A 113,193-nucleotide genomic window follows, 5' to 3' on the forward strand; every position below is an offset into this window, starting at 1 on the left:
TATTAATTACAAGAAATGTAAATAGTGACGAATAAACTAAACTAAACTTTTGTTTCGCACTTGTCAAAAAGTGTCACCGTCGGCCAGTCTAGAAAATGTTCATACTGAGTCGACATTATAAACTTAATATATGGTCGCGAGGGAAAAGAGTGCCTATTACAAAGCGACTGTTTTGATAATGACTGTATAAAATTTCATTTTAGGTTTGGTCGCCGTATTCCTCACGCTATGGTGATGTTCCTCATTGGAATACTATGTCTTCTTCTGCTTGCCATACCTGATAGTAAGTATTTTAGAGTAAGGTCAAATGTGGAGATTCACATGAGCCGTATACGCCTCGAAAACAATGGATGCTTAGGTGACCTTCGTTCTATTCCCCTCTATGCAAGTCTTATGACATTGACACAGCCATCTTTTACCTAGAATACCACACGATTAAAACAGGACTGTTCATGACAGCATCTGGAATAACTTACTGTTTGTGGACTACAACATTCATGATAACATGTGAGATTTATCCAACAGTGGTCAGGTGAGTTTCAACATTTCTGACAGCTGTACTCTTGAACCAATACGTTTCTGAAGTTCCGCTGCACCGTATACTTTTAAAATTTCCACATTTAATATTGTCTTTTTAATTTGTTACTAGATTGATTTTTGCTCTTTCAGATAACGATGTTTTTTTTTGTCTGTTTGATAATATATATATGTATGTTTAATCGTTCCCTATTCCCTAGCCTGCGTAGCGGCCCAAATGGGTCGGGGAGGGGGGAAGTGGTGGGGGCCTCCTCCACAGGCCCCCCACCCCTTCCCCCCCCCCCGACCCATTTGGGCCGCTACGCATGCTACTATTCCCTGCCACGTCACCTGTCTGATTTTTTATTAGTTCATTTGTTTTTGTCTTTCGTTCTGGTCTTGCATTTTTGCTATATGAACTCTGCATTTTTTGACCAAAGCTGGATGTGCTATATACTTACTGTATGTTTACTATGTACAGCTATTTTTTATTTTATATCGATAGAAACACAGCTCAAGCTACAGGATCATGTATAGGTCGTATCGGTGCTATAGCAGCTCCTTTTGTGGCTATGCTGGTAATGTAAACGTATCTAACAATTAATTTTGCAACCGAGACTGATGAGGCCGGGGAAGAGAAGACGAGGAAAGGGATAGAACTTTATTGTAGTATGCTTTGTTTGTGAAGGGAAAAGGAATTATAGAGCCTGAAGGGGAAGGGAGAGACTATCTCCAGAAGTTGTGATAATGCCATGTGATACCGAACCTGAGTCCGTGACATACCATTGTCATGGAAATTGGAAATAAATAAGCGCGTGTTCTCTTTTTTTCTTGTTAGTAATTTGACGTTTCTGACGTTTGTTAAAATGCTAAGTTTGTAAATACTGATCTTTATTCCATCATTATTGTGATGCTTAGATATTAGGGAGTTTTCATAAATCCCTGAAAGTAGTCATTGTATATATACAATAATCTATTTTTCTCTTTTTATTTCCACAGGGCCGAACCCCTGGGACTGGTTTGACAGTTCCGATGGTTGTTTTTGCTGTCATATCTCTGACTGCTGGGGCCATATCCTTGTTTGTTCCCGAAACCCTTTTCACGCCCATGCACCAGACAATTGAGGAAGCGGAAGCTGCAACGGATGACTATGGGATACCATGTTGTGGGAAACCTGGTAACAAGTCATCAAAAACTGAAGTTGGACTTCAACAATCATTGATGGATACACAACTGTAGGACAAATAAAGCGTGTTTAATAGCAAGCGACATAAAAAATAAACCTTGTTTTAAAGTATAGTAGACAGTATGTTATTCTCAAACTCAGGATACAGTCTTTGTTTAACCGGAAGGCGTAACACCAAAATTGAACACTGTAAGCAGCTTTCAACTACTTGTGTAGGAGCTGGGAAAATACTGACTCATGTTACGGTGGGGGGAGGGGGTTGGGACTTAATGATATGACATCCTCCCTTTTATAATAGATAGCATTACTCTATGGATATCAGTTACAATGTATTGATAATGCGAAACAAAACATGGGACAGTTCAAATGTCAATTGTCAACAACTTTCTTTCAAATGTCGAGTCTTTTTGGTGGTTTGGAAATCCTTACAGATTTGCTCGCGTAGGGACCACTATTCTGTGGATTTGAGGGTTGGTTATCTTGTGGCGCTACAGTTTCAGGATATGGTAGTTCTGGTGTTTTGCTTCGTTCTTCTGAGTGAAGCTTAGTTTTAGTTGTTAACTAGTAAGACGGTAGATAGCTTTTGTCTTATCTTTGTTTACAATGTATATGATCTTGGTTCCTTTGCAGGCTTGAAAACTTTTCCGGGTTGCCATCGCTGGCTGTGGTGGTCGAAAATGTTAATGGGTTGGACTGATTCCAGAGGCTTCATGATCGGTGCAACAGTGCGGTTGTAGTAGGAGGCTTGTACCTGCTGTCGTTGGAACACCTCTTCCTTTGTTTCACTTGTGGTACGGCTCGTAGTACTAGCTCGTTTGGACATTGTAATGTGGTCTTGAACTTACGGTTGTTTAGTAGTTCTGCTGGTGACTTAAAGTTGTGGCTGAATGGTGTTTCCAGTATGACAGGATTTCAAGGTAGGGGTCTTCTCCCTTTTCGTCGCATTCCTTAAGAATGTTTTTTACTGGTTGAACCATGCGTTCTGAGGAACCACTATACTGCGGGTACCCCGTGGGGGGGGGGGGGGGGGTGGTGTGTGTGGGGGGGGGGGTGGGTACTCCCCTATATTTGCTATACGGGTATGTGCCGTCCTATAGGGTATGGTTTGTCGGCTTTTGGGTCTGGGGTAGGGTATCATTTTTTGACATTTTATCTGGGATAGGGTGTCATTTTAGTCTGGGATAGGGTTAATGATTTGGTCATTTTTGTCTGGCAAATAGGCTACGCTTTCTGCCGGCACAAAAACAATAAAAACGTTAGTAGATATTGATTGCAATCTATTGAAAAACCGTCTTTTCCGTCTTATAGTCTGGGATAGGGTGTACAATTCTTAGTTTCAGTCTGGTGTATGGTATGTAAAATCAAAGTTTTAGGTCTGGGATAGGGTCAGGGTTTTGAGGTCCTGACGGCACACCCCTACCCAAGTTGGGGTGGTAGTACCCCCCCCCCCCCCCCCGGGGGCGGGTACCGAGTTTGAGAACTGGGTATGTGCTCCACGGCACAAGTAGTCATGAAGTCATTGAACTCCTTTGAGGCATATTGTGGACCGTTGTCTGTTGCTAGTTGGTCTGGGATCCCGTTTAAGGTGGTTGATGATTGCACGGGAAGTATTGCTAGTCAGTTTACTCTTGATAGGGACTGAAATAGCTGTATTTGTCTAATAGCAGAATATGTTTGTTTTCTTTGAACTCAAATAGGTCTAATTTGAGAATCTGCCATGCCGGATATATAACAAGGAGGTTCAGGTTGGAGCATTTTTTGCTTTTGTTGTTCGTGTTGATATTTCTGGCATGCGTCGCATCGTTTGACTACATCAGTGACATCTTTTGTGATCTCTGGCCAAAACGCCGAGAATCTTGCTTTGAGAAGGTATTTTTTCTTGACCTATGTGTCCTTTGTGGATAGTATTGAGCTTTTCTTTTTTTGACTTTAGGCGGCATAACGTACTATGCGACCTTGCTTAAGGACTAGGCCATCTTTAAAGGTTAATTCCTTGAGGAAGTTCCAGTATAGTAGTCGTGGAGTGCTTTTCGGCATTCTTTCCTCTCGATTGGCCATCCTTGGTAGCTAGATCACCTTGCTTACTTTGCTTGAGGTTGGATCGCTTGAAGTTTCATTACGAATCTGCTATAGATTTATTGGAGATGCTGGTAGGGTTTTGGTGCTCTGGAAGTTGGCCTCCAGCCGCCGGTACTGGCTGCGGTGAGATTCTGAAGAGTGTGTGAGCAATAGATACTTCTGCTACCTTTACATACTTCCCTGACACGTCATACTTGAGTGCTCTCAATATAAATCTCTGTAGTCTGGTAGGGCAGCTGCATATTTTATTATTGAAAATGGCCTCCAACGGCTTGTGGGCAGTGTGTACTGTGCATGCACTTTCTTGCCGTAGATAAAGTAGTAATAACAGTACTATAGTATAGTACAGTACAGTAGTATATATATTTAGCATATACCAACTTGTGTACTTCCTAAGAACACGCGCGCTCATTGGTTAATTGGAAGTGAATATTGTACGACATTCACGTCTGAATCTCGGAATATTGAGTCGGCAACAAAAATGGCATCTGCCGGCAATCGTTTTGCTACCATTTCCGATGAGGAAATTGAAAAAATGAAAGTAAATTCCATTCCTATCAATACTAAAAAAGCAACCAAGTATGGCCTAAAAAGGTTTGCTAAAAGTTTTCCTAAAGGTTTTGCGTGAATTTGTCAAGCAAGCTAAAAGTTTCTGTTAGTTTGTTTTATTGAATTATTGTATATAAAAATAAGTTACTTTGTACACAACTTGGTATATGCTAAGAAGATTAATCGCCTCAGGTTCAGTAAATATGGAGAATACTTACCCGATATTCACTTGCAAGAACGTTGTCATACGAAAATAGAACATTAGTGATTTAGTGGAATAGGAATTATATTAAAAAGCAAAAGAAGATCACTGAAGCTGAACTTTTTCTTTTGTCTTTTAATGTATTCCTTTCTCACTAAATCACTAATGTTCTAATATCGTATGTCAAAGTTCTTGCAAGTAGGTGTATATATATATGTATATATATATATATATATACACTCGATTGCAGAAACGTTGTAGTATGCATTTATACATTTATACAAATATCTAATGAGATGCATATTGCAATTTTACTTTTTTAACCCTCAAAACCAATTGATTTATAATCTGTAGGATATAAAACACAAGAATAAACTATTTTGACGTTCATTGAATGAAACAAATAATAAATAAAGCGAGTTTTCTGTTTTGCATATCATTAAATATACTGAATAAATTAGGTATTTGTATAAATGTATATTACAACCTTTCTGCAATCAAGTGTATATATATATATATATATATATATATAACAATAAAACAACACACAAAATAGAAATAAAAACTAAACTAGAATAAATATGAGATGCACAGACTATAAATAAATGTATAAGTATAAAAAATAGATATAATAAGGGGGAAATGTTGTAGATCAATAAAATAGGCCTGTCTGAATAGGTAGGTTTTTAGCTTATTCTTAAAAATGCATATGGAGCTACTGCTTCTTATATCAAGCGGAATACTATTGCAAAGTCTGGGGGCGTAGATTGAAAAGGCACGTTAACCATACGATTTAATATTGTATGGAGGAACAGCTAATAAGAGCTTAGAAGGAGGCTTAATGATGCCTATTATGCAACTCATTTGACCTTAGTTACTCAGTCTTGGTTTCTTCGTTTGTTCGCGTCTGTGTTTTAGTCGTAAATCCCGCTTCTGACAACCATGTAAACAACCTTCAACTACGTGTATTTTATTTTATTAACAACATCAACTTTACAAACTACATGTGTTATACATGCGGGGAGCTGGGAAAATACTGGCTAATGTTGCGGTGGGGGAATCGAGGGTAGGTACCCAATGATTTGTCTTTCATTAGTCTTTCCGGAACTACGGAAAACATTTATACAGATGCCTGTACTTTTACTCTTTCTGATGTTCACATTTTCGCGTGATCTTTTTAGTTTTCTTGCGACTTCTTCGTCTGCCAATGCAAAACATGAAGCCACTTTGGCTTGCAAAAAAGTAAAGTTTACAGTTTTCAAGCGTTTCTAGGCAACTGAACTACCAATTATAATCTAGTAATTCGGCCCCGCGAATTACGAAAAAAGAGCCCTTCTTCATTAGCCAATTAGCATCGAGTAATTTTGCTCTGTATGTGATAAAGATATTAATTTATAACTTTTTTAAAATTATTCGTTCATGAGGATTGACATCCGGTTTGAGAGAATAGCAAATTATAAAACTGACAGATTCTTAAAGCCAAAATACAATTAAGCAAGCATCCAAGTGTGCATTAACAATGGAATACTTCGACGATAAGGCAGCCATCTTGCCAGGAGGCAAAACAAAACAAGGATGACGAGGGTCGTTTATGAGCAAAGGTGATATAAGTGCTGTCTTAATTCATATTTCGTTGTACTCTCTGGTACGTGCCCATGGTGAGCTGTTAATATCAACGACGTCATTACTTTCTTTTGTTCCTTTTTCCAACAGCTATGGCATTTAACTTATATATCAACAAAAACAAGAATCCTAAAGCAACCATCGAAAATGCTATGAAATGCTATGCCTGAAACGTCATCAGAGACTAGAGTCACAAGCATCTGTTAGATCTTTTCTTAAAAATAAGGAAAATTGTCAGAGAAAAGTCCCCAACTATCCATTAAATCGTAAAAAAGGATTTTAAATAAAATTTTAAAGTAGAAATTTGAACTCCTAAGGGGAGTACTGTAATGTTAATTGTGCAACAATGGCGAATTGTTTTATCCCTGAAATGATGTTGATCGGTTTGCCTTCATACCTACCGATATTACGAATACTCTCATTGGTTGAAAGATCATGACCACATGACACTTCCTAAATCTAAAAGTATCCCGGGCGGGAACTAAGTTGCACGTGACAAGAAAGGTGAAATAAATAAGTTCACGATAAATTGCATGATCACAACGTTAAAAAATATGGCGGCATGATTTTGCTGGAATTTAAGTACGAATGGAGCTCAAAGCAAAATACGGACTTAAATCGAATAAAAAAGAATTTGAAAAATACGATAAAAGCGGCTAAAAATGCTGTTGCTACTCTCCTTCGCTTTTTGGTAACGAAATACTAGACGGTATATTTTGTAAAATCATTTGTCAGTTTTCATGCATTTAGCTTGCTATATAAAGTTCTTATTTCGTTAAACGACAGTAGTATAGGGAATGGGGGTTCCAGCGCAATCTCAACACGGGGGAAGACTCGCGTCAAAAATCCACCTACGGACGACCCCCACTCCAAGTGTGGTTGAGGGCAACAGCGCAAATATGTTAGTCTATATATGGAGTGCGAAGATTGTAAAGAGTTTGTTTATGATTTCTGTGTAAAGTGCTTGAAACCCAAGTTTAAACCCACTAAACCAAATAAGTATATTTGTTGTGGTAAGAAAATGCAGATAGAAGATGACACGTCAGCACAGTGTTACGAGTGTGGTAAGAATATTCGTAATGCCGTACCAAATGCTACCAGAGAGCAATATTACGCTAATGGAGGTCGTAAGAAAACACCTTATAAGAGAATAAAATACTTTAGAGACTGGATGAGTCATATCCAAGGTTGTCGACCGGTATATTTAGACAACAAAGTAAAGAAGAAAATCATAGACCATTTAGAAGAGCCAACCCCGCAAAGTCTACGGAAAACGCTGAAAAAATTAAAACTGGGGAAATATTACAAAGCTATTCCCTATCTTTTGTCTGAAATTACCGGTAAGTCTATTCCCGAGGTTTCTGATATGAGCAGAGCCGAGTGGATGTTTTGTCGGCTGGATAAGGATATTCCTTATTACCCTGACGTAATCTACGAAATATTTTACAAAATCGACCCCAACCACCCCCTCTTGGGATGGATTCCAAGAAGATAGTGAATCTTATGGCATAAGATGAGAAATTAGCATAAATATTACGCGTAATTCATACGATGAACTTATATTACGCGTAATAATTCACTAAATGATTTATATTACGCGTAATAATTCGCCAAATAAGGTCATGCCGTGTATTATGGTATAAATCTTATGGCATAAGATTACGCATGATTTCCAGACCGACGTTCGATATGTAAATAGAATCCTGTCTTGCTTTTTTCAAAGCAGATGTTTACTGAGCAAGCTTTCTTTGAAGCTCTTCTTTTGCCTCCTGGTAGATCTTTTTGCGAGATTCCTCGGAAAGATCTTTTACGACTGTTTTTTTATTCCTTATGTCCGTCTTTAATTTCTCGTACTTCCCCTCTTCGGCAAGGATAAGCGAGAATTCTACGTCGTCTATCTTTCTGTCACGCAAAGCCTTTGAGACAAGATCGGTAATTGTATTTACTTTAGCCCTAGACAGAGCTATTGTCGTGTCATGCTTGGATATTTTGCTTGACAACTGTTTCATAATACCCGTAGCAACAGCCGAAATGATACCACAGGCTGCCCCAACGCTGGCCAAAGGAACTCCAACAATTATTCCCGGTCCAGTAAGCGAAGTAGCAACGCCGGAGCCCGTTAACACAACGGATATGGATCCTGAAGTTATCGCAATCTTATGTAGCGTACTCCGGGCTCTGACGTATTTCTTCCTAACTTTTTCGTAGTGTTTTGCCTGCCCTTCCAAGTAAGCCAGGATTAAGTTTGCTTTATTCAGACGAAAGTTTTCAGCATCCTTAGGAAGTTCAGGATAAAGTGGAGGCGCTGATGGTATAACATCCATTATATATACTAATGTACGACGCTTTTGGGAATGATATTGAGGAGCAGCCACATCACGACAACCGGGATTACTGGAATTGGAGAGCATTTAGGAAGATGTTTCCGCACGCGGATGCTAGTAAGTTCGAAAGGAGGCCTGATGGTATTTACTATAACGGCTCTAGGATGTACAGCAACGAGGATTTGAAGCCTACGCTGGTTAATCAAATAGACGATCAACTGAAGCATTCGCCAATGCATAAGCCAACGCCAGCGCCAACGCATGTTGAACCCAGTTGGTCAAAGGAATTATTGCTTGGTACCAGTACTTATCCGATACCCGCAGTTTCATTTGATAAACACCCAAGCTTGGACCTAACGCTGAACATGCGGATTTCTAACAAGCATTCCTTTCCGTTAAAGGTGCGGGATATCTTCAAAGACGTACCCATTATTCATACCACCGCTAAGGAATCTCATGAATGGTTAAGTGGTCCTAACATGCGTTATTGGCCGCAGCAACTAAACTTTGCAGTTTGGTGTGCCACTAGCGGCTGTGGTGTAAGCGCAAGCTTGATGAAGAATTCAATATTTATGTTTCATTTTCACTTCACGGTTAGAAGAATACTGCATGAGATGGGCGTTACTGCATTACCGGGAGATGCCACGTTTTATCCAAGAGATAATAAATACAGCGTGCCGGCTTATGACAGACTTTGTAAGGAGTTTGACGTTGTAGGGAAGGATTTCCGATGCACTGCCGGCGCTAACAATGGTCTGGGGCATATTTGGGCTTATTGGGGGATTGGTGGACACGAGCTAAGTGATAAGGAAGTTCATGCGTTGAATCTACGATGGAACACTGGGTATCACAAAGAAACTCACGACAGTAGCACCTTCTTTGAACCAAACGCCAAAACCACTAAGGAAGTCAGAGACGGACCTCTGTTCAAAGACGAGGGCGGTAAGTATGCAGGGGCTAATCCACTGATTATCAAAATTACCAACGACGAGCAAACAAAGCAATATCTTAATTTCATACCCCCAGAAGGTAAAGGACTAACCAAAGCCGGCCTTGCCCGTTTAAACCGCAGCATAGAAGCTTACGTGTATTCTATCCTTGGAGCTCAGGTAAACACCCGATCCAGCATAATCGGAAATACTGGCGCCGCAGAAGAAACGCGAGCCGAAGCCTTGATCTTATTTGAAAGTTCAATCTTGGAGGGCGACATTAGCAAGGGCGTACAGCGTTACCAACTAGCCATACAAAATTCTAAGGTGAGGTTGGACTATGCAGTAGCCCCGGGTTGTTGGTTAATGCCTAGTAATTTATCTATAAATACTGGTTCTGTAGTAGGATACAACAACAAACTGCAGCGAGCTACTAAGGATATGAAGTTTGGGGTGAACGACGTGAACTCTGACACTCTTAGGAACATTCCTCACTTCGTAGAGAAGCCAAAAAAGTCACACGAAACGAAGCTACCCACAGTTAAGAAACCATCAAAGAAGGTCCTACCTGCGATACCTGAGGAATATGACCATAACTTATTAAAAGCCGGTCTAGCAGCTGCAAGCATTGGTCTGAGCTATTATATATGGCGATGAACAACCCCTACGTAACTGGAGTAGATTGCGTTTATACGACTTACACAGGCGAGAAAAAATACACCCAAGCATCTTGGGTTGATGTCACGGGCATGTCCGTGAATTTGAACTACTCAGGAAAGAAGTTGATAATATGCAGTATTTGCATTGGTACGGCGAGTGATGCAAACGTAGGATTTCGTTTCTGCGACGACAATGGAGTATTACAGCCCATGCGCGCGAAGACAAACAACAGAGAGCCTACACATTTCTCGGTAGAGCCGCCCGACACCAGCACCGAAAATCTCTCGGTTTGGACTTTTCACATGGTTGCTGATTGCCATGGGAAGGTAAAGTTGCAAATACGCGTAGATGACACGGCGTCGGCGTGCATAAATAGCATAGAAGATCAAAGAGATCGACCTTATAATCACGCGACCATCAGCACTCTTACAGTGTTAAGCCTGTGAGAATCTGTGATTCTTAAATTATATGAATCCGCATTTAAGTGAAACGCATTACGTTCACTACTTAGACGTAAAGGAGTACGCAAGGCATGAGTGGTTTGATATGGGAATGTGGGTTGAAGTTGGAGGTCCTGCGTTAGTCATTTGCACCATTAGCATTAACACGGGAATGAGCGCGAATGTGGGGTTTAGGCTTGTCGATGAGAATGACGAGCCTTTGCCCCCCTATCGAACTTCCCCGAACAGCAGAAGAGCGACCCACTTTTCGATGGAGCCAAACAAATTTAGCGGAGAAGATCTGACGCCGGTCACGTTTCATATGGTAATTAATTGTAAATATGCTAAGTTACAAATATTTCCTGATGACGGTAGCAACGATGGGTCGACGCCGGGCAGCGCAAGGATAAACAGCATTGGCGTGGGTAGCAATATTATCGATGCGGTTTGGAGTCATAAACCCATTTCCACTATGAGCGTGCTGCCGCTAGCCCCAAATTATCAGGGCGGCGCAAATACTATCTTTCATCATCCTCAATCAAGGACGCGGAAAGAGCGCAGCAATTCTAAGGACAGGAAATCCAAGGTCCCTTCATCGGCCTAGCTTCTTCAGGAGTACCACCCCAATAGCGACAACCAAGATCCAAATGTTATTCCCCACGAACTTCAACAGTTCTCCGCCAGCCCTAAGTGCCAAGGAAACAACCGAACCCAGCAGCCCAGGCAAGCCGGCTGCCATCTTTTTTCCCAAGTCCGTCAGCCCATTGCCTAATTTCTTTACGCCCGCGCCTGTAGCCTTAAGCGCGGATAGGATAACTCCTACTACGCTTGAAATAGCGACCGCAAACGCCAGCGGAACGCCATACTTCAAAAGGGCTCTTTTTACCTTTTCCTTGGTGGTAAGCCCCAGCTCCTTTTCCAGGTTTTCCTTTTGCGCCTGTAATTCCGCAAGGTGTACCTGAAGGGTTTCTGATTCCCTTTGAGCTGCCTCCCTTTCCTCTTCGGGACGAGTCTGGTCGTTGATTATTTCCTGCTGCCGCTCTATTTGCCCCTCCAGGTCTTCGATGGCCTGATCTCTTTGCCGGATTTGTTCTTCCTTAGTGTTAATTTCGGCAACCAACTGCCGCCGTTCCTCTAAAGAGCCGGTTATGGTGATATGCAAGTTTTTAGCTTCTTCCTTGCTCATATCCAGGTCTTTTAGAGCAAGATTGAAGGCGTGTCGGGCTTGGTCTCTTTCGTCTAAAGCCGTTTCAGCTTCTCGCCTGAATTGCAGTATGACCTCGTTCTTGCCCTTGGTTTCTTTCTTGTGAGCATCGGTTAGCTGCCGTATTTGTTTTTCGTAATTTGCTTCCTTTTCCTTCAACGTTTCTTGTAGTTCCTCGGCGTGTTTTTCTAGTGCGACCCTTTCATTCAGGGCTCCCAACCTTTCTAACGCACTTCTGGTAGCTAGTTGAAAGCCTCTTAATCTTGCCACGTTAACCTTGACCGAGCCATTTTCGTCAAAGAGGACTTGTGGTTTGGTCCAACGGTTTTTGTCGGGATATCTCATGTCTTGAACGCTTATGAGGACTTTGTTTCCGCGTTCTGTGAGCCTTACGTCGTCGGCCTCGAAGTGGGAATAGCGCTGCGTTAGCTCTTGCGTTGCCCACTCTACGGTTTCCCGCGCGGTTGCTCCCTGCTCACCCATGTTTCGAAGTTCTATGTACTCGGGGGCGGACTTACCCGGGTTCTTTTCGTGCCACATGCGATTCAAGGAGGTCTTGAAGCTTTTCCACCTACTGCCGTACGTGTTGTCTAGGGCCATGTCGTAGATTAGGGGGTCGGTTTCCGCGCCTTTAGTCCATGCGTCGTATTCTTCGTCGTTAATGTCGACTTGACCTTCTTCGGTAAGGGGATCAAAATCACCTTCTACTTCCATTATATATGATAAGCTCAAAGTTAAACCCCAACGTATTACCTAAGCAGGTTGGCGGACTGAAAGCAGAACGCACCTTTCACCGGGTCACCTTTACCCCCAGCAGCGCTAAACCTGGAGAAACGCTGTACGTAGGCGTGCCCCGCCTAACGGATAACCTAGTCTTAGTTCCTGGCACCTTGGCTTTAAGGTTCGACCTAGCGGTACAGTCAAGCCCCACAGATGAAAGGATTATCGTTAACAACCTTGGTCGCAACATCGTTTCAAAGATGCGAGTAAAGTTCGCCGGGGAATCCCTCTTAGACTTAAACAACTATGACCTGTACACCACCTACAAAGATCTGTGGCTGACTGCATTCGAAAGGGCACAAAAAATAGAGCAGGGTATCGGTAGCGCAATATTACGTAAGGTTAGGACTCCCACCAAGACACAACCTACCGATTCTGGCGACGCAACTGACGTGGCAGATGCAAAGGCCATCAAGACAGCCTATGGTACTAAATACGTAATACCATTGGACTTTGAGGCTATTACCAGCCACGGGGTTTATTATCCTAGACAGTTGAGTGAGTTGCAGTTTGAAGTGACCTTAGCCAACATGACTAACATCATTGGCGGGTTAAGCACTGCGTTGTCGGGAAGTATTCATCCATACGCCATTACCAACCTGGAATTGCAGTATGAAACCATACACTCCGAAGATCTAGCACGTAGCGCTGGCATGGAATACAGTGCTGGAAAGGCTTTCTTGTACGACCACGCGGTAATGTACAAAACCTTTAGTTTCCTGGATAAGACAGACGCGGTAATTACTCAGAGCATTAATTTACCACGTCGTAGTCTTACGGGGCTGATGTTGGTATTTATTAAGCCTTATGAAGCCGGTAAGCGCGACTCTGAAGCCTTTCATAACCCCGGCATCACCAACGTCGGGATTAGCATCAATGGAGTTCCAAATAAGGTGTATTCGCAGGGAATGAAACCCTCAGACATCTACAGGGAAATAAAAAGAAAGTTTGGGGATCAAGTTGCACCCGGTGAGTTCTTTACCAATAAGTATGCACTGTGGATTGACATGCGAACCACCAACGACGAGGATTTACATGGGCAGGGATTGCGTCTGGTAAATACCCAGGACGGCATTACCCTGGAAATCAAGCGTGACTTAAACGCTAGCGCAGGCGACTCAGACAAGATCAACGCATACATCTTCGTGGTGTCTGACGCCCAGTTGAGCGTAGAAATGAATCAGCTAAAGAGCGTTGCGTATTGATTCGCGCGCTGCGCTCCCTCATCCAAGAAAGGATAAAATATCCCTTACGTATATAATGCTTCGCGTATTCGAAAACAACAACACCAAACTGCAATGCATAGTGCAAGGCGATAAACTTTATTTCAAAGCAAAGTCCGTGGCTGATGCCTTGGGTTACGTAAATTCCAGAAAAGCGGCGTCTGATCACGTCTCAGAGGAAAACAAGGTAACTTTGAGGTCTATAAAGGGTGTAAATCTGACTGACACCCTTAATGCGCAACCACATTCCGTTTACATCACTGAAATGGGTCTTTATGAGTTAATATTCGGATCTGAAAAGTCCGTAGCTAAGGAGTTCAGAAAATGGGTGTTAGGTGACGTTCTCCCTACCCTCAGGAAAACAGGTAAGTATGAAATAGAGCGGCGCTTTGACGGTCCTAACAAGTTGGTATTCAAAATAGAAAATGAATTTGACCTGCATAAGAAGGTCGTAAACTACATACGTCGATTCCACCCTATCCTACTGCTCGCACCAGGTCTTGGAGAACTACAGGACTCAGCTAGCAAAAGGATAGTATGTTGGCAGAAAGGGTATCAGGCGGGGCAACCCGACATCTTAGTCCTTAATGCACATAAAAAACATAATGGGTTATGCCTGGAGTTGAAGACGCCTAAGGGTAACGGCGTATTATCCTCAAAACAAGAGGCGTTACTCACACAATACGAGGCAAATGGTTACCTAACCATGGTGTGCAACGATTACGACCTTATATGCAGGGAGATCGACCATTACGCGGAAGGCATTCGTGTACCTTGTCCTTGGTGTGTTAAGGCTTTTAAGACGCAGGAGGCGTTAAGGACTCACCAAAGAATATTTCATAGATATAATGATAGTTGAACAGACACACTGGCGTGAATTAGTTCAAGGCATCACATACAAAATAAAAAATTACGTCGTCTTCGAAGACATCAGCCGCTTAAGGTTGGTCCTCAAACACGAAGGGAAAGAGTGTACCCTGTGGGCACCTGACTGTGTGCGGTATGTAATCCAAGGTGAAGAGTACACGCACATACGCAGCTATGGTAAGGTTAACGGGCGATGGAAGTTCGACGTTGAAAGGAAGGTAGATGCTAATCCTCTTTGTGATTAGAAGTCATCCTCATGAGCGGTTAAGTATTGGTCTGCTACGGCGGACCTCATTTTTTCTGTCATGTGGTAAACGGATGCGGTAATTAAGACACCGCCTATGAACGCTGCGATTTGAGGTATCATATATCTTTATCATTTTCTTGGCGTTGGCGATCCAAGACGCCTCCCGCAAACAACTGTCGTAGAGGCAACACCAACCGCAAAGGCGGCGTAGAATAGCACCGTGGAACTCATTAGATATTTTCTTTTTTCCAAGCCTTTCGTACCACCAGGTAATGGTCTAAAGGACGTGGTCCGTCGTATAGACAGCACCAAATATGTTGTCCACTCCGTTGACAGCCGCAGCGATCGCAAATAGCCTCCCAGTGTTCCCTGTCCTCCCATTTAACACCCTCAACATCGTCAAAGCCTACAAAGGTTTGGTCAATTTCCTTCTTAAGCTTTGTCAGCACCCGGGAGGTTTCAAGGGGGCAACAGCGTTCGGCTATGTCACCGTGGGTTTCGCAGGCAATACCTTCGAGGTGGTAACGGCGGCAGCGGTACTTATGCCAGTTCTCTTCAAAGAAGGGCTCATCACAGCGGCGGCAGCAGTTCTTAAGACAGACCCTGTTGTCGCGGTGATATCGTAAGGCTTGGAGGGTGGACAGCTCTCGACCGCAGTCACCGCAAAGGGTGCTTACGGTCTTTTGACAAACCTTTTTGGAAAGATGGTATTGCAGTCGCTGCTTACTGCTGAAAGATTTATTACATTGCATGCACTCCATTATACATACCTTATTTTTTATTGTTATTTTGTTAAACCCTGCAAGAGGGTTTTAGGATAGGGTCTATTATTTCTTGTTGTTTTGTTAAATGCCTGCGAGAAGGTCTTAACAAATTAACAATAATTATTAAGACTCTTTTGAAACCTCTTATCTTACTTTAACAAATTAACAATAAATAAGAAGACCTTATTTAAAACCACCTTGCAGATCCTCTTTGTAGGTGTCAGCTAAGGTTCGCTGTGCTTTAGGATCTGCGGGACACCAATGCCCAACAAAGGATCCTTCGGGGAATACCTTATTACAATGAAGGCAGGTGTATTTTTTACACGGTTTGGGTATCGGTGTTTTGGGAGGGGTAATGCAGTCGGCAGGTAGTTCGCACGTAATACAGTCCATATATTGAAATGGTAATGAGAACTGTATTCTATGGAGGGTATCGCATGAAATCCTTAATGGACTCCTTAGCCCAGCCCGCAATTGTCAAAAGCGCGCCAAACCGTTCTGCGCGCTTCAGACCGCACATTTCATCGTACAATTCCTGCACGCGCTCTTTTAACCGGTCTATCTCTTCCCTTTGCATTTCTATGGTGTCTCTTTTATCTTTTGCGTCGCCGGCAATTCTTCTTACTGCGTCCACTGGGTCCATTGTATATATAATGGATCCGAATCATATTCCCTGCAATGCTCTGATAGTAGGACCCACCGGCTGCGGAAAGACCCAGTTCGTGGTAGAGCAGCTATTAGGACCCTTTAGATACCGTTTCGACTATATTGTGCTATTGTGCCCCACCTACGTGAATAACCGCACCTGGACGGGCATAGGCGCAAAAGATGACGACTTCTTTGTGGACATACTGGATCCTAATGAGTTATCCAGCCATCTTAAGTTTTGGCACAAACAATTCCCTAAGGATACGCAGACACTCCTCATATTGGATGACATTGCCTGTGGGGACGACGTAAAAAAGCGCACCTCCGAATTAGTGAAGCTCGCTTTCAGCGGCAGACACGACAATATCAGCGTTTGGTTGCTTTCCCAGCAGCTTACCAGTGTCTCTAAACCCTTTAGGGAAAACATAGGCTCTCTCGTAGTATTTTATACACCCAGTAAGTCTGATCTGGAAACCATCTTAAGCGACTACGGTGGTGAGATAAGCAAGGAACAGTTGCATGAATACATGCGGCATTTAAAGACGCACCAACATTCCAAAATGATTTTCTCTTTGAGGTTTCCTTATGACGTTAATGTATATGGAGATTGAGCAGCTCTTAGATGAAGTCCCCACGCAGTTAGACGAAAGTAACCTCAAGGAACAACTTAACATCCTTGTGTCGTCGGGGAAGTGTAAAGAAATGATAGGCAGGGAACTTACCCATGAGCAGGTTAATAAGCTGTCGGAAGAGGAAGTCAAAAAGTTCCATAAAAGGTATGAGGCTGCCCTTGCAAGTAAGACCACGGACGCCGTAGCAGACTCCGCTATCCGACTTGCAACTAAATTGCTTGGACTTGCGCTGCCCATAGACGACGTGGAGCAACTGCGGAAGGACATAAGCGAGGACTATGTCATCGCCCAAGAACTTAAGATAACCTGTGGGTGGTTGTCTTTGAAGTGCGGTAAGTTAATGGCAGTCGCCTCTGCGGCACTTCACGTAGCTCAGCACGTCGATCTGAAGGAACTTACGGCCTCTTGGAAGGACTTCAAGAAGAACAGAGACGTTGAAAAGGTCTTCCAGGCAGCACTTGCTGAGGTACCTAGTCAAGTACCTGCAAGTGACTTATCAAGTACTTAGTCAAGTCGTTCGCGGGAATTACCCAGGTCGCCTCAAGTACCTAGTTAAGTACTTATCAATTCCTTCAAGTCCTTAGATATAAATGAGTGAAGCTGAATCGAAGGCGGAGGAAACCCCTCAAGTAGAGGAGCAACGAATCACCAAGGCTAAATCTCCAGGCAGAGTTGCTGCCGGTAAGAAGCTCGCGGAGATGAACAGGAAGAACAAAGCAAAGAAAGAAGAAAAGGTGGAGGAAGAGGAATCCTTCATTAATCCTGGGTACGTCATTGGCGCGTTAGGAGTCGCTATAGCAGCAGGCAGCCTTTACTTACAATGGCGGGCAACGAAAAAGGTAGAACCACCAACGTATCACGCACCTGTGGAGGTTAGAAAAAGTAAGATCCCTGAAATGGAGTAATAACCTTCTCGCTTTGTAATATAATGTCGACCGCGTTGTTGAAAACTGTTGAAGAGGCAGCTATCATTACTTCCATCGTTGCGGGTATTGGTTGGGTAGGTAAGAAAGTGCTCAAAGAAGACTTTACTGAAGACCCAAGCAAGAGCTTCGCTAATTTTGCTAAAATGACCGCTGCCGTAGGCGGGGCTATCATGGTAAAGGATCACCTACGGAAGGAAAAGTACCTACCTACGGTGTAATATATATGGCTAGCGTGGTCGCAGGCGGAGTTATTGCAGCTTTAGCATTCACTGGAGCTAATTATGGTGGTCAATATTTAGATAGATTAGTTAGAGGCGACAAAAGCGGAGATTTGGCCGCCGAAAGGAAGAGACACGACTTAGCGCTGGAGAAATATCAAAGGGATGTGGCGGCTTGGAATGAAAAAAGACAAGCTTACAGGGATTGGTTGGATAAGAACTACCAAGACAAAATGCAGGCAGACAAGAACTTCGAAAACACAGACTACGCCTTCAAACTTTATGCGCAAGCACACCCCGACTTTAGGTTAAGAAAGCCTCAGTTCAAGAATTACTACCAGCCTTCTAAGAAACAAAAAGACAATGAGTTGGTCTTTGTAGGAGTCGCAGGGCTGGCAGGAGGCGTGGCCTTGGCGTATCTGCTCTAACGAAGGGGACTTGTCCCCTGTAATATATGATCGTCTTTTTGGAAAGCGACAAGAATAACTTTACCACTTATCTGAATCCCCCCATCAAAGCCTGTAAGGTTCGGTTGGTTAGTTGCTCTTTGTACAATTCTTGGTATAATTTAATTAATGGCTTTGTCATCGGAACTTCCGGCACCAAACCAAAAATACCAGATTCCCATTACACCCCAATAACACTGGCTAAGGAGCTAGCGAAGCATGGATACACTCTTACCACAGGATTACCCCATGAAATGAAATTCAAGAAAAATAGTGGAAGCGCTAATTTAAAGGGCAGTCCATTGGTAGAACTCCTAGGTCTTACTAGTACCACGATAAATAGCGGCAGTACATATGATGTGAAATGGAAAGTCGCATCCTCTTACGAAGTCTATTGCGACTTGGTTCATAGTTACAACAATGGAGAAAAGTCTTCTCTTATGTCCAAGTTTCTACCCAAAGGTAATCCATTTGACCCAGTAGAATACACTCCCATTTCTTTGGAATATGATTTGTCTAATTTGGTAGAAAGCATAAACATTACCATTAAAGTGGACGGAGAGACGGTGGATTTCAACGGACGCAAGATCAATCTTGTTTTGGAATTCATATAATGGGCCGCGTAGAGGACAAACTCAAAAGGATTTACTATGGGCCTGAAGGCTATTGGAAAGGAGCGTCGGCTATCAAGAAACTCGCGACCGCGGCCAGGGTATCAGAAGAAACGACTAAGAACTGGTTAAGAAAACAAACCCTCTGGCAGGTTTATCTTCCCGTGCCTAAGTACATTCCCAGGCCCAGCTTTACCGTAAATGCCCCCAATGAAGTTCATCAAGCGGATTTGCTTTTCTTGCCGCACGATAAGGTGAGAAAGAAGACCTATAGGTACGCTTTGACCGTAGTCGATATCGCAAGCAGATACAAGGACGCCGAACCTATAACCAGCAAGGATTCTGGGGAAGTCGCAGAAGCCCTAGGTAGGGTTTATAAGCGCGTCTTGAAATGGCCTAAGCTGCTGCAAGTGGATGCGGGGACGGAGTTTATGGGCGTGGTTACCAAGACCCTGAAAGACCACGACACTAAGATTAGAAGAGCTAAAGCAGAGTACCACAGGGGTCAGAGCATCGTCGAAAGATTCAATAAGACCTTGGCCGAGCGTCTCTTTGGATACCAGTATTGGAAAGAGCTGGAAGATCCCTCCAAACGCAACAGGGAATGGACTCAGAGGCTCCCCCAGGTCGTCGCAGCTTCGAACAACGAGGCGGCCAGGGCTACGGGAATGAAACCCAAGGATGCCATAAAAAAGAAGCACGTGGAACACAAGTCCTTCATCAGAAGTTCGAGGGCGGTCTTCCCCCAGGAAAAAAGATTAGGCGATGTCACGGTTCGATATCTCTATGAGTCGGGTGAATTAGAAGGAGGATCCAAAAGAGCTACGGATCCTAATTGGTCTTTGGAAACTTATCAGATCCGAAGTGCGATAGCTAAGAAGGGCCAGCCCATCTTGTATTATCTTCATGATGGTCCCACGCGTGGGTTCGTCAAAGAAGAACTGCTTATCGTGTGATGTCCGAATGCTATCGTATGCACTCCGTCATCACACATCCATCGCTTACCGTCAAATGCAGACAGTGACACCTTCTCCTGCGTGACGTTATGTATCTGATGACCATAGCTGCGCAGGCTGTTCATCTTATGCCGCTGTTCCTTGCGTGTTCGTAATACGTTGAGGTAGGACTCGTGCGTAATGTCCTTCTTAACCACATACTTTTTTACGCCTTTAGCTTTCTTTTCTACGCCGTCTAACTTTAGCACGCTGTACATCTTTGGTTTCAGACCCACGTATTCCACGATGGGTTTTCCTAACATTTCGTCTTTCATCTTCCCAATTACCTTCTTATTCTTCGCAGAGTAAAGGAAGTGCTCCTTCGGGTAACCGCTGGTGTCGTACTCGTCTATGTCGGGGAGGCAGTCTTTGTAAACGTCTTCCGTTTGCACTTCTAGAATTAGGGAGTCGGTGTCTGTGTACAGGAGGCGACAGCGGTCTCCGTACTTTGGCTTAAGCTTATCGTAGTAGAACTCGTACATAAGCAGCTTCGATAGATCCAGCACCGTAAAGCCTGTGTAAACGGGCTTGTTTAGTAAGAGGTTTGCCCTTTTCATGTGAATCACGTAGAAGTTCAGCATTTCTACGTATCTAACGAAGCCTGGCTGTGACACGTATGCTTCTGCTTCCTCTTTGGTGCTGACTATTTTTACGCTTACGCGCTTGCGGATGTTCTCCATTGTCTTTCCGAACACGCTGTTTTTCATCAGTTTGAAGAGGTTTTTCTCGAAGTCATTTTTCGCTGCGGTACGCTTTTGCGTGTTAAAGTCAATGTAGGGGCGCATCCAGGGTTCCTGCGTGAATTTTAGGACTCTGTGGATCTTCTCTACGCGCATTCCGTGTCGCACGTAGAACTGCAGGTTGCGGTAATGTACCACATACTTCTTCTTATCCATCAGGTTCATAGTTAGTTTCCTGTACGGTTTGTAACCAGGGCACATTTGCTTTTGCAGCGGACTTAGCTGCTTAAATGGTATCTCTATCGCTTCTGGTGCTAAGGGGAACTCATTGTGTTCGTCGTGCAGGCGCTCTGGGTACTCCAGATCCACTTCTAAGACGTAACCCTTGTCTTCCTCCTTTCCTACCTGCATGTAGAAGTCTATCGGCTTCACTGGATCCCATTCGAAGTCTCTCACAGGTAGGTACTGTGACATTGCCCAACCATAAAGGTTATTCGCATCCAGGTAGTAAATGTATGTGGTTGGTTTCTCTGGGTCGTGCTCTACTAAGGGGTTGTTTGCGCGGGCGTAACGTCGGCTGGGTCCGCATACGCCGCCACGAATACCGTCTTCCATAAACCGATACATGTCGTACTCCGTTAGGAGATCCAACTGCGCATTTGTCTTCTTTAACAAAGCACTCCAGCTGAGCCCAGGAGCCGTGTAGAAATTAGCGGGATCCAATCCGTAATATTCCATAGCCATCTTTCTGAAGCTTTGGAAAACATCTGCAAGCAGCACTACGTCAGACCTTAGGTAGATGTCGTGGTAGTCACCCATGTTCTCACAGGAGTACTTTTCCCACACGTCTAACGCATGCTGGTACTCCTCATCCTTTATACCAGACTCGTTTAGGGTGCTGTAGAAGCGATCTTTGGGTGGTAGGGGTTCTTTGAATCGATCCCAGGAGTCCATGTATTCGTATGGGTAGACTCCTTTCCTTTCCGCGCCGTATTGACTGGAAATGGGAAAGTTGGTGTTATACTTTACGAGGTTTGCTAAGGAGTCCGCCATAAACTGCTGCGAATCTAAGAACTTTAGCTTACCCACAGTTACGGACATGTAGCGCTCTTTGTTGTTGGGTATGCATTTGACGTCGGAGCCGTCTGTTCCTTGTAGTAGCAAATGGGAGTCGTAACCGCGGAGGTTGTGAAAGAACACCGGAATCTCCATGTCTGGATTTACTTTGAAGTTTATATTGCATTTCCAATGAGCCGCTCCTCTGTATTTACCCGTGATGTGGCAGTGATCCCTAACCTTATCCACATAGAAATCCTCAACAAATGCTTTGTGGCAGTGAATGCAGTGCGTGGAGGGCTTTCCCGGCTTCTCACCTTTCTTAGCATACTTCCCGCATTTAAAATGAGCTTCTCCTAGATACTTTCCATCTTCATCCCACGCTTTCTTGGCTCGTCTTCCAAACTGAAGAAGCGTATGTTGGCAAATGTAGCATTTTTTTGCCTTGTTAAAAGCCTCCTGGTTCTCTTTGGTAAATTCCATCTTCTTTGGACGTCTTAATTGTTCTCTTATCTCCCCCTCCTCTTCTCGCAATGCTTCTAGAAACTCATTAGCTGCGTTCTTACCTCGGTAAATCACAGGAGGGTTTGCTTTACCGTCTGATCTGACTACTATGTAACCAAAGGAGCAGATCTCGTGTAATCCTACCTTATTCGTGGCACCACGTTTCTGCTCTTCCTTAGTTATCAACGCTTCGAAGTCTGCATATATCACGTAAGGCACTTGCATCTGCTTTTGATGGTCTGCGTATGAAAGCTCTTTGTTGGTGGGCATCTGGATCCGTTGCGCCACTTCTTCGACTCCGCGGCAGATCTCATCGTGTTTCTTTAGGGCATTTAAGGATGTAAATGACAGCAAGCAGCAGTCGCAGAAGTACTTTTTGCCTTTGTGCTTAGTATGTCTGTAGAATAGTCTGCTAATGTGTTTAACCCATGAGTAGTGTCCGCCGTGGTAGAATAAATGTACGCGCTCTCCTTTACTTTTTGACAGAACTAACGGTACTATCGTCTGCTCTCTGACTCCGTAAACGTTAATTGCTAGATCGTCTATTTCCTCAAATATGGGGATGTCTATCAACTGCATGGGAAATTCCACACCATCCCACTCTAAATCGTCTGTGGGATACTTACTTGTCCTACAGGGATCCTTCTCTGCTGGATACAGTGCAGACCTGATTGCCCACATAAAGCATCGATTGTCTTCATTCTTCACGTTTACAATAGCCTTCTTCCTTTCTACCCACGTTGGTAGCGGTACGTAACTCCCCCCTCGTATGGGTACGTACCTGGCTATACTTATCTCTATTCCTTCAACCTCCTCTACTGTCCAACCCGATCCTTCTTTCGTGTAGTTAGACAGCGACTCCATTATTGCTTCTAAGGCTTCACTGAGTGACCTATCCAGATTCGTGGATTCTAATATCACTAACGACTTTGATCGCAACATTGCTGTCGTCATTACCTCGTCTTTTGACAAACTTACTTCTACCATTATGCTCGCTTTCAGGGCTCCTAATTCTTCTATACCTTTTCGGAGAGTCCTTTTAACCTTCCTTTCTGACTGACGCCAAAACTGTCTAACGTCAATCTCACCGTTACCGGGTATTGACACCGTGCTGAAGTTGCTTTGGGATTCCATCTATATAATAGGAAATATTTTATACCTAATACCAAGCACTTTTTAGGTCGTCGTAGTCGTACTCACAGTCCTGACAATGCCAAAACAATTTAACCTTAGTCTCAAACTTCTTACCACATCCACAATCATAACTGCTCATACACTTCGTCTTCATTTTCAAATGCTTTTTCAAATCCGCTTCTTTCTTAAAAGTTCTCTTACATTCTTCGCACTCCATATATAGACTAACATATTTAAGTGCGCTGTTGCCCTCAACCACACTTGGAGTGGGGGTCGTCCGTAGGTGGATTTTTGACGCGGGTCTTACCCCGTGTTGAGATTGCGCTGGAACCCCCATTCCCTATACTACTAACGACTTCTCGGAAACAAAAGTTTTCCGTCCACACATGAAAACGGATAAAATGTTTCGCGTCCACACTAGTCTGATCAGAGACGGCGAAAACGCTTCATTTCACATCTGAGCATGTGCATCGAAGCTGAAATTGAGCCTGCGGTGAGTTTTTAGCCTTCCTGCCATGTTCTCATGACAATCATGACGTCATCGTATTCGAAGAAATTCGGATACGAAATGTTCTCTGCCAAACTAATACGGCTAGCCGGCGTTTTCAAATTGTTCCACTCTGGAGACCTTATTCGAAAAAATTCGTTTTCAATGAAGAATTGTTCTGGATTCGCCCGGATTAGTGTTGGACGGTAGGCCTAGCCAAATAAATAAAAATTCGGATTCAAATTTATCCGGCATATAGTGTGGACGGGGCCTAAGTGTATGATGTACACAAATAACTTACTCGTATTAAAAGAGAATATAATTCGTTATTAAACATGTGATTCACCATGTTGGTGTTCTTGTGATAAAATGATTAGTCGTTACATCCAAATTACCTATCCATATTAAATGAGAATATAATTCGTTTATAAGCATGGGATTCACCATGTTAGTGTTCTTGTATAATAAAATGTATTTCCTACATCCACAAGTAAAAAGACACTATTAAGATCCCACAAAACCATGCCTGGCTTCCCGCAACTTTTCCAGCAGCACCCTTCACTGCAGATATGTTGACGGTGTCGTAAGGTATGATGGTTAGGGATGTACTGTACTTCAATGAAATTTGCGTACTGGCATTCACTGTGGGTGCTATACTTGGAACTCTCTTCAACGATGATTTGCTGTTATTGTTTATATCTACACTGCTTGGTAAAGAAGGTGCTATAGTTTGCTTGAGCCCAGACTCGTCGGATACAACGTACGAGGTTAAACTGGTCAGATCGTCAATGTCAGACATATTTCCTGGCCGTTTATCGATGGCTGAATGCTTCGCAGATCTGTAAATTGTGCCACTCGAAGGCTTGACAATGAAAGCATTTGTACTATCGTTAAATATGTTGGTAGCATTTGAACTCTTTGGTGTAGATTCTTTATTGTGATTATCTATGTATTTTGTCATTCCAGGAAGAGTTGTTGAGGTGGGGCTTGGATGAATACTTGATGTCATGGATGCTGAAGAAGAACGATTGACTGGAGGAATGCGCACCACTGAGGCACCACCTATTAGAAATAAGATAGAGGATCGTATCATCATCATCGTATCATCGCGATATCCAAATTGAATTCAATATAGAAACTGAATTAGAAAAATATTATGAATGCTTAAACGCAAGACATTTTTTTCGGTATACTGAGGTTTGTTAAATATACAACAAAGGAAGTGGCGTGGCAGTGCAAACAACATTAGTAGCAAAGATGACCGTTAAAATATGTATTTGACGTCATTGTCGTCTACTTTGTAGACCCAAAGTAAAAATTTGGTCATTAAGTCAGCCAACATAACGCGTGTCCCTTCAGTTTTTTTTTTCTAATGAAAAGGAATAATTAAAGAAGATCTTTTATCAGGAATCAAAACGTCTACTGATAGTAAAACCAGAAGATGTCACACAAAACAAGTAAAGAAATCATAAACAGTCAATTAGGACATGATTCCCCAGGCAGCGCAATCTCGGCTTTTGACTATGATTATTGCGAAAAATCGATATTTATTATTCATTCTTTATTCGTAATAAAATCGTCCAATAGATTTGTATAAAACTTCTTGTGCCTATTTTAGTTTTTCGTACATCATAAAAAGTGCCATACAATCTATTAAATGATTTGATTACGAATAAAGAATGATTCATAAATATTGAATTTTTGCAATATCAGTATATACAGACAGAAAAAAAACAACAAAAAACAAAAAAACACGAGATTGTAACGATTCGTGACTGCAATTTCAAGAAAAAGAGGAAAGTTATAGAGCCTTTATATGACTGACGTAACTTTCATGAAAAAGAAAATTTCTAGGTCCAAAACGGACAGCATTGCTATGGATGTTTTTTCGCACTTTCTCCTCATGACAGGATTATTTGTTGTTCAAAGTTTTAGTTGTTTCAAGTTTAGGGTAAATATCAGAGAAACTTTAACAGCCACTATCCCACTATCGATCATTTGATCATTCTATGGATTTGGATATCTTTACCAGTTATTTCTTGGATGTCTGGATCCGAGCATTCACCATCTCTCGAGTCACAGTCTGTACCATCTGCGCCTGTCCCTGAAGTAGCTATATCACACAAGTCTTCGTCATCAATCCCTTTACAAAGGTATTCTGAACTATGACCTGTTTTCCTTGAGCAATCCACATTACGGGTAGGGTTAGTAGTGATGAGATGGAATAATGAGCTAGCATTTAAGACAGCTTCACCAACCTGTTGAAATATGTTTCTGTGCATGGTTTCATTGATGACATTGAATTCATCAAAATACAAGTGTTGTAGGAATCCAGTGTAGTTGGTTCTGGACAGCGAACGATTAAATGCACTGTTCAGCGGTCCGCCACCAAAATACATCCTCGCTTTTCCTCCTTTAAAGTCAAGGAACGAGAATTTTCCAGGAATGGTTGCGAAGACAGGTCTTTGGTCATCTACCGCGATTTTTATACGTCTTTTTGCTCGTTTAATCGTAACCATATGCCAGGCACCGTCGTGTAGACACCCTTCACGACTCATTAACACGAGTCCACCTGTAGCAAAAGAAACGACGTTGGTTAATATGTCATAACATTACATTTACATTTCAATTTGGTTCTTTCACTTTTAGGGGAATAAAAAAATTGAAAATTTATTTCCCGATCATATTTTCACATTTCCGTTTTATCTAAATTGGGCTTCCTGTGTCCATTGTAAGCTCCGCTTTTAGGCAGTGCCTAAATTTATGTATTACTCATTCAGTGTTATCTTACCTTGACCGAGATCCCAACTCAGTCTCAGAAAACCATCCATCAATTCCACTATCACGTGATCATCAGCAACATCAGTGAACATGAATACTCCTCGAGGTTGAGTAGTCGCAAACCGAAACGATATGTCGTTCCCCAAGGTCGATCGGTCAGGATGGTAGGCGCCTACGTCATATAATATGTATCCACTTGCATTAAACCACATCGAGGCAGAAGCTGCGGAGAAAAAACAATTCTAATCAAGTTTGGTCAGTATGATTAGTAAGGGTATTCCGTCATGGACATTGTTCACAAACACAGAAACAAATTGCAAAAAATAATATAGAAGTTGTTAATTATCGTGCCACTGTTATCAGCGTTTAATAGAAAAGTTATCTTTTTTCATTTGGTGGGCTGGAAATTAGACTGATCCCATAAATCGGTGTTTTCGCTCTTTTGTCGATGTCGCTAACACACCGACTTATCACATTACTTGGTCCATTTTGAACAACGTCGCCACTATAAGGCGATCTCCAATCACGTTGCTCATCAGTGTGTTATTCCAATGCAGCTACGTTCATTTGAACCTACATTTGTAAGCTCAATAATTTCTTACTTCTTCTGCGTTTTTTATTTTATTCATTTCAAATTCAGTAACTTTATTAAGTTATATATAAATAGACAATTAGTGGACATAAAGCGTGGAAACGCTAAAAATATAAAAACCTTCTAACGGCTTAGAGGAAATTTTACTTCCGGCTTATTTAAAATTCGCGAGCCTCGTTTTCGTTTGCACAAAAAATTAGTAAAAGTGTGATAAGTCCGCTAGTTGCAATTGAGCGGGAACAAGCCACAAAGGAGCGAAAACTACGGCTTATAGAATCAGTCTAGCTGGAAATTCACAATTTCAAAAGTAATATAGCATTTTTTCCCCAAATTTCCTCGATTCTGATTCGCTGGCATCCGCTGTTATCAAATCAGCTGGACGTTTGGTTTTACTTACATTTGGAACACATTAATCCTTCGTATCCGCTACCAAGACAATCACACTCCACTCGTCCTATCTCATCAATGCACTTTCCTTTGTTTTTGCATTTATTAAGTTGTGGCAATGAACACGAGCTGTTGCAGCCAATCTCTGTTGACTTGGTAGTGACGACGTCAGCCAGCCTTAGTCTTCCTTTTCTGTCAGTAAACCACAGGTCTCCAAGACAACCATTAAATCTGTCAAAACAGATAGTCAGTCACGTGATCTCATTTACACAACATTGAAATTATAATTAGTTTTGATTCTTTTAAATAATCTCATGAATAACGTAGACTCGTACCCAGTCGTCATTCACGCTTTTTGAAATGAACTCACTAAATCCTTACCATCCACCACGACCTGAGATCAAGAAGAGAAGAGAAGCCAGCGACTGGATACGAGTCTTATCAAAGCGCTAAAACTATATGGCTCGTTATATATCATTAAAAAGAATCGCTTAAAAATATACCTGCAACATAAAGGAAGTCAATATAACCAAGTTGAATTTTTTCATTATATATATATAGCTCTTATTAACCGAGTGCGAGGTCCGTACCGTAAGTTATGGACCGAGTTTTTTCCACTGCCTTATGGCCCAAGCGCGTAGCGCGCGGGCCATAAAAAAGTGGAAAAAACGAGGATCCATAACTTACGGTACGGACCGAGCAAACGAGGTTAATAAGATATTTGTTATATGGCAAGGCATTGAGATCAAAAAGAGGCGAAGCAACAAAAAGTAAAGTTGACAGCGCATGTCAAACGAGAACTGCATTGGAAGGGCTTCCTGTACGTGCCAAAAGTCATGTAGTGTTTGAGTCGCTCAAAAGGCGAAGTTTTAGTTTACTTTGAAAGAATTTAGCTAAAGTTTAAAGTTTTCTGAAATACTAGTTAACAAAAGTGAGGCTTTATTTTGCAAAACATATAAATGCAAAGCAAAAAAGGCATCAAAAGAAGACCTCAAGAACTCAACATGAGATTGAGAAGAAAACTGTCGTACTTCAAACTTCAAGATATTCACAACCAAGATGTAAAATACTACAGCCTTCCGCTTGTTTTCCTGCCTTTTATTGAGAAAAAAAACTCAGAAACTGTCTCCAGAAATGAATGAGAAGCTTTGGAAAATTACGGCTGCCTGAACATGGATAGTTTTCGTCAATTTTCAACGTTTTGACTGTTTGAAGCAGGCCGCCATATGTACAATGGCTGAAGTCATGAAGAAGGCACACTTTCGACTCAATTAAAAAAGGTACTGCCAACTCTCCTGTCTAAAAATACATTCAATTTCAAGTGGGGGTGAAATATTACTGAAATATGGACATACTTCAAGAGCGGATGAGCCTAGAAAACTGCTTAAAACGTTTACGAAAGAAACTACTGGCTTCTTCACCCGATCGATTCAGATAAGTTCAAACTGGACGTTGTTAGCTCACTGAAATAACAAATTTACGTTAATTCTACTCGTAAACCTATCTTTATTTCATTTACTGAATTAGCCGCTGTTCATCACCCTTTAGTTCGTAGTTTGACATAGTTTTAGCTTTAGCATAGTTAGTTTTTCTAGTTTTTTCTAGTCGTACAAAATCGCTCAACTAGTGCCGTGTAGAGCCTTGATCGAAAGAGTTTCGCTTGTATGAAAGAGTTGTCGCTTGTTTGATAAGTTTTACATTAAATGCCAGTGACTTTCAGTTATCTCTAATTATTTATTGAAGGTTTTCCGACGATTTTCATCCAGAAATATATTTTTTTGATAAAGATTTGAATGTTTTAAAAGATCATAAGTACGTACACTCAGTGAACCATTTCATTTTTCGGTCCGTACCGTAAGTTATGGACCGCAAATTGACCAATCATAGCGCGTGAAATTACCTTGCCATATAATAAATTCCTTTATATGTAGTGTTTAAGAACGAGTAGGAGTGTTTTATCAGGTCTAAAACACGAGGCGTGTCCGAGCGGTTTTAGACCCAATAAAACACGATCTGCGAGTTTATTAAACGGCTTCAAAAACTTTAAGTATGATTCACAAACCTTTCAGGTTAAGTAGAGCAACCTTATACTTCGCAAACATTGACTTTTATACTTTGATAGTCCTTTGCACAGCAATTTCATGCGCAGTGAGGTCACTGAGTCTTTATATAAAGTTTCATCTTCATTAGTATTCTTTATTTAAAAAATACTAATGGGGAGGACTTAAAGGGTTTAAAGGTCCATGCACGTGACGTGTATGGTCGCTCCAATTGGTTCAAATGCTCATTAATTATTCAAGAGTTTTTGAACTACGTTGTAAAGTCTGCTCAAATTGCTAGGAGCCATCGACTCCTAGCAATCTGTGAAACACATTACGAAAGGGCTAATGGCCGGCATATAAAAAAGGTAAAAGCTATTTTTTTTACTTCGATAACGCGGGGAGTGGTTGCCCAAATCTCCCGAACCAGGGAGCTGATGTCTAATGCGCTCGAAGGTGCGCCCTCTACCCACCTCTTACTAGCATTGCTCCTTATTACGGGTATTTTTAAAAAGCTAATTAAAGCTACACAGAACAGAGAGAAGTCGAGCAGACGTGGAAGTTCCTGAGAATGGAACTATGGACCTCTAGCTCTGAAGGCCGCACACTAACCAACAGAGCTACACCTGCTCCTATATATATGTTTTCTTGTGATATCATGAACATTGTAGTTATCAAGTAGGTCTTAGACAGAAAACTTATGATTTATTAAGACCTGTTTAACCAAAGTTCTCTGGTCCTCTTGGAGTCCGACGACCAATTGCGTTAAGTGGCATTCCTTCGGTTTTCAACTCCAATTTGATAAAATTAATTAAAAATGCCACCGAAGAGTCCTTACGGTCACCTCCAAATTCCTATCTACTTTATGATATAGCCAATGTTTTCCTGCAACAACAGGGGCGGCGGAACCGCCCAAACAATGAAGAACAAATGATTTACGTCACCTTCAACCTTAGAAAGACTTGTACAAATTAAATGTTTATTTATTATTGATGAGAAACCACAACATAAATCAGTCAAAACGATGAATAATTAAGCTATCGATTTTCCAGAATTTTTAGTCTGGCTATAGCAAAATAAAAAAATAACTTAGATAACGTTTGCTTTTTGTTTTGACTCTTACTAGTGACAATCTTAAGTTCAGTCGAGAAAAAATATTGTATTTTAAAGGCGCCTTTTTTGCATTTAAATGTTTTCCAAGGCCCTGAAGAAATGCACATAAATGTACATTAATTTTACTATTTATAAAACTTGTTTAAGGTCCCGTCCACACGTATCCGGAAATTTTTGTATCCGCCAATTTCTTTTTACGAATACGGGTTGCATCCACACGTGTCCTCAAATTTTTGTGACCGTATCCGCAAATTCTACGAAAACGGACACGTGTGGACGGTGATAACGATTCGAATAGGCTGCGAGTTGGCGCAAACATTTTCGTATCCGAAAAAAAAAAAAAAAAAAAAAAATTGCGGATACAAAAATTTCCGGATACGTGAGGACAGGGCCTAATTTGATTTTGTTCGATATCATAAAAGTAGTAGCTGCGATAGTGATAATATTTTACTATTTTGAGCTAAAATTTTTCAAGCAGGTTGTTGGGCTTAAAACTGTTGCTTATGATTGTCATAAAGCATATCGTTCTGAAGTTCTGAAGGTCAAAGATAATTGGTGGATTCGCAAACCTTAACAAAAATAAGAAATTTCTCAATCAGATTGTGGTCTTTATAGTTTCTACTAAATCTTCTTGTCGTTTGGCAATGCCATAAAATAACGAATATCGAAAGCCAAATGACGTAAACTTTCTTTTTTCGTATTAAGTTTGTCAACTGGATAAGGAAATGTGTCGCTTTATTACTTGCCAAAATAATGGTCAGTGATTCAAAACTTATTAAAAAAATCCTCAGTGCTGGGAATGCTCGATGCACCATTGCAAGCTCCCCCCAAAAATTAAAAAAAGAAATCTGGAATCTTGTTGCAATTTCTCCACTTCCAGTTGTACCGTTTAGAGAGAATCCTCAAGCTACCAGGCTTGCCAAAAGATTAATTTATTCATTGAACTTACCTTTTGGCTTCTGCTTCGTGGAATGTCCCAGGGAATGCAAGGAGGTTTAAATCCAATCCAGTCGTTAGAGAGAAACCTGCTACGTATAAATACTTTCCAGCAGCTCTCCTGTTCTGCATATGTACTTGTGGCTTACAAGGTAACATTCTAGTTGTATCATCAACTGAGATACTAAAGTTATTTTGCTCAATTATGACTCGAACACGATGCCAATGTAGGTTGCTGAAGTCTCCTTTGAGATAAACTTCTTGCATACAGTCTCCTATAAACGACTTAAAACGAATATCTCCATTGTAGAGGAAAATTTCGATAAAATCATGTTGTCCATCGTCTTGATAGGCGAGAAAACCGTTCGTTTGGCTTGTTTTGAACACAAAATTCAACTGACCCTGAAGATTCCAAGGTTCATAAGTCGTGTAGGAGGGGTTCTTGTAGCTTTTAAGATTTCTCAAAATCAGTTTTCCCCATGATAACAAAATAAAGAAACTGAAATAACTCAAAAAAGATATCTTCGATAGGAAATTTACCATTTTGAAGTCGATTCTTTAAACGTCAATGTGAGTTCATAGAAAGTCAAATTCAAATTGACAGACTCGCAAATTTTCTCCTGACCTCTACATAATGTTGTGCTTCAGGAAAATAAAGTTGAGCCTTTCTCCTTTAAATATGCTAAGCGCTACTGAGGTAATCAGTATGATTTCACGAAGTGTCAACGGTTTGGCCAAAAGGGAAAGATGCCATCTTTCATTGGATCGTCAAGTTACTTGAGGTCTGTTTGAGGTCATATCTAAATAAATGTAAATATATTATGGTTTGTACTGTTTCATACACTGATTTAAGCATCTGTGCAAAATACTAAGCTAGTCCATCTGTTCCACTCTATACTCTTAAAAAAAGAGTCAACCCTAATCCACAAGTTCCTTGATGATATGAGCAAGTGTCAGGAAGCTCTTGTGCAAAGTTTTTGGCATTTGTATTGCATTCCTTTGTATTACATTTCGCATTCCATTGTAAGCCTTCGAACGATAATGATGTGGTCAACGTTTTCTATCTGATCTAGAACAACCCCTGTACATCTTACCAAGATGTCTTGTGGTTGGCTCGTGAAATGAAGTTTTCATTGGCTAAAACATACATCATCGACAGTCGGGACCTCGATATTCTTAAGCTCATTTTCTATCATTCATTATCAAGCTTGGAAAAACGTTTCATGTTCATAATACTTCGCTATACATTACTTCTTTGCAACGTACTGATGTGAAATTAAGAATTTAAGAAATATAATTGAATATAACCAGCCTGGTGGTATTCTGCGGCAAGAGAGCATATGTTCACAAACATGCAGATAATGCATGCTGCAGTTGATCATTTACGTCAAATTGCGTTAATTACTTTAATCAATTATACAAAATCATTCAAAAGTGGTTTTAGATGTTTACTACAAAATTACGAGTCTTAAAATCGAGGGGAAGTAAAGTTATCTGAAAATAACAAACTTACTGCAATGAGTTCGGAAAAGAAACTTTTAGAATGATTATCGACAGAATTAAGGGAACCAATTTTTTTTCCTCTCTTGAGAGAATTGAGTACCAAAGATAAGATGCTCAAGGCAGACTTACTGGCCGTTATCTCGGAATCCATCTACCATACAACTCCATTCAGACAGCACCCCGATCTTGTTTTCATAGTATTTCAGTTGTCGAGTAGTTTTAAAGAGAAACACGGAAAGAAAGGAATAGATCAAGTGCTTTAGCTTTAAATTGTGGACGGATGATAATTGTGGGGTCAAACTACAAGCTGTGGAACAAAGAATTTGTTTCATGAACTGGTCTCGTGAATTTGATCAGCAAACTTACTTATCAGTTATTAAATCTTTCTAGATGAAAATTGAAAATAAACGTTGCCATTTTTTTAAATGTAAAACTTGAATACCATAGTTTTTAATTATTTCTTGATACGCGAGGGCAGTTTCATTAAAGGTGAGACTACTACGGCTACTTTTTAACACGAATTTGAACACTTTCGAGGTCATTTGCTTTACGGTATATTTTATGTCCATCCTCATTTATTAACAACACTTCGACAACAGATATTAAAAACACCAATCTACCCATGAGGCCAGCATATCAGTGTAATCTTTCAGCTTTTAGCATTATTTATTTCATGTTTATGGTAGATTGAATCTCCACTAGTTTCATTAATCCATCCTGCATGCTTATAATCACGAAATTTTGTTTAAAGTATATTCATATTCGAATCCAATGACTCAGTTTAAATGCGCGCGATGATTGGCTATCGTTGACGTTTTCAAGCGAGTGTAGTGGTAGTGTGAGAGAGTAAAAGTGGCCCAGAGTTATAACTAGAAATTATACGCTGAATTTGTTTACCAACTATAAAGAAATTATATCATCATGATGAACATATTATTATAGCATCTTTTTTCCCTTCCTATTTTCCCTCCATGCAACAAGGCAGGTTTCAACTCCTTAGCTATGTTGCCTTTGAGTATACACTAAATTGAAGAATCGTTATCGGGTTCAGAAACATACAACATAGAAGCTGAGACTGAAATGGCACATGGGAAATGACATTGTCATATTATAATTTATTCATTTGTGCCATGTGCAGTCGGTTTAGAATGCAAAACGCGTATTAAAAACAGTGGATGATGCCACGGGTCGCCGGTCACAGCATGCATCTAATTAACGTACTTCCCATCTACCATTTCGGTCTCAGCTTCTATGCTCTGTTTCTGAACCCGACCATGATTCTATTGAGTGTAAATGTTTGTATTACTTCCTTGTTATACAGTTTACTTTAAAATCAAATGAAACGAAAGTTTGGTTTGAAAAATAAAAAAGTAAAAGAACAGGAATGATAACTGCCATTTGATAGTACTGGTGGTCACATCGGTTGAAGATGATTCTGATTGACGGAGGCCAAAAAGAAAAAAAAAAATCTTCTTGATCGATAACTAGTAAGTACATCTAGCTCGTTATAGATAAACTAATAACAAAATTCACTGATTAAAATTTAATTTGACTTTTGTTCGACTTTTTCTGACGATTTGAGTGAGTCTTGATATCTCTTACGGGAGGACCACAGGTTATAAGTCATGACTGTTAAGAAAACTCCAATGACCATTAGCATGCAAACTACAAGACTGATGATCGACTGATTGATGTAATCTTCTACATCCTTGGATAAGTCGTAGTCCAACTGTGCTTTTAAATTGCTTTGGCTGTAATTGCACTTCAGTAGTATGGTTTCTTTATTATGGCTTGTTGGGACTATACATAAATCTAGAGAGAAAAAAGGATAGTCGATATTGAAAACAAACAAACAAACAAATCAATTGATTATATTCTTTAAATATTGTCTTTTCAAATATCCAAACCAGTGAAGTCGAACCGTGAAACTCGTTTAGTAAAAGGATTCAATACTTAGCGAAAAGTATTTACGGCCAAAGTTACTAGCTATGATTACTGTGTAAAATTTAACGATATATTTAGCAATTATTCGCCGAAGGCGAAGTGAATATTCTACATATTCACTGAGCCTGAGGCGAATAATCGTTTTAGCATATACCAACTTGTGTACAGAGTAACTTATTTTTATATACAATAATTCAATAAAAACAAACAAACAGAAACTTTTAGTTTGCTTGACAAATTCACGCAAAACCTTTAGGAAAACTTTTAGCAAACCTTTTGGGCCATACTTCGTTGCCTTTTTAGTATTGATAGGAATGGCATTTACTTTCATTTTTTCAATTTCCTCATCGGAAATGGTAGCAAAACGATTGCCGGCAGATGCCATTTTATTGCCGACTCAATATTCCGAGATCCAGAGGTGGAATATCGTACAATATTCACCTCCAATTAACCAATGAGCGCGCGCGTTCTTAGGAAGTACACAAGTTGGTATATGCTAATAATGTATATACCTTATTATCTAAAATCTGAAAGCCATATTTTCATTAGCCATTCATGAGCCATTTATCTATGAACACGTCATTCAAATTCATATATGGGTACCCTTGCGCAAGAATGCACATTTCGCGAGAAGGAGACTACAAGAAAAAAAAAGGCTGCCACAGGCAACCCAGTAAAAAGGTTGGTGAAGACTCTGTTGCATTTTGCATTCCAAGCCCTAAATGCACTATGGGCGATTTCAATGCAACAAGCACAATATTGCGACAAAATTGGATTTTACCAAATTTTACATGCACTTACGACCTCCACTTACAACTTCTATTGAAATAGTTGTGATAACTAGACTGACCTGCTATATTGTAACAGCATTTTGATTTCTCCATTTTCTTGCATTTGGTTATTATTATTACGCACAATCCTCCCTGAGTGATAAACTGCACTCGAAAAATGAGTTTGCATTGCCTTGTGTGACTAGCTATTACCAGTGTTCCTCGACATTCCTCATTTGTAAGATTGTATTTAGCGGTAAAATTATGGTAGCTGTGAGATTAAATTAAAAGAAAGAGGTAAGTCCAGTTTGCTAACAGATAGAATCACGTTTTCATCTGCTATTTGGTGATTGGAAATAATAATAATAATAATAATAATAATAATAATAACAATAATAATAATAATAATAATAATAATAAATAAATAAATAAATAAATTGATTAAAGACTATATATTTTATGTTAAAAATCAATCAATCAATCAATCAATCAATCAATCAATCAATCAAATAAATCAATAAAAAAAAATATATATATATAAAAGCGATCCTATTTTTAAATCGGTCGTGAGAGATACTTTACTCCTAGTCTGTGTAGTACTGTTATCTCGCTTTGCCTTTTTCCGTGCTTAAAACATGAAGGAATAGTGCTAAGCTAGCTGGGAAGGCTAATTCAGACTTCAGACTGTTTGCGCACTGACTTAAAACTATAGCTACATGTCGGTCTGGTCTGCTCCGAGTCTGTTTATCCATTAGAGTACTCAAATATGTCTAGCCTAAGGAATTAACATTGCTTTCCAATTTTCCAATATTCTATGTTTTTGAAAACTGAGGGTTACAAGGTTGCTTGCGCATATCCAATCTTCAGTAGCGTAGCGAGGGGGGGGCACGGGGGGCACGTGCCCCCCCCCCCCCCCCAATTTTTGAAAAAAAAATTTTGAAAAAAGAATGACAACAAAAAAAACTATTAAAGCGAAACGGAAGAGGAAAATAAATTATTACAACCTAGAAAAGTGCGAATTTAAACGTAGTTATCCGTACGGGCTTCCTGTGCACTGCGAACCCGGTCAGAGCCTGGAATCTGCACGTGGGAATTTGAATTTTTTTCTTATTTTGGATCAGTGCCCCCCCAGCTCCTTGGTCCTCGCTACGCCCCTGCCAATCTTGACGGGCCACAAAACTGAAAAAAGCAAATTCATCAGTAAAACTGAGAAGCCAGTTTTATATTTAAAGAGTAGAATACTAAATTATGTGAATTCTTTCCGAAAAATCTCATAGAAATGTATAATAATTCTGATTATAAAACTCGTGTGCTGTTATCGAGGCCCATCAAGTTTCTTATAAATTTGGAAGGGCGCGCAACCTTGAGAAAATATCATTAATACCTTTCTTTTGTAGAATCATGACTTCTGGTTTTCTTACTTGAACAAGATGTTGGACACCAGCTAACTGCTATATCACTCCCGTATAACGCGACGAAAATATCACAGTCAATGTTAAGTATTCCACTTGGTAATCCTTTTCCCTTGTGGCAGCACGAGTGTATTCTATCGAGTATAAATTTGTTTCCCTGATGGTTTGTTCCAAAGAATCCAAAGGTTAGGTTACGTGTACTGCTAAAAATCCATAGCCATGAAACGTTGGCATGTTCACAGATTTGCCAGAGACAGGCTAATTTACTGGAGATCCCTGTTTGTGTAGGATAATCTGAATCGTTTACCTTCCGGATTCTATTAGTCGTTGAATGTACACTAGTGTCATTGTTGAGTTGGCTGGCCACTACAGAAAATACAAAGAAATTTAACAGCAAACCTGTCCGAAGATATTGATCACAGAATCCATGGCCAAGAATCATGGTTGCAAACAAAGCTTCTGAAAGTTGTGTTTTAATCCCAAGTGGGATGATATTTTAAGTACGTAGGAAATTAAGTATTTTAGGTTTTGGCAATGATTCCTTGTCGTGATTTGCGGTCGTGATATTCAGGGAATTATTCAAAAAGAGCCCAAAATGATTTTCGAGTCGATATGCGTCCTTAAAATCAAAGAAGCAAACCACAAACATTGTTTTGAAAATAATGGAAATAGCAAAATGGAAATATGATAATAAAAATCTTAAATCAAATTTATTTGTATATTTTAAAAACCGTGTTTGTATTGAGCATTGTCGTGCAAATGATATAGTTGTTCGGGAGTAAAATATTGTTCATTGTCGTCTTGTTAAATTATTTATTTAGTTTGGTGGATAAGAATCCGTTTGAATTCAAGATCATGGTTTCAGATATAGCTATTTCCCCACCGCCATGTAATATATACATTTTCTGAAGTAGACGCTGAAGAATCGAATAATTGTCCTATGAATTTGAAATTATGTTTATGCGATCCAGGCATTTGAAGATGTCCGAGAGCTTTTGGCTTCCAATTATTTGCAATGAAGTATTCAGTGATACAAGTTATTAGTAGTATTTTTTCCATGATATATAGCAGTACAAAAACCTTCGTTTTATTGTGAATATAGAACATATAAATATAGAAATGTAAGTTTAGTGCCCCTAGTATTGTGATAAACCAAAAGGGGAACACTGAATTCCATACCAAAAATATGACTTCTATGTGTTAATTCCCCTCCCGCTATTTCCACAATCAGAATAGAGCTTTGAGAGTGACCTCTGTTTATCAGGGCTCTTAAACTCCCCTTAATTCGTACCGTTGCTGTCAAGTAGAGGCTTCGCACCATCATATCACCACGGCCACGTTAGATGATAGGAACATTACAATCGCTTTACCCAATAATTCAATTCAAATGTTCTGCCATCTAATCACACAGGCAGCTAATAAAGCTGTGTCTTGTGCGTGGGCAAGTGATGTTGCAAATTCTCTATTGGCTGTTGTTAGAGTAAATTTTAGAAAATACCGGCTGTTAAGAACACGTGTGATGAAGGATGTACAGTGACCTTGAAAGTTTCTCTTCCAGGAATTTTAATTTCATAAACTACACAAACACTTGAACGCCTATTGGCTCGAAGGCATTTGATTTGTACCAAGGCATACCAGAACGAGATCTTGACAGTACGTGCCGGTCTGTAGAGCACGCCATCTTGACACACCTGTCTAACACAAAATCGTGGTCATTTACGCATTAGAGGTTTCGGACATTCCTCACACGATAATTCGTGACACTTTTATATTTTGTATGCATGTGCGCAAACATTTTTTAATGCGCATTCCACAACCGTCTAAGGGAATCAAGGACGGCGCATTGCAGTACACTAGCCTTTCACCTCTGGAGTTTGGGGTTGGAGTTCAATTCCTGGACTTGGCATATTCACACGTGAGTAGAGGAAGTAAGCTCTCTCATTCATTCAAGGTTTCCCCCCCTCTCTCTCCATGTAAGACCTAACAAGGAAAACTCCAATAATATCTGTGAGTTAACGCAGTGACTTGATTAGCCCAGAGGTTATTTCCGACTTCCATACAGCAATTTAAAGTTACAAACGCACGTGAACGTTTAACTATGTAACATAACCATACCATAACATACTGATACGCCCAAAAGACCCAGCCCCTTCTTGCCGACAAGATGGAGAAGTCTTCAAGATCCCGAGCAGCGAGTGCGACAGCGGCACCAGTGAAAGTTGAAGACCAGCACAATAATTTATACTATTTCTTATTTTTAACTATCCTTCTGGTGCTCTTTAGAAAGACAAAAAAAAAAAAAAAAAAAAAAAAAAAAAAAAAAAAAACATAAGAGAGGCATTCTATTTGCTAGGACCCAGACCTTCGCCATTCTCAAGCACTCCAATACCACCGGCCACTGCCCAGATTGGAACAACGTTGAGTGCAACGACAGAGCCAACCACTGGTACACACGCAGGGTCAATGAAGCCATCCATATATATAATATAATTAGACTCCATCCCAACAACATAAATAGGGACAGACAGCGGAATTGAGATTCCGAAAGCTTGGATATCAACCATTCGATAGGACTCCGTCACGCCCACCACTCACAGCCGCGGTGCGATCAGTGAGCCAGACTGACGGTGTATAAGAAGACCACCTTCCAGTTTACACCATCGCCTGATGAAGACTAGCATATATACACTCCTTTCTACCACCTCTTTCTCTTTTACTCCGACGAAGGACTAGCGTCCGAAACGTCAGTAAGTTTTTTCATCTTTTCACGGCGTATAATTTACCTTTTCATCATTACTGTTAGAAGACTAGCATGTAGTGGCAGTCAAAACGTCACGGTCCACCTAACTGCTACAATCGTGATATACAAAATAAATATAATCTTTAAATAATTTGACAGTTTTTAGGTGAAGGTCTTTCACATAACAGACCTTTTTCGAATTTCAAATTAACACTTTGTTTCTTGATTACAGATTCAACGGTAAAGCATCCACAGCTTCAACATGCAAACATTTTGAAATTCCACGGAACTTTGCTGGACCATCGATACCATTTTTGGGTTACTTATGATCTCCTCGGCCCTTCTCGCGCTAAACACACACTCGGCGTATACCGATAGTCTGATGTATTGATCTAAAATTCAATAGTAGCATTTATTCTTTAGTAATACAAGCACACGTTGTTGTTCTCAGATAAACTACATCGATTATGCTATTATCTTAAATATTCCCCACCTTGCATGCGTGGAGTATACGCAATGTTCAGGACGATGCAACTCAGAAAAAACTAACATATTTTAGCGGTTTTTTACATGCAAGTTGTAATTGAAAACTCTTTGACATTTATTATTTCTAACTCTTTGCCTTTTGGCAGGTTTAAACTCTGTTGACGTTCTAATTTTAGTTAATCTTTATTTCTTCCAACATGCTATTCGTGCTAAGGAATCCGAATCCAAGATTGCTGCTTAGCAACATTTACCAACCAGCCTCGTTTCAATAACTAAGTTCGATTTCAGGAATATTGAATGTTTGCTGGTTGACATGTTTCACCCCTTTTTCATTGCTATTTTTACATCGGTTCACTAGTTAAACACAAAGCATTCAGTCGAGGCTTCAAGGCTTAAATTCGAATTTCAGTTCGAAACCGTTGTCTCCAGTCCCCAGACACTTCTAAGCGACAAATTGATTTTTCGTTAGAAAGTTGAGAACGTTTTGGGAACGAAAATGCCTTTGAAACCATGTTGAAGCCTCAATGAATGCTTTTTATGTGACCAGTGAGCCGATGTATAGAAAATGGTGAATAACACTCAGATAATCTTTGTTTATTCTTATTTATTACATGTCCTTAACGAAGACTTTAATTTGTCATTGTAAAGTTAGGAACGTTTCTCTGTGTTACTACTGACATTTTGCTGCTGATGCAACCAGTATTTTATTTGTTCTATGTATTTCTTGTTCTTTGGTTCTACTTGATGGCGTCATGTCTTGTTACGATGGCGACGACGTCTAAATATGACTGGTATTCCAGCATCACTTAATAGACCTGGTGCCCATGCACTGTGACATATTCTATGGTTGTTCCTTCCGATGTCATGCTCTGGCCTCTAGTATACACACTTCTGAATTTGACCAACTTTTTTCCTCGAGTTTTTCATACTTTATCATATGATGTGACGGATATTGAAGGTTGTTCGACGCGAAGAGGAGGAGTACTAGTGACGACAGGAACTGTTCTTGAAGGAGCTTCTGGCCATGGCTGGGACAAGTCTGACTTGGGTGTGGCTGAAGCAGTGCTAAAGGATCCACTGTATCGTGTATTCCAACGATATATTATAAATACAGTAATAAATATTGCTAATACTGCCACGACTACTAGAATAGTAATGATCCAGGCAGGTACTCCATGGTACTTGGAAGAGCTTCTTGGGTCTGAATAAATAAGACTGGTGTCTGTGCTGTTCTCAGAGCCACCAGAAAATGAAGAACTCTCTGTTAGAAAAAAAATACCATCACGTTACAGTGATACACGATCGAATTTAAAATGACCACCAAAAGCCAATAACCAAGCAAGTTGATATACAGATAGAAACACTGCCGCAGTCATTCAAATATTATGTCACAATGAAGACATAGCCCACATATCTATACTTAATCTCTACAGGTCTATGTGTCACTGGTGTGTCGGGCATGCTCGGTGTCGTATGTGAGTAGAGTTGCTTGTTGGTTCTCTACTGTGCCTCGAGGGTTTCAATCCGGATTGTCCAGTTTCCCCTCCCCCCCCCCCCCCCCCCCCCACCCCTCCGTCAACTTCTAAATTCCAATTGGAATCTAGTGGAAGAAGCGCCACTTTGTGGAATCCAATGTTAATTCCATTATTTATCATTTAATTATAAATTAATCTAATTATTAATTAATTTGATTGTTAATTAGTTTAATTATTTAAAACAATATTTTTTTTACAATTAGGGGGAAAGGAAACTGGAATTTGGGACAATTGACAGGGTAACGAATATGAACAAAAACGTATGACAAATGAGTTAGTTGAATGACAAACCCGATAACACTAACTTACGTACGTGGTCGTAAACTATTTATGCAAAATGTTAACTTACCATTACTTCCTGGGGATGTAGTAACACTTTCCTTTGTCACGCAATCTTCATCATCACTGCCTGAACAATCTCCTGACCCCATCCCAGTTAGTGTCGTGGGGTTAACTGTAACGGTTTTTGTAGCAACAGTTGCCCAGACTTTAGCATCAATAACAAGTCCATGTTTTGTAAAGCGTTTATCATTTTTTTCTTTCATGACTTTATCTAATATTTTGTACTCATCAAACCGGAGTTGCTGTAGATAGCCACTAAAGTTTCTTTTTGAATAAGATTTCCCAAGATCTACATGCGATGGTCCTCCGCCAAAGTAAATAACTTCCTTGCCGCCCTTCAAGACCAGCTTGGAGGAAGATGCAGGTCCAGGGGCTCGACCTTTCTTTGTCACGCGACCATCTAGTATTAGAGTTGCGTGACGATTGCGCCGTTTCACTTCCACCCAGTGCCAGTGGTTATCACTTAAACGGCGACCGAATCCAGCAGTAAGAACTAATTCCCCTAGAACATATAAAATGAACATTTCAGAAAGAGCCTTAATTCGAGTAAAAAGGAGCTGAAACTTTGAAAACCCTTAATTCTATCAACCACTAAAAAGATCACAACGTTTTGTTGTGTTGCTTTCCACCTGGTAAATGAGACATGTTACAACACTGTTGACAGTGGCGGAGTTAGGAAGCCTGCGTAGCGGCTGAGGGGTTGGGGACCGCGTTGGTTGGGGGCTGTGGATTAGGTGACGAAGGACAATGCCAACCCCCTCCGCTAACCTCTACCCAGATTGGGTCTCTACGCAGGCTATATTTAGGGGATGGTCGCAGGGTGCCCGTGCACTCCACTTTCCGTTAATTTGCGATCATTAAATATTATGTGTTGATAATCGTACATTGTCACTTCCTCTAACACATTTGCATTTTCATTTAAATGTAATCTTAGGCTCAGGTCAAATGTCGAACTTCACATGAGCCGAACTTAATAAAATCAAATAAGACCGCCTTGTTATCCATTGTTTCAATTTGGTTCGGCTCATGTGAGGTTCGACGTTTGACCTAAGCCTTAGAAGAGACATTGCTTATGCTTTTCAACTCTCAAGACCCATCAATTAGTTATCATTTACTTTTACCTTCCTTCCTTTCTTTCTTGAACACACATGCACTTTAAGTAAACTCGTAGGATGCATTTCCTTTTTTTCCAATTTATTATCCATCCCTCCAACAAACCATCCCTCCATCCTTCGAATACACGTGCAATTTACAATTAAACTGTCTCATAACATGCACGGCCTGTCCTACCTTTGCCAAGATCCAGCTTTAGCACGATATTCCCATGCCGTAGTTCAATAACCAAAAAATGTCTCTTTACACTACTATGTAGTATTACTCCATCTGATAGTGAGGTGCGAAAGCGAAAACCAATGTAGTTTCTCAATGGCGTTTTATCCTTAGTGTCTTTACCCATGTCGTATTTGATGTAGCCTGTCCCGTTCAACCACACCGATGTAGACGCTAAAAAGAAATAATAACCAAATAAAGGTGTTGAAGAAATAGAAAATGCGCGCTTTTGCTGTGTGTAGTTATAAAGCACGCGGGGATTGACAGAACACAAGTGCAGTGTTACGACGCTTTTTTTATAAAATGAAAGTTGCAGTAGCCGTTATTTTATATGCTAATGACGTGAGTAGAAAATGTGTGCGCTTGCTGTGTGCTCTCATAATGCAGCGTAATTCCAAACCAATCAGAAAGTCAAATTCATAACAGGTATTTTATAATAAGCATTAAATGATGTCTGCCCTGGCTTACTTAGAAGAACACACAATCCTTTTGGCAAGCATTTCTCACGGGACCCTACAGTTGGCCAGCAGATGGAGCGGGCATTCGGCCGTCTTCACAAGCAATATGCTGGACACATAAAACATTTGAAAGCATTGTCTTTCGAAACTAACTTCCCAAGATGATTAAGATGACAACACTTAACTTGGGGGAAAAAATATTGGAAAATCATGAGTGTTTTAGAAATTAAATTTACATTTCCGCCATTTTGTTCTCAGTATTTTTAAAGAAAACAGCGGAAATTCAAGAATTCAAATATGTATATCTCTCGTTTAAATTATGAATTATAAAATTTCTCTACGATTTTCACTCATAAAGTTATTTCAAAAGATGTTGTCAGTGTTTATTAAAAAGAGCTTGAATTTTTTTTTTTTTTCTTTTCTTTTTTTTTTTTTTTTTGCGCAAAATTTATGACTTTACTTTCCCGCCAAAACTTTTAAAGCCAGGAAAAAAGTAGACATAAAATCGTAAGAACATGGTATTGTATATTATGATGAAACTTCGATCATTTAAAACGTCTGGAGGAAAATGGTAGGGCTTTTGTAATTCCTATTAATTCTAGTTATTTTTGAGCTAACTCATTTGATTTAGCATTTTTGAAGTTACCGTATTTTAGATATCGATTTAAGTGATGTGGCTCGACCAGTTTTCAAAGTAGTGGGTACTTGAATTGAAACGGTTATAAATCCTGTTACAGACTTAAATTGAACATGATTTTTCGTTTACTACGCTGAAACCAAACTTTACACTGATAATAGCTATAGTTTGTTTGAAATTGGAGTTTTCCTAGCATAGAATTAGGATGTCCTTGACTTTATGTACTTATTGACTGAGTGGGAGGGCCGTACGGGAAAATATTTGGCTTGAGGTGATGCCGTGCAAATGACCGAGTGCCAAATATTTTCGCGTACGGCCCAACCTAACTCAGTCAATAAGCATTTTATCATATGACCCTAGATTAAGAAGATACTTAATTTAAAGTTGCAAATTATATGTCAATACGGTCGCACGTTTCAAGCAGGGCCGTACGGATTCTTACGACCCTGCTCGCTCAAAGCCGAACGGCCCTGCTCATGCCATTTTCCCGAAGCGGGTTTTTTTAAGAGCGCGCGCCAGGGCAGATACGGATCATATGATGATGTGTATTACGCCAATATCTCGAATCTTATCTTGAATCTTATCTCGAAATCCAGACTTTTTGCATGGATACCTCGTTTGAAAAATGCAAATGCGTACTCTTCGCTGCACAACTTGCCCTTGCTTTTCTCTAAGGCGCGATTAAACAGAGTAATTTTCTCTGTAGCTTGCTTCGCAACGGCGTTGCGACACAGGTTGCAAAAGTGTTTACACTTTGCAATGGAGACGCAATCGTCATTGCCAAAAGTAGAAACGAATTCTAATTTTCGCAAAGACTGCTACAATTCGTCTCACAACATTTTTTCAAATTGCGCAGCTCTGCAGTGTTCAATGCAACTTGTGTTGCAACGCAGACATTGTGAGACAAGTTGCAGGGAAAAATTCTTAGTGTAATCGCGTTTTAGCTTAAAATTACATCATTTTCCGTTAGTTGTAAAGAAACATCTGACCATGTCGGCAATTTAAGTAGAGAAGATTTAATTTTCCAGTGAAAGATTAGAAACTTTACATCATCTATTATTTTTCTCGGTATGTAAACGCACGAAGATCAGTATCCCGACATAAACAGCATTTTTAAAATGCAACATTCCCAGCCTTGAATCCGTCTTGCATGTTGTCCTTGAAGGCATTTTTACTAGCTCAGTAGTTGTAGTAATCAGTAGCTTGGGAGTAATACGTAATCTGCTAATTCATAACATGGATATTAAAATTTCTATCTGAGGTGAGTTGTGACGTGCAGCAGTGAATCGATTTTCACTCTCACGTGCTAGTTTCACTATGATGAGGTTTTCAAGTTTTTGAAGCTGTGAAGAAAACGATTGGCTAATATTTTTTCATTATCATCCATCTTCCCTCTTCCCCATCATTAGTTGTAGTTGCTGTTATAGTTTTTGCATTTTTTTTATTTCTCAGTTGATTTTTTTTAGTATTTAAGAAAAACTCCGCGAAAGTAGTTTTTGACCTTTTCCAAATTAACAATTTGAGCAATATTGTTGTGTTTGACATGCAGTGTAAATTTATTCCCAAGGAGAAGATTTTCTGTCAGCAATTTTCCCCTTTCAACATGTTTACCACCAAAACCTGACTTTTTTTTGCTTGATTCCAAGCAAATTAAACTCCAGACCTTCAACCATCTCTGCTCACCAGACTGCCTACCCTGCTAGCCGAAGTCCGTTTACAACATTAACCTTAGCTTAGCTTTAGCTTGTTTTATGGACTCTATATAGTGTGTGATATATATGAGCAGTGACATTTGCAAACCGCAGGTACAAGAAAATGTGTGAAGTATGATTAAATTTTGAATTTTATTTCATCTCTTTAAATCAACTATTTCATTTTGACGTATTCATTAAAGAGTATGGACAAAAGGCCAAATCAACGTGACGTTTTCAAAATTACTCATTTCATGGGCACAAAATGAATCCAAAATTCTGACCACTTCTCAACCTCGGAACCCACATGAGTCTGTTTGTTCTCAGAAACACAACTTACAAAATGATCATTCAATATTTATATAAATAGCCAATGTTTTGTTCTTGTTTGAAATAATGAGATGGCTTAAGCTGATCGAAATTGTAAAAAAGGCAAAACAACAATGCGACGAATGAATATTTAATTCATTTCCCCTCAGTTTTTTTTTTCTTTCTTTTGTTTCATATAAAGTTTTATACTACTAAAAAATTTAGAGTTACGCAGTAATTAAATGTATAATAATTTCCTTTATTCGAGCATTGAATTGTCTTATTGTAAAGTTGAACCGATGGCAAGCTTCGAGTCATTTGTGGCTTGTGTGTGTGGAGGTTCGGCCAAGGTCATTTTACTCGTATCTGAAAGAAAATTATTTTACGAGAACCCAAGCACGTCAAGCTTGAATGAAATAAAGATTCACGAAGGATTTTCTTGGTATTTTTTACTCTGTACATTCAAAAATAGGTCTTATGAAGTATTTACGAGTTTTTTTCAGAGCGGATAAACCTACTAGATGTCCCCGAGATAACGGCTGGTTGTAGTAAGCAAATTAATTCATTGATTCACCGCGAGTGGCGTAGTATTCATTGACGCCAAGGATAGAACGTGAATGAAATGTTACCCAAAACTATGTCCACGATTAGCTTTTATCATCTCTTTAGCATCTCTTTCTTGCCAACAAATACTATTTCTTACTTTCGTAGAAGAAATGTCGATTTCGGTGAAAAATAAATCTTGGCGAGAGGGAAAAAATCTGCAATTTTATGTAAGACTTCTGGCACTAATGCTGTTGAAAAATGAAGCGGAATTCAAAATAGTAGAGTTCAAGAATTAAAACACCTGTTAAAAATGTATGAAACTACTAATGAATGTGCTCGTAACAAGCCAAAATTCATTCAAGTCAAAAGTAGGAATTACGTTGTACGAAGTTTTGTTATTTAAGTTTCGAGAGTTCGCTTACAATAAACGGGTGCGTACAAGAAGAGTATGATTTCTAGTAAAATAATGTTGGCATCAAAGGAGCACTTGATTTTTCTCAGTATTCGAGAACGTCAAACGCAAAAATGTAAAAAACAAACAAGTTTTTGCAGCTATTAATTATCCAATAACTAGGTTTACAACTAGGGGGTAAATTATAAAATAGTCATGGTCATTTATACAAACATTCAGGAAAAAAAAAGCTTGATGTCTCACGCATAGCAAAATTACTTAGTTAATAACTTTTTAAATGTCGATGACAGTGGAGTAATCAATTGAATCAGCCATAATTGATGCTAATAGAATTTGTTTCAACTCAAGGCAACGGTTTACTGAGCCATTTTTGATATCGTATAACCGGCTTTAAATATTACGGGTATTTTCCTTTAACCAAGAAATTGATATTCGTAGGCCAGATGTGAGGTCTCCTTTGTTTAAGCCTGTTCAAATTTACCGAGTTTGCATCGAAAAGCGGAAAAATATACTAGAAAACCGCAAGGTTACCAATAACTGACTATCAGAATGGATGCCCATTTACGGGCATATATTGAAGTATTCCACAGTAAATCTTTATACAAGTAATTTCATTATAAACTTGAAAAAATCAAAAAGTTTTCAGCTAAGTAAAATTGAAAATATTTGAAAAAAACTGATGTTAAAACAATGGACATCAATTATTAAAACACATCAAAAATAATCGAAAAAACTAATATCCAAAATAGCGCTGTGGACGTTAAAATAAAATGAAATATTTTTCAACAAAGAAATAAATAATTGTAAAATTTATTTTTCGCAATTTAAAAAGTCGTGAATCTTAAACTGACCTCGAGTACAGTCTTGGCCCTCGTACCCAGTCTCCAAACAATCACAGTCGGTTATCTTGCTACCACATCGCTCGCCATGCTTGCATTTCATAATATAGTCGTATGGACGAGTACATGATCGCTTGCAGTCCGCTGTTGTACCAGAAGTATTCTTCATAACGGCAGATGTGAAATGTCCATACGCATCGCTGTACTTGACGCCACTGATGCAACCTATGAATCTGAGACAGCACGGGATAGCGTTAATTCGGATGCAATCTGCACTATCTGCTTGGATTGCAATCAACATTCAGCCCCATTTTATTGATCTCCGTCTTTGGCTGTCCAACAGTTAAGCTATCCATTATTCATATAAAAATCAAGCTTTTTGAGAATCAATAATTTATGCTTCATGCTTGTTAAGGTCATTCTACTCTTTTCACTAAAACAAATTCATTATATATTGTATTACCAAATACCAACACCAACAATGCAGATTTAACAAAAGCACTAATAATTTTGCATTCCAATACACCTATAAAAACAACCTACCAAAATGCAACCCCAAATCTAAAAGTGCGAGTATCCGTTGAATCAATCTGCTATGCAAGAATAACATTTTCCCGACTTCAGCCCAATGATCGCCAATACCGTGGTTCAAATAAGCAATTTATTTTCTTTATAGTATCTAAACTGGTACGTTTGCACGGAGGTGCATACTCGCGTTTAATATGCCAGGTGGGTTGTCATTTCAAATAATTTTGGCTGTTTCTGCCTTTAGTCTTTGCAACCTTTGCTCGACAAGCTAGACATGATAAGGATATTTCAGCTATAGGTTGCAGGTGAATGATTACCTGTTGCCGTTATAAATTTCGTAGAATGAACCAGGAAAGGCCAATGAATTAAGCGATATATCCATAGGAAATCCCCCAACGTACAAAGAGCTCTGTGCGCTGAAAGAAGAATGTTTAGCCCCACATTTTATGATTTTAGACGCGTGGTGATCCACTTTGAAATGAGTGCTTTCAAACGCTCTAAAAACACGCACACGATGCCATTCATTATCCGAAAAGTTTCCATCAATAAATTCTTGCTGTAGAGTACATTGTCCAATGTGTAGCCTCATTCTAACTCTTCCATTGACCAAGAATATATCAATGAAGTCCATACCGTTAGGGTCATCTTCGTATATAAGAAAGCCATTCTCCTTTCTTGTTTTGAACTCAAATAGCAATGTTCCGTTAGTTGAAGCGTCCCAGCGTTCATATATAGCATGCGCTACTATGTTATTGAACCTCAAAGCATGAATGAAGTGTCCACCAGCGAGAAGACATAGCAGTAGAAAGGCTAGCAACCTTTTCATGGTTCGACATCAGTTCCGACAAGTCGCCATGAGAGGCATAGAATTCATGATCATTTGCAGACGATGCAGTACGTACGCTGAACACTGTTCGTATTCCTTCATCGCATCAGACGGGCTTTACACTCGTTCGCCAGTACTGAAGGTTGAATGCGTCATCGACAGGCCAGGCTTTCTTATCACTGGCGCCTTTGTATACGATTGGTTTTAGCTTTTGGCTTATCACGGTCAAGGCAAATTACGAGCACATAAAGATCCACAACACATGCGCAAACCTATTTCTATACGATGTACTTCAAATCACACATTCCTTGGTATATGTACATGGGTTTACAAATACGATGAATGAATACAGACAACCAATCATGCTCCGCGCAACTGCTCCACCCAGTATGATGTTGTTAAACTGGATTCCGTGACGTTCTAAATTCATCCACAGGAAAGCACAATTCTTATTTTTCAGATGTCAATGAAATAAACTGCGGCGCTTAGTTTTTATTGTCTAGCTGTATCTGCAGTGAACTATCGTTTTTTCCCCTCCTCATTTGAAATTTAATACACACCATCTGGTAATGATGCGTAATCGCACTGATTTCTGTTGTACGTTTAGGTTGGTGTGAATGAAACACCCATTGATTGTTCTGTCATGCTTTACGCCCACGCTTTTGTCAGGTTTTCCTGCAGTCAGAGTTTCATTGACACGACAGAAAAATTTATATATTTGAAATTACTGACTGAAAACCAAAAAATCTTTTGATGGTAATTTACAGATCAGTAGCCCTCAAACTTCGAATAACCAGACTACTTTTCTTTCGTTATTAAACACTTAACATGGACAAATGGACAAATGAATGGACTCGTCAGTAAATCGATTGGTGCACCCCAAAAATTTAGTTTTACATCCAAAACCTTTATTGGCATGCTCTTTTGGAAAATGTTCCGGCTTCTGCCCGCATCTCCGCATTCTTCTTATGATAAAAGGTAAGGGTAAATAAGTACTTAGCTAATCAACGATTTGAATAAACATTGCTAATAATTTCAGTCCTTTCAAGTCATACAGAGCTATCATTATTTGGACGTGGAAAATAAAGTTGAGCTCTGTTTAGATGAGAGATCAGTCATGATTTTTTAAACGCTACAAATTGTCTGCTAGAATGAGATTTACAAATTTATTTTTTGCCGTGTGTTTTATGAGGTGACCTCAAACCACAAACTTGAACATCTGGAAGGTGATTGGCTATTTCAATAGTGTTTGCCTGACATCTTGACATCAAATTCAGTGAATTAATCATAGGGTTTGAAAATCGAAGATCATGCTCACATATTCAAAGATCTGTAGACTCATTCATTCAAACACCTCAGGTTAATCCATTCCTCATTGATAATTTGGATTATTATTATTAGTTTAGTATATCCTGCGAATTGTATTGAGCAATATGCTGTGTGTGCGTTTCCTTCAAGGTGAAAATTGTATTTTAAAATTCTTATCCAAGTGGATCAAAATATTCTTTACAAAAAATTTTTCACTAGTCACATGACTCTTTCCAGGTCACATCTGCGGTTGTTTGGATTCGGATCCATGTTGCCTCCTCTGAGGCAACTCTCATCTAAACCGGGAATGGGGTTCCTGTAGAGATTTCGAGGTGCGAGGTCGGTCATTCCACAGGACACCCAATTTCTTTCTTGAATTGACCGTTTTCGAATTAGTCCAATGATGCTGTGATTCTTGATTACAGACTCATTTATCATACTTAGGGTTAGCCTCATTTCAGTGCCTAAATACTCACAAATACCGTAAAGAAAATAATTTACAACTTCAACAATGGAAACACTTTGAAATTCCACGGAACTTCACTGGAACACATCCAACTTCAACTCTCGCTTATTATTTTTTCTGTTGCCCTACTTTGATACAATATTCTAAACAAAATCCAGGCTGACCCTTAGCAACAGAGAACTTGAACATTGCCGGAGCCTTTCCGTTTTAGAAAGTTGCGATTGCGAAGGACCCGGCCAAGTTGATTGGCTAGGATCCGGCCATGTTGGGTGAAAGTAGTCTCCTCCGCAGGCGTCTTTCGTCTTTCTTTTCTTTTTTGTGGAAGGAAGCCCAATATTCAAAAGGAAAGAATAGACAAGAGAGACGCATGCGGAGGAGGCTAGGGTGAAAGAACGTTGCCACTTATTATTTTGTACAGTGCACGTGGTCGACATGTCTGAGGCCCACGTATAGACAATGAGGCAAATCGTGAAATGAATAAAGAAGGGCTAGTGGTGGTCAATATCTGGTGCATTTATATTTGTTTATTTTGAAATAAAAATCAAGCAAAGATACACATTTGAATAAGGTAACTGACGGTTTTAACAAAAATCAATGAAGTCAAAAAATGAAAATATTGAACTTGCAGCTATCTATGCTGCTTTAATTTGCACTAGAGGAGTTTGCACCGACCAACACGCGATTACAGAAGGCAGAAAGAGTTGAATCGATATCTGGTCTAATCTGGTTTACTTGAGAAAGAACTCAGTTTTCCAGGGGGGAAAGACTATAATGTTGTCCCATACGGTTAACCTTCTTCCTTTCTCCCTCCACTCTTTCCTCACGCTTCCTTGTTTTCTGTCCCTCTAGTTTTATTACCCTTCAACCCTTCAACCCTCACCTTCCCCCTTTCTCCCTCCACTCTTTCCTCACGCTTCCTTATTCTCCGTCCCTCTAGTTTTATCCCCCCTCAACCCTTCGACCCTGACCTCCCCTTCTCTCTCTTTCCTTCCCATCTTCTATTTCTTTCGCCTGGCCTGCCTTCGCCCTTGATTTGAAATAGTAATAGACCCCTTGCACTGAGTCCCGAAACAGATTGTTCTGGGGGACAAAACAATGGATATTTTGGTATTTTGTTTTGCATAAGAAAAGAAGGCATTGTCTTGTCCCCATGAATTAACACAGTTCTTCTAGGAAATCAATGCCAGGGGTCTATAACACTCTAATTTGAATACTCTTCTAGTCTAGATTCTGCCAAACATTAAAGATTAAGAGCTGCTTCTAGCGGCTTTAGGTACATCAAACTTAACAGTCTTAGTTGTACCCCTTTGATCTGAATCACTATATTTAACTATTGCCTCTTGGTCGCCTTTTGGTGGACATTTATCAAGACAATTCCCAGTCGTGTTGCCAGGGATGTCAGCATTGCTGTTAGCATTAGCATCACGAAGTCCTTCGCTTTTATTTTCGACATTTTGCTTATTATTATCGTCTTCATTGTTACCCTTGTCTGGATCGTTCGAATTCACTTCTGATGCAGCCGGTACGTAGTTTTTGGGCGGGAACTTAAAGTCTCTTGCAGTGAATATTCCCAAGACACACCCTGCGTAGACTAAAGGCGTTCTATACCCTTGAGCCACCGCACGCCTCGCAGCAGCTACACATTCAAGTGCAGCTGAGAACTGTGCACTCTCCATAGACCGCTGACCAGTCTTACAGTATGTGGCGAAATCTTCACAGTTGTTTCCAACGATGTTGTAGTGACTGAAACCCTCAGTGATACCTCTCTTAGCTCTTTGTATTACTAACTCCGGGGCGTCGCATGGTTTGAATGTATAAGTACCTGAAGAAAGAAAAAAAACCATGGATAATACTAGGTTTTTAGTAAACCATGCCTTTGCATGCATGAAAGCTGCAAAACGACACGCGACGACATCGAGAATAGAGCAGTTTTCGTATGACTGTGAAAAGCTCACGGCACGAGCACGGTCCTAACACGGCAAGGCATACCCAAGACCAATCACACTGCACGATAATTTACTCTTTACCCAATCAATCGAATGTCCGAACACGGCGTTGACCCGGTCACGCCAATGTCACGGCACTGTCCGACCAATCACATTGCGCGAGAAAAAAATCCCCCAATTAAAAGTCTAGAAAACACCACGTTTTTACATCATACGAAAACTGCTCTAAAGTATAAATCAAATCACATTTATCCTTCGAATCCGAAATTCAGCTGGTTAATAAGGCTTTATGGATAGAGAAAATCCAGAGAACCCGAAATAAACCCTCCTAACAAACTGTACTAAAATGTTAGAGGTTAGAGGCAAGTGCACAAAAATACAATACCTTCCGTTATCGTTTAAATATAGACTCGCTACACACCTTTAGGATAGAGCTTAGCATTATCCTCACTTATCCCATATCTATAAAGACAAAGATCCTTGTCCTGGTTCAGGAAGGCTTCCAAGTCACTTTCTATCACACGGCATGTAGACGGATCAGGGTAACCCTTCTCCATGGGGGTCTGGTAATGAATCACTTTGTCGTTACCCACATAGATACCTTTAATACAACAACATGTGAATAGATGCATTGTATCTCTGACCAATTAGAAATGGACCAAATATATCCAAAAAGGACTGAGTTATATTTTACCACTTCAGACCACTTGTACTCAGTGGAAAATATGATTCTTTGTTTGAGTTGTACCCATATTCATTTATCTTCTCATACGCAACAGTTAAACAACAACAACAACAACAACAACAACAACCACAAATGATACTCTAGGGAATGACAGGTGGTCTGAAATGGGAAAACATTACATCCGAGTGGAATTGGTCTTGTTAGGATCCATTACATTGAAGAGAAGAGAGAGAAAACCCATGCTAAAAAGAAGTAACAGATATTAGAGTTACAAACTACTGCCTTTAAATAATTAATGCGTTTGGGTAAGTTTCAATACATTTCATTCTATTTACCCAAATACCTTTGACTTGAAGCGATTGTTTGAAGGCAAAGTAGTGTAACTATAATATCTGCTTTTAGATATAAGATTGTAACAATAAATGCACCACGTACAAAAACGCGTTAAATCTTATATGGAAATTTAGCCTACGTTGCTAATGGCAATCAGGCCGCCTAACAGATCTTGTTTGACTGAATAAAGGCACCACAAAAAACAGGTTAAATCTTATATGGAAATCAGGCCTAACAGATCTTGTTTGACTATGAAAAACATGGAGGATAGAGATTTGTTATGGCGTACCATGCCGTATCTTGAATAATAGCAGCCGTTGTTGGTTATCGGCTTTGGTCAGCAAATTTCAGTGCCGTAACCGTGTTGTAACCTTCAGTGTCAAGCCGCATAGTAGACGATTGCCAAGTTATCCAGGCAAAGCCTTTGTTGGTTTTATATAGTAAACCACAGGGATACCGTACTAAATATCAATTCCTAATGCAAATTGGTATCATTCCAATTGAATTAACAGCGACCCTATTCATGAAACAGAAACAAGTGAAATTTGCCAGTCTCTTCCGCAGGGAAAAACATCCTAAAGAATATACATCTTATAGATCGGCAATGATTTCTATTGTAGAAATCAAGATTCGTAGCTGGTCGATTTTCGCACTTTAAAATAATTCATTTCGTATGAAGTTGTTTATCGGTTATTATTAATTATATGATTTTTTCACATCATCCATCAAGGGTCCGGGTTTCTGATACCAGATATATTTTATCACTGACTGGTTTACCCTGACATTTTTTTAGCTTAATTTATGTAAGTTTATTTAAACGTCAATTTGTTTGGTAGGTTCAGTATGAAAAAATTGACAGAATTAAATGAAGAATTGACGTTTTGCATATATTTTAATTTAATTCAAACAACTACTTTTAACAATACTTACCGTGGTGCGAGTAGTGGATGGATCTTTGGATGAATATGTGGTCTCCTGGTAAGAGCGAGTCGACCTTTCTTTTCTCCATCCTGAGCTAAAAATCCTGTATAATTTGTACAGTAAAATCATGTAGAAAGAGCTGTTCAAATCCACTGTTTAACGCCAAGAAGCTATATCCAAAGCTGTATACTAACCAGCCAGAAAAACTAATGTGGTAAAACCACCAGTTGGAGTTTTAGGCCACTTGCCAAAATGTTGTTGCCATGGAAACACCGAGTTTTCAATATTTACAATTGTCTCATGAATAATTCATGATCCAAAGAACGTGAATCACAGGAATCGATATAGGTCTTTTCTCATCGTTCTTTTTTAATCACAAGTTTGATTTCAGACGTAAATTGCACGACAGGAATTCCAATCAGCACTGAAATATATCCATTTTGAAATCTCCTGCATTAATGCTAAATTTAAAATATGATTTTAATGTGAAATGGTTCGATTTCTAATTAATCACACTGTTTTTCTGGAGCGCTTGAAAACCCATTTGGTAAATTCCGTTTTGTTTAATAACTGTATTGAGTACGGTTGTTGTGTGATACTAAATAAAACTATGGAAGTTGATTATTATGATAATGGCGAAAAGTTAAGAAAAGACGAAAAAAAGCCAAGGGCATTAAAGAGTGTAACAGTTTTGAATAGCTACGAAGTCTTGCGATATTTAAAACCAAAAAAGCAGCAAGAATTTCAAGATCGTCTTTTTCCATGACAAAACAAAATGAGAAAAAGCTTGAAACTTAATACTGCTTGTTGCAGTCGACCATATATTTACATACCATGTACGCTAATACGCATGCCCATTGCAGAAACCGCTGCTCAGAAATAACATTTTTTCACAAAATCGCAGCAGATTCGCGCGAAAATCGCAACTCAAAAACATTTCCTTATAACATGACACCACAGAAACCAAGCTTGGGCTACCTGTGCTCAAATCGCCGCCAGAATTGCAGTGGAAATCGCGCTGCAAATCAAGGGAGTACATTAAGGTGACTGCCTACTTTTGGAAATTGAGTTAAGCTTTTTTTTAAACTTCGACTTTCCGAATTGAAATTTAATGCTGATTCCAAATCTGTAAGAAAAATAGGGTGTCCCGAGCTTGTTTTTGAGATAATCAGCATTTAATGGAAGCCTACGCACGAGCTTTTGGAGTAAAAATTGCGCCACCGGAAGTGATAAGAAAAAAATTAAGATTCATAAGATAATAGTTATTTGCAGACTATATGATTGCACGAACGAAGGCTAGTCAATCCTTCTACAATAATACATGGAAATTTTCGACAAAAAGACAGAGAGATACATTGATTTGTCATATTTTGTAGTTTCGGTGCTCTTAAAAAATCTCATAAAGTCGAACAAAAATCCCTACAAAAATCTATTTTTTCACGTGTTCCTGATTTAAACTTTTCCTAAAATGTTGATATAACCTAGATTTTTAGGAGTTTTTTCGAATGAGCTATCAAAAAATATAGTCCCGTGCAAAATTTGAGGGTTTTGCTCAGTTGAAGCTCAAAACGCGTATGGATCTTCAATAAAATCTTGTAGATTTTTCAGCAATTTTTAAACACGCGCACATCGTGGGCTCAAATCGAACGTTCAAAAGTAGGCAGCCACCTTAAAATTTTGTTTATGTAAAGCACAGGCTAACCACTCTAATAAATGAAGGAAATACTAAATGGTGTCTTGTCTTTGTCTTTTTATGCGCGCGCTATCGATTTTTTGTCATCTCACCTACCCCCCTTGGTAACAATTTTGTTTTTCTACTTTACAATATACTAACAAGGTAGGCAACTTCACGGGCTTCCTGTGGAAAATTCAAACTTTGACGAGAGAAAGCCACGAATTTATCCAGATATTTTAATTTGACTTCGAAAACAAAAAAAAAGTATACAGAACGTCGTACTTACATCTAATCTTCAATAATTTAAAGGATTTTTGATAATAAATTCTCTATAAGGAGGGTTTTTTGGGCTTTTTTAGCGAAAACTTATGTGCCGTCAGTTATGCTTGCATCCGAGCGGGCCTGAACACGAGAAAAGGGATCCAAAACAAGTCCTCTCCCTCCCTCTCCAAGTGTTTTTGGTTCGTTACCACATGCTTACCAACCCCACATCCCGTGAGTCTTGCAATTTACTTCCGGTTGTTTTTTTAACCAATCAAGAAGCGTCGCCTATTTTTGGCTTCGCGAAACTTTCAAGCTTTTTTATCGTAGAGTTGTCAGATTTATCTTGAAAAACGTCGTATAGAAAAAAATAGAAATAAGATATATTGTATCAGGATGAAAAAGGACAGAAAAAAACATTTTAAACTATTTTTCATTCACCTAAAGTGCAATGAAGTAAGTATTCTTTTATTTTTTTCTTGTAGTAAACTTACGTAGTACAAGGCTCCACAAACTTGGTGTGAACAAAGTTTATTAAAAAATACATATTTATCAAACCAATGATAACCAATTTATAATTAATAATATTTTCCTACTTGCATTAAAAATGCGTATTTTCTCTGCATGAATCGTCTTAGGAAGGCATGGCAGTTTTTTGGCTTTGAAGACGTCGCAAGCCATTCCAGTGGAACACACTAGGTTAACGCTTTTGCCGTTACTTTCAAATAAATTAATCATCTCAGTTATAAGAAAAGATTTACCAGTGCCCGCTTTGCCTTGTATAAGAAAATTATGCCCTGCTAGTGCTTGGTCTAAGAAATACTTTTGCTCTAGCGTCAACCTAAACGGCAGAGAAAATACACATTTTTAATAAACTTACAACTTATAAACTTACCGTTAAAAAATACACTCACCATAATTTCGAAGAAAGAAGTCTTTCGTATCGTAAATGCGGATTCGATTTGGATATCGTCTTTCTTCGAAATTATGGTGAGTGTATTTTTTAACGGCCTAAGATACAAAAGTATTTAACTTATAATTTCGAAAATTATGGTGAGTGTATTTTTTAACAATTTATAATTTCGAAGAAAGACGATATCCAAATCGAATCCGCATTTACGATACGAAGACTTCCGGCGTGACCTCGGGTCGGTTGCCGAAAGAAATCCGTTGAACTGGTGTACAGTGAGCTCCAAGTACGGGTCAGAACAAGCGAGGTAGTATGTGAATACAGGCAAATTTCATGGCTTAAAGACGCGAAGACTAATCTCTAATGCGACTTTCTCGGTTCTATAGCGATGTGAGAGAAGGGTCATGACTAAAATTTGGCGCTGGAAAGAAAATTCGAAGACGTACGAGGTTTCAAAGACTCGTGATGGCTCGCTTTTGGATCCCGAGTTTCCAACCTTCTCTTATTTCTTACTGGTGGGGGAAAAAATCCTTAAAACGGGCTAAATTCAAAAAATAACCACGCAGAGGGAAAGAAGTGCTATTTCTCAATGATAGGGTAAAATTTCGAGGCTTTATTTCACGTTTTGATGATTTTATTGAAATGTTTGATGATTCCCCATACATTTCCTTATAACAGGACACCACAGAAACCAAGCTTGGGCTACCTGTGAGTAGAAAAACAAAATTGTTACCAAGGGGGGTAGGTGAGATGACAAAAAATCGATAGCGCGCGCATAAAAAGACAAAGACAAGACACCATTTAGTATTTCCTTCATTTATTAGAGTGGTTAGCCTGTGTGTAATTATATCTTATTTGGGTTTTTTCCCGTAATACGGGCTGATATTTTACGAGTTGCGAATGTATTTTTCCGAGTCCCGTAGGGACGAGGAAAAATACGAGCAATGAGTAAAATATCAGCCCGTATTACGGGAAAAAACCCAAATAAGTTATTTATTATACGACATTGGAAATTGATATGTATTTGTCCCTTTTTGAGCGAGTTTATCAGTATTTTTTGAGTTTTCAAGGTCCGCACGCTATCTCAGAAAAAACGTAAACACGAGGAAACCCATCAAGTGCCTTTAATCTTATTGGTCAATAGGCAAATTACATGACAACTGACATGAAACTCGTCAAACTAGATATGATCTTCGTAAAATAACACTTCGCATCGATTCAAAATGAGTTTACTAACAATCAAAAGTTTTGAAAAGTTAGAATCATGAAGACGAATTCCAGCAAAAAACAAAAAGCTTAGTGAGTTCACTAGTTCTCATAGCTCATCGTCGCTGTTTAATGGATCAATTCTCTTGAATTTCTTCTTAAAACTGGGGGATGGTTCAACCGCCAAAGCATGATGATCTCTACCAAAGTTGATAGAACAGTTATTGAAAACAGCTCCATAAAACATGCTTTGATTGGATTCTGGCTGTTCTGCAGGCTCAAATGGATTGGATGTCAGAGTACTGGAAAGTTGAAGCGGTACTTTAGGACTCAAGGCCGAATCTATCGTTAGTTTTCTTCCTTCGATGTGCTCACTTAATTTGGAAGACATAACGTGCTGTTGCTCTGTTGACGCTTCTGAATAACTATCCAAAGACTTTAGGTTTCTCTGGCCAGCCAGGGCTATTATATTCAGAGGCTCTACGTTTTCTTTTCGTAGCGTTGAAATCATGGTTCTTCGTGCCGAGTGGTTGGTAAAACGGCCTTCAATACCGGCGGCTTTGCACATCTCTTTCATGAACTGTGCCAGCGAGTGCTTTCCAAGTGGTTGTCTCTTGTACCATATCTCTGATGATGGTTTTTGAATGGCTGCCAAGTAGAAAGGAGATTCTGATTTTTTCATTTCTGGTGATACATGAGAAATGTACTCCTTGAATAATTTCACTGGACAACGAGGTCCAGCAGTTGCAAACATCTTAGGATTGAACGGACGATCCGGGACGAACTCATTTTCGCCTGTTCTAGTTTTGCTTCCGCGTTCCTTAATCCATTCCACGTACTCTCTTTCTCCATCTGTTTTGACTTCAAAGTCGCCGTATCTTACACGATGGTGCTCATCTTGTGCTCTCCAACCCAAGTAAACAGTGTTGTGAAACCAAACTGTACGCAGAAGGACTTGAGGATAATTGTTGCCAAGCTGTTGTTTTTGCCATAATATCTGAATATGGTCTGTACTCAGCCCCTGTGCCTTGTTTGGCTTCTGGCCTTTCCCACGCCTACGGAGCTCCTTTCTTTTGCAAGCCAAGGCTTCCCGAGAACGGTTGAATTCTCTATCCAGCAAAATGGAGTATTGTTTGCCTTGTTCTCTAAGGAAGCGGTCGATACTACGTAAATAGGAGGTAAGAGTATCTGGTTCAAATTCATCGCCATTTTGCTTGCGTACTTTTACCACAAAACAGGCTAGTAGTTTGTCCAGCTCATTAGGCGGTATCTCTTCAATTTTTCTTGTTTCTTTAATCGTTTTTGCCCACCTGTAGAAGACTTGTAAATCGTTATGTGTCTTTTTTGCAGTGTTTTTGTTCCTGTTTTCTCTTATGAATGTTGATACTTCATCTTCATCGGCGAAATTAGTGGTCTCGAGCTCGTTGTCCTTCTGTACTTCGACTGTCGTATCCTGCGGGTTTTCAAAAACTTTTAAAAGAACATCGTCATCTATTTCAAAATTGATGTCTAGGAAATCTAGGTCAGTGTTCGTGTTTTAGTGAAGATTTTTTGGGTCACTTTCACCTCGAAACATGATGAAAAAAGTTGCGAAAAGTTGCGAGCGTATTATGCTAGTCCTGTCCCGGTTAAACCGGTTAAACCGGGACAGGACTAGCATAATACGGTGCCATATTTTGCGAGTTCTCTTGACCTTATAAGGTAAAATTACATAATAGTCGTATAATAAAGAAAGTTATTGTTCGTTGTTGATTCATCTAGCGTGCGCAATCCATCTTGTGACAGGCGTTCCTCGTAGTGTTTTGGTTTCGACCGATCCGAATGGCTTACAATCGCGTAAGGAAGGGAATGACGAGCGTAATAGGAGTCCTTTTTTACACGTCGCTAAGCTCCTCGCAAGATATTCGTCGGTTTTCGGAGTAAATTCGCTAGCCCGACTGGTGTAGAGCGCGCACGTAAATAAGCACTACGAGGAACGCCTTTCATATCTTAGATTACGTACGCTATAAAAATCGAAGATAAATCAACACAATCAAAATTCTAACGTGCTTCCTTGTGCAAATCGCCTGTGTAAACGGGCCTAATATCTCCTCCTCACTGACCGTTTCGGCTTTAAATTGGGCTTCCTGTGGTAGTCATTGAATCTGTTTCCCAGTCTCTGTCTTCCGTTGCTCAAAACAAACGTAATGGCTGCCGTTCGTGAACAAGGTGATAATCAGCAAGGCTCACGAAATTCTTGGTGTCAACTGGTTTGTACCCATGAATGTAGACCACCGATTGCTGTTACTAAAGAAACCTTCTCTTTTGGCAGGTCTCCAGGTAATTTTTGATAAAGATCGTGCTTAACTTGTTCGAAAATAACGGCTTGAAAGTCTTTATTAAACTCTTCAAACTCCGAATTTGTAAAGCATTAAGTTTGTTAGAACCGGACTTAAATGGTTTGCGAGTAGAAATCATTATTCAGTATGTATTTAAATGTTAGTTTTGGTTTTGCATTCTTTATGGACAAGAAATGCTGAATATTGCAAAAAGATTACAGCTGTACTCTTGTTTATACGTGTACTATCATAGCATAATCATTCTAAACCGTATATATTATATCACGAATTGAAAATCTCTTGTTTAAATGGCTTAATGGAAGCTGCGTGTTGTCCTGTGTGGTTTTTTAAAGTAAAGATTACTGTTTTATTGGCAATCTTTTTAGACTTATGTCAAAAAAACAACAACAAACAAACAAACAAACAAAAACAAAAAAAAAAAACAAACAAAAAACAAAAAAAACATCAACACAAACAAACAAAGGACCAAGAAATGAAATTAATTTGGTAATATACTGTAACTGCTCTCTTAATATATAGTCTGGCCACATCGGTTGGAAGAACACTTAGGGTCTTAATAATTAAATATTATCTTCACATAGTACTGTAAGCAAATATTTTTTTCTTTTAAGAAATACAAATTATGATGGAACTGATACTGCTGTAGTAAATGTGAGTCTCTGTTTGTGCTCCCATAAACCATACCCTCCCTAATAGTTACAGTAATCTGAAAAGGAGATTTATGACATGTATTTTATACATCTTTTTACTATTTTAGCATGTGACATGAGTTTTGTTGGGTGTAAGTTCTTGTCAGGAAATCATTGTTTTATCATGAAAGACAGTGAGGGAAAAGCATGGTTACATGATACGAGGTAAATTTTATAATTCATCAACCAAAGATACTTCCATTCATGCTCTGTTATGGGCAGGCACGATTGTACGAAGGGTAGATAGCGCTATCCTATGGATAAATCCTTATCCAGTGGATAAGTGGATGCTGTTATTCAATAAAAGTATCTCCCTTGCAAAACCAAGCCCATGAATACAGCAGAAAGGATGGGAGCATAAAGGAAATGTGAAGAGAAGCACAAGTATAGACTTGTGCTTCCCACGCTTCTTACTGAGTGCTAGCTTTTGGGGCTTCCTAACATTCAATGCAATTTTTAATTTTTACTTACACTTTGTAAATGCTGGTTGTGTTTTTTTTTTGCCATACTCCAAGTAACTGTGTTATATTCACTAATATGTGTATACATATGCTCAGCTCTGATCAACCAATCAGAGTGTGAGTACTATCTACATGTATGACTTTATTGTATTTTAATATTAAATCCCATACATAAATTACATACACTGTTAGATCAAGTGCTAAATATCAACTTACATGTACTCTACAAACATTTACTCCACTTGAATTTCTCTGTTACTCAAGTTGTTGACCTTGAAATATGAATTCTCCTTACTGACATTGTGTTCCAATCAAGGATAATTAATGGATTTTAAATGGTTTGTAATGTTTAAATTCACCTTTTGAGCACTAGCCCAAAATGTGTTGGATTGTGTTACAGTGATCACCATCTTTTCTTTGTTTAATAGTACAAATGGGACACTAATCAATGGTAATAAAGTCAAGGCAGGGCAGGTACAGTATAGATTCCAAGATGTGACAAAAAATACATGATTATCACATTCAATAGTATATCACGAGCAGCCATGATGAATTGTGAGCATGTGTGCATGTGAGCATATGTATGGATGCAGTTTATAAATATTCAAGTTATTATATTATTAAAGTTATTAACAAGGCAATTTGGGTAAAAATTAAAATACATGTTTTGCCTGAAATTACCTTTCTGTTACAAAATGGAGCCCTACTGTATGTATGTATGATAATCTTGACAGTGATTTTGCATCAGTTTAATGTCAGTGATGAAAATTATTAAATATGAATGGAAATTTGATTATACTGCCACCCGGTAACTCAGTTGGTAAGAGCATTGGTCTGTTGTACGGGAGGTCATTTAAATATGTCATTAATTATTTTTTAGGCCATCAAGCTTTGCAATAATGATGAAATTAAACTTGTTCATCGAAAAGAACTGGGTATGCTATTTTATTGACCAGTGAAACTTGTATACATTATTCGAACAAGCTATGAAAATAAAACAAGTCAAAGTTTCTTAAATTTTTTTGTCACCCACAAAGAGTGATGGATGAGGCAGTAAGTGTGATGGGAGGAATTACTGTAAATATTAAATTGGAGGAAAATACTGAAATGGAAACACCAAGTTAATAGAAAGGATACTTGTGCTGTATTTCAGATATTGGTTTTGTGTTTCATGACTTACAAACTAATACAGGAGAAGAAAAATTAGAAAACATCCAAGAATATAGTCTTGATTCAGGTTAGTATGCCATTAATTCTCTGAAATGCTAGAACAAGTTCAAGACATTGCACTTAATATGCAGCTACTGTACTGTATATGTTAGTCAGTAAGGACAATCAGTCGGCCAGTCTGTCTGTCAATGAGTCAGTCAGTCTATCAGTCAGTCAGTCAGTCATTTGTAAGCTATCAATCAGCCAGCCAGATGATCAGTCTGAGTCAACCAGCCAGTTTAGCACCAGGTTTCCCAGGAACTGATAACTGCTGTGGAACATGTGACCAGCCCTGGAGTCACTTTTAGCCAGAATTATTGACCTTATCGATGGCAGAAGGTAGGTTTTAACATAAGTCATTTACTTCAGCCTGTTCTTTGCCTGAATATTGCCATCTCACATGTTATACTGTACATGTTACTGGTGTTCAGAATGATCCTTGCTCTTTCATTTTTATGAATTTTTTTTTGAAAATTAGTTTTAAATTATCATAAAAACATGCTGAGCATCAATCAGCATATAACATTGAAATTCCATATGGCAGCTTTTAACAACAACTTCGTTATGTTGCCATGCTATGATAAATGTCTGAAGCTTGATGGGAATTGCAGGATGTCAAAACGCAGTTAAATAAGGTCTGCAGCTCCTGGTAATAACATGATCTGCAAAAGGTCTCTAATTAGTCAGTCTTTTTTCAGCAATCAATCCTTAAGACAGTTGATCATTTAGTCAGACAGCTGTCTACACATATATCAGTCTGATTCATCAGTCAGTCATCCATCAAGCAGTCATGCAGTCCGTCAGACAGGGAGTAGGACAAACAGATAGACAGTCAGTCAGTTAATTTGACTGACTGACTTACTAACTGGCCGACTGACTGACTAATTTATTGGTCAGACATTCAGTTACTGTAGTCACTCAGCTAGCCTGTGGCTTGGCCAGTACGTCACTTTGGTGATCAGTCAGTAAGGTAACAAACTTACTCTATGCAATTTTAAATAGTAATTATCTTGTCAGATTCAGATGCATCCTTGAAGGACAAGAAAAAATCCATACGTGGAGAAGGAAATATAGAAAACACTGGTAAACGACCCCATCATAAGGTAAATAGTAAGAATACACTGTACCTTATGTTTTGGTAAAATGTTTTGACTAACCAATGATCATGGTTGTGATCAGGGCTGTGTTTTAGATATTATTGTAAATAATTTATTTGCATTATGACTGTATCATTTTATTACTGAACTATGTTTGAATTAATGCATCAATGACACCAAGAAGTCTGTCTCATCAGTCTATTATTTTTTTACTATAATTTATTACTGTGTAATTAATACAATATTTCTTTAGATTGAAAGCACCAGTGAGTCAGATAGTCCTGCCCCCAAGAAACAACATGTGGAGAAAGAAAATGAAGAGGAAGAAAGTGATAAAAAAATGCTTAAGAATTCTAAGAGCTCTATTGCAGAAAACCTGATCTGCTCTATTTGTCAGGTACTTCAATGTGGGATGCCATATTTTTTTATGTTCATCATTGTTATAAAGATGATGAGGATGATGGTAATGAATCAAGCCCCCCCCCCCCCACCCCCCTGTAACTTGGGATACATTTTTTAATTTTTTTGTTAGTGTCCAATTTAAGACAATGAATTATATAATTGATGTCTGATTTTATTTCAATGATGACAATGATAATCATGATGATGTTTGTTGAGGCTGCAAATGATGAGGATGACAATGAAGTTGGTCTAGAATGATGAATGAGATATCCCTGTGTGTTTCATGATATAATGTAATGATATTCACTTCACAAAGACAAAATGAGCTGAGCTGGAGGTGAATAATTGTTTAAGAATAATTTTTTACTTGAATATCAGAGAAAACACCAAATCCAGGATTATAAACCTAGTATTAATTACAGTGACAAGCTGTAGGAAAACTCATTATCACTACTAAAGCAGTAAATATTGTCTCAGAATCACGGTTTGCTCATACAACCAATCACAGCATGCGAAACTCTTATTAAAATTCGAGTCTAAAATTGTGATAAACTATAACATACCGAATTTTTTTTCATGATAATGATGTAATACTGATGTGATGGTGTCATAAAAATGGGGCGGAAGACAGTGATGGCGATGGTGCTAGTGATGGTGATTCAGGGGTGGATCCAGAGAGGTGCAGGGGGTGCGCACCCCTCCCTGGTTACACTTTGTGCTCCTACTTCGAAGATAACAAATTTTGTTTTTTGCCTTTGATTCTAAGAGGTGCACCCCTCCCTGGGTTAACATTATACGCAGCACCCTTCCCTGAACGAAATCCTGGATCCGCCAATGTGATTACTAAGGATGACAAATACAGTATTACATGTATGATGATGATGCACAAGAGAATATCCACATTGGACACTTAGTACCCTTAGATGTGAATAACATACGGCTCTCACTCATTTCTTTTCTCAATTTCAGGATATTTTCCATGACTGCATCAGGTAGACCATAATTATGATAAGCTTTTACAATACAGTTTAAGCAATCTTTTTATCTTATTGGCTTGTAAACTGATCTGGACTACTGAAGAGTGGATCATTCTGCATCCAAAATTGTACTTGTAGTATGGGACTTGTTCTCAGGCAATTGAGCACTCAGTATATACAGTACAGCGGTACCTCTCAAGCGGACATCGTCTTGCCCGATGCCTGACTAATAGAGGTTTTCTTATATCATATTTCTTATTTTAATAATGAATGAAATAAATATAAATGTATATATACATTTTATTAAGAATAATTATAAATATTCATTAATTAAAAATTATTTATTAAAAATATACTTTTCCCGTGAAAGTGTATATTTAATGAGAAGTGTATATTGAATAAGAAAGGAGATTGCTTTATTTATATTTGCATGCTTTATTGATCACTATATGATGTGCCATTTAATTAGATTTGTTTGTATTGTTGTAGTTTACAGCCCTGTATGCACAGTTACTGTGCCTCTTGTTATTCCCAATGGATGGATCGTTCTACTAGATGTCCTAGTGTAAGTCTTAACTACTACCTCTACCCCGGGCGCATTTTCCCACATTTCATACGACGTGTCCTTCGCTAGAGTACCATTTCTTTGTTTAACAGTTGCGCACGAGAAGACACACAAATATAGATGTATTAAACTACGAATCGTATTTTCTATAGAATGACAGGTGGTCTGAAACATTACCCCCAAGGTCTATTCATTTTCTTGTGATAAAAATGTGTTTGGACGTTCAGAGTCAAGGCGACTTACAACTAGATCATTGCGCACATTTGCGCATGAGAAGTCCGTAGCTGTGGCCTCTGTACTTAAACATTCCATTAATTGGATGAAGATATTATCAGTTTTAAATAACGCTAAACAATTTCACTTTGGAGCCCCGTAGTTCGTTCCAAGTTGTGACTAACTTTCGAAAAAAAACTTCGGAATCGGAGTGTCTAAAGTTTAATGAAATCAACTGTTAATACTTATTTTAATTTATGACTTACCAATCAGGTTTAATTAGAACTCAAATACTGCAAATGATTTTCATAGCATTCCCAATCGTTTTCCACCCCCACTACGTTCACTACGAACTCCAACTCCCACCCCCACACCTTTGGCCCGCTGCGCACGCAGGATTTTCATGTTTACGCAAAACTTGATTATTATTTTCGTAATCTTTCAGTGTCGTGTGAAAGTCAAGAGGATCAGCAGAAATCACTTGGTTAATAATTTAGTGGAAGCGTTCTTAAAGGATCATCCAGGTAAATAGATCCGATCGGCATCATGCAGCTGTTGCTCATAGTACATATACTATACACACAGCAACGCCGGGCCCAAAGCTCATATCTTGTTTTTGCATGCCGACATATACCTACATCATTTTCTCATTTATCCCTCTTGTGCTTCCATACTCTTTTTTTAAGCGGGTGACACCGTGAGATCTATATGAATAAAATAATGGATTTTAAACAGTGGATTCCACAGAGTGGCTCTTCTTCACTGGATTTCAATTAGAACTTAGAAGTTGATTTTTACGGAGGGAGGATAGCCGGAGAACCCGGAAAACCCTCGAAGCACAGTAGAGAACCAACAAACAACTCTACTCACATACGACTCCGAGCTCAGCGGGACTCGAAACCTGGTCCCATTGGTGAGAGGCGAGCGCTAATATTATTGAATATTCTACCTAGCTTTCAGTTGGCCCACTTTCACTTACATTTACACACACTATAGCATTACATTCGATATTCTAAGCATGTAACAGTCAATTTAAATAATTACACAGACCACAGACTCATTTGGACAGGCTGAGCCTCGTTTTAAGTCAGCTATTCATAGATACCATTAAAATTTCGTAGGATTTCAAAACAGTGTTATTGTTCAACTGAACTTGCACGTTCTTATTACAGTTGACTTTTGCAAAAGATTTGCTCTTAAACGAGCCTAAACTTGTACAGCGGTATTTGTCCAATAAGAAAAGGGACTATCCCAACTTGCTTCTAAATTCCAATTGGAATTCAGCGGAGAGCTACTCTGAAATTCCACCGTTAATTCCCCGCATTTATATCTATTTTACTTCATTTTTTTACGGAGGGAAGTTAAACCATAGTTCCCTGAGAAAAAACCTTGTGGCAAGGGGAAAAAAAACACATCAGTCAAACAAACTCTTTTCACATCTCATGTGGCGTTCGTTTGAATCTCGACCCATAGAACCCACAGTGGTAGAATGCGAATCTTTAACGCTACACATTGCGTTTATTATATATTATATACTTGTATCTTACTTTTGAAGAAAAACGACGTTCAAAAGAGGATATCGATGAAATGGATTCAAAAAACAAGATAACATCTGACATGGTAAGAATATGACGACGTTTTCAGATAAGGCTGATAAAAATTGCTGATTTTTGTCAGTCTTTCGATTCCTACGAGAAGAAACAATAATAGCCCTCTCCGCTATATACTTAGCGTCAATAAAGTTAGTCACCAGGGCCCGATTGCACGAAGCCTGGATAGCGCTATCCGGTGGATAAATCCTTATCCAGTGGATAAGTTGATGCTGTTTTCCAATAAAATTATTCACTGGATAAGATTTATCCATCGGATAGCGCTATCCAGGCTTTGTACAACCGGGCCCTGAAATGCTACAAAGGTGATACCGACAAGGATTATGGATAGATACATTTTACAAGTTTCAGCCGCTTGATAACTGCTTTTGTACTTGCATATATTTTACTAGTTACAGTTTCGCCTCTTCTAAGCATTCTCAAGCTGCGGTCTGTACCAAAATTTTTTACTTGTTTGATATGAAAAGTTTCCCAGGATCCTCAGTGATCTCAGCTTTCTAGGTTTTTGTGACTAACTTTATTCAAATAAGTGTATACCTTTTTGAGTTCGACATTGCAAACCGCATCATTCTGGTCTGGCTTCCGTCGTTACAAACGACACCAATAAGGCATGGTCAGCAAAATATGTTTTTACTAAAGCTAGACCACAATGCATTATGTTCGTAATCTCAGAAAAGACCAATAAAACAATTCTTATAGAGCACTTTTAATGTTAAATTTACACAGAGAATTAGGTCATAAGGTTTTTAATTGCATTGATTGACAGTTAAGGCCCCCTCGTCGAAGACACGGGCTGGGCATGCCCATATTTGGTGGACTTGTCGCCTTTGACGACGAAAGTGACGATGAAGAAGACGAAGAGTTTTCAGAAGAAGGTAGTGATTTTAGTGAATATAGTATGCCCTATGACGACGACGACGATGATGATGATGGCGATGACGACGATACCTATGACAGGTGTGTGCTTCGGGGGGATGGAGTACCTTTTAATACCATAGCTGGCGTGTAATGCATATCCATCATTTTTACCAAATTACCAAAATCGTATACAGTCAAGCTTACCTTGGGAATCTTGGACAGTACCGGTTGGTAGTAGTAGGGGGAGTTGAGTGCTGGTGTGTTTGGGATGGTGCCGGTCGTTAGTAAAGGGGGGGGGGGGGGGGGGTTGGTGGTGGGGGTACTGATGTTTTAGTGATGGTACCGGTCGGTATAGTAGAGGGGGGTGGGGGGTATTGATGTGTTGGGGGAGGTGCACTTTGCTTGCATCCCTTCCTACTCTTACCTCTTATTACTTCGTTTTGGTTATACAATTTTGCATTTTATAATGAAAGTATGTAATTAGGTTTACACGTAAAACTTCGACGAGAACTGAAAACATAGGGAAAACCCTAGTTTAATTTCCCACGGCGGTTATTGTTGTTGCTGTCTTTTGGCGGTATTATCGCCAAGTTATGAAAATGAGTAAACGTAGTATGAAATGTCTCTTTGCCAAAATGGCGACCGCAAATTTTAATTATCAAAAACCTATGCCATGCAGCACTAGAAAGAAGACCTTGACTTAAGTAACCCTACAAAGATACATTAGGCCGAGACGTCGAAAATAGACAAACTTAATGAATGTTGTATGACACAGAGCTATGGATTCAGCTTCAGAGTAATTTGTCCAAGTTCTTATTTGTTTTTATCATCCTGCAAGCCCGTCCCCCGACCCCACCCCCTATTTTGCAACCCCCCAACTTCCCCGTTGCAATCGAGTTGTGATCTGTGATGAAATAGGGCAATTAGATGAACTCAGTATATTTTATCGGTCTGCAGGCTGTTTGGTCACCATGGTTCTGCTGTTGCTTCCATTGCCGGTCTTTTCGGTTTTGCGCCACGTGGACCTCCAAGGTAAATACTGTAGTCTAGTATCATTCTACACTTCTACACAGTAAATCGGATAGGGCGGTTTTTGACCCTATAGTGGCCTCCTTAAAGTAGGGCTATTTTGGCACTACCGGTAGGGGCCATTTTTTAGCTCTGATTTTGGGACTGTTTTAGCCCCTTTTCCCCCTTATTTAGCCTAGTTGAGGGGGCCAAAACAGCACTGATAGACCCACACCAAAATGGCTTCTGTGTGGCCAAAATGGCATTGTTCTATTTTGGCCCTAGCCTGGGCTTAAATAGCTCTACTTTGAAAAAGCCAAAATTTTTCTCTGGGGCCAAATTGGCCCTCTCAAATTTACTATGCATGTAATTAGCATTAAGGTGGGACACCCATTACTCTGTTTTGGACGAATGCTTAGACACACCTAAAAAGCAGGCATTTATACTGATTATTAGGATTGTTCTAGATTTCTTGAAGTTAAACCTTTACCTGTCAGCAGAGTCTCCTTAATCTCTTCCCTTATCTCAAACACGGAGAAGGTAAAGGAGGCTGTTCTAGTCGGTACTGTATCATTTCCTGACTTCCTTTAGCAGAAGTACATTACAAGTGTGTCGGCAGTGTCCATCTACTCAGCCATCCTCTAACCCGCCTACAACATCCACATCTACAGGTTTGTGACCTAACAGCAATAATAAAAAACCAGCATTGGGCTGGAATAGACCTAACTTGTTGTCACCATTCCAGAACGCCATTCTCTTGAGTATCATTTCTTTATTCTTCTCCAGTCCGGTATCTTAAGAAATCGTGCTTTAAGTATATATATATGCTTTAAGAGATCGAGAAAATTTGTCCCTCCATCTTACAACCCACTTCAACTCCTTCCCTTTTTTTCCTTTTCTTGTTTCCTTTGCCACACTCAGTGGACGTCATATACCTAGCTTTTTTCAACTCATACTTTTCTATTTCAACGTGTCTTTAGCCAGTGTCAGTGGTACTACCAATGCCAGTATTACCACAGCGAGTAGTAGCATTGCCAACAACTCAAATCAAAATGCGTCTGGCATCACAGATCCGCCTTATGTCTGTTCACCAAGTGGATCACACATCCTGTGTCTGTGTTGTATGGAGTACATGCCTGATAGAAAAAACAGTACTGATAACGACTCTCCTCAGACTTGTAAGTAAATACTACGTTTGATATACAATAAATAAGCAATCTTAGAAGGTCACTAACTATACTTGGTTATATGACCATGTATAGCTTTTGAAGATCAATATCTTGTTTTATAAAAAGGGCATGATAAAAGCCGGCTAAAAATCCAGCTCCTACTCCCTCCCGAAAAAAATGCATTAAAAATAAGGGAAAGAAACCATATAAATGAGAATGAAATGAATGGAAATAAAACTATATTGGCTTTAACAGTAGTGTGCAAGCCATACATCCATTAAATAGCACAAAAACTAATTAGCACTAAACACATCTATTTGTTTTGTTTTCATTCGTTTCGTTGGTGCTATTTTGTACTAATTAGTTAGTACTATTTCATGGATATATAGTTTCCACTCAAATGCTTCAAATATGTCTCCCTCGCAGGTTCTATCTGTAATCGCGCCTTTTGTAACTTGTACTGGGGATGTGCTGGTAGGTGTCACGGCTGCTTGAATAAATTCAAAGGTGAGTAGAGTTCACTGCTACAGGTGCATTTATCTTAGCTGCTATCCTATAGTTTTAATATCACAATAGGCAATGTGCACGACGTTCACGAATGTCTAGGACAATGCATGATGGGAAAACCTAGTACTTAAGCTTTTTCGGCTCCCCTAACAATCCCTCTGACAATTTGTCCTTTGATATTCTCTTTGAAACTGTAAGTATTTCAACAGAAGAAAATAACGGATATTTTGTTTTCTGATAATGCTATCGATTTCCTTGTTCTGACTTGTATAGTACTCGGCTTCCCATCATGCTTTGTGCTAGAGATTCGTGCTCGTGCACATTGGCTATTACATGCAGAAAAAGGAGTAATGCACTTTAGTTTTGGTATGTGTTAAGATGCGTGCTTGTACTAGTCTTCGCTATGCTGTGGACAACCATTTTGTTTGAGTAAAGAGAATATTTTGTGTTAAGGTGACTGCCTACTTTTGAACGTTCGATTTGAGCCTACGATGAGCGCGCGCTCAAAAACCGCTGAATAACCTTCACGATTTTATTGAAGAACCATACACGTTTTGAACTTCAAGAGTGCAAAACCCTCAAATCGTGCACAAAAAAATTTACGTTATATCAAATTCTTTGGAAAAGTTAAATTTTCGAACATACCAAAATCTAGATTTTTTGGAGGAATTTTTGTTCGATTTTATGAGATTTTTTGAGGGCACTGAAACGACGAAATATGACAAATCAATGCATTTATTTGTCTTTTTGTCAATAATATCCTTGTATTATTGTAGAATGATTCACTTGCCGTCGTTTGTGCAATTATAGAGTCTGTAAAGAGCTCTTTTCTTGTGAGTTTTAATTTTTTTCTTATAATTTTCAGTGGCGAAATTTTTGCTTCAAAACCTCGCGCGTAGGCATCTATTAAGTGCCGATTAACTCGAAACAAGCTCAGGGCACCCCCTTGTTCTTTTCATATTTGGAATCAGCATTAAATTTCACTCTAGAAAATCGTAGTTAAAAAAAAAAAATTATTTTTTTTCCCCCCCCAAAAGTAGCCAGTCATCTTAACTGAATATGTGATTCCTTCGTTCTCAAACGCGGGTCTGTAAAAAGTAGCCGTGAATTTTTACAACAAAAAATAAATAAAAAGGTGTATTTATTTATGTTTATTGATTCCACTTTCTCGGTGGAATTTAAGGAATCGACGAAAGCTTTTGTCATTTCATCACCATCGTCGTCGTAGCGTTGTCATCATCGTCATCGTCCTCATCATTGTTGTTGTTTCTTAGATATGGTGTTTCAAGGAAATCATTTTTCGGATAATTTGATTGACAATAATACGTATGAATCTACTGTTCTAAAGGTAAGAAGAGGAAGTTGCATTTTGATTTCTTTATATATTATAAAAAAACTGTTTTTTATGTATTGTGAAAAAACTGTAGCTCTTGTATGTCTTCGTGTTTCTTATATTTTAAGTACTGCCGTAAAGTACACTAGGCCAAACTAACAGATGACGTGCTGATTTACAGCTATTCTTTGGATGCATTACCCTGGGTTCCAGCGGATCTCTCGCTCCAGTGCTTCTGTGTCATATCGTGACAGAGAAAGAGTGGAGCGAGGGAGCCTATTGAACGTAGGGCAGCCCCGGGGGTACATGGCCGTCATCTTGGTTTTACTTGGCGACCGTTTTTAGTACCTTTCTTTTTCATGAGAAAAAAAGTCGTCATTGCTAATCAAGGAATAGCACACAAAGAGCCAGGGGCGTAGCCCGGCAAGGGGGGGAGGTGGGAAGTAGGTGCAATGCCCCCCACCCCAACATCATCACGATGTCGAAACCAAATTATATACGTAGTCACGTGATAAGCTCGACTTAAGTTCCGATGTTCTGGAAAGGGGTCCCTCACCATTCCACCTCTCAAGGCAAACTCCTGGTTACCTCTCTTATGAATGAATGAATTAACTTTATTTACCCACGGTTAACGACTCAGTACGCTGCTTTTCAGGCGTGCCGTGCTAAAATTTAAGCAAAAAATAAAAATAAGGAATATAAAACTATATATCTATATTGTAATAACATATAATTATATATGCTATCTACTTATACTAATATCTGCCTACCTATCCGATCTACCTATGCTAATAATGTATCCTAAGTACTAGTAAAAATGTATAGCTGCCCGCAACCTTCAACATATTGTTGTTTTTTTTTCCAGACTTTGCGTTCGTTGTTTTTTATTTATTTTTCAATTTTTTCTATATTTTATATTACTGATTGATTCAGTATTTTTTGCACTCATTTCTCCAAAGACGAATCAATTTTATATTCAATGTATTCGTTGTTTCAGGAATACATGTTGGATAAGTGCATTTCCTTTGACGAGCTGATGCGGAGATGTCTCGAAAAGCTGGACTCTAAAGATTATCGACCTAAAGGTAAGCTACTAGACTTGTCTAGTGACTTAAGTTTGACAAAGATATAGGCAGTCGGGTGCACTCGCAAAGTATAGGATTGCAGTAAATGAATAGATTTTAAAATAAATTGTCATATAATTGGCATTATCACTGTTGTTTTTTTACTAGTCCAAACCAGTCACAAGGGATTTTTAACGCCTCTGTTTTTGTCTCTTGTGTACAGATTCGTGTGACATCACGTCCACAACTGCTGTGTGTCAGAAATGTGGATTCCGGAATTTACAGGAATTGGCATATCAATACCGTCGAGATATCCCCCGGCAAGATTTACCAGGTCAGCCACCTCAATTCTCCATTCACTAATTAATGTGTAATAGTCATAGAAACACAATAGAAAACAAAAGAATTAGAGTTAGATAGTACTAAATATGTAGCCTGCAGAGCAGGCGTTCTTTTGATGTTTTTTTTCCTCCAAAACCCCGGTTTTCCCCAAACCCACGAGAACGCCTGCTTTGCAGGCTACTAAATATGCTAAAATGTTTTCACGGGTTTATAAAAACCACTCTTAAAGGGTGCACCTTCGAGGGCTTGCTATACAGAGCCCCTTGCGCGGGAGAATTGGACAACCACTTCCCGTGTTTACGAAGTAGGATAAATTACTTTACCTTTATTTACTAAACACTGAACTGCCCTATAACTTAAAGTTCTAGTGAGTAAACCTAAAGACCATGTTACGGAGAAAAGGCCGTGAAATAATTTTGTCAGTATAAAGGCCGATTTACACGGTACGATTTTTCCTCACAACTGTCGCGCGCGGCATGCTGACGATTTGAATTGCTCTGCGTAAATCGACCGTACAATTTGATTACGACTGTGAGTAGCAGCTAACACTTGTTGTTAGCATTTTGCGTGCGAACGTTGTGAGGAAAAACCGTAGACAACTCGTTGTCGATTGGGAAATGACTGAAATGCATTCAAGCTTTTTTCTGCTTAAAATATTTTATTGCAGTATATTGGTAGGGTTTTTAGAAATCGATTCACTTCCTATTTTTTCTTATTTTCAGAGTCAGTGACAAACCGAACAGATTGCTATTGGGGACGGAATTGTCGTACTCAAAAAACAAGCTTGCACCATGCCCAGTACGTAGCAGTACTTGTTATTGTCATACATTAATGTTTTAGTAAGAAATAACCAAATGTTCTATCATTATTTTGCAGTAAATTCAATCACATTTGCGAACAGACGAGGTTCACATGATACAATGGCGTTTCAGGCCGCGTTAGCGGATAATATTCAACCTGTAGTCCTTTACTCCGTACTACTCGCAGTTACTATTGAAGAGCATATGCAGGTTTTGATAAGTTTCCAAACCTGCCAATGTGAGCTAAAAAAATCGAAAAGAATTTGCAGATGATTGTCAGCTTACGTGCTCAGTAAGCTACCGTAGTGCAGTTTTCGTATGGCTGTGAAAAGTGAAAGTTCAGTGCCGTAAGCGTGACGTGCCGTGACCGTGATGCTTTCTAGAATATTAATTGGCTGATTTTTTTTACGCGCAATATGATTGGTCTTGCATTGACGTGCCCTTGGCGTGACTGTGTCCGCGCCGTGTTTATACCGTGTTCCGGGTATTTGGCTTGATGGAGACTAAATTTTCGTGCGATGTGATTGGTCTGGCGTATTCCTTGCTGTGTCACGACCGTGTTCGTGCCGTGAACTTTTCACGGTCATACGAAAACTGCTCTAACGTTAGTGTCTAACTGGGTCGAAGCACTGAAATAACTTAAGTGTCAAATTTGACATACGCAAAAATATACAGCTATTTAAAGAAGGTTGGTTAGGGTTGTCTTCCATTTTGCATACCAAGCCCTAATTGCACCATGTGAATACCATCATCGAAAGATCACTACGATATGAAAAGTTCCTAAACCTTGTCGGCACGTTTTTCTTGGTATGTTTTCTTTAGTGCTGAAACTATCAGATTTACATATGAATGTATTGCAGCATTTCAAGGTTAGTAAGCAACAAGCAAGATGCAACAGAACCTTTACCAACCATTTTATTTGAAATATCTGTATTGCCAAGGGCATTTCAGCTTGTGCTCAATATTGTTAGACTGTATTAGAGTATCAGAAGGCATTATTTGTCTCTCGACTACATTTTCCAGTCCCTTCTGTTCTTTCTATGCTTTCAAAGGGAAAAAGTCAATATTCGGCAGCTATTTAAAGTGCAAATGAACCCTTTGACAATACATTCAGTACTGGTTCTGCATAAAGTAAATAGTTGATTGGTAAAATATTTCTTGATTTGAGTGATGCGCCTCTAATTTATGAAGGTTTACACTTCCAATATGTTAATGATGATGACGTCAGGTAAGGTATTTGAGTGTTTTTGTTGTAACTAGTAATTTTAAATGCTGGCCATTTTGAAAATAAAAATTTTGAATAACTCTCATGTAAACCATTAGTAAAATAATGATGCTTTTTGAATACTGTATCTATGAACCAGTTCGATTTTGTATATTTAATTAAGCCTTAATTGACGTCACATCATTAGCATATTGGAAGTATAAACCTTCATAACTTAGAAGCGCATCACTCAAATCAAGAAATATTCTACCAATCAACTATTTACTATGTATGTCGAAGGATTCATATGCACTTTAAGGCATGTAAGAGTCTTCAGTCATGGATTAGCTGGTGCTTGTAGTAATATTTCAAAGCCGGGCAATGAGGACTGGACGGGATTTCAAGTCAAAGCAATTAGTTCCAACTGAAACTAATTGCGCGGACTTGAAATCCCGTCCAGTCCGATATTGGAGGCTTTGAAATGACTTCTCATCTCATTAATTATTCGACTTAGAGTAACTGGAACAAAATTAATTCAGTCCTAGGACTGAATTAATTTTGTTCCAGTTACTCCAGACTGAATGCATTCCTTTCACAGCACTTTACCAGGTTTCAAGTAACATCATGTGACCCAAAAATAGCCCATTGATTGGCTGGTTTACTCATGAATTATTAATGAGTATGAGAATTTTTAGTCAAATACCATTTTTATGCTCTGCCGTACATGCTCAAACATACATATGGGTTTATGTTTGTAATTCAAACAGAAACCCCTGGGCGTGGGATATCGACTGATAATGTCCGAGGATGAGAAATGGTCAAAAAAAAGAACAGTTAGCTGAAATGCAAAGCTGCATATTTTAATAGTTTTTATTTTTATTTTTGTTGTGTTTGGGGGCTGAGCTTTCTTAACTAGTCTTTTTATTCCACTCTTTTTTTTAAACTTTATTATGGGTAATAAAAGGTACATGATAATTAAATAATTAGCAAAATAAATGTGAAAGACTATACCCAAGAGGGAGAGCGCGAACGGGGTTCTTCCCTTGAGGACGCTGCACATTAGATAAAATATAACAAAATGAATAAATAAATATGTTATTCTCTTTGACACTTGCACTCGCGATCTAGTAATCATATGCAAATAAAACTAGGAGAGACTGATTCACTATAATGCATGAAATAAGATGCTTTAAATGTACTAGACTTTCAAAAAGGGACGAAGCAGGGATATGGATTCCGACGAGGACGACTATAAATTTCAAATTCAACAAAATAATGAACATTAAGTTTGATCTGTCAAGTAAAACCTAATGAAAAATACCAAGACCTTCATGTCTCACGGTCCTTGGCAACTCTCACTCCTTTCATTGTAAAACCCTCTTTTTTTAATTTTAATTTTTACTGGACGGATATCATTTCGGAATCTTGTTTCGTCTGAATCAATTACAGCGCGAAAATTCATCGTTGGGTTATAATCCGGGATATTAACGTTATTAGTGAGGGTAACACCGTTACCACATAAGATTAATTTACGGTGTCCCTCAGATAGACTTAAGCGGACAAAGCCCAATTGGACTTCTTCCACGATGTGGCGGCCATCTTGAACCACAAGGCATTATGGGTCGTCCTGGGGGAAATTAGACAAAGCCTTGTTATAATAATGGAGTCGATTTACCGATTCATAACTAGGCAATTTGACAAGAGCTTAATTAAAAAAATAGATAGTTCCACTACTGATTAAATTTCTCAAATAATAGTCCATTCAGCAGAGTATGCTTAGCAAAAAAAGAAGAAGAAGAAAAAGAACGAAAGGACTTCAAACCCAACCCACAAGAAAAAAATAGTTTTTATTGCTCGCAAATGACTATATCTGATAGGAGGAACTGCTCTATGTTTTCCAGAACATTTAACTCTGGTTAACATTGGTGATACGTGTCGGTCAGGCTGTAGGAAGTATTATCTTTTGAGTATGCAGGCACTGATGGATGCTGAAACACTTAGACAATATAATTAAAAAGAAAAGGTTAGATTTCCTTCTCGTGACAGCTGCACGAACGATAGACCACCTGCGCAGAATTCTTGACTTTTCAAAACATTTGAGGATAGCGTGAGGAGATAACAATGGTCCGATAAACAACGTTTCTCCCTTCACTTGCTTGTTAAGCAATAGCTGAAGCCCCGTCCACCCGTATACTTATCCAATCATTCAGAATACTCGTGCATTCAATCTTGTCAAAACTTGCTTTAGTTTTTACTAATGAGGTACTTAGTCAGTACCCAACATCAGTTCAGCGAGACTTTGCAGAACTCCATCATTATAAGAGTAATTGTTTTAATCGTTTTAAATAATACAAAATAGACATCGATCAAAAGCTATTTGAGAAAAACGTTGCTATATCATCTATGGCCGTGTTTTCTCTGTTTCAGTTATCTCATCCCCAAACGGGAACACATAGCTCCGGTGAATTGCTTTATTCCACCTTTATTCCAAGCATATTCCTTTTAAGGTGACTGCCTGCTTTTGGAAAACGCTTTTTAAAAACTTTTTTTAAACTTCGATTTTCCGAATTGAAATTTAATGCTGATTCCAAATCTGGAATCTTGTCCCGTGCAAAATCTGAGGGTTTTGCCCTGTATGATATTCTTCTATATGTACGCGTATGATTCTTCAATAAAATCTTGTAGATTTTTTAGCGGTTTTTTAGCGCGCGCACATCGTGGGCTCAAATCGAACGTTCAAAAGTAGGCAGCCCACCTTAAAGAATAGGATAGCCTGCTTGGCGGCTCTGGGGGGGGGGGGGGGGGGGGGGGGGGGGGGGGGGAGGAGGGGTGGGGGGAGGAGGGGGAGGGGGGAGAGGAAGAAGGTTTTTTGGTTATTTGTTATTTTGGTTAATTCTATTGGTCGAAACCGTCAGCGTTGACACATCAACAATTTTCTAGCTTACGTGGCGGCTCTGGGACGCAGGCTAACAATTTTCAAAATGGGCGCCTCGTTAGAAGAAAGCATAAAACAACTAAGCATTGATCTGAAACAAGAACAAGAACTGGCTTTAAAATCATTATTGGAAAGCAAGGACCTCCTGGCTATTTTGCCGACTGGTTTCGGTAAAAGTTGGATTTACGAAGCTTACGCATCAATCAAAAATGCTCAGGTTGTGTTGGTCGTTACTCCATTGACGAGTATCATAAAGGACCAAATAGCACATCTTAATCGTTCAGGAATACCTAGTGCAAAGCTTTCTGTTTTACAGCATGAAGATCTCAATGCCTGTAAATTTAAGATTTTATTTAGTTCAGCTGAAAAAGCACTGACGAACGAGTTTACGAGCCTGGCTGAAGGACAACTAAAGTCAAATCCATAAGCGGAAGAATATCTTGAAACCTTGAGGTTGAACTTACGAACTCTAAAAAAATCCATTTTTTTAGTGACCTTTAGACAACACTGATGGAAAAGCATAGTCGAGTTCCGTCTGTTGTCTACGCATGCTAAGAGATGCAACAGTTATATGGGTATAAATTAATATTTTGTATTTATTTATACACAGTAGGCCTTAAAGGGCCACTTGGACGAAAATCGTTCCAAATTTAAAACTCTTTCATTCGAGCTGGAACTTTGCTGAAATAATCTTGAATACATTAAGAACCACCCACTGGAATATCTTTCTAATATTCGAAAGGAAAGGGCCAAAAGTTTACGATTTATTTTCGTCCGCCATTAATTTCTTTGACTCACAGAATTCGGCTCAAGAAGACTGGCACGAGTACTTATGACGTCATTTACTCAACCCAAACCAAAACATTGGTGGGTAATGTATGTGCCATGTTCGTAAAACTCGGTTTATTTGGTTTATTCAGAAAATATATAATATTTCATTCGGTTTCCTAACTACTATATGACCAAACAATGTCTAGGCGCTGATTTTTTTTACTTTCAATAATACTGTCGATCATAATTCGAAAATTTCAATACATCTCGGCACGCCAAGAATCACAACAAAGTAGGACGCATGGACGAGATTCTAGCGGCTCCATCGCGCGAAGTGACTGAGATATTCGGGATTTATTCGAATCATTTTAAGGATAACAACTTTTCAAGGTATATTTACATACAAGGGCAAAGAGCAACCCCACAATTTGGGTCCGCGAGGCATCCGACACAATGAAAGAAAAATCTACGAGCTGAGTGACAGGCGCCGCTGTCGCGCGAATAATAAATAAGAAACCTTTGACATGTTCTTTTACAAAGATAATATTAGATAATCGTATGTTTGTACCTATTCAATGCATAATAAACATTTTGAAGCAAATAATAACCGTCCTGTAGTAAATCAGCTAGGAGAATTACGAGCTCACATTCTAAATTATTCGGCACATAGATCTAAGTATATTGTCACAAATCTTTATATCACAACGCAGAATTCATAACATCAATCACTATTAGATTACATTGAAACTTCAAATTTAAGATCTTTATATCATGGACAGTATGTAGCAAATACAAATAATGAAATGAACGTAAGGAATTTTTATGAAAACCTCTTCCCAAGCATTGCTTCTTCTTCTAGTTCGGCTTCATCTTCATACATTATAACTTATGGTTCTAACTCTTCAGGATTGACAAAGCGAGCGTCCAAAGGAGTTTCCATTATATTTGAAGAGGTATCAAAGGTTTAAAAAAAGTCTGTTTAGAGATTCTTTTCACGATAACGCGTTTAAAACATCAAATAAACTTCAGGTGATTTAACAAGAAATGTATGGTCAAAACGACGCTAACATGACGGTGTTGAGTAAATGACGTCACAGCGTAAAACTGCTGTACATAATGACTCGTTGGCCGTGACACAAAGAAATTAATGGCGGACGAAAATAAATCGTAAAATTTTGGCCCTTCCCTTTCGAATATTAGAAAGATATTTCAGTGAGTGGTTCTAAATGTGTTCAAGATTATTTCAGCAAAGTTCCAGCTCGAATGAAAGAGTTTTAATTTTGGAACGATTTTCGTCCAAGTGGCCCTTTAAAGCTAAAAGCTTGTGGGCCTCGTATCAGTCCATACACACTTAATACATGGAATATTCTATACACACAACGCTCGACTGATGTTCGTTTCCCAGCAAGGTCAGAAATTAATTTTTCCGAATTTAATTCCAAGGGCTTTCGCCCGGAATAACCTCGTTCCCAAGCACTATAACTTATCTATATTTCTATATCTTCATGCTCGACTGATATGTTGATTTTTACGGAGGGAGAAAAGCCCTCGTGGAACAGGAGAGAACAACTCATCAATATCGTCCTCACTCGAGCCAGCCCTAAACCCCCGTTGGACTCATAGCAGCTTACGCCGCCCGGAAACAGCTGTCACACTCTCTAACGGACTGTGGCCTTCACGTAATTAGATATTATGACCAAATCCAGTGTTCAAGAAATCTGTTTAGGATAATGTCTCACTTGTAAAAAGTTAGGAATTATCTTTCAGTAATAGACGTAGCCTGCGTTCAGCCGGTTTAATTTCTCTCGAAATAACCGGTTGTTTCGAAAGAGAGAAATTATACCGGCTGAACGCAGGCTAGAGTAGTAAAGCAATAAATTAGAAAGCTACTCGGATCGGTACTCAGACAGTAAACTTCTGAGATTGTCTCTTTTTTCTTCAAACTCAGTCCAATACCTGTTCGCTCTTGGCTAAGCTGCTTAGTCTCTCTCTGGGGTTTTTTCCGAATTTCCGGTTCTTCAGACACAGAGAGATTTTCTGGCTTTTCGGTTTTTCCCTCCTCTCCTAATCGAATTCCACCTGGCTAGAACTCCGGGATCATACATGGACTGTAAAGCTGTTGTCAGAAGCACTTTGTCATTTCTTCCAATTCGAGCCGGTTAAGCTAACAGTTGAAGTGTTTTTAATACCAAGCTATGGTAATTAGTGCACCCGACCCGTCCGCCAAAGCAACATATAAAATATTTCACAGCGCACTTGCTGTATGATGGTGATGATGTTGGTGGTAGCTTTGGTTGTAGTGACTTTGATTATTTCGAGATTATTAGTGTATTATACTGATACTTGTGAGGCCAATAAATAGGAAGTTCGTTTCATAAATTGGCAGACTCGCGACCTTGGAAAATATAGCTTAAGGCATTTCCCCTTTGTGGTTTCTCTATCGACTATCTAACGACGTAAGATATATTCTCGAATGATGTTAGTAGCCGTCATTTTGGGGGTTACCAAAGACTGACGCAACATTGTAGAAAAAATACTAGTCATGAAAAGATTGATGCACAGGTGAATTATTAGAGAATTATTAGACAATTTAATATTGTTAGAAAATTGTCGTAGTTCTATATTCATATTGAACAATGATTGGGTCAATAATGAGTGATATTCTCTGTAGGGGCGGGGAGTCTGTCATAGGTCGCACAGTAGGACACTAACAAAATCTCGTGATATTTTTAGTATATGTCTTCAAAAGACACCTTCCTTGCAATTTCCTTCCCGTGGTGTGAAAATGCACCGTTAGACACAGGCTTTGCTCCAAGATTTGGTTTAATCTGGCCTGTTGAATCTATACGCTTTATCGTAAGGTATGAACTTAGTTCTGTAAGTGGTACTCAAAGGGATACACACAACAATTAATGGATTTACGAGAGCGTATCCCATTGAGGATCATGGAAACAAAATAACTAACAGGTATCGTTATTATTGTTATATTCTGATGTGCTATGCACTCAGTCTCTGCTCAGCTGAGTCTCAGCTAGGAAATTACATACTGTTGTGTTATCATGTTCACTCGCCCTTTGAGATGGTTATATTTTAACAATAAGGACTCACCAGCATTCTAGATTATCCGCTTGGGATTCTGACCCTTATTTTTAACAGGTCATCCGAATTCTAGAACTGTGATTCGTAAAATATCTTACCTAATTAAACCAAGACGATAATCGCGTTACATCCATCCCAAATCTTTTCAGATATAGTAGGCGGATTATCTAATGTTTAAACCAGCAAGATATCTGGTCGGACAACTTTGTGTAAATCCAGCCCTAATACTGCTCTATTACTTTCTTTAGTTTAGGTATTTTAGTTTTTAGTTTCACACGTGCATATATTATCTGTTTAAGAAATATAAAACGCGCGCACATGCCTCTGCAGTCGAATATAAACAAGTTCCAGATGTAGAGCACGAGAGAAGCATGCAAGCTGAAGAAATTAAAACGAGCGTCCTAGCAGCGCTTGAGTCTTTCTCTTGCTTTTCGAGTGCTCTGCAGCTCCAAGAGTCTTTATATCACAGTACAGAGACATAAGCAATTGTTTTATATTGCTTTTATAAAATATTCTTGGATAAAGCCTGTCTCTGTGCAGTAATTAAAAGTAGAACTAAACGTTTGCAGAACAGCTTCATCCCCAATGCATTAGAAATGGGACGCATCACCTTGACTTTAGATATAGTATTATCGCATATACATAATACACAATTCAACAATCAACGCATCGCATTTTTACACATGTAAATTTTTTGTCTTTTATTATTGTATATACTTTTACATATATCTATATATCTATATATATTATTGTAATCTTGAGTATTCAAGAGCAAGGTCCCCTTCACAGTTCCCTGCGCCATCTTGAAAGGTAGCCGTGCCTTTGCATTGCCGTGCCTTTGCATTGAAGCGAAACGAACGGTGAGCTTGCAATGATAGAGACCTTTTTTTAACACTTAAGACAATCGTATGTATTGAAGCTATTATTATTATTACTATTACGATTTAAACACGGTAGCCAATCAATCAACAAACATACATACAACCATTAATGCATCTGTTTATTAATATTCATTTTATCGCTGTGTTATATACCTTATTTACGTATTACTAAATCATCTCTTTAAAAAAAGGTATACGCGTATTATACCTAGCTTATAGGACTTATAGCTACACAGCTTTCAAGCTTCAAGCTTTAACGAAAACGGAGTGTAGCTAACTGCCGATGGTATAGGGTACAAAGTCGAGAGTCAAGGGTACAAAGGCGAGGGCCGGGTATCAAAATCGCGAGGTTACCAAGAATATTTTAACGTTTTTTAAATAATCTCTTTATAGTTAAAAAATAAAAAATATGTTTTAGAAAAATCAACAATAGCTAGCCTTTCATTGTAGATACGGCGTTGGGCTGACTATGTTCAACTTTTCACTATCTATCCTACCAAGAGAAAATGAACTAAGAGAAGGAATCACCGTGCCCCATCATGGGCACACTTTGATGCTATTTTCAGATTCATTGATGCTATTTTTAACGAAAAGCGCCATATTTCGCTACGTCCACGACAAAAACACAGGCTTTGTTTACTGCAAGACTGGAAGCCGCCTACCCTCAAGAAATCAACCAATCAGGTTCTTCGCTCAAAATATTTCCAAGCTAAAAATAGCATCAAACTGTGCACATGATGGTTACAAAGCTATATAGGTAGGATTCCTTCTCTTATAGTTCATATTCTCTTGATCCTACACATTGCTCAAATTTTAACTAGATTGTCATCTGTTTTGCTTTCTTTAACTTGTGGAATAATCGGGTAATAGTATACTTTGTAACCTAGTGACATGCAATGAGTGATCTGTCGTTGATGGTTTGCATTTACAGCCTGATAATATCTTTTTATTCGTGACCTACATTTTTTATACATTACCTACATTTTCAATTGATATGGCAAAAATTACTCTTACAGAAATTCTATTTTTTAACACCTATATTTATGCAAATATATCTAACGTTCTCAATATGCCCTTTATTTTTTGCCCATCGAAATTCAGTTTAGATTAATAATATCTATCGAAAGCTCAGAAGTTAATTTGTTTTAAATATCACTTGTCAAAAGTATGCCTTCGATTTTTTTGATAGTCTGCTCTGTTGCTTTGTTACACGTTCCTGCAAGTTACAATACAAAACTGAAGATATCTCAGGAGAAAACAAAACTTCGTAAATCGGAGACACACTTTTGAAGAACGACTACCTGACATGATCTGAGATGACCATAAAATTCGAGATTAATCGGCTAAATTCGATCCCTTTGGCAAGGCAAGGCAATTTTCGAGACCAAACTTTTTCTGTAGATGGAGAATCCTCTGTTCAATGTTTTGTGTGCTGTTTTTGAGCTGTTTTCTTCTTTTTATCGCAGCTGGAGCGTGGTTTTGCCCATGCCAGACGGACTCTTAGGCCTTTCTCGACTTTCTGACCTTGCTTCTTTCTCTGGCAAATGTCATCTTCATCATCCCGGCTGACTCAACAGCACGAATTAACGTGCATGATTTGCTGTGACCTCAAAGGAAGACTAGCACGTATATCGTCAGAATTTCCGCTGAAACTTTACTGGAATAACCCTTAAAGGTCTAATAATCACTGGTTAAAGTTTTGTTCTGATATTCGGATGGGAAATATTATATTTTTGCGAACTTTTATAGAAGTATGTGACGCCATACGCTCAAAACTAAACATCACTACATACATTTCTTTGCTTTTTTAATCAGAATAACCACTAGTTTTATACTCAGTATATGAAGAAAAGATACCATAAAATGATTCTAACTAAAAGTAAAGTACGTTAAGTCCCTCAGCGGACCTTCTGGCTTATAGAAATAAAAAACATAAAGTTATTGAAGAAATGTATGGAGCAATGTTTAGTGTTGAGTGTATTGCCTCACGACACATAGAAATTCGTTAAAATATAGAACTTCATATTGGAATATAAAGAAAAAACTTTAACCAGTGATTATTAGACCCTGAAAGATTAATTTATTGAAGTTTGAGACGAATAAAATTACGGAAGATCTACGTGCTAGTACCCCTTTAAGAAGATCCAGTATATTGGCCGATAGGCTATATTCTTCGTATAGGCCTTAAGAATGTGGGTCTGTTACACATCAAAATGCAGATTTTTCCATATAGTAATCAATTCAGCTGCTCCCTTTTTGATTGGTTGATTTTGTAGCTATATTTATAGGTTTTTTTGTGTGCATGTACGTGTGCTGAAATATGAAGAAAGCCATAGAAACATTGACCTCACGGATGATCAAAAATTCCAAATTGACCGGAGTAGAAATTAATCTACGAGATCCAGAAAACTAAAAGCATTGAAAAGATATGTTATTTTTTCGCTTTCCGTTGCTACCTTTTTCATGATTTTAGAAGAGATGAATATATCCGACAAAATATACAAAAAATGTTTAAATTTGCCTGTTTGGCCGTAATTTAGTAGGGGTTGTGAGCTTCAGTTTCCGTTTGTTGACCTTTTGTTAAGCGTGAGTTTCATATGGTGTTTCCAAGGGTTATATATTCTTGTTCGTTAGATAGGTAAGGGGCTTTCATACAGATCCCAACAATCCCCACTAAACAACAGTACTACACTAATTCCCCCCCCCCCCCCTCCCCCACCCCGCTTTTATATGACAAATCATCAACCTTAGCTTTTTTTTAGTTTTGCGCAGATCTGAGAGCTATTCTCTCAGGGAGAGGTTTAACATCATTGGAATAAAAAATGCCAAAGGACTCCTTAGTCAACACGAAAGTAATACTAGTGAAAGATGGTTATGACGGACATATTCAGACTATGGATGGCCCTGTCTCTTGGTTCGTATCCATCTGTTCATCTTTTTCAAGTCTAGTCGTAGTGGGGCTTGCCTACTCGTATGGGATCATTTTCCCTAATATTTTGGAAGAGTTTCAAGAACCAAAGTCAACAACAGGTAACGCACTAACCCCTAGCTTTTTTGTTTTTGTTTTTTGTTTTTTGATTAGCGCTAACCTAGGGTTAAAGAGTGGGTTAAATTTAAACCAACTCGCGAGGTGGTTTAAATCGCTAAACTAGGATTAAAATAAAGATTATGAAAACAAAATGGCGGGTCTCTTGTTCAATTTTTTCGCACAGCAAAGAAAAGATCGTATAGATATAGATTTAAAAGCTCTTCCATCGAGAAATACACTGACAGCGAACTTGTGTGCAATACAGATTCGGAAGAGAAGCCATTATTCACACGAAAAATCTGATTTACGAGTACCTAGAGCGAAAGACAAGAGACGAAATCATGCTTAAAACGTTCGTAAACTTACTTTGCAAAACCTCTGAACTCTCCTTAACTTTTTTGGCTAAGACATCAGTCCGATGCAATAAAACTAATTTTTGCGTTCTTTTTTATTACAACGTTTACTTCGTTTACAATTTTAACTTCAAGAGGTGAGCCGCCATCTTGAAAATAACATAAACACTGGTGCATTTTGGGTCGATGGTGCTAATCGTAGATTAATTAACCCACTAATCTAGCTTTGAGACAACGATATTTAAACCACAGATTAACTAAACCGCGATTAGAGAATTTAAACCCGGTTTAGGCCTAATTCGAGGTTAGTTTAATCGGGGTTTTGAACAACCGGGCCCAGGGTACGTAACCTCCGTATATATCCTTCCTAAAGCGTTTATACAGAATTCCTCGAGAGATAAGAATGACAAAATTAAAAAAAAAGTAAATGAATGCATAATTCTAGTTAATACAACGACTCATTGTTTATCAATTTCATTCAATTCAACAACATGGTGACTTGTTGAATACATGTTAGTTTATAACTAGATTTAATGAATTTGAATAAGAGCTATAATTGGGAAACCCCCCCACGATTTTTCGACCCGATATAACCTCTTACGGTCCTGTTATATCGGACGAAACACCCAAAGGCGCCGCACGAAAGAGGTAATCTGCACAATGGTTTTACTCATTATAATATATGTTTTTATATCAATAGCATTTGTTGGCTCGTTGGCCATCAGCTGTACGGGTTTTCTTGGTCCAGTGTCGGCTAGACTTATTGACCGCTTTGGATGTCGTGTAATGATGATATGTGGTGGTCTGACATGCGCAGTTGGCCTTCTCTCATCATCCTTTTCACCAAACATTTATGTTCTCTTTCTAACCTATGGCATCTGCTTTGGTTTTGGTACAAGCTTTGTGTATATGGCCGCTTTTCAGCTTATCCCACTCTACTTCGAACGTCATATATCTTTTGCCACGGGTCTTGCATCTGCTGGACCTGGGATCGGCCTCCTACTCATGAGCCCTGTCGTTCAATCTCTGTTAAACTACTTTCATTGGAGGAAGTGCTTTATGATCTTAGCTGCGGTGAGCCTTGTACCAGTTGTCTTGGGATGTAGCATCAAACGAAAGAAAAAACATTACGAGGTGAAAACAGAGGTGACCGAAAAAGAAAACCAGCCAAGTGGACGTTGCTGGACTACGCCTGACGTTTCTGTTTTAAAAGATTCGATGTTTATGATTTTATGTGCGACCATGGTCATCGCATGTTTAGGCCTGGCTATCCCCATCGTTCACTTGGTAAGTAAGAGTAATAGTAGAGCAAGGAACGCGGAGCACGAAGTGTGTGAGCAGTAGTGGTGGTGGTGGGATCTTCTTAGGTCCGACATGCTGTGTTTTATTTTAGCATGGTTTTCGTCGAGTAGTCTCTGAAGTGTGCTTAATTCTGGTTATCCTCAGATTTCCTTATCGCGACAACGACATGATATTTTGGATTCCTTGTTTGTCGTTCATCGTCACGTGTTGAATTGTGGCATTGCCCAATCGGTGATTGTCTGAAATTTGAGGCCATCCTGTTTTGTCATTAGCACGCACAAGTAGCATACAGTCGATTAGAGTGTTATTCTATTTTGCTACACCCTGCGCTGAAGAGACCCAATCAGGATCAAAACGATTGTACGCAGTTGCATTTTGACTTTTAGTTCTCATCAAGAGAAAATTAACTATTCATTTATAGTCTCTTGTTTGGTTTTTATCATGTCGTTGCGTGTCAAGGAGGCTCGCGCGCGCTCTATGGCCGATGACGTAGAAATTGCAATCGAACCCGCAAAAATTTTGGTTTTGTCTTATGTTTTCGAAAAGTTAAGGAAAATTTAAAAAAAGAAAGAAAGAAAGAAGAAAGAAAGAAAGAAAGAAAGAAAGAAAGAAAGGAAGGAAGGAAGAGAAGAGAAAGAAAACAGAACGAAAAAAACCCCCCCGCCCCTCAAACCCCACCCCAGCCCCCCCCCCAAAGAAACAGAACACCCACACGACACCCACCCACACGCCACCTACACTCACCCCCCACACTCCCCCCCACCCCCCCCCCCCACCCCCCCCACACACCCCCCCTCACCCCTCCCCCTCCCCCTCCCCCCCCCCCCCTCCCCCCCCCCCTCCCCCCCCCCCCCCCTCCCCCCCCCCCCCCCCTCCCCCCCCCCCCCTCCCCCCCCCCCCTCCCCCTCCCCCCCCCCCCCCCCCCCCCCCTCCCCCCCCCCCCCCTCCCCCTCCCCCCGCCCCCCCCCCCCCCCCTCCCCCCTCCCCCCCCCCCTCCCCCCTCCCCCCCCCCCCCCCCCCCCCCCCCCCCCCCCCTCCCCCCCCCCCCCCCCCCCCCTCCCCCTCCCCCCCCCCCCTCCCCCCCCCCCCCCCTCCCCCCTCCCCCCCCCCCCTCCCCCCTCCCCCCCTCCCCCTCCCCCTCCCCCCTCCCCCGCCCCCCCCCCCCTCCCCCCCCCCTCCCCCCCCCCAGAAAGAAACGAAAATAGAAACAAACAAACAAATAAATAGACGCAACACCACGAAGGCTTTTACCGTTCTTACTGTTTCTTGACTTACGCGCAATAATCTGCCTTATATCTTGCAGGCAAAGTATGCAGAAGACCTCGGGTTGCCTAGTCATCTTCTTTTTTGGTTGTACTTTACTCAGGGGATTACCAATTCCGTGTCAAGAGTTTCAATAGGAAAATTATGCGACTCTGGTCGGATTTTGCCTCTGCATATATTTCAAGCCGGCATTTTACTTTTCGGCATTAATGATCTCTTGTTGCCATTGTGTACAAGTTTTGAACTCCTGATATGCTACTGCTGTATTTATGGTATTTCTGAGGGCATGTTTGTAATTTCTATGATATGCATTGTTCTGAGGTTATTCCCTGGCGAGGGTTTTGGATGGTACATATGCTTCGTATCTGTCAGCTTCCTGATTGGTCCTGTATTAGGTGGTAAGCAGAAATCATGTGTAGTCATGTTTTTAAGGTAGCTCGACTCAATTTCAGAATGCGTGGGTACTCGAAGGGAAACGGCTATAAATAGCTCCTGTTACAGACCTTAGTTAAACACTCGATAAAAGATAAGTTGCAGTGATAAAGATAAAAAGTGGAATTTTAAGTTGTGAAAACTGAAAATTTATAGAAAAATTTCTGATAGTTGTTTTTATCATTATTATTATTATTATTATCATTATTGTTATTATTATTATTATTATTATTATTATTTTTTTTTATTATTTTTATTATTTTTATTATTATTATTATTATTACATCATATGAACAAACATTTTGTCTACGTACAAAACCTAATAAATCGTTTTCAAATCTGGTCTGGATTTCAACGATGAGATAACTGGCTAATGTAAAACTAATGCAAGGACATCACAATTTCGATGCAAGGTAAACTGACTCCGATTTCAGCAAAACTAGCATCGATGTGAAGCTTGGTTTCTGTTAAGAACTGTTGCGAAAAATCATGCTTGACCTATGTCCGTAAAAGTGAGATATAGCCGTTTCAATTCAAGTTCCAATTCCCACGCACTCTGAAATTTGGGTCGAGCCACTTTAAAAAGCTCTTAAGTTGTGTCATATTCCCTGCTGCACGTATCATCTGCTCAATAAAATCCTCTAAACTACAGGGAAAAATTATTTCCCAATCATTTTAACCCGAGTTAATAAAAACTTTGGACAAAAAATTAGGCTGTTATCGGTAGAAACAGCAAGAAAAAGTCTTAATGCAAATGCCTTTCGTTTTGAAGCAGGAAGTCCAGAATTTTCTATACAATTGTCATGCCACATTTTTGCAGTTTAAAAGACACTCATTGAAGTTTATTTTGCGCATTCGGTAGCTGCAACTGAAATTTGTTGGTTTTTTTTCCTTGCTGGCGTTTAAAATCAGTCCATACCTCTTAAGATGTTGACCACCTAAATTTCGATCAACAACATTTTTGAATATTTCAAAGTGCACAAACGTTATGTGTGATGGAACTTTGTTATTATCATTATGACATGTTTTTTCTTTAATCAACAGGCCTGATAGCTGATATTGGTGGATCGTATCATCCTGCCTTCGTCACTGTTGGCGTCCTATCCTTTATCTCTTTTTTCCTGCCTTTTCTACTAAAATGCGTCAAGACGTCGAACAGAAAACAAGTCGACATGTCTTGTGAGAAAGAAGGAGATATTGTAGTTTACGAGAAAGTTACAGTTTTGTAGTAAGTTGATTGTGACACTCGCAAGCATCCCTGTTTGGAATTGTTTTGTGACTTGGAAGTCGGGATCTCCTAGGACTGAGGCCAAGAGTTAAAAACTAGTGCGGAAGAAACTTACAGAGGAAACAAATCAAAACACAGGGCTTCCAATTGAAACCAATGCCATGCAAAATTGCAATTTGGTTGCAGATGAGATGAGAGGTCAACAGTATACCCACTAGCCTATTCAATAATAATTTAATAACACTGAACACATTCATAAAAATTATCTTACTGTAACCGATGAGAAAATGTACAATTGGTGTGGAAGTGTTCAGCGGCATTGGTAAAAAAATTCCGCGTTGGTAGGGCACGGTTAGGCGCATCGCGCTATATATATAGCAAGAGAATATGAAGTTAATATTCTTTTGATATATAGTTAATGTAACAATGATTTACTAGGGTAATATGAGAAAAGGGAGGATGAATGTGTTTAATTATTAATTAATTGATAAGTTAATTATACAAATTGGTCTTGGATAACTATTAAACCATGGGACATTTGGCAATTTAGTTGTAAAAATAAAGAAAGCTAGGTAACACCGTCATAGTAGCCAGATTTTTTCTTCTTCAATATTTCAGTACTTGGATGGGGAAGAGCAACCGTTTTAGATAGCGCAGTTTTCGTATGACTGTGAAAAGCTCAGTGCCGTAAGCGTGACGTGCCGTGACCATGATGCTTTCTAGAATTTTAATTGGCTGATTTTTTTCACGCGCAATATAATTGATCTGGCATTGACGTGACCTTGGCGTGACCGTGTCCGCGCCGTGTTTATGCCGTGTTCCGGGTATTTGATTGGATGGAGAGTAAATTCTCATGCAATGTGGTTGATCTGGCTTATCCATTGCCGTGTCATGGCCGTGTTCGTGCCGTGAATCTTTCACAGTCATACGAAAACTGCACTACATGTTGCAGATCTTACAGTGCTAATCGAAAAACCGTGGGCACCTACAATATTTCGAGAATGTTTCTTAACCTTAATATTTCTAAGTGCACACTGTAAGCACATCCAGTGATCATTACATGCGATTCATTTTCGATACATTGGTTCACTGGTCAAACACAAAGTGCTCAAGCGAGGCGCCAAGGAGCTTTCAAAGGATTATTCAAATTTGAACCTTGCCAACCTCGACTGAATGTTTTGTGTTTGGCCAGTGAACCGATGTATGGAAAATGGTGAATTCCTTAAGAACAGCAGACAGTATTGTGGTTGACAACCCGGCATGGAGAATTAACTTTAGAATCTAGGTTTATTCTGAGCTTTGCGTTTGGCTAATATAATCCAATCGAGGGCGTTCGTTGCTTTTTCTGGATTCACTCCACCGGAATAATTCTGTTTTGCGCAGCTTTGATAGACGTCGAGAAAGACTCACCCAAAGTACCCAAGAATCACATACTTCGAAGCACACTGAGTAGTCAATACAAAGTGTGGCTGAATCAAAGTATGGTATAAACCGATACAAGCTAAGAATATCTCTGCTAACATATATCATATTTTTCTAAGCCTTCTGATTGCACAGATTACCGATGATATCTTTTCTTTTCACATGTGGATTTCCCAAGTCAGAGATTCATCGACAAGAACGCCAAGAATGTTTCAGTTATAAACTCTGTTAATGTTCGATCGCGAGACTATTAATCTTCTTGATTAGTGCAATCAAGGTGTAACTTTTTTGTGGGGGCCTAAAATGGATCCTTGAGGCACTCCGCAACCGATTTTCCCTAAACCTGAGTTCCTTCAATTAACTTAGCACAGTTGTCAATGGTCGCCTAAGTACGTTGTGTGCAAAACCTGATACCATGAGTAAAGAGTTTAAACCGCACTGAGAATTTCATGGTTTCAGAAGTGCTATTTAAAGGGTTCAACTTTTTTTAGGCTGCGTTCATTATGTATACCGCAGGAGGGGGCAGAGGAAATTGGGGGGGGGGGGGGGGGGGGGGTCATAAAATAAAATAAAATAATGTTTGTAATGGTAGGGGGATGCTAATTTTTCATGGCACAGAATAGGCGGACACATCCGGGACATTTCTATTGTTTTGGCGCGCGGTTCAAATCATGTTCACTTGACTGTGACTCGTTTACAGAGTAAAATTACAAGAGAAATGGCTAAAAATGGCTCAAGTAGACTCTGAAAACCAGTAATTTTGTATCTTCTTCTTAAGTTTTTTACATGGCCAAAGGGTGCAAATGGAAGTAGAGATATCATCTCGTCGTTAGGTAAAATCAAAAAAATTAAACGATAAAACTTTTTTTGAGGATTTTAACAAGAAAAAGAAGGACTTTTTAAACATTTAATGTGGTTAAATAAAATATTTAAGCAAAGTTAGACTTGAACTAAGTTGCCTGTTATCGCAAGTATCTGTCATCAAAAGGCTATAGCTTCGCGGCCATCTGATAAGCAAATTAATGTCTCACGCAATGAGATGAATGATGAACAGATGGTATCTGGGGACGAAGCTTGCATCGGGTGCTATCCAATTTCGCTAACGCCACGTGCTATCCGATTTCGCTAACGCTATGCGCTATCTCATATCGCTAACGCTAGCTTACGCCGTTTGTACGCTACACCAACGCTATTTGTTTTCCCACCCACCCTCCACTAAGGTAAGTATAGGTAAGTATTCCACTGCCAAGTCAGTGTGACGGTGCTAGGTGGGAGGTGACAGGGTTGCCATAGTTACCGCTGACCTCCGCCGAGTTCCCGAGGCTCCTCCCACCCAAGCACCAACGCCAAGCTCATCTACGTGTGATGAGTTTAAAGTATGGAAACATAGAGGTCGTACATCTTGATGTTGAAATATTTTGTTTTCCAAGTGAGTTGGTCGATGGCCAAAAGGTGCAAAACAAACTTTAATGTCTAAAGAACATTTTGCACCCTTTACACGGACTATCCGTTGAAATTATGCTTGAGGTTTTTAAAGTTAGAAAAATGTGTGGTCTTTGCGCCTGGGTTGAGCGGGATTCCCGAAGTACTTGCAGCTGTCCGCGGGACTCTCGGCAGCATCAAAAACATAACCTCTATTGTTTATGGATTAAGTCATTTTTCATTTCTCGCCTAAGCTATTTATCATTTAATGATGAAAAGGTAAATTATACACCGTGAAAAGATGAAAAAACTTACTGACGTTTCGGACGCTAGTCCTTCGTCGGAGTAAAAGAGGCTCTTTTACTCCGACGAAGGACTAGCGTCCGAAACGTCAGTAAGTTTTTTCATCTTTTCACGGTGTATAATTTACCTTTTCATCATTACTGTTTCATTAGAAACACCGACGCAGCTCACACTAGTTTTTAGCTAGTTATATCTATTTATCATTTAGTAAAGATGAAAAGGTAAATTATACACCGTGAAAAGATGAAAAAACTTTTACTTATAGTAAGTTTTTTCATCTTTTCACGGTGTATAATTTACCTTTTCATCATTCTGTTTCATTAGAAACACCGACGCAGCTCACACTAGTTTTAGCTAGTTATATCTATCTATTTATCATTTAGCTCTTTTGTCTCCAAATTGAATGAATAAACACTGTCTTGTGTGTTTTTTTCATCGGACAAACCTCCTAGTTCATTCAACTTTGACTTTTAGGAGCCACCAAATGAGTAATTGTCATGACTCATATGCTATATATGATATCGAATCTACTAATAGGTTTTCATATCGCTCATTCAAGAAAGGCGAAGATCGGCAGCTCCATAAAGGCTAACTGCGTATTAAGCGTCTCCTTGACTCTTAATTTATAAAAGAAAAGTTTTGAATCGAAAACAGGAATAAAAATTTACCGGTAACAAGAAGTACGCGAAACTTTCTGTTTACAAGCGATTTACTCAAACAGTTTTTCATTTTCATTAAACGGTTTTTGATAGCAAACAATTTTTTTTATAAACGACAAGAGAAAACAGAGCTTTCTGTCTTTGGCCGCCAGACTTAACCGATTAGTTAACCCCGCTTTAGGTTTTAAATCGTTCCTTTAAACTAGCATATGAGTTACTGTATTGAGTTTATTTGTCGGTTAGCTTGCAAAAGAGCCGTAAGTTTCAATTTGTAAACTAAATTCCTATGCTGGTCAAAAAAGTTTGGTAAAAAGACTAGATATTAGTTTGTTTACATGCGTGGAGTTCACTTGTCAAACACGGATTATAAAGACAATAGAGGCGGTTTTTGTCAGTCTCACACTTCGTTCGAGGGATACGCTTCGCAGCTTCCCGCTCCCCGCTTTGCTCGGATGCATTCACCAATCAGAACTTGAGGAATTCTATTATCATTCAAATTTATGCCCACCCATTGAAATGTACGTGAGAATCTGAACTGTAAGTGCATGTCCCTAAAACAATAGGCATTCTGTGCCATGCTGTCAACAACAAATGACTATTAACTAACATCAAGAGAACATGAACTAAGAGAAGGAGTCCCCGTGCCCCATCATGTGCACACTTTGATGCTATTTTTAGAATCTATTCTAAAAATATCATCTAATGATATCATTTATTTGATCGTTTGATTTTCTGCACGCGCATGGTACGCGCGCGCTCTACGCTGTTTGCTAACGTTTTCTTGTGCTTTTCTTATGTTCAAATGCTGTTCAAAATGTTCAAATCTACCCTCAAGATGACGATGTAGGTCGAAAGCTTAGGAAAATAAGTATAGGAAATCGCACGATCTCGAGTACAATTTGGAAATTAATAGACACGAGTAATGTTTTGAAAGTTCTTGCAATTGCACGAGCCTTTAGGCGAGTGCAATTACAAGAACTTTCAAAACACTACTCGTGTCTATTAATTTCCAAATTGTACGAGAAGATCGTGCGATTTTTTGTTTATAGTTCACTCAACAAAATTTCAGTAAAAAATGCGAAGCGACGCCGTCCATCTTTGTCTATTTGGCGGCCGATTTCCAGTCCATCGTGCAACTGAAATGCATAAAAAAGATTAGTTCTTACGGCTTTAGAATTTTATTTATGCTTTTTAAGTACAAAATGATAGAAAATAATTGTTTTGACATTGTTTTGGCCGTGTTGCCATAGCGACTTAATTCGGTACTCCTACGGAGTACAATTAACGCTATAATTGTACTCCTCTCGACCAATCAGAGTCGAGTAATTTTGTTGAGTGTACTATAAATGTAAAAAAGAAAGTCGAACAAATTACTACTTCAATTTCCTGTCGTATATACACATTCAGGGCAGAGTCGAAATAACGGAAAAACCCCAAAAACGTAAGCAAACATCGTAGAGCGCGCGCAGTACATGCGCGTGCAGAAAAACAAATGGTTTAAAAATAGCATCAAACTGTGCACATGATGGTTACAAGGCTACATAGGGGGGATTCCTTCTCTTAGTTAATTTTCTCTTGCTAACATATAAAACATATAATTTAACATATAATTTAATGAACAGGATAATTGTACACCACTATTTAAATAACATTGTAATCTTGATCATCATCAACATCTTCAATTTTATCACTATTGTCATAATCATTATCATGTAAAGGAAACATCTTATAGCTATAACTTCGCCCCCGAAATTATTCAAAAATTATTCAACATCCGTAAACTATGTCCCTCCCTTGCTAGAGTCCTGTACTGACTTGTTTCCTTTTACATGCCCTACTTCCTATACGTAGATAAGAATAGTTAGTCTTTAAATAAAGGACTTTCAACTTTTATTGTAAAACTTCCTGAAGAAGTCTACAGAGTTAGATGAAACGCGTAGGAGATACGAAATAAAAAGTTTCGACAACCTAACATCCTAAGTGCTGCTCACTGGTTCCTTTCAAAAAAGTTTCAAAAATTTTCAAAAAAATAGTCGTCAGTGAGGAGGAAATTTAAACCGATATTCCTCTTCCAATTCAGTATGTATCGCGATCAGGAAGACAGTCTATATCAAGCTGTTGTTACCAGTCATCGCAATGGCTTGTATAGGAATGTTTAGGTATCAGGTAGGTATTTTTGACATTAAGTGGGGGGGAGGGGGGGGGGGATCTTGAAATTTTGGAGTATTTTTGAAGCTTCCTCTGCACCCCCCCCCCCCCCCTGCGGTATACATAATGAATGCAGCCTTATGAGATCAAGGATGAAGACATACAATTAAGTTATAAGCAGCAGTAAGGGGGACTCGCGATCGATGTCGTATATTCACGGGTTTTACCCGCGTTATTCCGAACGCGCCGGCAGCGGGAAATACCCGCGCGACAAGTCCTTACTGCTGCTGTGTTGGGTACCGTAAACGGAGGTTAAAAAAATATCTTATAAATATACGATGCACAAATGTAAGAAGTTCGTTAACGACTTTTGCATAATTTGTCTAAGACCCAAAGTTAGCGTACCTAAGCCAGAACCCTTTTGGTGTTGTGGTAAGAAAATGCAAATAGAAGACGACACGTCAGCACAGTGTTACGAGTGTGGTGAGAATATTCGTAATGCCGTACCAAATGCTACCAGAGAGCAATATTACGCCAATGGAGGTCGTACGAAGACCCCATACAAAAGAATAAAATACTTTAGGGACTGGATGAGTCATATCCAAGGTTTACACCCGGTATATCTTGACGAGCAAGTAAAGAAGAAAATCATAGACCACTTAGAAGAGCCAACCCCACAAAGTCTACGGAAAACGCTGAAAAAATTAAAACTAGGAAAATATTACAAAGCTATTCCCTATCTTTTGTCTGAAATTACCGGTAAGTCTATTCCTGAGGTTTCTGATATGACAAAAGCTGAGTGGATGTTTTGTCGGCTGGATAAGGATATTCCTTATTATCCTGACGTAATTTATGAAATATTTTACGAAATAGACCCCAACCACCCCCTGTTAGGATGGATTCCCAGGCGATGATTTTACACAAGTTTTTTCACATCTGTGTAATATTTTGTGAAAACGATGCAGGCTGTGTAATATTTTGTGAAAACGATGCAGGCTGTGTAATATTTTGTGTAATATTTTGTGAAATTAATTTGCATATGAACCTGACAGCCGGCGTTCGATATGTAAATAGAACCCTGTCACGATATTTACTGAGCAAGCTTTCTTTGAAGCTCTTCTTTTGCCTCCTGGTAGATCTTTTTGCGAGATTCCTCGGAAAGATCTTTTACGACTGTTTTTTTATTCCTTATGTCCGACTTTAATTTCTCGTATTTGTCTTCTTCGGCCAGAATAAGCGAAAATTCTACGTCGTCTATCTTTCTGTCACGCAGAGCCTTTGAGACAAGATCGGTAATTACTCGGGCTACCTGTAAGGTAGGCCGAGTTTAGGTTTCGGTTTTGTATCAGTCTATCGTATGGTCGAGGTTTTACATGATGAATATGTATGCGATCGAGACAGTCATGAAAGCGAGTGCAAGTCATGTGACCTACATGTTGGGTCGGAGGTTTTCTTGCTCTCTGCTCCTCGTCGGTGGTTTGTTATGGCGAATTCCTTTTCTTCTGGGACACTCAAAATACACACAAACGCACACGCCGTTCGCGGTAGACCCACACTAAAAGATGTCAAGCGTTTTCGGAACGGGTCGGTCCGCGAACTCAAAGCAAAATGCCAAAAGAATGCCAAAGATACCAGAAAGATTACCAGAAATGTGAACTCAAATGAAACTCAAATGAACTCAAATGAAACTCAAATGAACTCAAATGGACAAACGTACAAACTTACTCTAACGTACTTAAACGAACAAACAATCACTAACTCTTTAGTAAGCAGGAACTTCATTGATAACTGCTTCGAAGATGATGGAGACAAAGAAAATATTCCATGTAAGCTGAAGATGGACGCCATATTGGAATCTTTCAAGACAACATTTCATGCCTTCCGCGAATCAACAAGCATTGGACTTACGCCATTTTCATCGAGGATAAGTTTTTTATGTATTCTTTTCTTTTTGTTCTCAATTTTGGACAGTTTCTTCAACATTCTATCGTTCGTTCAACTATTAGTAGCGAGCCTGTTGTGCATGATGTTGATTTTAATTGTACATTTCATAAATGAGTCAACTAAGAGTTTGGTATACTCTTTGGAAAATGACTGTGATTTATTGGAAAAGGCTGTACAGTTATCTGTATTTGTTGATCACAATAAACTATTATATTTATTAGAGGATTGCAGGTCTCGTTATGCCAAATTTTATACTTCTCAGTACCGTGTTGAGCACAAGCCTCGTGTTGCTTCGCGTGATCGAGAACCAAGTAGAGTCCCTGTTGAACAACTCGCACGCCTTTTGTACAAAAGCAGAAAAATACGGAAAAGGGTTCGTAAGTATGTTTTCAAAAATGTACCCATGACATCTAGAATGCATTGCTTTGTCAATAAATGTCATTTGAATCACGAAATAATGAAGTGTTATTGCAAAATCTACAAAGGATCTAAACGAAACAAAGCTTCTGGTAATTCTTTTCCCAGTCGAAGGAAATTACGATTCAGGAAATCCCTCCTTAAGAAATTAAAGTTTCACAAAAAGGCAATAAATGCTGGTTATAGTCGTTGTCAGCCAATATTGAAAAATTATAGTCCAGGAAAACATGCTTCCAACAGTTTACCCCATGTTTACAAGAGTCTCAATCACAGAATAAATCACAGTAAGTTTACCCTAAGCAGAGATGTAGAAAAAAATCCTGGCCCATACACAGTAACTGATCCCAACAAAACAATTTCTGCTCCATATTCTCAAGGTAACATTGCATTATTTGGTCCAAATGCTGGTCGTCAGTGTGTTGCCATGTCACTATGTGCATTGATATATAACCATAGGAGTGCAATAAGTTCTTCAGTAGACCTAGTAAACACCATGAATATTGGGAATGAGTTATATTCTTTCCTATCAAGATTATACAACCAAGAATTTTTACTGTTGACAGAATTACCCAGTATAGTAACAGTACTAGAAAGCACTTACCAAATGGAATACAGTCCAAGTTATACTGGTAATATACATGATGTCTCATGTACTGTTGATTTCCTCTACTGTATGTCCTTAGGTAATTCTTTGCAGATTTTAATTGGAGAAAATTACCATTCATTTCTATTAACTATTCAATGTAGTAAGGTAGCTATTTATTGTCATGGTGATGGCAGATTTAGAATATTTGATTCTCATGCTCGGAATTCATATGGCCTCCCTCATCCTCAAGGTACTTGTGTACTCCTAGATGTTGATGACTTTAATGCTTTAATAAATTACTTCCAAAGTTTTTATGACAATTCAACAGGTTCTTTTGAACTCAGGGGAGTGCATATCACAGAAATGTGTGAACAAAACAATGCAAGTGAAAATACCTTTAATCTACCAACCCACATAACTGAACAGAGTGAAGTGATTGGTAAAGGCACAGATGATGATCAACAAAGCCACAACAGTCATAATACAAGTTTCAATGCCTATATGAATGGTATAATTTTGAAACGTTGCTGCGCTATATCATTTTATTGTATTTGTTTTTCTGTTTTAAAAGCCTGTATTTATTGGAATTCAGATACATTGGAATCAATTTCTGATCATGGAAACATGTTTTATACTCGGAGCCTCAACAAAGAGTGCCTTACAATCAATGATTTACCAGCAAGCCTTCAGATATATGATGCAGATATAAGTGTTAAAAATAATTTACAAAAACAAGGCAAATTGTGCTGCACATCTGCTACAAGCAAATTAGGACTACAGAAGATAATAACAAATAATACAAAAGGCAATACTGGATTTTTAGCATGGCTGTCCAATTCTTGCATTTGTTGCATTTTTCACCATAAATGCCGGACCACCGACTTTTATCTCATAGTGTTATACAATGGGGAATTTGGTATGTTTGAAAAAGTAACCAGTGTATCCACCTTAGTACAGAAAATGATTGGTATAACAACACAAACACTTCAAAATGAGTTAGATTACCATATTTTATTTATATCCTGCTCAACTCAATTATCAAACACTGCAAGACAACGTATCATAAGGAAACACAAATCAAATGCACAAAAAAAAGGTTAATGCTGAGAAACGCAAATTAAGCTATGCAAACATGAATCCTGCCCTTAAGAAACAACGTTTGTCTCAACAAGCAGAACAGCATATGAACACTGCAAAAAGAGAAAAGAACCTTTCACGCCTGAGATCTAACAGTCAAGTAAGATACCACTACCATCTGCTATCAATCGTGAAGCATTTCGATTAGGAAGCGAAAATGCCAAAGCATTAGCCCTACAAAATGCTCAATATTCTTTTATCTTTTTTACCAAGCAAACCGCCTGGCAACAACGGTTCCCGCGAGACCCTCTCATTTTTTCGGAGTTGACCAACATAAACACATCCTCTCCGATTGCGCTCCTTTACTTTCACACTTCTACTACTTTCTCACCTTCTTTGTTTTCGACATAGGTAGCCCGAGTAAACGCCAATAAGGGCGTCTAGTTGTATTTACTTTAGCCCTTGACAGAGCTATTGTCGTGTCATGCTTGGATATTTTGCTTGACAACTGTTTCATAATGCCCGTAGCAACAGCAGAAATAATACCACAGGCTGCCCCAACGCCGGCCAAAGGAACTCCAACGATTATTCCCGGTCCGGTAAGCGAAGTAGCAACGCCGGAGCCCGTTAACACAACAGATATGGACCCTGAAGTTATCGCAATCTTATGTAGCGTACTCCGGGCTCTGACGTACTTTTTTCGGACTTTTTCGTAGTGTTTTGTCTGCCCTTCCAAGTAAGCCAGTATCAAGTTTGCTTTATTCAGACGAAAGTTTTCAGCGTTTAATTCGTTAGGACCCTCCTTAGGTAAATCAGGATAAAGTGGAGGTGCTGATGGTATAACATCCATTATATATACTAATGTACGACGCTTTTGGGAATAACATAGAGGAGCAGCCACATCACGACAACCGGGATTACTGGAACTGGAGGGCCTTTAGGAAGATGTTTCCGCATGCAGACCCTAGTAAGTTCGAAAGGAGACCCGATGGGATTTACTATAACGGCTCTAGGATGTACAGCAATGAGGATTTGAAACCTACGCTGGTCGATCAGATAGACAATCAACTGAAGAATTCTGGTTATGTCGAACATAAGCCCGTGCATGTCGAACCTAAACCTAGTTGGTCAAAGGAATTATTGCTTGGTACCGGTACTTATCCGATACCCGCGGTTTCATTTGATGAACATCCAAGTTTGGATTTGACATTGAACATGCGGATCTCTAACGACCATTCCTTTCCGTTAAAGGTGCGAGATATCTTCAAAAACGTGCCCATTAATCATACCACCGCAAAAGAAGCCCACGAATGGTTAAGTGGTCCTAACATGCGTTATTGGCCGCAGCAGCTGAACTTTGCGGTTTGGTGTGCCACTAGCGGCTGTGGGGTAAGCGCAAACTTGATGAAGAATTCGATATTTATGTTTCACTTTCACTTCACGGTTAGAAGAATACTGCATGAGATGGGTGTTATTGCGCTGCCGGGAGATGCCACGTTTTATCCAAGAGATAATAAATACAACGTTCCAGCCTATAACAGGCTTTGTAAGGAGTTCGGTGTTGTAGGGAAGGATTTCCGATGCACTACGGGCGCTAACAATGGGCTGGGACACGTTTGGGCTTATTGGGGGATTGGTGGGCACGAGCTAAGCGATAAGGAAGTGCATACGCTGCGGTTGCAGTGGGACACTGGGTATCACAAAGAAACCTATGACAGTAGCACCTTCTTTGAACCAAATGCCAAAACCACTAAGGAAGTCAGAGACGGACCTCTGTTCAAAGACGAGGGTGGTAAGTATGGTGGAGCTAATCCACTGATTATCAAAATTACCAACGACGAGCAAACAAAGCAATATCTTAATTTCATACCCCCAGAAGGTAAAGGACTAACCAAAGCCGGCCTTGCCCGTTTGAACCGCAGCATAGAAGCTTACGTGTATTCCATCCTTGGAGCTCAGGTAAACACCCGATCGAGTATAGTGGGGAATACCGGCGCCGCAGAAGAGACGCGAGCCGAAGCCTTGATCTTATTCGAAAGTTCGATTTTGGAGGGTGATATTAGCAAGGGCGTACAGCGTTACCAACTAGCTATACAAAATTCTAAGGCCCGACTGGACTATGCCGTAGCCCCGGGTTGTTGGTTAATGCCCAGCAATTTATCTATAAATACTGGCTCTGTAGTAGGATACAACAACAAACTTCAACGAGCTACTAAGGATATGAAGTTTGGTGTGAATGACGTGAACTCTGACACTCTTAGAAGGCACTTTGTTGAACAGCCTAAAAAAGTGCACCATACGCAACCACCTAAGAAAGTGCAGCTAACAAAAGAAGTATACCGAGCGCCTAAAAAAGAAGAGGAATATGACCATAACTTATTAAAAGCCGGCCTAGCAGTCGCGGGTGTTGGTCTGAGTTATTATATATGGCGATGAACAACCCCTACGTAGCTGGAGTAGATTGTGTTTATACGACTTACACAGGCGAGAAAAAATACACCCAGGCGTCTTGGGTGGACGTTGAGGGCATGTCAGTGAATTTGAACTACTCAGGGAAGAAGTTAATCCTTTGTAGTATTTGCCTTGGATCAGTAAGTCACGCCAACATTGGTTTTAGATTTTGTGATGACAACGGCGTACTGCAGCCTATGCGTGTGAAGACAAACAACAGGGAGCCTGTGCATTTCTCCGTAGAGCCGAACACCGACAGCGCTGAGAATTTATCGGTTTGGACTTTTCATATGGTCGCCGATTGCCATGGGAAGGTAAAGCTGCAAATGCGCGTAGATGACACCGGGAGCGTTTGCATAAATAGCATAGAAAATCAGAGAGATGAAAAATATAACCACGCAACCATTTGCACTCTTACGGTAATGAGTCTCTAGAAGCAAATTTATTTGCTGGTATTTATGAACCCACATACTAAGGAGGATTCATTCCTTTATTTTCTGGAGGAAGATAGATACTTGCGTAATGCTAATTGGGTTGACACGGAATTGTGGGTGAAGGTTGGTGGGTTGGGATTGATTATGTGCACAATTTGTATTAGCGTAAGGGAGGAATATGGTATTGGATTTAGAGTAGTAGATGAGAATAACGATCCATTGTTACCATACAGAACACTGAAAAATACTAGACGGTCAGCTCATTTTTCATATGAACCGCCAAATAGTCTAGACGATATAGTACCAATAACCTTTCACAAGGTAGCTAATTGTCAATACGCAAAGCTTCAGATCAATACTGACGCAACATCTAACGTTAATGTCGAAGTTAAGATAAACGCTGTTATTTCACAATCAGCTGCGCCAAGCGATTCTACTTTTAATCATAAGACCATTTCTACTATGACTGCCATACCGCTAGTTCCGCATTATCACGGCGGTGCGAATACTATCTTTACTTATCCCCAGTCGAGAACACCCCGTGCACCCGACGACGATTATAAGCCGCCAGTAATACACAAGGATAAGATCAACCCCGCATCTTCTTCAAAAGGACCACGCCGATAGCTACTACGAGGATCCAAATGTTATTCCCCACGAACTTTAGCAGTTCTCCGCCGGCCCTAAGCGCCAAGGAAACAACCGAACCCAGCAGCCCAGGAAGACCGGCTGCCATCTTTTTTCCCAAGTCCGTCAGCCCATTGCCTAATTTCTTTACGCCCGCGCCTGTAGCCTTAAGCGCGGACAAGATCACGCCTGCTACGCTCGAAATAGCGACCGCAAATGCCAGCGGAAGACCATACTTCAAAAGGGCTCTTTTTACCTTTTCCTTGGTGGTAAGTCCCAATTCTCTTTCCAGGTTGTCCTTTTGCGCTTGTAATTCCGCGACTCTTTCCTGAAGGGCTTCTAATTCCCTTTGTGCTGCCTCCCTTTCCTCTTCGGGACGAGTTTGGTCATTGATTACTTCTTGCTGCCGCTCTATTTGCCCCTCCAGGTCTTCGATGGCCTGATCTCTTTGCCGGATTTGTTCTTCCTTAGTGTTAATTTCGGCAACCAACTGCCGCCGTTCCTCTAAAGAGCCAGCTATGGTGGTACGTAAGTTCTTAGCTTCTTCCTTGCTTATGTCTAGGTCTTGCAGGGCAAGTTCGAAGGCCTTTTGGGCTTGGTCCCTATCGCGTAGGGCTTTGTCTGTTTGTTCTCTCATTTCTATTATTCTTTGGTTTTTATCGTTAAGTTCTCTCTTTTGAGCATCGAGGAGTAGTCGGTTTTGTCGCATGTATTCTGCCTCCCTTTCCTCCATTGTTTCCTTTAGTCCTTCGACTTCCCTTATCGCTTCGATGCCTTTTTGTTGCCGCTGCATTAGGGTCTTGAACTTTTCAAAGGCTTCGCTGGTGTTTTCATCGTTTTCTCTTAGTCTTTCCACCAAATTAGGTCTTCCTAATGCGTTTTTGATTTCTTTTGGGAGATTACTGGTGAGCCTGTCGGAGTCTCTCCTTTGGTAGAGATTATACCACTTATCCCTTCCTTGGTACTGGATTTGAATTTGCCCCTTATCTCCGGTTTGGAAATTAAGGCGGGTCAAGTCCACATTTGGAAATTTCTCCCTTACGTCGTCTAAAAGCCCCCTTAGCATTTCGGTTCTTAGGTCCGTGGAATCCAAGTTTTGCAATTCCAAATATTCTGGAATAGGTCGCCCTGGGTTCCTTGATTGCCACTTATCCTCTAAGGAACGCCAGGCCTCGCGGGCCCTGCTGCCATATTTGCGTCTTAGCTTGTCAAAAAGGCCCCGCCCGTCAACGTTGTCATCAGGAAGTAAAGACTCGTATTCTTCGTCGTTAATGTCTACTTGGCCTTCTTCGGTAAGGGGATCGAAATCCGTTCCTTCTACTTCCATTATATATGATAAGCTCAAAGTTAAACCCAAACGTATTACCTAAGCAGGTTGGCGGACTAAAGGCAGAACGCACCTTTCACCGGGTCACATTCACACCTTCTAGCGCAAAGCCAGGAGAAACCTTGTACGTAGGCGTGCCCCGTCTAACGGATAACCTAGTCTTAGTTCCTGGCACCCTGGCTTTAAGGTTCGACCTAGCGGTACAGTCAAGCCCCACAGATGAAAGGATTATCGTTAACAACGTGGGTCGCAACATTGTTTCTAAGATGCGCGTAAAGTTCGCCGGGGAATCCTTGCTGGACTTAAATAGGTACGATCTGTATACCACCTATAAGGATCTATGGTTGACAGCCTTTGACCGCGCGCAAAGGATAGAACAAGGAATTGGTAGTGTCATTCTACGTAAGGTCCGCACACCTACGAAAACGCAACCTACTGACGGCAGCGGAGAAACCGCAGTGGCAGACGCAAAGCGAATAAAGACAGCCTATGGTAGCAAGTATGTCATACCACTGGACTTTGAAGTGATTACGAATCACGGTGTGTATTACCCAAGACAGTTATCCGAGCTACAGTTTGAAGTAACTTTAGCAGATGCTAATAACATCATTGGTGGGCTAAGCACTGCACTTACCAAAACAACCCCATACTCTATTACCAACTTAGAGCTACAGTACGAAACGGTGTACAGCGAAGAGTTGGCCCGTAGCGCTGGTATGGAATACAGCTCCGGAAAGGCATTCCTTTACGACCACGTAGTGATGTATAAGACATTTAGCTTCTTGGATAAGACGGATGAGGTTATCAATCAAAGCATTAACCTCCCGCGAAGAAGTCTCACGGGGTTGATGTTGGTGTTTGCCAAACCCTACGAAGCCGGTAAGCGCGACTCCGAAGCCTTTCATAACCCCAACATTACTAACGTAGGAGTAAGCGTTAACGGCGTTCCAAACAAGGTCTACTCGCAGGGAATAAAGCCTGAAGACATTTACAGAGAGGCAAAGCGTAAGTTTGGCGACCAAATTAGCCCTGAGGAAATCTTTAATGATAAGTACGCGCTGTGGATCGACATGCGCACAACGAACGACGAAGACCTACATGGTCAGGGTTTACGTTTAGTAAATACGCAGGATGGGATAACATTGGAGATCAAGCGCACCAAGAACGCCAGTGCGGGCGACGGCGACAAAATAAACTGCTACGTTTTCGTAGTCTCAGACGCGCAGCTGAGCGTAGAAATGAATCAGCTAAAGAGTGTTGCCTATTGATGGCCATAAAAAATATGCTATATATACAATGCTTCCGTATTTCAAAACAATGAAACCAAACTGCAATGCATAGTGCAAGGCGAAACTTTGTACTTCAAAGCAAAGGAAGTGGCGCTAGCGCTGGGTTACGAGCGCCCAAAAGACGCAATTAAGGCGCATGTTCGCGATAAATACAAGGTAAAGCTTAGCGAACTTAGAGTGGAGGTGAATCGCCTCCCCTCTTATTCACAGCCTAATTCCCTGTACGTAACTGAATCTGGGTTGTATCAGTTGATATTTAGCTCTAAGATGCCAACGGCAGAGACATTCCAGGATTGGGTTTTAGAGGAAGTTCTCCCTACCCTCAGGAAAACAGGTAAGTATGAAATAGAAAGGCGCTTTGACGGTCCAAACAAGTTGGTATTCAAAATAGAAAATGAGTTTGACCTGCATAAAAAGGTAGTGGACTACATCCGCAGGTTTTACCCCCAAATGCTCATAGCCCCTGGTCTAGGTGAACTGCAGGATTCGGACGGCAAACGTATAAAGTGCTGGCAGAAAGGATATCAACGCGGCCAACCCGACTTAATGATCTTGAATGCGCACACACATTACCGCGGTTTCTGTATAGAGCTGAAGACTCCGAAAGGCAACGGCAGGTTATCTGAGGATCAGCAACTACTCTTACAGAGGTATGAAGAAAACGGTTATAAAGTAATGATCAGCAACGACTACGACGACATCTGCAGGGAGATCACTGCGTATGCTGAACACCTACGAATTCCCTGCAGGTGGTGCTGTAAGGTCTTTAAAACCAGTGAGACTTTGGCAACACACTTAAAGATATTTCATAGAATATATGGACAAGGATAAATTTAACAAGTTAAAGTTCATACAAACGCACTGGAGGGATTTAACCGTGGGGGAGATTTACGAGATAAAGAATTACGTAGTCTTTGAAGACATCGACCGCCTGCGCTTGGTCTTAAAGAATAAAAAAAGAACATACACCCTTTGGGCGCCTGATAGGATAAGGTACGCCATCGAAGGGCAGGATGTTACCCATGTTATGAGTCATGGTAAAAAGGATGGCAGGTGGGTATTTGACGTGGTTAAGTATGAGCCGGAGAGTCCTCTGCATTCGTAAGGACCCGCTGCGCTTTAGGATCCGCCGAGCACCAATGGGATCCTTCAAGAAATACCTTGCCGCAATGAAGGCAGGTGTATTTTTTGCGCGGTTTGGGGGGCGTAATGCAATCGGCTGGTAGTTCACACGTAATACAGTCCATATATTGAAAGGGTATATAGTATAAGGTTGTTATATTGTTAAGGACGCTTATTTGTCGAGGCAGTTGAAGATATGTTCCTCTTCTCTAACACAACCACAACGATCGCACTCCTGCCTCCAATACTCCCTTTTAGTCCACGGAACGCCTTCGGCGCGTTCAAAAGAGGGGAAAGTACGGACTATCTTCTTATGGTAATCTATGCGATTCCTTAAGTAATCCTCTTTATGCGGGCAGCGACTCATCATATCCGCACATTGGTAGCAATCCACGCCTTCCAAGTCGTAACTCCCAAAGAGAAATCGATAATTCACTTCATGCGTTCTCCGGTGCGTCTGTAAACGTTGACGACTACTAAGTATCTTATTACAGAAACTACACTGTCTGGCTTGTTCACAGACGCCCCTTTTCAGGTGCTCGGAGGTGTTAGGGAATTCCTTATTACAGCCCTTACAAAGCCCACAAATGCGTTTGTCTTGATGTTGTCGCATCTCTTGAACGGTACTGAATTCTTTACCACAATCCTTACAAACTTTACTAATTGGTTTCTTTGTGCAAACGCCACGACGAACGTGGTATTGTAGTCTTTGCTTGGTGCTGAACACCTTTTTACACGTTGAACAGTTCATTTATACTTAAGTGTACCTTAACCACAATATAACGTATTTTTAACTTTATTGTTAACATTCTTAGGTGTCTTTTAAAACAGGTCTACGGGAGCATACGGCTGCGTTTAAAAGATACCTTAGAATGTTAAGTATAAGGTTGTTAAATTGTTAAGGGTGTCTTGTATGAGTCATTTGAAAGACACCTAAGAATGTTAAGTATAAGGTTGTTAAATTGTTAAAGATATACGTATGAGTCATTTGAAAGACACCTAAGAATAAGGTTATTTCTTTCTTTAAGAAAAGTAGTATACTTAACAATTTAACAACCTTATACTTAACATTCTTAGGTGTCTTTCAAATGACTCATACGTATATCTTTAACAATTTAACAACCTTATACTTAACATTCTTAGGTGTCTTTTAAACAGCTCTACAGGGGATATCGCATGAAGTCCTTAACGCTTTCTTTCGCCCACGTTGCCATAGTTATCAGCGCGCCAAACCGTTCTGCACGCTTCAGACCGCACATTTCGTCGTACAATTCCTGCACGCGCTCTTTCAGCCGATCGATCTCCTCCCTTTGCATTTCTGTGGTGTCTCTTTTATCTTTTGCGTCGGCGGCAATCCTTCTTACTGCGTCCACTGGGTCCATCGTATATATAATGGATCCGAACCATATTCCCTGCAATGCTCTGATAGTAGGACCCACCGGCTGCGGAAAGACCCAGTTCAGTGGTAGAGCAGCTATTAGGACCCTTTAGATACCGCTTCGACTACATCGTGCTATTATGCCCCACCTACGTGAATAACCGCACCTGGACGGGCATAGGAGTGAAAGACGACGACTTCTTCGTAGATATCTTAGACCCTAACGAGTTATCTGGGCATCTTAAGTTCTGGCACAAACAATTCCCTAAAGATACACAGACACTCCTCATATTGGATGACATCGCCTGCGGGGACGATGTAAAGAGACGCACCTCCGAATTAGTGAAGCTCGCTTTCAGCGGCAGACACGACAATATTAGCGTTTGGTTGCTCTCGCAGCAGCTTACCAGTGTCTCCAAGCCTTTTAGGGAAAACATAGGTTCACTTGTCGTATTTTATACTCCGAGCAAGTCTGATCTGGAAACCATCTTGAGCGACTATGGGGGTGAGATAAGCAAGGAACAGTTGCATGAATACATGCGGCATTTAAAAACGCACCAACATTCCAAGATGATCTTCTCTTTGAGGTTTCCGTATTCCATAAAGATCTGCGATCTTTAAAGTCTTTGATTCCTAATGTATATGGACATTGAGCAGCTCTTAGATGAAGTCCCCACGCAGTTAGATGAAAGTAACCTCAAGGAACAACTTAAAATTCTTGTGTCTTCTGGGAAGTGTAAAGAAATGATAGGCAAGGAACTTACCCATGAGCAGGTTAATAAGTTGTCGGAAGAGGAAGTCAAGAAGTTCCATAAGAGGTATGAGGCTGCCCTTGCAAGTAAGACCACGGACGCCGTAGCAGACTCCGCTATCCGACTTGCGACTAAATTACTTGGACTTGCGCTGCCCATAGACGACGTGGAGCAACTACGGAAGGACATAAGCGAGGACTATGTCATCGCCCAAGAACTTAAGATAACCTGCGGGTGGTTGTCTTTGAAGTGCGGTAAGTTAATGGCAGTCGCCTCTGCGGCACTTCACATAGCTCAGCACGTCGACTTGAAGGAACTTGCGGGCACCTTTGGTGCCTCTTGGAAGGACTTCAAGAAGGACAGAGAAGTCGAAAAGGTCTTCCAGGCGGCACTTGCTGAGGTACCTGATCAAGTCGCCTCAAGTACTTAATCAAGTCGTCCTTAAGTACTTAGTCAAGTCATTATTAAGTACTTAGTCAAGTCGTCCTTAAGTACTTAGTCAAGTCGTTGTCAAGTACTTAGTCAAGTCATTGTCAAGTCGTCCGTAAGTCATTGACAAGTCGTCGTCAAGTTACTTGTCAAGTCCTTCAAGTCCTTAGATATAAGATGAGTGGCACCGAAGAACAACCACCCGTAGAAGATACCAAGATTACCAAGGCTAAATCTCCAGGCAGAGTTGCCGCGGGGAAGAAGCTCGCGGAGATGAACAGGAAGAACAAAGCCAAAAAAGAAGAAAAGGTGGAGGAAGAGGAATCCTTTATTAATCCTGGGTACGTCATTGGCGCGTTAGGAGTCGCTATAGCAGCAGGCAGCCTTTACTTACAATGGCGGGCAGCAAAGCCAAAAGTAAAGTTGGAGCCAGCGCATTACACGCCTACGAAAAACAAAATCCCTGAAATG

At 39.6% G+C, this 113,193-nt stretch overlaps 6 protein-coding genes across 10 annotated transcripts in view; 3 read left to right on the plus strand and 3 right to left on the minus strand.

The window, feature by feature from the left end:
- Positions 1-1,813, plus strand: part of LOC116304459 (organic cation transporter protein) — a 13,573-nt gene extending 11,760 nt beyond the window's left edge. Inside the window, exons 7-10 of the mRNA XM_031714196.1 lie at positions 204-283; positions 424-532; positions 1,022-1,094; positions 1,516-1,813. Of these exons, the coding sequence (XP_031570056.1) occupies positions 204-283; positions 424-532; positions 1,022-1,094; positions 1,516-1,755 (502 nt within the window). The 3' untranslated portion in view covers positions 1,756-1,813. The remainder of the gene's footprint in view (positions 1-203; positions 284-423; positions 533-1,021; positions 1,095-1,515) is intronic.
- A 21,986-nt stretch (positions 1,814-23,799) lies between these two features.
- LOC116304465 (neurexin 1-like) lies at positions 23,800-32,382 on the minus strand. The gene is made up of 5 exons (XM_031714204.2): positions 31,792-32,382; positions 27,701-27,921; positions 26,722-26,934; positions 25,960-26,502; positions 23,800-24,992 (listed from the first exon to the last, which is right to left on the minus strand). The coding sequence occupies exons 1-5, from the start codon at positions 32,319-32,321 to the stop codon at positions 24,409-24,411; spliced, it is 2,091 nt and encodes a 696-aa protein (XP_031570064.2). The 5' UTR covers positions 32,322-32,382; the 3' UTR covers positions 23,800-24,408.
- An 8,178-nt stretch (positions 32,383-40,560) lies between these two features.
- Positions 40,561-50,283, minus strand: LOC116304467 (neurexin-3). The gene is made up of 5 exons (XM_031714205.2): positions 49,577-50,283; positions 48,744-48,964; positions 43,801-44,013; positions 42,518-43,012; positions 40,561-41,894 (listed from the first exon to the last, which is right to left on the minus strand). Exons 1-5 carry the CDS (start codon positions 50,083-50,085, stop codon positions 41,557-41,559), a joined length of 1,776 nt encoding a protein of 591 aa, XP_031570065.2. The 5' UTR covers positions 50,086-50,283; the 3' UTR covers positions 40,561-41,556.
- Positions 50,284-52,363: 2,080 nt separating this feature from the next.
- On the minus strand, positions 52,364-55,939 carry LOC116304468 (uncharacterized). Its single transcript, XM_031714206.2, has 3 exons — positions 55,754-55,939; positions 54,227-54,406; positions 52,364-53,681 (listed from the first exon to the last, which is right to left on the minus strand). The coding sequence occupies exons 1-3, from the start codon at positions 55,830-55,832 to the stop codon at positions 53,107-53,109; spliced, it is 834 nt and encodes a 277-aa protein (XP_031570066.2). The 5' UTR covers positions 55,833-55,939; the 3' UTR covers positions 52,364-53,106.
- Positions 55,940-61,322: 5,383 nt separating this feature from the next.
- On the plus strand, positions 61,323-78,751 carry LOC116304464 (E3 ubiquitin-protein ligase CHFR). Of its 3 annotated transcripts, none has more exons than XM_031714202.2 (21): positions 61,323-62,115; positions 62,893-62,989; positions 63,714-63,759; positions 64,166-64,220; positions 64,439-64,522; positions 65,512-65,597; positions 65,845-65,988; positions 66,963-66,985; positions 67,460-67,535; positions 68,194-68,272; positions 69,304-69,368; positions 70,125-70,315; positions 71,174-71,248; positions 71,816-71,895; positions 72,205-72,402; positions 72,820-72,900; positions 74,175-74,248; positions 75,231-75,318; positions 75,521-75,631; positions 76,362-76,437; positions 76,516-78,751. In XM_031714202.2, exons 1-21 carry the CDS (start codon positions 61,983-61,985, stop codon positions 76,553-76,555), a joined length of 1,902 nt encoding a protein of 633 aa, XP_031570062.2. In that variant the 5' UTR covers positions 61,323-61,982; the 3' UTR covers positions 76,556-78,751. The 3 variants fall into 3 exon arrangements, with proteins under 3 accessions (XP_031570062.2, XP_031570063.2, XP_088888908.1); XM_031714203.2 differs by having other exon boundaries at positions 71,819-71,895; XM_089032782.1 differs by lacking the exon at positions 61,323-62,115 and adding an exon at positions 62,766-62,786.
- A 5,338-nt stretch (positions 78,752-84,089) lies between these two features.
- LOC116304462 (monocarboxylate transporter 12) lies at positions 84,090-93,516 on the plus strand. 3 transcript variants are annotated; one of them, XM_089033134.1, is made up of 5 exons: positions 84,090-84,210; positions 88,092-88,359; positions 89,411-89,997; positions 91,316-91,673; positions 92,752-93,516. In XM_089033134.1, exons 2-5 carry the CDS (start codon positions 88,152-88,154, stop codon positions 92,934-92,936), a joined length of 1,338 nt encoding a protein of 445 aa, XP_088889260.1. In that variant the 5' UTR covers positions 84,090-84,210; positions 88,092-88,151; the 3' UTR covers positions 92,937-93,516. The 3 variants fall into 3 exon arrangements, with proteins under 3 accessions (XP_088889260.1, XP_088889261.1, XP_088889262.1); XM_089033135.1 differs by having other exon boundaries at positions 84,102-84,316; XM_089033136.1 differs by lacking the exon at positions 84,090-84,210 and adding an exon at positions 87,419-87,967.
- Positions 93,517-113,193: the final 19,677 nt, after the last annotated feature.

This window comes from Actinia tenebrosa, unplaced genomic scaffold (assembly GCF_029948245.1).
Source record: "Actinia tenebrosa isolate PJP-AT-01 unplaced genomic scaffold, QUT_ActTen_1.0 PGA_scaffold1__47_contigs__length_23844297, whole genome shotgun sequence".
In the NCBI taxonomy this organism is placed as follows: domain Eukaryota; kingdom Metazoa; phylum Cnidaria; class Anthozoa; order Actiniaria; family Actiniidae; genus Actinia; species Actinia tenebrosa.

What these genes read in the sequence shown, in the direction of transcription:
- LOC116304465 (XM_031714204.2), bottom strand. Translation starts at nt 32,321, where the DNA reads ATGGTAAATTTCCTATCGAAGATATCTTTTTTGAGTTATTTCAGTTTC. An exon ending in CACGAAGCAGAAGCCAAAAG is followed by an intron (nt 27,922 to 31,791) that starts GTAAGTTCAATG and finishes CTGTTTTGACAG; the next exon opens with ATTTAATGGTTGTCTTGGAG. An exon ending in AGGATTAATGTGTTCCAAAT is followed by an intron (nt 26,935 to 27,700) that starts GTAAGTAAAACC and finishes TTTTCTCCGCAG; the next exon opens with CTTCTGCCTCGATGTGGTTT.
- LOC116304467 (XM_031714205.2), bottom strand. Translation starts at nt 50,085, where the DNA reads ATGAAAAGGTTGCTAGCCTTTCTACTGCTATGTCTTCTCGCTGGTGGA. An exon ending in GAAATTTATAACGGCAACAG is followed by an intron (nt 48,965 to 49,576) that starts GTAATCATTCAC and finishes GTGCTGTCTCAG; the next exon opens with ATTCATAGGTTGCATCAGTG. An exon ending in GGGCCAAGACTGTACTCGAG is followed by an intron (nt 44,014 to 48,743) that starts GTCAGTTTAAGA and finishes ATTTCTTTTTAG; the next exon opens with CGTCTACATCGGTGTGGTTG.
- LOC116304468 (XM_031714206.2), bottom strand. Translation starts at nt 55,832, where the DNA reads ATGGAGAAAAGAAAGGTCGACTCGCTCTTACCAGGAGACCACATATTC. An exon ending in CATCCACTACTCGCACCACG is followed by an intron (nt 54,407 to 55,753) that starts GTAAGTATTGTT and finishes GTTGTATTAAAG; the next exon opens with GTATCTATGTGGGTAACGAC. An exon ending in TGCTAAGCTCTATCCTAAAG is followed by an intron (nt 53,682 to 54,226) that starts GTGTGTAGCGAG and finishes TTCTTTCTTCAG; the next exon opens with GTACTTATACATTCAAACCA.
- LOC116304464 (XM_031714202.2), top strand. Translation starts at nt 61,983, where the DNA reads ATGGCTGCCGTTCGTGAACAAGGTGATAATCAGCAAGGCTCACGAAAT. An exon ending in AGAATATAGTCTTGATTCAG is followed by an intron (nt 64,523 to 65,511) that starts GTTAGTATGCCA and finishes TTATCTTGTCAG; the next exon opens with ATTCAGATGCATCCTTGAAG. An exon ending in ACAAGCTTGCACCATGCCCA is followed by an intron (nt 76,438 to 76,515) that starts GTACGTAGCAGT and finishes ATTATTTTGCAG; the next exon opens with TAAATTCAATCACATTTGCG.
- LOC116304462 (XM_089033134.1), top strand. Translation starts at nt 88,152, where the DNA reads ATGCCAAAGGACTCCTTAGTCAACACGAAAGTAATACTAGTGAAAGAT. An exon ending in AGAACCAAAGTCAACAACAG is followed by an intron (nt 88,360 to 89,410) that starts GTAACGCACTAA and finishes TTATATCAATAG; the next exon opens with CATTTGTTGGCTCGTTGGCC. An exon ending in CTATCCCCATCGTTCACTTG is followed by an intron (nt 89,998 to 91,315) that starts GTAAGTAAGAGT and finishes TATATCTTGCAG; the next exon opens with GCAAAGTATGCAGAAGACCT.